The 102,827-nt window shown below is 37.2% G+C and overlaps 2 protein-coding genes, 1 long non-coding RNA gene and 4 other non-coding genes across 8 annotated transcripts; 2 read left to right on the top strand and 5 right to left on the bottom strand.

The window, feature by feature from the left end:
- The first annotated feature begins 328 nt into the window (after positions 1-328).
- Positions 329-100,618, top strand: LOC133845919 (serine-rich adhesin for platelets). Its single transcript, XM_062280989.1, has 10 exons — positions 329-337; positions 23,044-26,333; positions 50,115-50,218; positions 67,439-67,573; positions 73,314-73,454; positions 92,716-92,999; positions 93,078-93,254; positions 98,031-98,166; positions 98,239-98,944; positions 99,112-100,618. The coding sequence occupies exons 1-10, from the start codon at positions 329-331 to the stop codon at positions 100,232-100,234; spliced, it is 6,105 nt and encodes a 2,034-aa protein (XP_062136973.1). The 3' UTR covers positions 100,235-100,618.
- On the bottom strand, positions 31,028-32,148 carry LOC133850698 (proteasome subunit alpha type-2-like). Its single transcript, XM_062286858.1, has 3 exons — positions 32,007-32,148; positions 31,880-31,954; positions 31,028-31,846 (listed from the first exon to the last, which is right to left on the bottom strand). The coding sequence occupies exons 1-3, from the start codon at positions 32,038-32,040 to the stop codon at positions 31,107-31,109; spliced, it is 849 nt and encodes a 282-aa protein (XP_062142842.1). The 5' UTR covers positions 32,041-32,148; the 3' UTR covers positions 31,028-31,106.
- LOC133846850 (uncharacterized) lies at positions 55,708-57,660 on the bottom strand. 2 transcript variants are annotated; one of them, XR_009895123.1, is made up of 3 exons: positions 57,216-57,660; positions 56,308-56,442; positions 55,708-55,918 (listed from the first exon to the last, which is right to left on the bottom strand). It is a non-coding gene; the product is annotated as an uncharacterized LOC133846850 (long non-coding RNA). The 2 variants fall into 2 exon arrangements; XR_009895159.1 differs by lacking the exon at positions 55,708-55,918 and adding an exon at positions 56,089-56,107.
- Trnag-gcc (transfer RNA glycine (anticodon GCC)) lies at positions 69,865-69,935 on the top strand. Its single transcript has one exon. It is a non-coding gene; the product is annotated as a tRNA-Gly (tRNA).
- Trnag-gcc (transfer RNA glycine (anticodon GCC)) lies at positions 70,461-70,531 on the bottom strand. Its single transcript has one exon. It is a non-coding gene; the product is annotated as a tRNA-Gly (tRNA).
- On the bottom strand, positions 70,775-70,845 carry Trnag-gcc (transfer RNA glycine (anticodon GCC)). The gene has a single exon. It is a non-coding gene; the product is annotated as a tRNA-Gly (tRNA).
- On the bottom strand, positions 71,237-71,307 carry Trnag-gcc (transfer RNA glycine (anticodon GCC)). The gene has a single exon. It is a non-coding gene; the product is annotated as a tRNA-Gly (tRNA).
- Positions 100,619-102,827: the final 2,209 nt, after the last annotated feature.

Genomic DNA, 102,827 nt, shown 5'->3' with positions numbered 1-102,827 from the left:
ATTCGACATTTTGTTTTTGGCAATTTTGACTTAACCACAAAGTTTTTTCACGTGCCTTTCAAGCACTCTGCTTGCTGTTGTTGTAATAATTGTTCCGTTGCTGGCGCCAAACGCCAACAGCAAGCAGAGTGCTTGAAAGGCACGTGAAAAAAAGCAGCGCGCCTTAACCACAGCAGCAGCAGCGCAGCAGCCGTCGCAGCAGAGACAAGACAAAAAGCAAAAACAACAACAAGTAAAGCTCCCAAGCCGCCAAAAGGCCGACGGCTTTTGGTGTTTTCTTTTGCTTTTGTAAAAACTTCTCACAGGCGGATTTTGTTTGTGTGCGATTATGGCAAAGGTAGGTGAATCTCAAAGCTGAGCTTTTAATTTTATTAGAAAATTATTTATTTATTTATGTGGCAACTGCCAAACACAATTTGCTGCCCTTTTTCTGCCCAGTTTACTTTTCCAACTTTAATACACCCACCAACAGCAAAGCAGCAAATTTTGACAGATTTAGCAGTTTTTTTTTAATATTACATATTTGAAATATGTAATACATGTAATAAAAAGCATTAACGGAAAAAATATGAAAATTAATCATAAGACAAAAATTATTTGCAATAGAGAAATATGTTAAGTAAACTTCTATTAGCTATTTCCAGCTATTTCTTAAGCTGAATTTAGTCATAGCTGAAAACTAGAAATTTGCAGCACTGTCTGCCTCTGTCTCCTTGTCTCCTTCTTTTGCATCTGTGTACTCTGCTCATCTTTGCGTCATTTCTTATATGTGCTTTGTCAATATGGATTTCATTTTATTGCTCATGTATGCGTGTGCCCTGCTTGTAGGTGTGTATGCGGGTCTGTCTGTGTAAGTGTGTCGGAGTTGATTTTCACTTGTGTTTCTCAGTGTGTATAAATTATGCATATTTGTGGGTTTCTTTTTATCGGCTCTCGAGGGGAGAGAAGAGGCATTGATTTCTTTCCAAGGTGTTTTTGCCACCCTCACGGGAAGGTGGCAATTTTATGGCGTGTAAAATTGCCCATTGAAGGGGAAATGGTGAGAGGGAGAATGTGAAAATCTCAATCAATTGCTATAACAGTGTGGCAAAAATAGATAATGTACGCATATTAAATTACAGAATATTTATTAATTGAAATTGATTGAATTTTTGCAAGCTTTTATTTTGCTTTTACATTTTTCGAGCTTATCAGCTTTCTGGATTTTTCCTCTGTCTTTTAAATAACTAATTGATGGTGAGTGATCTTAATCCATGCACAGTGGGACTGGATGATTGTGTTTTCGACATAAGTTTATTTTTCTTTTTCGAATTAAGCATTTTTTTTTTGATTGTATATACATGAGTAATATTATGTAATGCAAATCTTTATTTTTTTTTTTGAGAAATTCAGATTTAATTGCCTTTATATTTTACTTTTTTGCTCGTAAATAAATTGTTGTACCTATTTTTGGCTAACAATTATTCGTCTTCACCCCATCTGTGTAACTTGCTTCCTTTTGAAGCACTTAACTAAATGAAAAGCCTATTAAATTGCAATGTAAGCCGAAGTTTTTGTGCAGAAACCCGCATAAATCTTGCGCTTTGCTTAAAACGCACGCAACAGCGATTTCCGGTCATAAAACACTAAACGGAAATTTCAGAAATTTGCGATCCCCAAACAAGCAAACTGCCCAGCTACCGTTCTTCTTCTTTCTCCCCCTCAAATCCTTGAATTGTACTGGGAAAAAGAAACTTCAATTTGAAGTACTTGGACAATTTTTCATCGCCATTCCCTGGCCCCCCAAAATGAGCAAACATTTTTCTTCTCGTGGCGTCTCAGCGAATTTGGTCATGCATTTTTTATGACCCACACACATGACTCAGGAGAAGGAAGGTGGAGATTGTTGTGGGAGAGGCTGGGCTTTAATGCACGCAACGTCTGACAGTCGCGTGCCTGATGTTGCGGGTGTTTTGCTTTTTCGGAACAACTCGGGATAAATTACCTTTTCACGTCACTTGTCGCTGCCATATAAGGTTCTTATCTTGTACATTTTATGTCCCGCCTCAGCAGCTCTCCCCTTTTTATGGTATTATTTTTATTCTGTTTACATATGGGGCGTCGTTTTGATGGTACACCCCGCGCAAATGGCATAAAAGTTGTGATTTCCACATCGCGGTTAGAGCCCAATTTCCCATGACGCTCTATGCAAAACTTGAATCACTCGACAGCAACAACTTTCTCATATTATTAGTTAAACATAGATGCGAATATATATGTTTTATATCTATTATGCATAGCCTAGATAAAGCAGCGGGTTGTGTCCTTGAATCGCGAATGCCGCAAACAGCAATTCAGCTGCCTATAAACTAAAATGTATAGACTTGAATATACGCTGGAATTCAGAGTAGAGAGTTAAAACGAGATAAAAACATATTTTAAAAACTGGCAAAGAAAACTAACAAAAGTTTATTTTATTTACAAATCTATAATAGAAATTCCAGTTAAAAGTAAATTTATTATAGATCAGTCCATCTACATTATCATCCTCAGCTTGTAAAGTCTAAGCTTAAATATTCTTATTCCTACCTTAATTTAGACATATGCATAAATCTTGAGCTTTAAGGAATATTGAAACAATGTACGCAGAAATTTTTGTAATTAGCTAAATTTAAAATACTTTCAGAATTTTCTTAAGTTTCATTTTCTCGCCTTCAATCCGACATCCCTTTTTGTTAGCTTCCTTTAGTGAGGGTATGGAAAAATGTACTCAATGAGGCTGTACTTTTGTTGTGCGCCCTTTCGCGACAAGCCTCATAGTCATGATCATAATCATCATCATCATCATCATCATCATCATCATCATCATCATCATCATCATCATCATCATCATCATCGTCGTCATAATCAGCAGCCTCCTTGTCGCTTTTTGCCTCTTTTACCGCTCAGTGGCTCCATCATTATGTTCAGCATGTATTATTATATTCCTCTTATACAATTGTCGGTCGTGGGTTGGTTTTTGTGTGTCAACAACAGCGCCACAGCAGGCGCCGTGCCACAAGCAGGCAATGACAACAGCAGCAACTGCGGCCGTAGCAGCAACTTGCAGTGGCAAGTGCAAGGATAAGCTAGGATAGAACTTGCTGGCATTTTATAAAATGTATTATACTGAGAGCATAAAACACTGCTCATGTTTATCGTTCATGAAAGACAATTTTCTTAAACGACAACCAAAAAAGCAATTTCAGTGCAGCTAAGAGTTGAGAGTGGCATACAATATACCACGTAACTTATTAGATTAACGAGAAATTCCCTTTCTCAAAAATAGATGGATATGTAAAGTTAAGAACTGAAAATAATTGAAATTTATAATTTGTATACATATGTGTAGCTTCTTTTGTCTTAAGCAAAGTTTAGGAATACTTTTATGGCTACAGGGTATAAGAATGTTTCGTTGGTAGATTAAAAGTCATAAATTTCCACCAGAGTAAGATTCCGCAACAATTGTTTCAAATTGCAATTTGACTTTAAAAATGAATCCAACACTTTGAAATAAAGTGAAGAATGCAAATCAGTAAATGAAGCTACTGATCGTACACTGTAAATTCAATAATTTAAATTCATATTGCATCGTCATCTACATATATCGAGAGATAATTTTTGCATCGCTACGCCAGCGAAATGCCACAATGCATTTTACCGTTATGCTACGAACGTTGCATATCTTTTGGGGGAGGCCAACATCTGTTTCTGTTTCTGTTTCAACTGAAACTGGCTTCGGGCCATGTGAATGGTTGAAATTCCTCCACTCTTACCATTTTTATTTTGATTTATAGCACCGCTAGCATTTCGATTTCTGTATTGACTGAACCCAGAATACGTATTTGCACACGCCACGCCCCGCTTCGCCCCGCTTCGCCCCGCTTCGCCCCCTTCTTTTTTTTTTGCATTGCTCACTCTTGCATTCGCTTGTGTCGCATTCCAATATTTGCAGCATTTAGTAGGCGTTTTTCCTTTCAAATTTATCGATAAATGTTTGAGTCCCGCGAAATGCACATGCACATGATAGCCCATAGATATATACATATATGTACATATATGTATATATATTTTACGCATTATTCGTGCCCATTTGGTCAATACAAATGCGATAAATATCATCAGCAAATTTCGACAGCATATTAAGCTGTTAATTTATGCTCTCATCCAAGTGTAAAATTACCATTAACAAATACCAATATTTATAATATAAGTTTGTCTAATTTATGGCCGAACTTCAGCACATTATAAAATTTTTTTCATTGGTTCCATTTTATAATATGCAAAGCACCAACAAAGTGAATCTCTGTGTGAGCTTAGCAGGATTTATGCTGCAAAGTTTGCAAAGGCTTTAAGCGTAGTTTTTATTTCTAAACTAGAACTATCTATGTCGGAGGTGGTTTTTATTTGGCCCACTATAGAATATAGAGCGGGAATCAATGTGTATGTTGGAAATTAAATAAAGGTTTTTATAAATAATGGTAAATAGTATAAGAAGTAGAGGAGTGAATAAGCAAATCCAATCAGATGTTTCTTTTTTGCGAAGATCGAAAACCAAATTGAAATATAAATAATTTTGTAGGAATAAATTAATTTAAATGAATATTAATATAATATACAATATTTCTGAAATTCATTTAAAAACGCTTTCATCGAGTGTGCTCAATTGCGAAAGACCCGCTCTTGATCCCATTTTGAGTAAAAGCAACTTAGTGCTTTATTATTTTTAAAATATACCAAATATGATACCACACTAATACTAAAATATACCGAAGACCATGTTTGGTATATCAATAAAGTACTACATAGAGGTCAAATATAATATACTAGATTAGATTGTCATCCAAAGCAACAACTCGAGTGCAATAAGCGTTATGTGCCATACAAAAGTATTTCTTCTTCAATTTTTATCCAATTGCAATATTCTCAGGAATACAAAATAATATAGTTATTATTGCCTTTATTTAAATTTGAGCATCTAACTTGCGTTTGTTAAAAAAAAAAATGAGTTCTTATTGAACTTTATTACGAATGCAACTTTTTAATTATTGGACATTTTGGAATAGTTCAAAATAATAATATAATAATCCCTACCTTTAATTTTTCCAAAACTTTTTGTACTTGGAACCTATAAATTAAATTTATATAATTACTTTTTTAAACAAGCATTATTTACCCAAAATAATGGAAAGCAAATAATATCCCCTAAAAGTATGCAGCACATAATTTCTAGCGAAATTTTTCGAGTCGAGAGCAAATGGCTCGCAATGCGTTCCAAAGTATTTGGTTGCACACACAACTTTAAATTGGCAAGAAAACATTTTGGACAGCTAATTAGTTACTTTGGGGCTCACGGTGTGCCGCATTCTCGGCATTTTGTATATTGTTGCGCACAATTTTTAATTTGAAATTCCGTAGGTAAACACGTGGCAACTGCAAACACAAATACAGGCACGGGCACAGACACAAGACACAGCCATAGACATACTGACGTCACGTGACGTATGTAGACGTGACTCATTCTCGCCGGCATGCTGCAAGTTGGCAGCAGCACATGAGAGACACAAAACCACAGCGCGCGTTGCAAGCAACTTGAGCTAATTTCATTAAATATTCATGGCCACGACACAGTGGCAACAACAACAACAACAATGCTTGTTGCAACAACGTTGTCAATGCATACAAGGAAGCAGCAGAGCAGCAGAGCAGAGGAAGCAGAGAAAGAAACACCAAAATGCAGTGGCAGCTCAATGGTTGCCATGTTTCTCTTGCTGCCTCTCTCACATGTCGTGCACATTTTTAACCTGCCACGCCACACACACATGTGGCACAGTCTCGTGGCAGCTTTCCATTGTTCGCTTAGGCTCAACGCCAGCTGCCTCTGACAAATTATCATTTAATCATTTGGCAGTTTTTCCAAAATATTTTTTCTCTTCGCTCTCTCTCGCACAAAGTTCAAGGCTTATTGATTGGCCCGTGATGTTTGCTGATTAGATATTGATGCATTGTTAGATTGATGGGTTTGTTTGTAATAGAATAACAACAAAATAAAACCAGGGAAAACAAAAAAAAAAAAAACAAATGCAAACAAATTTACTTTATTGTCTGCTTGATAAATGAATTCCCCAAGCATTCAGCCCCTGCCTCCTTTTCTGTTATTAGTACTAATTAAATTAAGCGCTACACGAGACTCTTCAAGCCGCCAAAAAGTATAATGGAAGAGCAAGTCCAGTTTTTTTGGCTTTTTGTTAGCCGATTCTCCCAGTTGCAGCTGCGCTGCTGCATAAATAATATGGCGCAGATATAAATGGCCCATGGTGCGGCTGTGGCTGCGACTGTCTGTCGACATGGTTTTTTTCAGCTCTAGACTTTTTTTTTTTCTCTTTTTTATGCTGTGTTCTCTCGGCCATAAGTCCATAAAATGGCTGACTATGGGGTACATAAACATTTAAAAGGGTTCGCAAAGTTTGTGTACCCAAGTCAAGTGGCAAACAGTTCACAAAAACTGCACACACTGCTGGGCCAACTGTTTTTTTTGTTGTTGTTTTTTTGTGAGTCTTTGTCATGCAGCTGTGAAAATGAGAGAATATTTCAGTATAAAAGAACAAATGTTTTTTCAATTTTCATCTGCAAAATGCGAAAACTTATCGGAAGGCGAGCTTATGCTAGAAAAGAATGTAATAATATTAGCAGTTACTTAATATAAAAATATAAAAAAAAATACTATTTCAAAATATATAAAATATTTTTTGTCTGAGCTGCTAATGTCGAATCTATAGATTGTTTTTAAATGAATGGAATTCCAATATTTAAGGTAACAAGAACAAATTTGGGACCGTTTCAATCTGAAAAGAAGATTTTTTAATCTCAAAACGACGATTTAAGAACCAAATCTGGTTTTTTGATCTTTTCTTAACCTAAAAATCTAGTTTCAAGGTATTTTTTAAAATCGAAAAGTTTTTTAATCAAGATTTGCACTTTTCTAATCGATCTGTAACAAAATATTCTTGAAGCAATATTTTAATCGTTAAAAAACATAGAATATTGCATAAAAATCTTGATTTAAGTTTTTTCCAACCTAAAAATGTATTACTAGATTTTTTTTCAAGATTGAAAACAGTCAAATCAAGATTTGCAATTTACTTTTCAATGTTTTTCGCTGTTTACTTATGAATTTTCTAGTTTTTTCTTAGAGAAGTGAAGATTTTATAAGATTTCCTTAATTTTTCACGAATTTCTTTTAACCATTTTCAATCGTCTTTCATTTGACCCCACGCTAAAAATAAATGCTGCTAGCTTTAACAACATTTCTGTTAAAATCCAAAAAGGAAGCTTTTCACTTCCTTTGCATATCCAGAGCTAACAAAGTTGTTATCCACAAAAGCCAAGTCGGTTGCAAAGTTTGTGGTAAACCACAGTCGAAAACATTTGTTTGGTTTTGCCGTCAACAAAAACAATTGGTGGCCTCTGAGAAAGCACATCGATAACCCACCTGTCAGAATATCATAACTATAAATTATAACTACGAAACTTAAGCAAGAAGTTATTTAATTGCAGTGGAACTGGCTTTAAGTGGAATAAATTCTTAGAATAATAAAAAATATGTGTACATTTCAGTTTCTACAAAAAGAACGCAAATATTTTATAACATTCATAAATAAGCTAAAGTTTTATCGAGTTTTTTGTCTTGCTGCTGTTTATACATTTCATTTGAAATGATTTTTCTTTGAGCAGTTTTCTACCAAAAATAAAAATTTTCTTTGTGCCTCTCACATCATTTTTTTTTTTACAGCTGTACCAATAAGAATATAAATTAATTAGTTTCTGCTTAATTCACTTTGTGTATTCAATAAGCCATTTTAATTATATGAATATGTTCGAAATGTGCAATTGCAATTCTATCAAAATATTTGAACAACTGACCTCCGCAGGCCAATAATGAATAATTAAATTATATTTTATGGCATCCATTTAAATTAATTGCAGATGCAACGCGAAATGTGCAATCAGCATAAACAATGCACAAATTCAATGTGCAAAAAGAATTGAATTTATGTATTTGCGCCTGTCAGCGTTGTGTCAATTATGAAGCATTAATTTGTTCAATATTCAATAATTTTATTAGAGCAGCGGTTCTACTTTAATACATATTCTTAATACTCCAATGACTCTGCAGATGATACAAGCATAGAAAAATCGTGTTGCTTTTGCTAGCCAGATAATAATTGAATTTTTTTATTGAAAATGGAACTGCAGCGAGCAAAAAAAAAAACGAAAAGGAAGTGCAGTGAAAGAATAGCTCTGATAACTATTACGATAGGATAGTTTGCTCAACTTTAGGATGGCAGCTGTGAGAATTCAACTGAAACAGGAAAAGATTGAAAGTAAATATTTTACGCTAAACTAGCTAAGGTGGCAACAGTGAGTTTATATAACTCTGCACGACTTTAAACTTTCGAATGCTGTGGCCAAATTGAATTAAATTTCATCGATAGATGGAAACAGCATATGATGTGTATTTGGTTGCGTTCTCGGCCATCGAATGAAGCAGCAAATGAAATAAAAACGTGCGCCGAAAGGTGTAAAAACGTGTGCAGCAAACACTGTAATCTGACCATATGATGATGATGATAGTATTACCACGAAATGGAATAGTCAGTCTGTCTGGTCTACTGTCCGCTCGCACTTTATGTGTTTGTAATTGAAAATTAAGCGCCTGTCATCGGCTTCCTAGTCTAGGGGAGAAGTCAGACTCAGACAGAGACAGAGCGAGAGAGAGAAGTCGAATGTGTTTGTGAGCTAAAGGGGGAAGGGAGTTTGTATTTGTAGGTGTGTGTGTGTGTGCGGTTTGCGTGTAGGCGTTAGAGCAACGAGTGGGTGGCTTGAGGTTCAGGTTGAGGTTGAGGTTCCATTGCGATTCAATGGCGCACTAGAAAATTGCCAGCTAACCGAGCGATGCACTTAAATCCGTGTGACGGCTGCCATGTGCGGTTAATTTGTTTCAAATCGGCTTTAGTGCAGCTCGTTTACAAGGATATTGTCGGACACTGTTGCCCCGGTGTTGTGGCTGATTAGTTTTTATTGCTGAAGAAAAAGTGGCGATGGCAAAGACACGTTAATAGATACGAAAAGAGTAAAGAGAAGAGAACTTTTTTTTTAAATTGAATTTAGCTGCTAACTTGAGCATTATTTTAAAGTGTTATGGCACCAACGTCAACAGCAAAGCTTTTTAATAATAATAAGTGCTAAAAAAAAACAAGTCTGTACTGTGGAATTTTCATTCTTTTGTGCTGTCAAACGGCCATTTGTATAATTTATTTAATTAAAACATTTTTCAACGCCCGCCTGAAAGTATGCAACGAAATTTGTGCACTCAACTCAATTGAAGCAAATAGCAGCGATTGCATGCGAAAGTGATCGAAAGAGCAAAAGAGATAGTGAAAACAAACACAATAGAATTTACTACTAACCCAATTTGAATCCCATATTACCACAAACAACAACAACAACAACAGCAACAACAACGACAATTTATAATGCGCCGTTGCACGCGATGTTGGCAACAACAAAATATGAGCGCACAAAAGGCGCAAATAAAAGTGGATAGCGTCTAAAATTACGGAAATGTATGAAGAGCATTTTACGGCTGAAGAAGGGGGAAAGGCGACGAGGTGAAAAACTGAAGTCCCACACAGTACAAATGCTTACACATATAAATGTGGTTAAGTGAGCGTGTGTGTGTGAGAGTGTATTTCATTCCCCGAGTGTTGTGTGTATGTTAATGTGTGTGTGCAGTTTGACTTTGTTTAAGTTTATAACAATGTTGTGCATACAAGCGTATACATACATACAAAAACAGTCGAGTATTAAAGTAAAATGGGGCGTTTTTCTTGTGTTTTTTGGTTGCTCGCGGGTTTTTCCCTTTGCTGCGGTCTGCCGGAAGTAACAAAATTAATTTGCGACCGGTGACTTTGGGACTTGCCTCTGCTTAGCCATTTGTTAGGTATTTTCGCTGAGAAAAGGGAAAAGAGAAAAGAATGAAAAGGTATTTTATTAGTGGCGTTTTTTCGCACTAGTTGCGCGTGTGGCACAACAAACAGTCTGGCAACACTGGCCACGAGCGTCCGTTTTAATGCTCATTATAATTATATAGTGCTTTATGTGTATGTGTCAGTGTGTGTCAGTGTGTGAGTAGTCTGGTGTAGTCTCAGCATTTTTATGGGCTCTTGATGCCGCTCCCTGTGCAGCTGGGCGAGCTGCAAATCAGCACAAAACAAGCTCACTTAATGACTTGCCCGCCAGGTGGCGTTGCACAAAGCATTATGAGTGTCAAAACTTGCATGTGTATATGTGTGTGTATGTCTGAGTGTGTGTGTGTGTGTTTTGCTTCCTTATGTATACATACAACACATTTCATACGCCTCGTTGCCGCGACAACATTGTCATACCAGCACTTCAATTATGAAAAGGGTATATTAGTTGTAAAATAAATATATTCATTTATAAATATATAATATATATTTATATTTCAGATTTATTTTATAAGTTTAACTATTAAATTTAATGACGTTTTTAAACGCCTTCACTTTAAGTGCCGGTATTTAAAAAGTCGTCATCACTCGCAGTTACGTGACTCGCTTGGGTTTCGTGTTATGCACACTCTTAACACCCAACACTGAGGTGCTGACATGACCCGAGCACATTAAATAGACTTTGCAAATTATGTGAGCAAATGAGGGAGAGGGAACACACAAAAAAAAAAAAAAAAAAAGAAAGGAATGTGGCACATGGAGGGCAGTCAACTCTATATAGAAGTTTGCGGTCTATGCTTTTCTAATGAATGTGGAATTTGCATGTCCTTGCAGTTGAATGAATACTATGCACATACACAATTATGTGGTCATGAAGTTGTATCCTTGATGAACATGTACAGTGCATTTAATGTGCCAAATGAGCAGCAAAAAAGGGGATGACTTTAAGCCTGAAAGCCAAGTTTGAGGTTGCGAAGTGTGGTATATTAATTAAGAGCATTTAAAGTTGTAACTTCATTTACTTGTGGTTTAAATTTACCTTTAATATTTTAAGATGTTGTAATCCAAAGACCATCTGATTTGGTTATGTCTACGGCAAGCTGAGATGTTGTAACGAAATCATTTGCATAAATAAATATGTTCTGCATCAGCAAACAAAATAAGCAAAAATCAAAATCAATACACCCACTTAATGCGCATATCTATTCATAAATAAAAGAGGAAAACTAAGGAGTTTAGCAAAAAGATACTCTGCAAAAAAGTTGCTAAAGAAATGTTGAAGAAGTTAAAGTTGGTGTAATTCTTCAATTCGAAGCTTCAATGTGAATTCATTTGTCTGTCTGCAAATATGTATATATCTAATTCCTCAATTACCATTTGACGCTGTCTTGTCTGTTGCAGCATTATGCCGTTTACTTATCCCTTTAATGGGTATAAAGAGGAGAATGTACCTTAATAAAAATTCAAGTAAGAACCGAGTTGCCTTAGCTCTCGTATCTATAGCATACTTTCGAGGGCTTATGTAAATGACCTTCGTTCTCTATTTGGTTGCTCTTGTTGTTGTTGTTGCTGCTGCTGCTGTTGTTGTTGCTTGCTTTAGTCAAGCTGCATAATTGAGAAAAGCAAAAACGAGGGGAAAAGCTAAGAGAAAAAACCAAAGCAAAAGCTAGAAAGCTAGAAAAATGTACATAGGGAAGAAGAGACTACAAAACGTTTGACGTTTGAAACTTTTGTTTTGTACCCTCAACGCATCTCTATGTTCGTTCCTCCTTTGACTCAGTCTGACTGTCGGTATTTACGCTTGAGCGTGCACTAAGGCTGCTGCACATCCTGTGCCCCACTCACACACACACACACACACACACACACACACACACGGAACACATGATAGAACGTCCTTCACAAACTATGCTAACATGTTTGCTCATAGAAATCAGAAAGCTAAAAAAATAAAATGAAATAAATAAATTCTCAGTTGCCTTCAAATATATACAAACCTACTACATATGTATATACAATATATGTACATACATATGTATACATATTTTTTATTTAACCATGTTAATTACAAGTTTTAAGCATCGTTTTAAGTGCCGCCCGTTGACAGTAATTAACTTTTTAGTTATAGCTGAATGGCTTAACTTATCTAGCTTAATTTTACCCTGATTTTGTGTCGAAAGTTGTTGCACTCCCTTTGGCCACAAAATGTTGGCGCTGCTCTTCGACGCGGTTCAAAATGCCAACATCTTTTGCCCCAACTATGCACAAGTTTGGCAATCCCCTTCTCGCTCTCCCCCGCCGTTCAGCTCAGCTCTACTGCTGTGCAGCTTCGTTGTGGAACTTTGTAAAGTTCAAAGCAGAAACTATGTGAACTGCATTTGCAATGCGGCAATTTCGGGGGCCAGTTTTGAAGGCAAGAAAATTTTAACTTTGCTGCTGCAGTCAAAACGATCAAGAGAAACTACGGCACATAAGTTGCTGAAGATTAGCGCAACATTTGTGCAAGATATTTAATTGAAAACATCGTAGTGAAATATTTAAGTTGTTTAACTTAGGAGAGAAAGAGATTGAGAGAGTGAAGAAAGCAGCAGATTAAACTTATTCTACTCCTTGAAATCAACATTATATTGTATTTCTAAAATACCTGCAACACTGTTTGTATTCTATGTTATGGTATATAGTATGTTGAATATACCATAATATAATCTTCGGTATATTTGTGTTATTTTAAAGAATAATACATTTTAAGATACTGCACTGTTTTGGGTTCATTAAAAATGAGAAGCGGGTAGCTATTTTGTGTAAATCAACATTATATGATATTAAATTGTATAAATTGATTTGTTGAATATGTTTGAATCACTTTTAGCTAGTTTTTACTAATTTTAAAATAATATTATTTTTAAATATTTAACTTTTAAAACAAAATTATAAATCAACATTATAATTAATTACTAAATATTGTATATCTGAAATATTATATTTAACTTTTAAAACTAAACTTAAATCAACATTATAATTAATTACTAAATATTGTATATCTGAAATATGTCTGCATCATTTGAATATTATTCCAAGTTGACAACCTGACGCTAATGACAAGTGACAGCCTTGTGTTTAGAGCATTTCGATGCAAAGTCGTTACTCATACGTCGCGTTGCCTTCCCAAATGATTTCTGTTATTTTTTTTGTGTGTATTTGTGTGTTCGTTAGCCTTGTCACCGGCGTCGAAATTAAATGACATTGTTTTTGAGGCGCGCAACTCAATCGTAAATCATGTGATTGCTGTTGTTAGTGCTCTAGTTGTTGTTGTTGTTGCTGTAATTCGTGCTCGTTGGCAAAAGGTAAACAATGTCACATAAAACCCGCAGTTGTCAGCCGGTTTTGCCGTCCATTTACAACCCACAAGAGCTATAGAGCTTAGGTACAAACGTACAAAAATTTTGATATATATATGACAGTTGTTATTGTTGTTGTTGTTGTCTTTGTTGTTCTTCCCTTTTGACAGTTGTTACATGCGCTGCACTGCAGAATGACAAACGGCAAAATAGAAAACTAGAAAAGAAAATTTTTCTGTAGCATTGCAAAAATAGCAAAAAAAAAAAACAGTTTCACAGTTTTGTTGTTCAGTGTAAGAAACGAAGTTTTTATGTGTGTACGTGACAGTCAGCATTTTCCTGCACTTTCCACACACTCTTTCCTTTTTTTTCTTGCACCCGAAGTGAGGGGGAATTTGGGTCAACTACTATCGACTGGCAGTTGTTGCCTTTCAAACTGTCAGCGACACGAAAAACGAGTCGAGGCGAGTCGAGTGGAGTGGAAAAGAGGAAAAAAGTGTTGCGGCAGTCACTAGAGAGATGGACAGTGTTCGTTGTTGGGTTGTTAGGTCGTTGTTGGATTTGGCTTGTGGAAGCCACTCAAGTGCAGTGAAATTTGATTTCAATTGCCATATGATTTTTCCAAAATGCAATAAGAAAAGTGCAGAAAAAGTAAGGGTGTGGTAACGAGCAACTCGAGTAAGACACGTCAATACTAAGGCTGGGAAATGGAAATGTTGGCTTAAATAATTTAGTTGATTACGTGGTTACAAACTTCCAAATGTCCGAGCTGCTGCTTTAAGTGCTGCTTTTATTATGGGTAAAAATATGAAGCAAATGAATTGCAAATGCAATTAAAAGAAAAACAGATTTATTTCCAAATGCAATTTCTTTATTAATTAAATATGAATTTCGTAATCAATTAGTTAATTTTATTATTAAGAAATTCAATTCAATTATACTCAACTTTACTACAAAATGTAAAGCATACTTTTTGGGATGTAATAAATACATCAGCTAGCTTAATTGGAAATAATTGATGCCTAGCTCTGATTGCCACTTATCGCTGCTAAGTAATGTGATTCAGAGCAAACAACTATTTAATTGAACAAGCATTATTTGTCTCTTAGTAGAATAATTATTTTGCTGTTTATTTTGCAAACTTATTGTTATCACATTTCGCATTTAAATTTTAAGACATTTGTCAATTAGTTGTCAAACAATTAGTAGACAAAATGTCTCCTTTACTTCATTTGCCATCTGCTCATCATCTGTTCTAACTAATTGCAGTGCAAGCAACAAATATCTTGCTGCTCACTAATTGAGCTGCAAAGTTTCTTTACAAAAGCTGGCAAGCTTAACTCATTACTCATCATCAGTTATGTGAGTGGCTCATCAAATATTTGGCAACTCTTTCAATGGCAAATTTTGCTATTTTCCCTCTTATTCGAATTTCAATTTTCCATCTTCTTTCATTTGGAAATCAGAGACGCACACATGCGTGCATACAACAGAATGTTGTCAGTCATAAACCACATTCACAATGTGCATTACGAAATCCCAGAAAGCCACAGACAACTGAAACATACTGCGCAATTCACCAGACGAGAGACAATGTTGCAGACAACACAACAGCAACAGCAGACAACAGACAACAGAACAAGGCTAACAATGTTAGCAAAAGATAATAAACATTACCGCAAAATGTTCAGCAGCTTCATTATTGTCAACAGTTTTTGGCCAGACCATTTTGGCCATTTTGCCCCATTTTGTCCATTTTGTAATTAAACCCCAATAGAGAAATGCAATAATTTTGTGTATCGAAGCGGTTAATGAGTGGCAGCTTTGCATTTTGCGATAATGCAACGTGAACTTGCCACACAGCAATAATGTGTGTTCGTTTAATGGCTCGTAACTTCTGACCTTCAAACAAAGCAAACCACCGCCATCACTTTGCCAGCTGCTGCTTTAAAATGCACACTTTCAAATCAATTTTATCAATTGCAATTGCATTTGCAATTTGGAAAATTACTTGGGGGAAAGGTGGGAGAAAGCACTCCAATAAGGTGTGGATAGCCAAGGGGACTCATCCATTCAATGGCTGCAATGAAACGATTTACATTTGAAATGTTTGTTGTTGCCGGCCGCCTTGTGCTCAGCTTGCCTCAAAAATTTCTTTAGTAAATTGCATAAAGCTTCTCGCTTGCAACGAACACGGCATCCCAGAGTGTGGTTGGGGGCACGTACATTTTATCCTGTTGCACTGCTGCTGCCCCATTTGATAAATGTCCACTCTGTGGCAGAGTCTTGATTCTCTGGAGCATGATAAATTACGTTACATATTCTTAAAACGAGTCTCACATACCAAGCATTGCTTAGAGAAAATTGGAAAATGTAGAAAACGTACGTGACGCTGCGAAACGCTGTGAAACTCATTAGCGACAGCTTGGCAAGTTTTCCTTCCAACACTTTTTTTATTACTTGTTTATCAGACATGTGTAGCATTCTTTTACCAACAAGAGATTACAGTTAAACGAAATGTATTCTTAATTCAACTTGCATAACTTTAAATAGACTCTTTCTTTTGCTTTTTCGTGCAGTAATCCGTTTATTCGTACCAGCGATAAAATCTCTTCTTAATTACAGCGTCACCTAAATATAGTAGACATCGCACAACTTAAGCTGCTCTAAGCCCACTTGCCACACGTGTTGCGCAAATGTTTGCGTCACATTAATTTTCAGCTGAATTTCCAGCTAAACGCACATTAAATAAAACCTTAGCACACACATAATGGAAATTCTTAGGGCAATCATAAGAAACTCGTTTATCAAAAAGGCGGTTTTATTCTTCCAAATGTTCTTTTCACTTTGAACACCTCCATTTCCCTTTCTTTATACCCACGCAGTTCACAATACAAATTAAAATGGCAAATGTTTTTTATACTTCCACCTCCCACATTTTTTGTTTGCCTTTTGTTATGACCTTTGCTTATTGCGTGGCTGTTTATATACCCTGCAGCAGCTATTAAATGACTATGAAAAAGGGTATAATAAAGTTGGCTAATGGACTGCGGGCGTTTACAGTGAGGAGATTGCAGTATTGAGCTGAAATTTATTATCTCCTGCCTGGAGTTGAAAAGGTATTTAGGACGGTTCGTGTTAATTTCCAATTTTACAATTATTTAACACGGGAAGTATTTGAAGTATTTAAATTTGAATTGGAATTTATTTTAGGGTATTTACTGTTATGGCTTGCCTTATAGTCGGTAGCGGTTATACTAGATTTTTCTCTCATTTTTCCGCTGGAAAAGCCATTTTGCCATGGGTGGTCGGCTTTTTAATCTGCGCATAAAAGTATGCAACGATTTTCTGTGCTCATTTTCTGCGAACAGCAGGCGAGATATGAGTAGAAGAAGAAATATCTTTTAAAATCCAGCTCTAGTTCGTATTCGATTTGCAACTATGGCTGAACATTGTCGTCGTCGTCTCATCCATCTCACAGCATGTGTTTTGCTTAACGACTTTGCCTCTGCAACTGGCTGGCCAAGAGTTGCACATAAATTTAGTTACAAGTATGTGCCGGGGATGCGCCTAAGGGGACAATATCGAGTGTAAAATATGTCGAGCTTAACTCTCCAACATTAATTGTCTCGCTGACAGTCCGAATTTGACTCATTCTCCTCTTGCTCATGTCTGTCCTCCATCTGTTTTTCGTTTATTCGCAAGTCTCCGTCTAGTCGCCATAAAAATGATTTAATTTTACACACGACTGCGGACTTGTCCAAAATGATTGCCTCTCTTTTCTCAGAAGAGAATGAAAGAAATAAGAAAAATATAAAACGAGGCGCATTTTTTAACATACTCTCTCACTCCCACATGGCCTGAAAATGGTCCGACTTGACGTTACTCTGTAAACAACTTGAAATTATTGATTTATTCTATTTTCATATAGAGTAACAAAGTAGATGGAAGTTTAACGAAGTTTTTTTTTGTAACATCTAAAAATTTAACTAAACTCTTTGTTTTTGGCTCAAACTGTCTTTATGAAGGACACAGCTTATGATTTATGTGCTGAGTTGTGCTTTTCTCATAATTTCAAACAGCTGTCACACATACGCTGCTGAAGAGAATTTTAAAACACACACACTCTCAAGCATTTTGTGCAATATTAAAAACGTTGCGCAGACTTTTCCAATTTATTGATGATTTCTGCCAGACGTTTCTTCATGCATAATAAAAGATTGCTGCGCATATTGGCAAAGTGCGCCGCAAAGTATGCTTTAAAATTGTCAAGCAATTCAAATTATTTCCGCATTTGCATTTTGGGATGGTAATAAAGTTAAGGAGCATGTTTTGCTTTGTAAGCAGACAAAAATTAAATAATAAAGACACAATTTGACTCCTTAAAAGAGCAACTTTGAAATTTGATAACTTTATTTAGTATGCTTTTAAATTACAAAGATTTTAAAGTTACTTCGTAATAAAAATCATTCTGTGATAGTTTGTAACCCTTTGGAATATAAACTTTAAAGCCCTAAAATATCTTTCAACTTGGTTAGTTTCATATCTCTGCTTCTTATTAAATTACTGAAGTTTGCCAGCGTAATTGTAAAGTCTGTTTGCATTTCATGAATATGTAATCTTGAATTATTTGCAGTCAGTTTCATTGCGCAATGCAAATGTTTGGCTTTAAGTTTTCTGTTTCATTTGCAGTTGGGTTCATAGCCCAAAAATGTTGCCCAGTTTTCCGGGGGCGTCTCATTTCCCAATGGCTGCCAAGATAAGCCGCTTACTGAATGCCTCCGTTGATGGATACGAGCTAATGGCTTGTGAAAATGTTGCTAGTCCAGTTGTAAAATATACGAGGCAAGTCGAAACGACGACTCGCCGGGTTAAGTTGATTGAGCTGTTCAACTGAGAACAGGACAGTGAGTAGCAGAAATAAATAGACAGGCTGTCAGTCTTGTGGGTGTAGATAGATAAGCTAAGCAACCAACTCACATGTCTTAGGGCTTAAATAAAATATTTAAAGTCTCTCCATAGCATATGGAATGTGACCTTTAGCGTCTTCAAAGGAGGCCAGAACTAGAGGCGCGAGTACTTAGTAATTTAAAATTGCACTCGCGTAAGATTTTAATGAGCTTGTGCTTCAGTAAATTGCTCCAATTAACTTTTCAATTGCTTCTTAGAAAATGTTAACCTAATTAACAAATATGTGGCAATTATGTTGCTTAAGAAACTTGCGAGGTGTTGTGCTGAAAAGTATTTAAATAATTTATTTTGAATTACAAAATTAGTCATGGAAAGATGATTATGCTTTAAAAAATGAAGAAAAATGAACAAATGATAAAAATTCAAGTTTTACTAACATGTCTTTAACTTAAAAAGCTACATACAAATATTATTCAAAATACTACACCAACCAAGACCTGGATATATTTATTTTTGGCAAATGTTAATTCAATATTGTCGATGGGGCAAAACAATTGTTATCATTCAACGCATTGTTGATCTCATTCCATATTCATTTGCTTGCAAATATCAAATATTTGCATATTGATTAGGCTATTTAGCTGTTTTGGGTAGTAGCATTTCGGGTATTCATGTCGAAATCAAAGATTTGCATTCGATATGCATATCAAATGTCAGCTCAACAAACATTGCCTATCATATCTACTATGGTAAATAGACTCTGAAATGTTCCATAATTTTCCGAATACAAATGTATTTCTTGCAGCGTTAAATCTCCGACAATCGTTATTGATTACCTATCGAAATTATGCATGCATAGACTGAACTAATTCACAGAAACATATTCATACATACACTGGAATAGGAAAACGCAATACAGAATATTACCATAGAATGTTACAATTCCAAAATTGCCAAAGAGGGAACTAAGAATTTATTGGATCTAATCTAATATTTTAATAGTCCATTGAAAAGTCAAAGCTTTTGTTACCAAGTCAACAATTTGAGAATCGCAAAAAGATGTGAATATTTAGCTCTTTTATCTAAAAAGCTAAATTGTCGTGTTCAAAATGTCATCATAAAGAAATTTAAAAGCATTTCGAGATTTTCAACTGATAACGTAAAGTGTGCTATATAAACGAAGCGCAGTGTATAAATACGCTTACACATGCAACTCTTTGAATTTATGCAATATCCTAACCGAAACTGTCCTCAAGTTGGGTCCGCCTCCCTTTGGTTTTTCGCTTCTTTAGCGTTAACTGTTATTAATACTCATGCCAAGCGACCGCCCCCCGCTTTACAGTTGTCGATATGCATGTGCTGTGTGTATAAATCGATAAATTTTATTTAGTTCCGTTCGCTGGCTTTCCTTGCTGCCTCCCACCTCATGCGCCAGCCCCACCGCCACATCCGTTGTGCTGTCAGGCTAAGGACAGACAGCTTGCGCTTAACCCACATATCAGTATTTATATACCCTGTAATGGAGGGAAACAGAGAAAAGCTTTGAGGTTGCACCAATTGAGAAATTTAACTAGGTCTTTAATAATAAAATTCGAATCTATTACTGGCAATACTGGCGCCATCTATCGTCTATTATGTAGCCAACTGTCTAAGAATACTGTTCAATTTGTTTGATATAAGATTTACAGGGTATTTCTTAGCCAAGTGAAATATGCTGTTTGGTTGTACATACATTGTACATCAGACTTTTCTTTTTTGGTTATTATCTTTTTTTTTGCTTTATTAAATTCAACCACTTTTACTTCTGCTTCTTGCTCCCTTTTCCATTCTGTGTTCGTTTGACTTTGTTTTCCGCCTGCGTTATGACAATATTTCCACATTTGTGTTTTGCTCGTTGCGTGTTGCGTTTTTTCATGCTGTCTCCTTGTTTTTTATTGTCTCCTTGCCAATTGCCGGTTTGTCGGTGATACAAATATTTTAGTATTGTCATATTGTATGGAGACAAATATTGTGAAGCAGATTGTACAGATTGTATGAGATCTGTGTGCTGGTTTAAAAACAGCATAAACTATGGGAGGAGTATTAAAAGTGTTGTAAAAAGATTTAAGAATATTGAATAATACAGTCCAGTAATTTGAATTATAAATATTTAATGAAAGCGTAATAATACGTATGCTAAAAACAGAAGAAAATAATACATGCTTCAAATTAAATTAAGAACTTAACCTTTTCATATTTATTTATTTTTATTTTACTAATTTCATACTTATTTATTTTTATTTTAAATACATATAAAATATAATCATTCATATTATTATTTATATTAATTCATGAGTAGTTGCAAGTTGAGTTCTGACGTTTGCAAGCTGTTTTAAAATGCGTCCCTCGATTAATCAGTTATTTATAGGCTGGCGGTCCTTTTGCAATCGTAGAACGCTCGTTAATAAACCTTCACGCCATATTGAGCCATAAACAATGTTCATTATAACCAGCATTCCCTTGAGCTCTTATCGTCTGCCATTTACCCTCGGAGCCGCAGTTGCAGTTCTCTTCTTTCTCCTTGCTCTCGCTGCGTGTCATATTGCAATAATTATGGGCCACATATGCGAACTGGCTGCGAAATGAACAATTTGCAACGCCTCTCGTGGCCTTTCCTCCGCGGTCACCTCCCGTGCTTTTCTTTTCCTTTGCTTTGCTCAGCGTGATGCAGGCAAACTTTGTGCATTTTCTAGTTGATAACAATCATTGAGTTGTGTGTGCATTGGGTTTGGGTTCTCGGGTGCTGCCTGGTAAAACTTTCGACATTTTCTATATAACGGGCGCGGAAAAAAGTTCAAGGACATTTACCAATAGAATGTTGCTTGCTTGGCAAGGTTGCTTTCAATTCAATGAAGCAACCAGGAGGAGGCCTTATGCTTGATTTTCCTTAACTTGGTCCGTCTGTGTCGAGAATTACGTTTTTCGATTAACCCCAAGACTGTGTGTAAACTGCATCGAACTACATTTAATACTTGTATTTGCGGCTTTTTCAACTGACTTTGAGTTCACTTATATATGAGTATGTGTGGCCAAAACTTTTGTTGTCTTTGCTAAACGATAATATTAAAAGTTTTGTGTGCTTAGGCAAATTGTTTTCAAATTTGCGGAAAGAAACTTCTTTTGCTTGCTTAAAATGGAAAATTTAGAGAGATAAAGACTGAAAAATATACATTTTGTGAATAAAATGTGAAGTATAGTAACTAAGTTAAACTAATTTGAATTAAATACGAACATATAATTATAAGAATTAGAAAAAATTGGTTTAATCTGAAATAATTGTTTTATATTCTAGAATTTTCAAGTTTAGGGTTGAAAACTTCTCTTTGGAAATAAAAATAATAATAGATATCTGCTTATATTGTCAAACAAGTTTTGTGTACCATTTGACAGCTGAACGTTGTTTCTTTTCTAGTGAAATGTATTCCTTGGGGATCTGTCACTCCATGATTACCACGTATATCCATTACCCCAAAAAGTTTCGCCATTTACTGGCCTCTTAAACATAAGTTATCTATTACAATCTCACAGCCACACACACGTGCTTAATTAGCTCTTTCTCTGTCGCTGTCGCTGCTCTAATGCTGTAATATAATTACATGATTAAAGCCAGTCGTGAACACGTGGAATTTCATAAAGAATTTAACACAGCCCGAAACGGAGCCCCATTTAATTATATTAGACTGCAATTAGCTATTCGTTAAGCTTGCAGAAAACAACCCCTAAGAAACCAGAGTAAGGCAATGAAGTGGAATAAAGGTGACCAACTAAGGAGATTCTCTATAGAAATAACTTTTTTATTTTAAATTTTCTTTGAGTTACCTTTTATTTTTATGCTTATTTTTTATAAGGCGTCTTGACTTTTTCTTGTTCTCTTCTGTTTATTAAAATTTGTCACTCTAAGTATCTGAGTATTATCTCTGAATATAACACTGTGAATGATGTTCAAAAATATATTTATATTTTTTTTTTATTTTCTAATTTATTTTCCTGTTTTAACTCTCTGAATGTCACTATTAAATTTATGATTATTATTCGTATTCATATTTTTAATCCCTTTCTACTCTTCTTTTTAGATTTTAGCCTGTTCTATAATATTTTCTCGCTATCTTAACATTCGCTCTTGTCAATCCTTTTATGCCTCGTTTCGTTTTCTATTCCTTCAACAAACTTTAAACTAGCATACCCCATTGCACTGGGACTACAGGTTATACAAATAGCTGTGTCCTCAAATTGCATAGCCTGATGACATCAGCGTATGGCAACCCTACTGTCTTTACGCCTCACCCCCGCGTTACACGTCTCCACCCCCTGCCCTTAGCACGTTCGGTTGCTACCCTGTTTTAAAGTACGTTGAACTGGTGCCAAGTGGAAACGCCCCAGTGAACTACATTGCAGGGTGGCGCCAGCCAAAAAGTCTGAGCACGTGCGTTGCTGCAACGTCAGCGGGGTGCGGCAGGGTGGTCAACAGACTGGTTGGCGCCACCGCCGAAAAAACTAACTACGCACTTGCCGGGGGAGAGAAAGAAAGAAAGAGAGAGAGAGAGGGAGAGGGAGAGTTAGAGAGTTGACTTGGTCAAGACGACAGCTGCCGCAATCTGTTGAGGCAGTTTACGGCATTCGTTCAACGATTGAGGGTGTCGCTCGTTTAGCTCGATTTTTACTTTTTGAATAACAAAATTTTCTCGCATTTTTCGTATCATTTACAGGATCCAGCAACGACGCGAATTCCACGCTTGGATGGCATGTCGCGCATTCCATCGCCGGGAAGATTTGGTGGCACCTCAGCCACCACCTCACACATTCGCCCGCCCACAGCCACAGCCACCGCATTGAAGTCCCCGACACAAATCTTTCATGCTCCCGCCTTGCCGACGGCCAGCAAGAAGCGTCCCATCAGCTCGTATCATCCGACGGTGACGCCGCTTCACGATCTGGGCGCCAACATCAAGAAGAGCGCTTCGGGGCAGCGTCTAAATAACGCGGTCAGTTTGATCGGCGAACGCACGACAACGGTGCTGAAAAAGTACTTTGGTCAGGCAAAGATTGGCACAGGAAGTGCAACTCCCTCACAGCTCATGACCAGCTCCTTGCCACAAACACCGCTGCCAGCTGCAAAGCAGCAACAACAACAGCAGCAGCTGCAGCAGCCGCAACAGTTGCAACAGCAATTGCAGCTTACGAGCAGCACGCCAATTCCGCTGATGCGTTCCGAGACCTTTGTGTGCGATGAGGAGACGTCTGAGAAGGAGCAGCAGACTCTAATTGCTCACCGCATCAATCTGGAGAGCACGAGACTCTCGAGCGTGGGATTCGGACGCACCTTGGACATGGACAGCACAATGAGTGTGAGCAACAAGACGAGCAGCATGAATAGAACGCGTCCCGTTGTTGATCGAACTCTAACCGGGATGACAGCTGGCAATGATGCCACTCAAGTGTTGGCGGGCAGCAGCTGTGGCCGCGATCGCACACGTCCTGTCATTCAGACAACTCAGTTGAGCACACAGAGTCTCGATCTGACCAAGAGCATGGATCAATTGCCGTTGTTGGAGCACATGTCCATACCCTCGGGTCTGGATATGCTGAGCGCACAGTCGGAGCTGGAGGAGCAACAGGCCAGCAGCGAGTTGGTTGCGGATTTGGATGTCACTATGACGGCGCTGGCGCCGGATAAAACCAACTTGAAGCTGCCGCTCAATTCGACCGTCAATACCGAACGCTTGCTGGACATTAGCGGACTGGAATCGCCGGCGAGGCACATACAACTCTTGAATTTGACGCGAGAGTTTCTGGAGCAGACGTCACCACAATTGTCAAGTGCTGCCACAGCTGCTGGCGGAGGAGGAAACGGACGTCGTTCGATTGGACAACAATCGCTGGTTCACCTAACACCGCAATCGGCCACAACAACGCCGCTTGGGGCACGTTTCCAGTACACGCCGGTGCCGGTGCATTTGCTCTCGCCACTGTTGAAGGCGGCACGCAGTGATCTTGTGTTGCCCACACGCACACCGGACGGGGAGTTGCCCCATCTCGATGGCGCGCTGGCGGGTGTGGTGCACTGCGGTGCAATGCGGAATGCGCCACGCACACGCTACAGTTTTGGTCTGGAGTTGCCGGAGTGTACGTTGGACTCTTCTATTGAGTTAGTGGAGAGTTCGTTCTCGGCATCGCAACAGCAGCTGCAACAGTTGCAGCAGCAATTGTTTAGGAGGCACAGCTTTGATCTAGATGAGAGCCTGGGCATTTTGACGCCGGATCAGATGAAGGAGTTCCTGGACTCGTCATCGCAACACAATCAGAGTCATCAGCAGTTGGAATTGCAATTGGCGGCAGTGCAGCAGCATCATCAGCAGCAACTACAACACCAACATCAACTTCAACAGCAGCAACAACATTTGCAGCTGCAGCAACAGCTGCGCATGGAGCAGACGCCATCGCCCGAGGAGTTGCCACTGGATCCCATCGAGCCGCAGCTGGTGTCAGCCATAGCCATTGCACCCCTTGTGCCAGCCACAGCAGCGGTGACGACAACAGCAGTAGCTGCGGCTGCAGCAGCAAGCACAAATGCCAAGCAGCTGAGCAACAGTTTCATTACCAGCGTGACCAGTGTGACCAGCCTCGATACGGGCTATCAGGGCGATGGAGAGATGTCGCGTCCCGCTTCCCGCGGCGCCTGCGATCATTCGCCCAGCAATGGCCCCCACTTGGGTCGCGTCAGTCGTCAGCCTAGTTTTCCACCAATGCCAGCGGCGCCAATGCGACGTCAAGATCCGATGACCGACTCGGATTTCTTCACCGAATCCGATGCGGATGATGTGTTGCAGCGTGGCGATCGACGCGCCCAAGTCATTGATGGTCAGCTTTATGGACCAGCAGCGGGAATGCAGCCGAGTGCCTCGGTGCCGCAGATGGAGGATTCATGCATGGAATCCTCGGGTATTTTCACTGATGTGGAGAATCGCTGTGATGAGGAAATGCGGTTGCCAGAGCTGGAAGTCGATGTGGATGATGTGGGGGATGTCGATGTCGATATGTCACCCGATGACTCCACGCAAACCATGCGCAAAGCTCAAGGTCAAGCTCAGTCGGTCAATCAACAGCAACAACAAAGTCTCCACAACACAACTCTACAACAACAGCGTCCGCTCTCTTCGTCATCGGCAGCGACGCTTTCGCTCTCCAATCGCACCTCATACTGCAGCGTCGACGGCGGCAGCGCGAAGAGCTTTTGCGACGAAGCTTTCAGCAGCAACAGCAGCAGCTGCGCCGGCAGCGAGCAGCGATCGTCGGCAGCGCTTTCAGTACAGCGCGCAGCGTCGCCGCGTCAACAACACGTCGCTTCGTCGTTAACATCGCTCTGCACCGTTGAGAACTTGTCGTCGAGCTCATCGCTCGCCGCGTCGCCAAAAGCAACAAAGATAAAAACCACAACAGTAACTACAACAACAAGTGCGGCAGGCAAAGCTTCTCCAATTCAAGCAACAAAAACAACAACGCCGCGCAGTGCAAAAACACAAAACGCGCGTAAATCGCATACGCCCAATAAATGGGATGCCGTTATGCATAAAATCGCCAGCAATAAGTCAACAATTAAAACAAATTATAGTGATGTGAAATCCAAAGTGTCCACAACGCGTGCCGCCAACATGGCCGGACCGCCAAACGGTGCAACGGCAGCCACATCTGGCAACGCCACCACCACTTCTAATAGCCCCACTAGCAGCGGCAGTCCGCGCATCACGCCCTCGGTGCGTCGCTCGCCCTCTGTGACGCCCTCAAATGTCAAGCGCAGCAGCGTCAACAGCAACAGCAACAGCAGCTCCAAGTCGCCGTCATCGGTGACCACGACGCCGGCGTCGACGTCAACACGGCAGCCACAGGATAAAGGCTCAGTTGGCGCCGGCGTCAGCGTTTTTGCGCGTCTCGCAAAGTCTCCGACATCGCCCACAGCGTCGAGTGCAGCAAAGCGGTTGCAGCCAGTGCTAATTAATCGGTAAGTCACAAACAGTTGTACTAATTAGCAAAGTCTTAAACCTAATTGAAATATAATTCGATTTAAAAGACATTACATTTTGAATTAGGTTCTTATCATTGTAAAGAAACTCTGAAAATCTTGACTGATTGTCTATAATATTTTTTCGTTTTTATTAAACATAGAAATAGTGATACATTTCAAACAGAATATTAAATTAGAATTGTTTATAGGATATTTGTGATTGGTTCTAGTAATGGTTTAATCTTCATCTACAAAATGAATATTTGTGGTTTCACACAATGATGATAAAAAACACTATTGAATTTATGCCCGACAAAATTTCATATATTTAGAAGTTTTAATCATGTTTCTGTTTTTGACACGAAACATAAAATAATTTCTCTAGAGTCGACTGAGTGAAACTTTTACGTTGATTTTCTTGTTTCATTTTCGACCCGCATAAAATTTTTAAATTTTTTGTCAAAAGTAATTTTAATTTTTTTCCTTATCTTTTTATTTTAATAATCGCAACAATTTCACGCTGTGTTTTTTTAAGATTCTTCTCAAATGCTTGATTGTGAATTTTCTCCTTTCAATCTCAAGACATTTCGCTACGGTCCCTAATTAATATTTGAATTTCGTTGTAGCATCTTTTTAGCATATTTGAAAGTAGCTGAGTTATCTTATCTGCTTATCAGCTGGATGCCAAGTTTATCAAAAGAATGAAACGCCGCGTTGGCTCCTTATCTATGGCAGCGGCGTCTTGATTGATTTCTTGTGTTCCACATTTCGTTTATAAGGCTATCGAATTCACTGTTAATAGCCATCGTTCACCTGCGAGCGATAAAGTCACTCGCAGTAGAATGTGTTGCCAGTGCATTCACTAAATTCAGTTCAGGGTCAGGTAGAGAACTGATCGAACAACATAATTGATTGATATGATTAACATACAAATTGTTTAGCTGTCAGCGCATTGAAATCTAATTAGCTGGAGAGTTTATGCAATGAGTTTATTTGGAATTAGAAACAATAACTAGATGATGTCAGCTGAAATACTGAGAAACATAAAAATATTGAGCTGGGAATTGCAATCTCTGTTGATAACATGAAGTAAATGGCAACAGAAATCTTCGTAACTCATCTCGAAACTGTCTTAATAGTCCAACTGGGCCATGTACAACAGTGTTTGTCATAAAGCAACGAACACTAATTTCACAAATGTTCATTATTTACGTATCCCAGCTGTGATGTCAGAGCTCTCTTCCTGTAAATATGCGAATGTCACAACAAATTAAGCACATTGAGGAGACCAAACCCAAACCACAAACCCAAACCAAAAAAAAATTGTCCCAAAAGTCAACTATTTATGAGTAAAACAAACGCGACAAAGAGAGACAAACATACACAAAGATAGAGGGAGACAAACAAATAGAGACAACAAGGCAACTTGTGCAATTTATTGGACCCGTGTCGTGTATATTAAACATCATTTGTCGAGGGGGCGCTTAGCATTTAAACTAGACAAGCGAGGAGTGCGGGGGAGGAGGGGCAGGAGTGGCGCCTAGGCCTGGCTAGGGGAAGGTGCGGTTGTTTTTGTTGTTGCTGTTGTTCTTGTTGTGTGCGTTGAGCTTAATTTCACAGCAATTTTTTGGCATTAAAAATGAGACTCACACATGAGTTGAGCCAACTTTTGTCTCGTCATGTGAACTGACAAATGCTCTCGTTCCCGTTCCGGCCCAAGGGTCGTATGTGCATTATACAAATTAATATGAAACTCGCCGAAAGCCGAGACTGTGGCAAAGAGTGGAGACGGGGGGATATCAAGAACAAAGCTAGCAAAATTAATACCACTGAACTTTGAATTTTATTTTTATTTCATTTCTTGTTTTTTTGGGGAGCAGCTCAACGCAAAAAACTGCTGAAAACAAAGCAAAACAAAATGCTCAATTAATTCGACTGCGAGGGTCGTCGTTTTTTTGCTATTATATATATTTTATTTCGTTTAGCCAGAATAGTTGTTTTACTGCTTGAAATTGCAACATAGCAAATGGCAAGAAGAAAACAACACAACGATAAATGCTGTAAATCAAATAGCTAAAATAATCAGCCAATCGCTTAAGCTGTTCTCGCAGTTTGTTTCGCTCTGTCTCCGTCTCCGTCTCTATCTTAGCGATAACAGGTCGTATACGTCATGCAAATTCATTAGATAAAAACATTTGCTTGCGTTCACATTATTTTTTACGATTGAGCGTTGCATTTGATGACTTAAATCTAGTTTGGTGCTTTAAATAGCTGAGACAAAGCAAGTTTGCATTGATTACGTCTATAAATGTAATTTATACGGTCAGATAGTTCAGTGATTGTAAATTTATATAGCTTGAAGTTTGTTTATACATTTTTTAAGTTTTTGTAACACAAACCGATAGAATATGATTTCTGTTCGAAATTTGAATATGATGAAATACGTCATATTGTTTTGTCTGTAAACATCAGATAATTTATTGGGCGCCACGAGCCGCATTCTGAAGTTGCTTACAATATTTTTTGTGCCTAGCAAACCACAAAGGCAACAATAGCAACAACAACAACAAATGCAAAGCAGCCGCCAATTGCAGCAATAACATCAACAAATCACAAATTATTGTTGATGTTTGGTTGTGTGTGCGAGCAGCGAGCGAGTGTGTCACATTTGGTATGTAAGTGCGAGAAGATTTTACTCAGATGCCGGCAACAACAACAATAAAAAATAACGACAAAAACAAGCTGCAGCTATGTAGCTAGCGCACGAACTGTGAATGGATGTGAATGTATCATGAAGTGTGCGCAACGCTATCTTTTGCCTCTTTTTTTTTCTCGTATTTTTTCGTGACGAGAAGTGTGTGAAAAACGCCCAAGCTCAAGCTCAAGTCAAGTGAGTTGTTGTACGCTTTATCTGTATCTGTGTAGCTTTATCTGTATCTGTATTTGTATCTGTATCTTTACTATGTAGCTGGATTTGTTGTAGGTACTCAGCGCGCATAGTTCTGCGGATTTGCGTATTACGTAAAGTTGCTGCGAGCATGTCGAAGATATTATCGACATTTGGGTGAAATGAATGAACCCTGAAGAATTGTTAATTTATTTATTTATTAATGGGGCACTTAAGTAAAACATTTATGTGAGTTGTTTCATAGTTTCTAAAATACTTGGATTAGCTTGAAGTTCATTTTAATTTACAGACATGAGATCACTGCCAAGTGCAGCCAGCCTAAACAAAACAAATGATTCAGCGAGTGAGATAATATACACATTTGACATGAGATAACCTTCCGAGCAGAGAGTCAAGTTCTATGCACAAATTGTAGATAACTTTATTATGATTATCTGCTTGGACATTTCCATCAAATTTATGCGCAGTTCGAAGTGTCTTCCATTTAATTTAACGATTTAACAAATGGACAACTGATTGACCACACCACAAAAAAAAAAGAAAGAAACAGCATTGAAATCCATTAACGACTTACATAACTCAAAGCATATTTCGATACGAAAATATAAGTGCTGACTAAAGCAGACCAAAAGCAAACCAAAGCAAAGCAAAGCACGGGGCACAGCACACACTAATTGCTATTTGTGGGCTTTGGTCTGGGTCTCTCGCTGTGGCTTGTGGGCCTGTAACACATGTTATCAGCCCATGGAGCATGGAGCCAACGTGCACGTTGTAGTTGTAGATAAACACACAAAAAAAAAGTCAGAAAAAACTAACGAAAACAAACGGAGATACATGGGCATGAAAAATGCCATAAATTTTGAACAAGGTCACAACAAGAAACAGAACAACAATTAGGAAACACATAGAGTACAGTCGAAGCAGCCAAATGCCAGAAGCTAGCTAATGCTAATATTGATTTTAAGCTGAAATAATTGCCTGTGAAAAACGATCTTTAACGCTCAGACAGAATCGAAAGTTTTCAATACCAAAATCCTAAGTCGAAAATTTATGCATTGTAAGCGCTTCATTAACACGAGTCCGTGAAACTTTGTATACGAGTCGAGTATGCTTTTTGTTTGTCTTTTTGCCAGGTCATAAAGTAGAAGCCGCTTATGTGATGGTCAGACACGAGATAAGAGAATGTTGCTGTACACTGTAAAAATTTCAGATTCCTTTTATGGCAAAACAATGCACAATGCCTGAGAACTGAAAAGTTCTTAGATTGAAAGAATTTTTTAAAGAAATTCAAATTTAGGGTAGTAAAGATTTATATCAGAGAGAGTAACTAAATTACGGCTATTAAGACAATTGTTGATGATGCAAATATAATTTAGTGAAGATATATTTAACTATAAACTACGATACTACATTTTAAGTTTTAGTAAATTATAAAAAAAACAAATAAGAAAGCTACATTCGGGTTTGCTCGATTGTGAGATACCCAATAAAACCATATTATAAAATGATGTTAAAAAAATATATCGCATATATACCTAATATACCGAAAGATGTATTTGGTATATTAATATAGTACTACATTCAAAATATACCATATAATACAAAAAAGATTCAATTGACGTTTTGTAATACAAAAGTTTTCATATAATAATTTCTTCGATTTTTATCCGATGGCAACAAAATTTTCTCTATCTGTTATAGTAACTGCGACGAAGTCATAATACCATTCTCCCCTCTGGGTAGCAGGTATACAAATTGAAATCCCGCAAATTCAATAATAATATTTTTAGAATTATGTTTTATATTTCTCAAAAACGTAACTTTTATAGAATTGTTCATTCTTGAAACGTTAATGCGTTTAACTATTTCACAACTTCTGGATATTTGAGAGTAAATAACGTGTATAAATTCTCCGAGATAACCTCCTTACTTAAATATCGAAAGCCCTTGCAATCAATGATGCCAACATCTAGTTCGAATGGACAAACCACATCCGTTTCAAGAGCCAATGTTAAGGCGTGAATACCAAAAAGAATGGTCGACTCAACCGTAGTAGTATCACTTAGGTTCACTTTCTTCAGATACTCATTGGCTTCCTTGGCATTACGTCCAATGCACGCAAAGTTGGGCGACTTCAAGGTGCCATAAGAATCAAGTTGATGGAGGTGTCCGTGATCATTTGACCAGTTGCCAATGAGCAATTGAATGGCAAAGGGTCGCAATTTGGGCAACTGAGCATTTTTCAATATAGTTTTTCTCAGATCGTTTGCCACTTGTTTGCCCCTAATCTCTGCATTGTGCTTCATTACATTGTCGTAATACAACTTGACCGCCGATTTGGTTAACTCCCGAAAGTCACCGGCTAAACCGGCATATGCAATCGCAATGTACTTCGAGATATTTTCCATCCTCATAATGGAATCACATACAACTAAGCAATTCGCCTGCATCTTGGCAGCCACAATGACGACACTGCTTTGGGTCGCTATAGCGATCGTTGGTAGATCGTTATTCATTACCTGCTCGGCAAAATTCAATTGTTGAATTTGTGCCTCGAGGATATCAGTCTGAAGTGTTTCTGGTTCATCGTTAGAAGCAGCTCCTATGAAGTGCTCTAGTCCAATTTCAAACTCACCTTTTTCAGCATTTACTATTTGTTCAGATCCTATTGTTGGCAATTCCTCAAGTAATTCAGGCAAGTCCACTTCATCTATGTTAACCATTATTTGTAGTACATCTTTCAACACTTTTGTTTAACTTACATATATCTTCCATATCTGAATCATCGCTGTTCATTTTGTAAATTGTAAGAAATTAGCGAAGAATTTCAAGCTTGAATTCTATTGAGCAACTTAATAGAGTAATTGAATAACTAGCTTATATGAACTACGATATTATTTGCAAAGCCTGCTTTTCAGATCTTAAAGTGTTATCTGAAACCCTTTCTTATATATCATATCATATTCTTGATATAACTAAGTTTTTCCTAGGTGTACACAGACATAATAAATATGAGTAAATACATTTTGCATTCAACTTTTCCCTTGTCTGTGTAGTTTTTATGACTTTGACCTTTTGCTGTTGCCTTAATGCTAATGATCGTGACGGCCAGATAAACTAGCCATAAAATGTCGTTGGGGTTATTAATAATAATAAAAGTTGCCCATCATCATCAAACTCTCGAACTCAATTGAAAATGCTATAGCTGAAACTGAAACTGAAGCCACTGGTGCTGAAAATGAAAGCTTCATGTTGATGCTGATGACAAGCTATTGAATGCTAATAAAGTTATCTATCAACACACACTCGACTGTGTGTGTGTGTGTCTGATGTGTGTGCCTCTTGCGTTGTCTTGTGCCCTGTTTGCATGTCATATGCAGAGCACCAGCTGTAAATAAATTGAGGCAACAGGCACAGGCCATGGTGGCAAATACTCGTTGCGCTGTTTTGACAAGTGTCACGAGAGCTGTCAACACGCTCGACGTTGATAAAATACAGACAAGCCAGTATAAAAAACCAAGCAGAAGAACTGGAAATGATCAACGGACAAATGCGCTGTAATTTAGGGGAAAAAATCCGACTCTAGGAAACCTGTTATCTGAGATTTTAGTAGTAAATTCTTTGCGCTATATCTAATCAAAGTAACCCAAATATAATCAGAAACATGAAGGTTTTTCTATCAAAAATATGCTTATTTTAGCTCATATAAAACTTCTATTACAAGGTCTGTTAAAGTCATAGAAAAAAGCACTTAAAAAAATATCTATCTAATAATACATTATTCTGTTTGTCATTTTGATTAAACTACTCTCTACGTAGAGGGTATTTTTTTTTATACATGCTGCAACTATTTAACGCCCACAAAATATTGCAAGCGCGTTGTTGCAATTAAAAATACAAGCCGCGTCTTAAATAAATTTTTCATTTACGTTTTGTTGTTGATTTTTGTTTTTTGAACTTAATTACACATTATGCAATATTTTCAAGCAAGATATTTTGGGGGGGTTTGTTTTTTTTATGCCTTCAGCCAAATGCGTGAAAAATTTAAAAACCGTAACAAGTTGAAGGCACATTCGCCACCATCAAAACACACGCCCCTTTCAACCCGAGGCGGTACTTTTTTAATAGCGTTGAACTGTAAACAGCCAAAGCGAAGAGCAAAAAAAAAGAAGTCAAGAAAATAAGCAAATAGCGAAACGAGTTTTTTTTAGCGGTAGAAAAATGTAGAAAAGTAGCTCCCACTGGGTTGAAAATTATTTGTGTTGCTTTTTGCATAATTTTTGTTCACCTTTTGTTTACATTATTAATATAAAAGTTTTTTTTTTTGATATACACTTTGTGGCTGGCGAATTTATAAATTGTGTGTTGAAGCTGCTTGTTTTGTTTAATGTTTATAAATATGCATTGAATTGTCTGCCATCTGCCGGTTAATTAGAATAACATATATTTATACGAGCGAAGAATTTATGAACTTGATTGGTCAGTCTTGATTAGGTGGCGATCGAGCATTAAGATATCTTTTAGATGAAGCCAAATTTCGCTTTCTTGTATAGCTTAATTTAAACTCCATTTATACCATATTGTAGAGAACCGTTAAATTTGATTTCTGAGAACAAATCTGCGTGGGATGTAGAATAAAATTATTTCAAATTAGTCATTTGTTTGTGTGCCATTAATAAGCAACCAAAACCTATAAAAAAAACTAATGCGGAAAATATATGAGCTAATATATCGATCAAGTTTATTTTGAATGTAATTTAAATGAACAATTTTATGCAGCGGAAGTTTTTGCAGCAATTGGATAAACAAATTGCGCCCAAAAACTCAACGGAAATGCTATCAAAAATAGCTCACAGGAATTCAAATAGAGCATGAATATGATTTATTTTTTCTTTCGATGAACTAAATTCATAAATTCAATACAATTTTGCAGCCACAATTACGCAATTCGCTGATGATGAAAGCTACAAAATTTCACCTGATTTGAATGATAAACATACGCAAATTATATAAAATAAAAATGGGTCCGGCAAATATTGACAACTCACAGCTCGTTATGGATATCACAAAAGGCAAATGGCAACAGTTTTCAAAGCGGAACAAAGTGCAAACATTATTCGTCTGCCCTTCAGAAGGGCAAAAGCAGCGTGTAACATTTTTGTTGTACAGAGAGAGATATATATATATAATTTCCGTAGGGAAATAAGGTATTCATGATGTTTTTCCTCTGGGCTGTCAATCCTACAATTTGTTATCGCACAATTGTTTGTTTATTCAACAAATGAGCTGAGCACAAATGTAAATTTCAACTAGAAAGATTGAAAGTTTAAATTAAACCTGTCGAAGCCTTAAGCCGCAACAGTTTAAACTTAAACTAAATCTAAAACTTTTAGCCAACAGCTTCAATTTCCCTTGGGTAAACTAAGTTCCCCTTCTCTCGTTTTTGCCACAAATAAATTTGTTAAGCTCTATTTGCGCTTGTAATTTGTAAGTGAAAAATCAACAAAAGAGTTGCCCAAAAACTTGTTTGCAAATTGTGGCGAGTTCTCATTCTCATTCTCGTTGTTGTTCTCGTTGTCGTTCTCGTTTCAAGCCACCCGAAAAAAACCATTTGTATAAATGTAAATTTCTATTATACATAGTATATAAATATACTATATAGAGCTGACCCTGAACTTGCGGTCTGAGCTCAGCTTGGTCGATTGAGCAGCGTGTGAATATTTATACGCTAATCAATGTGCGACTCTTATTTATGGGCGTGTGCTTCAAATATGTTTTCGAGTAAATAACAAATTCAGCTTAAGTATTCGCCGGATTACGTGTTTGAGGGCAAACGCAAATGGCCTATGACACGTGGGTCATAACCGCATATGCTGTAAGACTGTAAAGGCCATAAAGCCCGCTCTTGGGGACTTTGGTGGACTGCGGACGTTGTATCCATATGAAGATTGAGTTAGACATAAAACCAACTTGGCTTGGATTCAAAAAAATATAAAACTCTGCGGTGTGCTTTACTGATTCTTGAATTTGTTTGAACTTGAATTTGCTTGATTAAAGAAAAGAATTTGTTTTAATTATTATTGCGAGAAGAACTTTGATACTTTAAAGTTCAAAGTTCATTTTTGTGATTTAATTATTCAAATTTTTGCAAGTTTACTTCGAAAAAAAGTCATTAACTATAAAAAAGAAGGCACTTTTTTGAGTTTTGTTTTTGTTGCACTGTTCTCAAGAACACAGTAAGTTTACTTTTAAAAAATAGTTTTCCATAAGTTACTTTGAAACTTCTTCGTTCTTTAAAATTCTTTACTACCTTTTCTTTAGTTCATCTCAAACTTTTGTGTCACCATTAATCTTCGGCAAACGATTGGTTTGCTAATTGAATATTAATCTATAAAATATGTCATAGGAATCAAAGTTATAAATGACTGTTGGCATTCACTGAATAGAGCGACCCAAAACTAGCAAAAAGAATACAATAAAAAATAAATGTAGACAGGTATCGCATTCTAATGAAATGTCGACTTAAATAAATCTTAAAACCAAATTTGCATTTGACGTTGTAACGTAAGTTTCATTGAAAAATGCAACGGGCACGTTTTGAGAATCATTTTTTTCGCCTTTTTTCTTTTCAGCAATGCTTTTATTATAAGGTTTCCATTTCAATTTGTGCGCAGCTTTTTGATAACGTTATTAATTGTTGTGCTTGGGGAGAGTAGCTTTTTGTTTTTGCATTTGCTCCAGGGCGTCAATTTGTCAGCTTTTGTAATCCGGTTTTATGATGAGGATGAGACAATAATACAATCAATAAATACTTATTACGACCTAATTGGGAAAACGGTCAACGGTCATTTAATGAATATTTTTGCAATGATTAATGCATTTTAGTGAAATTTAATTCATTAGATCATATTATATATTTAGCAGTGAATTAACATAGTTTTTTGAGTTTAATTAAATCACTTAATTGGCTAAATAAATGATGCTATTTATATAGATTCTGGTTGCAAATTGGACATCATTAAATATATTCTCATAGATCATTTAGTTTGTTCATCAATCAAGAGCTGCTGGGGAAATTCATTGAAGCGCAAACCAAAGCAACGCTCAATCAATTTTAATGCAATTGTTCATGAAATTTTGCTAATGCAATTGCATTGTGTTGCATTTTTGTCGTCAATTAAGCTTATGCCGCAGAACCCATTGGAGAGTTGAGTCCGGCATTGCATTTAGCCATAATTGCATGCCACGCCATATAAAAAAAAATGTCGCTAGCTTTGTTGTTGTTGTTGCCACATTTGCATCCACAATTTATGCACAGTTTTTCTATGTTTTTCTTTTTGCTGGTTTTCTGCTTTCTTTTGCTCAGTAATTACGACAACTGTAGGGAATACAACTTGTGATTGCGCGTATAAGAAACGTGAAATTTGAAATTATAATGAAGTGGGGTTTTCCTTTTTTAAGGGACCTCAAAACTTGGCGGTTGTTAAGTTTATCACCAATGGAAATTGTTTATTAGCCAGTGCAGAAAGTGAAGTTGTGTCCAAGTAGATGAAAAGTTGCTGATAAATTTGCAATGATGAAAAAGTTGCATGATTAAAACCTCAAATCTAGCTTTAAAATTATATTTTATAAAAGTATAGAAATGACTTTTAAATGTAAATTTTTGTTATATGATGGATAGCTTTGCTTAAATGGAAATTAGTGCTGTCTTTGATTGATTTGCAAAGCAAAGAAAATATTTGTTGAGGTGAGAAATGTCACAACCAAACGACACATAATTGACTGAAGGTCTGCCACATGTTGACAACAGTTCAAAGACATTAGCAACTAATGATTTAATTAATGGTAATTGCTTTTATTACCCAACTTAATTATAGAAACTGAATAACCACAGTCGACAATTACATAGTGTTCGATATTGTGCCCAATAAATCTGCTTTCTTTGACTCAACTTCTCGATCTCTGTGCGCATTTAAATCTTCTTTGTGTTCATTAATTTGTAATTAGCTACGTTTGCATCGCATTTAGTTTGGCCTCTGTTAGCCTATTGCTTCCTTATGTACAATTGAAACACATGCAGAGATTAAGAGTATCCATAACACTCAAAAGTCCCACGTGCCCAATGCATTTTGATGGCATTTTAAGTGCCGAAACTAAGGCAACAGCTGCCGCGATATTCGTTCGTCAGCTCATCAACATTATCATCATTTGATACCAACGAAAAAAACAGAGAAGAGAAAGAAAGAAATGGAGGAAGGAAGAGACTGGGAAGCTACTAAAAAAGCCACGTGGCGACATTTGCACTGTGGGGCAATTTAGTGGGGAAAAAGTCAACACAAGACGATAGACAGTGAAGGAAAGAAAAAAAGGCGAGACAACAACAATTTATGTGAGCGTGAAAACAAATTGCCTTTCCGTATGGAAAATTATTGCATGTGCAGTCAAATAAAGTCAAGAGAAGAAAACCCTCAAAAGACAGACAGCGCCTGAAGTTGCAGTGGGGCACAATGTTGATGCAGCTACTGAGCACGCATAGGAATTGATGACAAATCATGAATTTGTCACAGCAACAAAACACACACACATCTAGAGAGAACTCAACGAGGGCACACACCTGCAAAGGAGGAGGTGGAGGTGGAGGAGAAGGAGAAGTTGTGGTGTAGAGTAGGCTAACAGGAAGAGTGAAGGCAGTGAAGCAGTCACGTCACAACAATGACCATTCGCATGTCTCATGCGTCACGTGAGGCATTTACGCAATCAACGCACACAGCCTCTCACTCTGCGTCTGCCTCCTTGTGCAGTTTGGTTGCCATGTTTACCGATTATACCCTGTACCTAGAGAGAGAGAGTAAAAGAGTAAGCTAAACTACGAATAGCTTATAAAGAGAGCAATGATAATACGCGTTGAGATGGAAAAGAAAGTTTTCAAATCGCGTTTTAAGGGAATAAAAAGAAGTTTATGGAGAGTGACAGCTTTAGCCTAATTTCTTAAGGTATAAATAGAAAAATGTTAGGAGTTTCTGTTTTGAATTAGTAAATAAATATATATATACATATATATATTCTAGAGTTTGTAAAAACAAGTAAGACTACAGTCGAGTGTGCTTTGAGATACTCGCTACCCATTGTTAATAAAAGCGAAATAGTGCGATATTAATGTTGAAATATACCGAATTAATATTCAGCAAAAATACTATAAATATACCAAAGGTTATATTTGGTACATTGATATATTCCAAGAATGCAAAATATACCAGATAGCCAAAGCATCTAAGACCCATATTAAGTAGGCATTTTTGCTCATACAAAAATATTTCTTAATTAACTTCTGCAATTTGATTATGTTAAATTCCTCAACAAAACTATTTATGCATATTTATGTAGAGATTTTTTAAGAGTTTTCTTAAAAGGAATTGATTTTACAACTTTTTGTCTATAATAATTAATTGTAAAATTTGTGCATTTTAAGTCTGAAACACTTCATTTTCATAATAACAATTATTATCAGAAAATTTTCTATTAAACAAAAAAAAAATATAGGCTTAATTGGTTAGGTGAATTTAAAGGTAAACAATGTAAAGAACATTATGTTCATTAAATAAGATATTTTTTAGAAGAGAATACATTTTGCATTATAATAATTAATAATTAGTTTAAAAATATTCCTAACGAACTTACAGGGTATCTTACAGAGCGTTTATCTTTCACACAGTTCTCTTAGTAGCATTGCGCTTGGGTATTTTAGCTTGGCAACATTTGAAGCACACCTACACACACACACCACAAAACAGCACACACCACCGCACAGCAGACACATCACAGCAGAGAACACCGCACCGCAGCGCAGAGTCCGAAGTAGTATCTCGAATCTGCCTTGAATGCGTTTTTGCACGTTTCGCAATGTAGAGCCAAAGTGTCAACAGAATGTGCTGCTGCTCGTCGGTTGCGTCTCCATTGGCAACTCATCTCTCAGTTCTCGCTTCGCACAATTCCAATTCCAATCGGATAGTATCGACTGAGTGTCGAGTATTATATAGTAAGAGGCGGCAGTAGTATCTCTTAGTGGGCCTGTGCCACATGTCGCAAGCGGCTTTTCGGCCTTTACAATTTGTCGTCGTCGTCGTCGTCCCCTTTGGTTTTTTTGTGTGTGTTTCGAAAATGTTTTACAAGTGAGTGAAATTTGTGTGTACGCTTCTGTTTTAGTTTTTCCCGTTGTGATTTGACTTTTTTTCCTTCGTTTTTCCTCTTTTTTTTTGTCTGGTGATATTTGATTGATGTTGTTGTGCAGCGACTTTGGATTTACTTCTCCGTTGCGACTCTTTATAAATTGGATATTAACTAATGAGCTTAAGCGATTTTTGGGGAGCCAAATGCTCTCTGTTTGGCCTTTTGTTTTGCTATGGTTTTTGTTGTGAAAGCGCCAGTTGAAAAGAAAATGGAAAGGGGAAGGTATCAAGGGGGGAGGAATAAGCATTTGTCTGCGCTGAACGATGTGTGTGTTCTTTCTATAGAAAACGAAATTGAAGAAGCTTTGTGGGAACCAAGTGTGAAAGAAGCATTGTGAAAGTCATTCATAAATAGAAAGACTCCAACTATGTGCTTCAATTTGATCTGCGAACAATGCTATTTGTTTGTTTACTCTTGTCTGCGTATAAAATAACAAAATTATTGCTGTGATTAACAGCTGTGTAATGAGATGTATTTGTTGCCTGATGAATTGGCAAAGTTACGGCCAAAACATTGTTAAGCATAGGTATGGCTAGCACTCTAATTGGCAGTTTGAAACTAATTTGAGGTTTTTATGAAGAACTTAAATGGGGGCATAAAAGCGAGGCAGAGAATAGTGTTGATTAATATTGTACTTTTGAGTGCGTAAAATTACTGTTTTAATTTATAAAAACTACTCAGAGAGAAAAATATGTAGATTGAAAAGTAGATTGCGAATCTTGATTTAAGATTTTGTTGATCTTAAAACAAATCTCAGGTTGAAAAAATTTAGAACGTTTGATAATGATTTAAGATTTTGGTTAACTTTTGAGATTTTATCATTCTTGAAACAAGTTCATAATCTAGATTTTCAAGATAAGGCAATCTAATCTGTAGAATTTTGATATTGATTTAAGAATAAACCTTCTTGATTTAATTTTGACATAGAATCTTTTTTAAATTTTTAGTACTTTCTTTCTTTCTGTGTGTTTCCAAAGTAAATTTTGTATTTATTTAGTTTGAAATATTGTATAGTTCAGAAATCTAGAATTCTAACAACTAAAACTTTCGACTTATTGCTCAAACTGTAAATTTAATGTTTTTTTTTTTGCATATTATCCACGAATTTGTTACATTTTTTAAGAAATTGGTGTACAGTTTTTATGTTAACAGAGGCAGCTTCTTTTGTAGGATAGCTTTTAGACAATGTTTCTTTCCTTGACACTTGTGTTAAAATTGTATAAAGAGAGCTTAGACCATTTGAAATTAGCTTCAATTTTCGCTGATTTAACACTCTCTTTTCAATCTCTTCAATCTTTGGTTAACTAGCTGTTTTATATCCATTTCACATAGAAAGGGTAGATCATAAAAGTTAGATAAGAAATGTAAATAAAAACTATGCTTTTCTTGGCAAATGCACCTGCCCCAATGCACAACAAATTAGTCGCCCACGCATCAACAACAAGAACTCTCACTCTCTCTCTGTCTGTGTCTCTGTCTTCATCTTCTTCTATAGCTGCATTTGTTTGTAGGGCCACTTGAGACATGATGAGACATAAGTGTATCGAGTGAAGCATAAATCTTATGCGCTTGCAGGCGACTACAATACATAATTCCACCACATGAATCACGTGGCGTATTTATAAAACGACAACAGTGGGGCATCATCATGATCATCATTATCTGCTTCACTCATGATCATCCCCACATGATCAACAACAACTCAGCCAAAACTCTATTTTTGCGCGTGTCTTCAGCTCGGCCGGACTCTTGGTAGGCAGACACAGACACAGGTACAGACACATACAAAGACACCAACATCGACCCGGACATGGCGACATATCCATAGCTATAGTCATACACTATCCCATACTCTTCTCATGCAGTCGGCATAGCCGGCCACTTCACCGATGAAGCAGCAGCAACATAAGCGAAATTAGTTCAAATTCTATATTTAAAAGTAGGACTGCCAGCAAAATGTTGCACCCGTTTGTTGCTGCAAGCGTTCTCATCGTGCCACACTCTCAACACCTCTTGCCTCTGCAGTTTTCCAAACGATGCGCATCGCGTTGGAAAACACTTGTTTGGGTTTTCGGCTTTTCCGACCACAAAATTTGCCGTTGTTGTCTGTCTGTTTGTCTGTGAGTTTGTGTTGCATGCATTATGCACGACTAGTTGAATTTGTGAGTACTTAACAACACTGACTGACCGTCTAACTGACACAAGGTGGCCACTTGGCAGTTTACAGACCGCGAAGTTGGGAGTTATAAAAAGCAGCTAAAATACCCTGTAAAAAAGAGAGATGAGTTTAAGGTGCAGCTTAAGGCTTTGCAATTTCATGTTTATTAAAGCTTTATAAACTTGCTAAAAAGGTTTTTAGGTATTCAAACTTGCAAATAACTTTTTGAAGCACTTTGACGCAACTTCAAAGAATTCCCCCTCTGAAAGTCGTTCAATATTTGACAATTCTTATTAAAATTTAAGTGCTTTTTGCTAAGCATTTGTCATTAGAGCACGCCCACACAACTCACAAATTCAATAATTGCTTAGAAGAGCAGAGCATAACAAAGCGGCATATTAACCGCCTTCCGCCAAAAACAAATATTGAGCCGGGGCATTATCTTTGCGAAAAGTTGTTGTTGAAATGTTTACGCTCAGTTTCGTCCATTTTACATGGTTAGAAAACATTACGCAGATCGCTCAACCAAAACGACGCCGGTTGTTGAGTTTTTCTGTTGTTCAGTGTTGTTGTTAAGGCGGCTCAGAATCAATTAAGTGTTATTGTTATTGTTATTGCTGTTTTGCCATTCTTGTGCCACATATTGTTTGCAAACTTCTGTTGGCTTCATTAAAATTTTGTATTTTTTCGGTTTTTTTTTTTGGTTTTTGCAAATTTTCTTGTACTACGTCTTTCAATTAATACGAGTAATGGACACTTTTTGCGCCGAATTTCCGCTCTCAAGTTCCAGCTGAGTGCGCTAATGTTTAAAACCGTTCATTATGGGGAATAATGTCGACAAGGGTAGCTAAGATTATATACAAATATCAAGAGAAAGAGTTTGAATGTTCACGAGTCGAATTTCAAAACATTAAGAACAAAGAAAGTTCTTCTCGTATGCTCAAAATTGCATTGCTATAAAAGCAATGCACTTGGACTAGACTAATTAAAAACAATTTTAATGCTTACAGCGGTCATATTATTTTCTTGTTTATTATGCTTTGCTTCATTTTGAGGGCCAATCGAAGCAAAAGAATCCGTTCCAAGAAGTTGAAGTTAAAATCGAGACTGTGTTTGCACTCCAAATATGTTTCATTACATTATGGGAATTCTTTTGGGTTGGAAAACAAAAGAACAACATAAAATCGCTTACACCGAAAAGCCATTTTGGTCAAAGCAAAAAAATACATAATTTCTGTTCCGTTGAGTGTTGAGTGGCTATTTATAACGTAATTCTCGGTTGACCGCAATTTGAATAGACGTCTATTCTCCATGTGTGTGTGTTTGGAACATAAACTACAATATTTTGAATTGGGGTTGCGGTCGGTCTTTGGCAATGCCTGAGACTGAGACTGGAAATGATGATGTAATTTTCCAAAATGAATAAAATATCAATTTGTTTATGACCAAAGAGCCAAAAGGAAATGATGGTAATTAAGTTGTTCTTAGTTCTTAGGATAAATTGAAATATTCAAAAGTGGAGTGAAACGAAAAGAACAACAATGTCATATATTAGTATAGTAATTTTCTCAGTTTTTACCTGCAATGATTTTTCTTTCTTTGCTTTGCCCCATTGATCCACATACAAAGGGTAATTAGTGCAATGATGCTAATGAAAGCGAGAAGTCGGCACTTCATAGAGAGACACAAGACACACAGGTTGTAATAGTCTTCTGGCAAAGTTTTCCATTTCTTATCTGCCCTGGCGTATTTCAATTTGCACATATATGGATGGATGACAGAGAGAAGTCGTCGGCTTCGTCGGATGTCGTTTTGTACTTATCTACAGATGGGCTTCACATCGCGTGTCTCATTAGAAAATGCGACACATTCGCGACGGTTTTCTAACCTCAATGCTGACAACTGTCTTCCATGTTGCCGACGCGTCGCTTCAGCAACAGCAACAGCCACAGCAGAGCAACAGCAACACATCTATCATAACCATCGTTACAATACCCAACATTGTATATGTAAGGCACTCAGCACCATATATGACTTAATGTGTGCCTCTAGAAAAAGTGTGGCAAAGCGGGCGAGCCGAGCTGAGCCGAGCAGGTTGCACATTTGCCATATCTGATGAGGAGACATTGCCACAACAAGCGGCAGCAACAACAACAACAACAGCAACTGGCAACGGTAGCAGGTTGTTATCGTTACTCTTTTTGTTATACTCGTACTCATTTGCTGCTTATATGCTTTTTTATCGAGTTTGTAATGTTTGGCAAAAGGGAACAGTGCTCCCATTTATTCATAATTAATTCCGACTTAATGTGGATATTAGTATTATTATTAGCTTTATAGTTTGGGGCTTTGCTTAATTAGATCATTGCCATGGAACCTTTTGCATAGGAAAGTTGCGATTTCCACTGATTAGTTGCATTAAGTGTGTCAAGTAATATTGTTGTTGGTAATATCTTCTTTAATATTTGCTACAAGTGTTGCTTGAAAAATTCCTTATATAGGCATAAAGTATAAATATGATTATTATAAAGTACAAACATATATTTCTTTTTTTTTTAAAGAAATTAAGAACAATTCCAATACAAAGAACTCTAATAGCTTTTGGTAACATTTAAAAAATATAATAGAATTCTTTCGACAACAGATCTGAGTTCCTTGAGGCTAATTACTTTGAAAAGCTAACTTTGCTTCTTATAAAAATATTGCCTAAAATATGTTCACAAATTCGTCATAAATTTTTACACTTTTTGCGTGTGTTTTATACATGAAATTTCAAAGCTTACAATATTTGTATTTATTTTCTACACTTTATTTATTTTGAAGTTAATACAGCAAGTTTCATTCTCAACTTATATAACAAATAAAAGCATTCCGTTATTTCAGTATTTCATTATTCAGCAACAAGCAATACAAATTTAACGCAAGTTGTAAATATGAATAACATATAAATATACAAATATATAAAGATGAACATTATACATTTATTTATTTATGTCTTTATTATATTTACAACAAATTTACAATTTCTATTGCTCGTTAAAACTCTTATCCGAATCATTAATTTTGTGGTTGAGCGTATTTCCAGTTCGTTGTCAAGTTTCAACGTTTGCACTTTGGTTCCGTTTACCCGTTTGTTATTGTAATCCATTATGTGATGCTTGCTTGATTGCCAGTGTGTGAGTGTGTGTATGTGTGCTTCACTTTGAAGCAAAATTCTGCTAATGTTCATTAATAACTCATGCGTTAAACAAAAGCACGGTTGCTATACTTTATCCTCCTCCTTCCCCGCTGTAGCCACGCCACCTGCCTGTCCACCTCTATCACTCAGTCTGTCTCTCAACTGTCTCGCTGTCTCTCTCCGTCTCTTTCTCTTGACTGCTGAAGCTGTCTGACAAACCAGACCAGAGTCTTTGGAGTACTGCGCGTTCAATGGCTTCTAAGCGTGTGCAGTACAATGAGTTATTGTGAATTAGACTGTTGCAAGCTGACATGACAATGCCGGCAAAGAGTAGAAGGAGGAACTGCGAATCACATGAATTAGTCTATAATACTATTTATGTGTGTTTTTTTGTTTTGAATTGAATAGAACTTGTAATTATCTTTCGCGAAAAAGATGGAAATCCACCATCAAAAAAAAAAAAAAAGAAAAAAAGATTCGCTTTCATGTTGTTGGGCAATTAAATTGCATAAATTAGACGAAAAGGTCACCCAGTTATGCGAAGAACAAAAGAATTGATTAATGGGAATGTTCACAAGCAGCAGAAATTCCAACACACACACACTCACACACAACACAGCACTTGAATAAGAACTCGCATAATGAACTCATTGTACCGCTTCGTTGATCCGTTCCATGCAAAGGAAGTGGCCAATTTAATTATACCCATAATGCAAATGCTTTGAGTGATTGGGGGGCGAGAGTGTGGAGAGGTGGGGCTTGAGGTTAGCAGATCAGCAGAGCGCCAATCTGATGATTAAAGCAATTGACTGTGGTCAAAGTGAAAGTACGCAAATTGTGTGGCAGAGATAAAACCAACTTCAAAGACGCGCAGCGAATCTTGCAATTGGCAAAGGCGGAAAGCAAGCAGTGCAAGTGCGGGGCAAGTGGTGCAAGCAGTGCACGACTGCCAAATACCCTTGAAAAGTTGTTCTTGAAAAACATTGTTTAATTCAAACTTAATTTTAAGTCTGTTTCAACTGTGTTGTTGTTAATTTTCTGCCACTTCTACTAAAATCAAACTACCCTTTAACTAATCTACAGGGTATGCTCACTGCGCTGCTTGAATTTCAATTAAATTGACCAATAGAGATTTTTGGGGGGAGGAGCAGGCCACCACTTCAATGTTTGCTTTACCCAAACAAATAAGACAAGGGATTACATGCTTCCTCTCCTCTCTCGCTCTCTCTGTCTCCGTTGCTCAGTCCAAAACACTGCCCTCGAGCTGCAATTGTGCATAAACAAAAGTTGCTTTTTGGTCAACTGGCAAACAGTTTCAACTGCAATTAAGTTTAATGGAAGCTCATTAAGCGACATACGAATTGTTTTCCACCCCATCCACCCAGCCAGGGCGTGGCCAGTGGGCGAGTTTCGGCAATTGCATAATACAAGAGCTCTAGACTCTGTCTCACGCTCTGCTTTTCATTTCCTTTCCGTTTTATGAGGGAAAAATTTGCAACTGCGTGCGGAAATCGCATAGCTGTCATAATTTTCAAGAGCGGAACCCTAAAAAAAAAGAAAACGAAGGAAAGCAAAGAAAAGAAAAACCCTTGCCAAATGCCATTAAAAAAAAACTGTCAACTGTAGCAATTCCACTTCCCTCTTCCCATTTTTTTTTTGCGAGTTTCCGTTGCGTCCTTGCAACACGACAACAATTAAAATGCAGCCTGTGGCGTCAATAAAACGAACAATTGTCAGGTTGTAAAAAGAACGTTTTACAGCATCAGCTGCAGACAAAAGCTACGATTTCTGTTTTTTGCGTTGCATTGTTGTATGTAGTTGTTGCTGCTGCTGACGAAGATTATAAACTGTGCTGTGGTATCAGATTAATTATAGATGAATAAACACTTTTTTGCATAACATGATTAATTTTGCATAACGTAAACGGAAGGCGACAAAAATAAAAAAAAGTTGAAGGATTTTTATGTGCATAATGAATGCTAAATATTTATGGAAACGATTTGAATAGTAAAATATTTCCATTAAATATAATGCATTAAAAGCGTTAGACAAATCAAAATGCTGTAAATTTTTCATGAGGTTTTCTCATTTATATTTATTTATTTTATCATTCGAGTGGTAAAATGTTATTAATATGTGAAAAAAACATTAAATATAATGCATTTAATGTTGAATTATTGATTAGGTTTTACTTATAATTGAAGGAATTGAAGTATAATATTATCTTAACTAAAGTGAAATGAAATGTCAATTTTTTTGATTGGTTTTTAGAATTTTCTGTTGACAACGTTAAGCTCTAAATTTCAGTATATATGTATGTTCTAAAGTATATGTGTTTTGAATGTAGTACTAAACTTAAAACAGCCTTTGGATTTTTTTTTAAAGTATTTTTTTGGTATAATAATTTGGTATATTCTAAAAATAATACCGAATTGTATTGTTTTCAATATTTGTTTAATTTTGATGAAACTAGAACTCTTCTCGATTAGTGCTGAATTTAAAATAGCCTGTGGTATGTTTTTAGTATTTTTGTGGTATATTATTTAGGGAGTATTATAAGAAGAATACGGCATTGCTTTACTTTAAATAATAATTTTAGTTTTGATGAATCTAGAATTATTTTCGATTAGTCATGAATTTAAATTCAAAATATATGTATATGTGGAATATATTTCATGCACTTTTAATGGATTTCAAAAACTCCCAACTAAGAATTTGTATAACTTTTGGAGACTTTCTAGTTGACGCTAACAAAGTTTTACAGTCTGCACTCTGAATTTCTATAATTTCCGCTGACATTTCGCGCAGTTTTCTATTGTTTGGCTGTGCTTGCACAATGTGACAGCAATTTCATTGTCAAGGTTTCGTGGCTGTGTCGTCAACTTGGTCGAAGCAACGCCCTTTGCACACATTCCACGCCTAAAAGACACGCCCAAAAAACAAGGCAGCCACAACGATGGTGGGTAACAAGTTTTATCAATGCAGGTAACACGTAGTGTTTGTGCCATTAATTAAGCCCAATTTTGATGTGGAACAGCAAACTCTAAAAAGAGATGGGAAATACATGTTGTTGTGGTGATTGAGAAGGAAGTTGGGGGAAGGAGAAGCACTACTCACAACTGACGACTGCCCGGCAAATGGGTTTAATTATGCAAAACGAGAGACGAGCAGCGCAGCGTCGAATCAACTGAAGCATAAACATTGTGCGGAAATTGAGCCAAAGAATCATACACACAACAAATACGAGTTGTAATGTGCCTCAATGGTGGGGGGAGGAGGATGAGAGCACTTGCTTATAAACAAATTGCACTTTAAAATAGCTCACAAAAGTTTGTCTGTCTGTCTTCGCATTGCATTCGTGACGTTGTTATAAATATTTATTATATCATCACCATAGCACAGGGAGAGGATATTAAAAGAGAAGCGTTCGGGGCTTGTAACTGCAACTACGTCGTAATTAAAATACATTATTAATGAAATGCAAATGTGAAGAAATTAATGAAAAATGCAATAGACAATGACGCTGCTCCACAGCGAAGACACACACGAAGTACTCGTATACGTAATATATTTTTGCCTGTGTGTCAACCTCGTGTATCCTTTTTTTCTACTGGCTCCTGTTTTTTATTTATCTTGCCCGTTTTATCCACTTTGTGTTTGCTTATCGCTTTAAAGGTTTGTCTCCCAGTTTTTTCTGCACTTTTTGCACTACTGCATAATTAAAATGAAAGTTTTTCTTGCTCGGAATTGTTAATGTATTTATAATAGCTTTTAGTTTCAAGGACAGTCCCGCTGCACTGCTTGCTGCGTAACGCACTTAGCCTCAAGCAGTGTTTTTGTGCACTGCACTTTCTATAGGCATCACATTCAATTCCATTCGCACCTGACGTCAATTGAACGAGAACGAAAACGAGAACGCAAAGCTTAAATGCGTTTTATGCCATAAACAATTTGGCCAAGAAATTTGCATGCTGTGAGATTACCCCCCTTTCCTCCCTTGCCTGTTTAACTTACCGTCTCAACCTTGAAGCGTTCTCACCACACTCTCTCACAGTAGTTGCTATAATTAGAGATGAACGTTGCGTGCGCTTACACGCAACACACACGGGCCAGCAATAAATAACCACTTAGCCATGACTAGGGAAGGGAGTGGCAGCGTTGCCAGACTGTCAAATAACTTAACGTTAAACTGCTGACAACTTATTGATGGCAAAGTTGCGTATACGTAATTTAAGTTCAACTCACTTTGAAGTTTTGAAGTTTGTTGTGAACTTTTCAACTGGCATAGTTGCTGTCAATTTTCTCATGCAGTTGCTGATAACGAAAACAAAAACAAAAAAGAAACTGGTTAATTTGGTTTTGCTTTTAATGAATACTCTTTTTGTTTGCAGTCGACAACAGGTGCGCACGCATTGACAATTGCATTGCGCTTTAATTACATTTAATTATGCGACAAGAAAATTGAATTAAATGCGCTCAACTGATGCAGTTTTTCGCAGTTGTCATTGCAGAGTAAATAAAAAGAAATTCATGTGCCGGGGAAACACAGAAAAATGTCGCCTTGTTGACAGAGACAGGCGAAGCAGCTTTTGGTATTAATTGTTGTTAAAGCTGCTGTTGAAGTTGTTGCACACATAAATTACAGTTATGTGCGGCACTTTGGCGGCTAACGGAAACGCAGTTGGCAATGCTAATTCCTTTTTAGCCAAAGCAAACGGACAAGCTGCGTTTCCTGCGCCAATCTTTTTCTTTTTTTTGGTTTTTGCTACAGCATTTTCAATTAGCGCTTCTGGAACGGAAGTCGCACAAAAAACAAGCGAACTGGAAAAAGTGGAAATTTTTTTTTAGCACCCACTTAGGGAGTATGACTCGTTAAATATAAAAAAAAGAAAAGCAACCAGCACGCATAACGCATAATTTTTTCGGCAACTTGACTATTGAGTTTGCTTCGCTTTTCGTATTTTCCAATTTTCACCTGTTTTCATTTGATTTGGATTTTTGGATTATTGTGTATTTGCTCAGCGAAGCGCACAGTTGATGATGATGAGTGCCATCTCTTGTAATTTCACACAGATTTGCGCAGTTGAAAGCAATGTGAAAATACAAGAAAAACGACTATTGCGCACGCCAAAAATATTTTCCTATAATTTTCAATTAATTTTCTGCATATTTTCGGTTTATTTGCCACGCGCAATTAAATTGTACCAGTAGCTGTGAGTTAACAGCGCGCTCTTAACATCTGTACACTGATTTCCATAAGTATGCAACGCATTATAATAAATACTTTTTTATTATTCTTATTTGCAGTGGACGTTCTTATAGCAAGGATAGCCAGAAGAGCTCGCACAGCGATCTGAGCTCATTGTGCAACGGCAACGGCTCCCCAAAATTATTGGCAAAAACTCCACTGCGTAAGTCAATTACTTAAATTAATTTCATATAAATATATTTAGTAAGTCATATAATAAAAAACTATTTACTTGGCTGCCCAAAAGTAGGCAACACTTTCTATTCGAAGATCGCTGTAACACTGCTTGCAATGTGAAGCGGTTCACTGCCGCAAGCAGTTTATACTCGCAAGCAGTTCATATTGCTAGCTGCCTGCAACATTTGTTGCCACTTAAGAGCGAATGAAACTTGTTTCCAAATCTCCCAGCTGCAAAGAAAGACTTGGAGAAAAAAAGGCCAAGCCGAAGAACCTCAGCACAGAAAGTCAAAACAACGAACCGGCTTTTTAGAGCAGCTGCTTTAAGAGCTGTTGTTGTAGGAGCGCAGCCTCGTCTGCTAGTGTGTGCGTGCATGTATGTATCTAGATACAAATGTATCTGCAACGATAAAACGGCACAACACAAATTCCATTTAGCCTGCACCATTTTCAGTCTCTTTAGTCTGCGGCGGGTTTTCAATGTTGTCGCGCCGCTTGCGCTCGTTATGATATTATTTTCATGTTGTTATTTTCTTTTGCGTGTCGTGTCGTGTCGCGTTCTTTAGTGTTGTGTTGTGTGTGTGTGTGTGTTCTTTGCCGTGTTTATGGCGCGTTCTTCAACACGAAAGAATTCAATGTGCAATTTACACACGTGCAGTAGGCCCACTCCAATTGTGATAACAAATTAAAAATTAAACCAACATGCAGATAATACATATTCTCAAAAGATAAAAAAAAAATGTGAGAATATAAGTGAAAAATATGAAAATAGTACGCAAAAAAAATGGTAGCTAATTAAGGGGTTGATTCCCACTGCGACGCTTTTTTGGACCCCTATTTCAATTGTGCCAAACTCTTGTTTTCTTCTTTATGTGCGACAAACAGACAGCAAAACGGGTTTCGAGTCTATAGAATGCCGGTTTCGGAAATGGAAATATGTATGCATCGAATGTGAAACAATCAAGCGGGCAACACCTGAACTTTAATTTTTAGCTTTTACCTGCGCTGCGCTGCATTTGACGTCATTCAAGTCCGGCTATTGTAATAGCAGTGAATGAAGTCGGCATTGAAATTAGAGACGCAGTTTCAAACAGATTTTGGTGCTGTCACATTGCTTTTGATTTATCAACTTTATATAAAATCGAAGCATTGAAATTAGCTATAGATAAATAAATAATGCGTGTGTTGTTCGTAGATATATTGTATATTGGAATATTTTGAAGATGATTTTCACTGTTAAATTTGTGATTGAAATGCGATCTTATGATTATACGTATATGAATATACCATTATTTGAATTCATAGAGTTATTTTATCATAGATTTTGTTCAAATCAAAAGCTACGATTGCGATAGCATGATTAATAATCAATTTTAAAGTAATTTGTGCGAGTGCAGCTTTATCGCATTAGCTTTTTATTTGCCTTTATAAAGCTTATATCGATTCTAAGTCGAAACAACTCTTAGAAAAGAATTAATTCATCTTAAATTATACAAAAAAAGTGTCATCTATTTACAACATATAGCTAAAAACCTAAAGTGTATTCAGATTGCTTGCTATTTCAAACACTTTTTAGCTTCTTTCTAGTTGATTATTTCATGCTGTGATTCTGTTTTGTTTCTGTCTATGGCCCCAAGGCGATCAACTCGTGTGTGTTGCGCTGCGTTCATTGAATAACCAAAAAGCAAACGAATATTCGCATTTGGTTTGCTGTGCTGTGCTGTGTTTTTTTGGGGCGCACAATCAAACAGTCTTTCAATCAATCAATCACGCAGTTCATTCTGTCTCGCCAGTTAACATTTTTGCCGCGCTGCTCTTGTTAACGTTGTTGCTGTTGTTGGTCTTGGCCATAAATTATGCGGCTAATCATTTTGTTACAGTTTACAGTTTGTGGCAAGTTTTGCTTTGCCTTTCGTTCTCACGAAGCCGCAAAATTGTTTGCCACGACTCTTCACGTGCCGCCCGAGAAACTGAAGTTCTCTATACACAATCTCTGGCTCACTCTTTCTTTCTCTCATTCTCTATGCTCCCTCTATCAATGGTGTCTTGAAGCGCCGTTAGCTTTTGTGTCTGCAGTCAGAAAGTTCATTTACCTAGACACCGGGCAAAAGCTGCTCGTTGAAACGTGCCTCGTTCTATAAGGTTCGAGATCAAATTCATTAAATGCCACAGCATTAAAGAGGAAGTTCTTAGGTTCTTAGTGCTTAGTGCTTAGGTCGAGGCGAGCATTATGCCTAATGTGGCAGATACATAAAAAGTAGAAAAAAAAACTAGAGTTCATAACTTCAGGAAATATTACAAACATAAAAACCTTTAAAAGGGATTATTCCTAAAAAGGCTGTAAATCATTTTTACAATATAAATGGGGTTTTTTTTGTAAGCACTAGCTTTCAAGGCGTTTTCTTCGAATTCAAATGCAATTAACAATTAATTTGTAATTATCGCGAATGTCAAGCGATAACAGGTTCTCTTCACACTCATATTCGCTCTTTCTCTATGTTTTTTTATGTGATTAGAAATAAATGCTTTAATGTGTATTAGGAGCGAAGAACAGCGAAAAGGGTCAGTTGAGTATGTGAAAGTTATGCTTAACCATGATTAATGATGATTGATGTGGCCCCTCAAATTGCCCCAAACAAAGTCCACTTCCATAGACGATTCCTCTGCTGCTCGTAGAAATGTGTAAACATTAAATTGCGGTGCGAACTCGAGATTCTTCTCTAACATTACATTAATAATGTTGTAAAGTTAGACAAGTGCAAGTGCGACACCTGTTTCCGGCATTTGTTGAGTTCCCAAGTGCTCGCCAAGTGCTTCCAGATACATTCTTTTTGCCCTCTCTCTCTCTCTCTCCTCTCTTTTGCTGTCTTTCCTCGACATTCTCTTCTCATAGAAAACTATAGAGTATCTGCGTGTTTTGTGTGTTTATCATTGTGAGACTGCTATTATTTTCATTATGCAGTCGAGAGAGTCGCTTTTTTGCTGCTGCAAGTGACGGTTAGACGTCGCTTGACTGTTGACTGTGCGGCTACTTTTGATACCCTGTAACGCAACAGAAAGGGGTATGATGAGCAAAAAGCAGAGTTTTCAAAGAGAGTACAAAACTGCAGTCAACATTTTAATTTTACATTGTACAATCTTTTATTTAAGATGATATCTTTGGGACATCTTTTACTTTACCACTCTTTGTCATAGTCCAAAACTAAACATTTGGATTCTACATTGAAGATCAAAAATATTTGACCAAATTGTTCATATTCTTCCAACTTGATTATTCCTCTCTCTAGGGTGTTTTAAAAAGTTGTCAATCTATATTTTCTACTCTAGGGTATCTCATAAGGTTACACACTTTGCAAAACTGAGGTCAGCATTTTGATTCTACTTTGTAGCACATCAAATTTTGTCAATCTTCAATTATATTTGATCTCTTCTCTCTACAGGGTATCTCTTTGGGTTACATACTTTCTTTTACCTTATTTATACTTGAATTTTTTCCAAGCTCTTTCTTAATTTTCACTTGACGTGCTGTGGCATGCTTTGTGCTTTTGCGCTTTTTACATTATTATTATCATATTTGCATTTTTGCGCTCTCAGTCATTTACTATCCCGCTCTCACACTCTGTGTCTCTGTCTCGCTTGAATTTATAATTCACAATCGCGCTGGCTCAACACAAGCGTAACTAGTGAACTCTCTTGCCTCTCTCTCTCTCTGTCTCACTCTCTTTCGCTCTTTCTACAACTGAGCTCAGCTGTCTGTCAGAAGGCGCTTTGAAAAGTTGATGTCGGCTTTTTTTGTGCTGTCGTTGTACTGAACTATGCATGTCTCCCTTCCTCCCCCTCGCTGCAGTAATTTTTTTTGCAGCGAGTATTTCGCTCTGTGGCGCTTTGTAATTATGTGGGAAATTCGCAAAATGCTAGACAGAAATTTTACTTTTTATTTTGTTGTTTTGCTTGTTGCCTATAGACATATTATTTATTTTCTTTTCATTTACTGCAATTTTTTTTACATTATTGTTTCTGTAATAATACGCTTAACTATGCGAGAAAGTGTTGTAGGCGTAGAGAGAGAGAGAGAAATAAAACTCGAGCTCAAACTTATGTTGTAAAACATGCACAACAACAAAGTACAAATATCTCGTTTGTAAAACATGAAAGGTCTTGTGTTTTTGCAATTGAAAATTGTGCAATTTTGTATATGGAAAATACTTGTAGAGAAGTGCTGTAAAATGTGGAAAAACTAGCAGAATTTTTAAAAAATTAGTTAACTCTTTTGCTGCAAATTGTTTGCACAGCAAATGTATCAAGCAGTGCGAGTCCTTTAATGGAAAAGAGACAAGCAGTGCAGTTGTATGTTTTTATGACTGTAAGCAGTGCATTCGACATACTTTGACAGCTTCAATTTCAAGTTCAAAGCTTTCAATTAGAGTGCTTGTTACATTTCTATGTTTTTTCTACAAAATACTGCTCTCATATTTCACAGAACATTTACGAGTTGAATTTGACGCAGCCCAGAGCAAGGGCTGCATTCGTTGGGCTCGTAAAAACTAGAGTATCAATTATGATAATCAGCCGAACAGGAAAATGGACGCCCTTTTCTTTTACGAAATGTAATGTGACCTCAGGGAGGAAATACGGCAAAGTGACTACGAAAACAACTTGCAGCCACATCAACTTTCACTTGGAAAAATAAAAATATCGCCAATTGATTTTTGCTTGGACTCCGGCGTTGTTTTTATTTCCATGTTTTAGTTTCTGATATGTTTTGCATAATTCCGCTGGCGTTTTAAAGCAAGTGGCGAGCAAAAAGTGAACACTTTTCATTTTGGCATAATGAAGCGCTTATAAGCCACGTTAAGAGGCAAAGTAAGCGTAGCTCAATCAGCTGTTTTTCTAGTTGTTTTGTTTTTTATGTGGTCACTGAACCAACTCAACTCAACTTGTTGTTGCTGTTGTTATGATAATCTTGACAACAATGACGACGACGACGGCGATGGCGACTGCTTGTTATTGTTGTCGCTTTTCAATTCTAGCGTGTCGAAAAATAAGAAATGCCACCGTCTTTAGCAAAGCAACGAGATTGTGTCGATCAATGGCATTAAAGAAACATGTTCGCGTTTGTAACACCAATAAAATATCGGGGAAAAGAAAAAAAAACGAAAGCATTAACAGTTTAGAGAATTCACTTTGATCTCCAGCCATTAAAGATGGAGACATTAACAGGAAGATGCTAAAGATTCGACACAACGCTGTCCAATGAGGTTAATACAGTATTTCCAGCATTAAATATAGCACAGCAGCAGCAGCAGCCTGTTTCAGTTTTAGGCCAAACAGCTTTGTGAAAAAGTACTAAAAGTGGTGTACGAATAGCAAAACTGATTGTGGTAATCGTAAACTAAATGCCATAAATTTGCTATAAAAATGTTTGATCAAGAAATGGCATTTTCGATCGTTCGAAGTTGAACAACTTTTTTCGCTTGTCAATCGTGTGAGATATTTTTATTGATATTAAGCTATTACTAATGGAATTTGCATTGCCTAAATTCAATCCCAAAGAAATTTACTTCTAAGAGGTAAAGTAATTTCATTTTCATTGTCATTAATTTGCTATAAAAATGTTTGATCTAAAATTTCATTTTCGATCGTTTTATTGCACTTTTTTCGCTGGTTATAAAGAAATTTGCATTGCCTAAATTAAAGAAAAAAAATCATTACTATAACATCACAAAAAGTTGTACTTCTTAGATGCAAAATAATTTCATTTTCATTGCCATTAATTTGCTATAAAAATGTTCGATCGGAAAAATGCCATATCATTCTTCGCTTGTCAAGCCTGTCAGATATTATTATTAAGTTATTACTGAAGGAATTTGCATTGCTAGAAATTAAAGAAAAAAATCAATGCGATAAAATCACAAATAGTTTTACTTCTAAGATGTAAACTAATTTCATGTATCTTTAAACTATTTATGAATGGTCCAGTAATAATTTTGATGACACACTTTTTTCCTTTGAAGATTTTTGCTCTAGTTTCTTTATTGTTATGCGACATTCACTTATTTTACGACTCCAACTTACTAACATAATTTTATAGCAGCCAATCTTCTAGGTAAACCTGACTTGTAGCGCATCTCCCAGTCTTTATCAAATTGTTCAAGTCGTCGGCATATTAAGTTTGCTTTTGATTGAACGACGCAGTTAATGCCACAGCAGCTGGTACCCAAAGTTTGTTAAGTTGTTGAATGGCCACGCGATAAGGCAGAGTGAAAGAGAGAGAAAGAGAGAGAAAGGTGCTGTTAGATTCGATTGATGTAAGAGGCAAAGTGGCATGGGGCTAAGCAGGCAGCAGATGTTGCTCTTGTTGCATCGTGTTGTGTATTGGTATCGCATCGCTTTTAGTGCAGCGTCGCGATGCGATGCGTCGTGGCTAATTTGCATATCAAACTAAGTCATAGCAATGCTTTTAGACTCAAGAGTGTGTGTGAGTCAAGTGGTTGTGTGCATGTGTGTGAGTGTGTGCTTGCCTGGGGGCAGCTCAAGTGCTTGGAGACTATCAAAGTGCATTTGGCTTTCAAGTGGATTTCTACCCTCAACGCAACGCCTCAATAAATTAATTGTGTCGTTAGAGAAACTCTTAACCAACTGCCCACTTCCTGTGCTGAGCCAGCCAGCGAAACAAAAACAAACAATAACAGTAATAATAATAGTAATACAAGACTAGAAATAGCAATAAAAGTAATAGCAATTGTTATTCATATTGTAATCTAATGACCCAACTGTCGAGCTTTTGGTGTTTGCTTGGAGGTCGCACGTGCGCCACCGAAAATGAAATCGAGTGAAAAATCAACTGACAACTGTTGTGGTTTTTTGTTGTTATTGTTGTTGCTGCCTTTAATGAACAAGACACAAGCGGAAGCATTTGGCCAACAGCAACAGTAACAACAACATCAACTTGTCGCCATTCATTAGACAGCCTAAGTACTCACTAAATACAGATCTTGTTTATGTTTTAACCGTTTTTGCCTTTTGCCTTGCCTTGGCTTTCGTTTGTTTCGTTTGATCAAGCGTCGTTGTCGTTGGCGTTGTTACCAAATATGGAGTGGGAGCAGCACAGTTAATACAGCTACAGCTACTTCTCCTACTCCCTGAGCTGCTCTCCGTCGTCTTCCATAGCAAAAGGCCATAAATAATACTTGGAACTAAGCTGCTACAGAGTGATAGCTTAGCAGAATATGCAGTTGGAATGAAATGTACTTAATCCTAAAATTCAATTTCACCATTGTAAAAATCTTTGCTTTTATTCACACGTACAATTTTCGTAATACTTATTGGAAATATTATTGAAAGGCAACAGGATTGAATAGATAATAGTTTGATTACGTCTCGTTAAAGTCCATCACATTTTCAACTACAATTTGTCTTGAATTTGTTAAGTTAGCACATTCTCTTGCCTGTTAGCATGCCATTGGCACAATAGCCAGGGAGTTGCACACATTTGAGAAAGAACTCAGCTAATCCCTGTAAAAAAAAAGAGTTTAGTTTATTTTAAATATTAATTTTTGAACATTTCTTGAGTCATCTTTACTTACAGTACAACAATCACAGCACTGGGAGAACAAATAGGTCCATATGTAGAAAAGGCAGCCAATTAATGCCACAGGAAATGATAGGAAAATCAAGACAATAAACCAAAGAAAGGCCCATAGTACATTCACCATGTTTGCTCAGTATTTATATTCCTTGCTATGTTTTCTAAGCAAAAGAAAGGTTGGAAAATTAGTTGGTAAAGATTAAATGTAAAATAACGTACATTGGATGTGATTTAAAATTTCTAATTTTATATTATTTTTTTCTGTATTTATGCTGTTCTGAAAAATATATATTTAATAATGAATCAACAAACATATTCTAGGCAACTGAGATTAGAAAAGAAAGAGAATAAGTAGCTATCAATTGTCAAAGAAATTGGCTAAACGCTTCTACAGAAACGAATTTACCAACAGAGAAAACAATAAGTAAAAAATAATAAATAAATAAAATAAATAAATAAATATCTAGCAAGAATTATGTTTATTGAGTTGCATTAACATATTAATCGATGTTAATTGTCTTATGAGTTTATTCTCAACTTTAAAAGCTAAAGGAATACATTAAAGATGCATCCTCCTTTTCTTCAGTATTGAATACCACAAAGAGGCTTGCAGAGTTGATAGGTCGTCAAACAGCGAATTGGATGCTCCATGCAAGTTTTGAAGAGATCGCAAGTGTTCTGTAAAGTGAATTAAGATATGGAAACTTATAAAAAAATATTGATGGCAATTGCTTACCTGGCATTGACTGCAAGAATGCATGTAATATAATTTGAATGTTATCGTGATAGCCATGTATATCAAGTACATGAAAACAAGAATAGAAACACAGATTCTTTTAGTACGCAACGACATCTTTTTGTTTCCAATTTACAAATTCAACAAAACAGAAAATATCACTGAGTTACTTAAAGTGAAATGCTCAAATTATCAATACAAATTTGACATTTGAAAGATGACACACTAGATCTTCAAAAAAAAAATCAAAACAGATTTGTAGCTACTCAATTCCATAATTTCCTTTAGGGGAACCAGTTTGTCAGCTGATCTCATCTTGAGGCAGATAGAAAACCATCGAAATGGCATTGACAACTTATAAGTTATATGTTCCCAGCTATAGAGGTTAAGCTTTGTTTGGTTTACCAATTGCTTACGATAATCAGTTTTTTGGTTTTTGGAAAGTCATGATGAAGTCGTGCTTGAAATGCAATGCCAAAGATCTGACCTAATATGGACAATGATTCTTCGAATGATTGTGTAGAAAGTGAAAACACTTTGTGAGTAGAAATTTCCATTGAGAGTGTGAGAAATTCTCAAACTGACCTACGAAAGTGAAGAACTAGAGAAACTTTTTGCATAGTTTTGCATATTTCTAAGCAGCAATCACAATTGAGTTTTTGTCAATTGTCAACCTCATTTTCTAAATTGGCGGCCACTTAGTTAGCCTCAACTGAAAATGAGGTTTGTGTCGCCACAAATATCATCATAGTCAGCTAAAACATTGTGTGCATATTGGCTTAATAAATTCACACACATTTGCCTAATATCTTTTCGGGCAAAAGACAGAATCACTGAAATAGCCAACTACAACTGCAGTCACAATCACATCCTCAAACATCGTCGTCGACTTCTACTGACTGCTGGCTGAATGTTAATATGCAAATGAGTATTTTTATAACAAATTGCCGCCACTTGCTCGCAACTCTCGCCGCCGGTCGGTCGAGCATCGAGCGTCGAGCAGTCAAAAAGTGTGCCAGGAGCCAAGAAGAAGACCAAGCAGAAGAGATGCACTGGATGCTAAAAAGAGCAGAGAGAGACAGAGAGACAGAGAATGAATACTAAATATGTGTGTGTGTGTGCCCCCCTCTAAGCGAAATGACAGGCAACGATTTAAAAATAAAATTGCATTATGAATGCATTTGCCTCTGTATTCTATGTATTCGCCATTTCCTCTGCCGCTAGACAAAACTAAACGTGCCAAGCGTGTAAAAGAAAGGCCATGATGTCTAAGAAATACCCTGTTCAAAAGGAGAGAGAATGAAATATGTAGTATTGAATAATTTGATCTTTTTAAAAAGACAAGACTTCTAATTTGTAGTTAGATGCCTAAGCTTACATGATTTAAATAAATAATCTAAGTAAATAGTAGTACAACTTCATTCAATTAACCTAAACAAAATAATAATTAGCTTAAATGAAAATGGTTACGAAATTCAAAAATATTTAAGAAAAATGCAAAAATCATTTCAAATAAATTTTTGTTATTCTTATTTATTTTTCTCAAAATTTAATGCGCATAAGTTAAGTTCTGTTAAGTTTTCAACTCATTTGTAATCACACATATTCCCTTTCCTCATTTCATAATTACAGGGCATTAAAGACACACAAATCTATGTCAACATCTAAATTTGTCTTGGCCCTGCGCAGTTTTTATGAATTTTACTGGAGCAAATTGGGGGGGGAAAAAATATTTCAATGACATCATTTTGAGTCTAAAATTTCTCGAATTTTGCTTAATGTTTATTCGCTGATAGATTTACTATGCAGTTGGCTGATGGTTCATATACAAGTTGCATTTATTGCATGGTAATTTTTCATGTTTTAATGATTGTTTAGCATGGCTAACTCTTTGCCACTCCCCCTGTCCAATGCTTTGTTATATGTCGATTTTAATGGTGCACCACTTTTTTTGTTATACTCGTATTTATGTGCAGCACATTAATAACAAATAAAAAATAAAATGAGTGAATGAAAGAAATCATGCTTTTGCATGGCAATGGTTAATTTTATTGGCCAGAGTCCGCAGCCAACACAATTGGCCTGTTCCATTCAGTTCGGTTCAGTTCAGCGAGTTCATTGCACTCTTTTTCTTTGGTTTATGGCTTTGCAATAGTTGTGGCCATTTGAATGTGCCAGCAAAATGCTTAATAAGTCCAATGCTCCATCGCTTCTCGCTATATTCATGTGGTAATCAAATGTGTATGATAGCTTGTGAAGTACGCAGATTAATGCAGAGTCAGGATATAAATATTTTATAGTTATCTTACAACTTAATTTATATGGCAAACGAATCTTTTAAGCTAAGAGATTTTTATGTTTAAATTCGCTTTAGTCGAAAGCAACTTCAAAGAAATGAACAATATTTGTGGCTATAAAAGTTGGAAGTGCTATTAAAGGATTTTCAATTGATTCCTTTGTAAGCGTAAAGTAATGATGCAAACGACATTAAGCATAAAAAACAAATGGATTACTTGCATATTTTGTGTATTTTAATTTGAATAAAAATACGTTCATTTCAAGGTTCATCAGAGAGTTGTTAAGTATAAAATAAAGATTGACTACAACTTTAGTTACGCTGGTAAAAAGTAGATTAAACATAAAAATAACACTCTCTATCCTTTTGCTCTATTTACATACTTGCACTTCTTTAATTCATATTATATTAGTATAAACATTCCATACTATATAGTATCTCTTTCTCTGCTATTTAAAGACCCTTTTGAAGCTGTTGCTGCTGTGCTTCTTTCGCTCTATTAATTCCGTTGACTCGGTTGCCTTTTGTGTGCAAATTGTCTCAACAGCTTTTTGCACTTGCCACGTTTGCCCCTGAATTATGCATATTTATGCTCACCTGTGTGTTGTCGCTCTTGCCACTTGCCACTTGCACCCAGTGCTACTTTCCTTGCCTCACTTCATCTCATTTTCTCTCTCCTCCGCTCGCTCAATTAATTGCTTTTGCTACCGTGTCTGGCAGTTGTGCCTGGCAAAAAGGAGAGAAACGTTGGCAAAAATGCGACGAGCGACAAGCGGCAAGCGACGCCCACGCAAAGAGGCAACTTTTAATTAAAAGTCAAATTCAATTTTTGCATATTACATTAAATCGGGGCCCCGCAGCCACTTGCCACAAAGCGTGCGTTGCGCTCATCAGGCCTCATCAGACGGCAAGCGTGCTGATAAATTACACCACCAACAACATCGATAAACAACAACAACAGCAGCAGCGACAACGTTGGCAAGAAAATGCCCTTGAGAATGGCCCACAACTTCCGCTTTTAGTTTGAAAAACTTCCGGCATTTGAAGTTGTTGATGTTGCTGTCTGCTCAATCATGTGCCAGGCATGTGAATTATGCGCCAAAGTTTTCCAATTGACTGACTCCAAATTTAGACCCCGATCTACGACATTTTTCTTCCCCTCCACTCGCGGCAATTGTCTTGATATTGCTGCTCCTATAGCTTTGATAGTGGTCTTGCTTCATCCGGAGTCCGCGCACCTTTCAACAACTGCAACTTGGCTAATTATAGTTTGGCTCTGGCCAAAGTGACATTTACAGGGCTGACGACGAATCATAGGCAATCAGATGCGAGGGCTGTTTAAGAAACGAAACATTTGGGATTTTCATTATGAACAACAATGAATGTGTGTTAAGATTGACCAGAATTTACAATTTAAAAACGTATAACAAGTTCTCAATAAGTCACTTACAAAATACTTAAACTCTACTCTAAACTAGTATCAGATTCAGTTGAAGTTTGTCTGTACAGTAAGCTAGAAAAAATATTCTTCATTTAAAAATCCATTATTTAAAATATTTTTTCGAGCCTTCTAATACATATTTTAAATTATATATTTATTCAAATGTTCATCAAATTTATTATAATGTTGAATGTTTTAGTCACATTCTTTATGATAGATCACCACACATTTATTAAAATGAGCTCTATTAAAATGTTCCACTAATTTATTATAATTATGATGAATATTTTACTCTCATTTCTTTTGATGAATAAAAATAAATTTTTTTAAATTACATTTGTGAAAATGTTCATTTAATTTGGTACAATTATGTTGAATGTTTTACTTACATTCCCTTTGAAGGATCAAACCTTTTGAGCTGCCTTCGCTGCAGTAGTTATAAAGAGAACGCCCGTGCTATTTATAACAATGAGGTTGCGCTTCGTTTGCCACTCGTTGCAGTCGTGAATTTCCCTTCTTTTTGTTTAGTATTTTTTGTTTTCTTCGCCAAGGGGAAATTATCAACGGGTACTTTTTCAGTTCGAGTTGTTTTTGTTGTTGCTCCAAATATTTGAGAGCTGGCAAAGCAATTTGTCAACTCGTTTCGCTACTTCTTCGGGTTGCAGTTTGCTCCTAGCCATTTTGCTTATAACTTATGATGACATTCAGAGCTGTCAACGCAGCGCACACCAATTCTGCTTCTTTTTTTTCCGCTTAGTTTCTTTTCTTTTTCTCCACGGCGCTACGAAGATTTATTTCGGGCTTTTGCAATGGATTGTTTTTATACCCGCTACCCATAGGGTAGAAGGGTATTATAACTTTGTATAGAAGGAGGCATCTCCGACCCTATAAAGTATATATATTCTTGATCAGCGTCAACAGCCGAGACGATATAGCCATGTCCGTCTGTCCGTCTGTCCGTCTGTCCGTCTGTGTGTCTGTCCGTCCGTCCGTATGAACACCTAGATCTCAGAGACTATAAGAGATAGAGCTATAATTTTTTTTCGACAGCATTTGTTATGTTTGCACGCAGATCAAGTTTGTTTCAAATTTTTGCCACGCCCACTTCCGCCCCCGCAAATCAAAAAAATCGAATAACAAGCATAATTTTAAAGCTAGAGCTACGAATTTTGGTATATACAATAAGTACTGTAGTAGTTATGATTCCTGAAAATTTGGTTGCGATCAGATAAAAATTGTGGAAGTTATTAAAGAAATACTTTTGTATGGGCAAAAACGCCTACTTACTAGGGGTCTGAGTTGCTTTGTCCGACAATCTGGCACATTGTGCCGTTTATAGTATATTTTGAATGGTGTACTATATCGATATACCAAACATACCATTTGGTATATTTTTAGTATTTTTTAGTATTTTCGGTATATTTTGAAAATGATACCGCAATATTTTGCCTTTATTAAAATGGGTAGCGGGTATCTCACAGTCGAGCACACTCGACTGTAACTTTCTTACTTGTTTGTTTTTGTTGTTGTTGTTGTCGTTTTTTTTTGGGGCTGCACCTGTTAGACAACCGAACCGAGTGAGACATAAATTGAGGTCAGCTGTTGGTGCAGCGGCAATTTGTCAAGAGACTCGCACGATATTTTGTTGCGAAATTCCTTAAAGAACCCCATTTCCCTGTCCCGGGGTAGACAAAACGAACTACCTCTTGACTACTTGTCAGATCGTTTCTATGACAGACGCTGGTGATATAGTGCCCCAAATCGAAAATGAGCACAATAAAACTAGGGAAATTTGTGCTTGGACAGCTCTAGAATTTCAAAAATTCAACTTGTAATATTTACAATGCAATGAAACACTTAATTAATGAGCTGGCTAATGATGTGTATAAGAAGTTTAGGTTCTCTCATGGAAGATATATTTGAAAGGAAATATTTTAAATGTTTAGACAAACATGTACAAGAAAATCTATGCAAATTTAAATTTATCACTTTCTTTTCCAACAACTATACTTTTGATGGATTTGTAACATAATCGAATTTAATATTTATGGTCGCGCCTGTCCAAATAATTTACTTACTTATAGACATCATTTTCCATATGCTGCTTATCCGTTCGTTTTTTTTTTTCATACACTTCTTCGTGGTCGTAAAAAATCATTTAATTAAAAGGGAAAAGCGGAAAAACTACTTTAGTGCTTGAGTGCACACTTTTGGCCCATTAAATGAGGCGACTAATTGAATCATTTATGGGGCCAATTAACAGTTATGAAATGTGTGACCAAAATCTATAATTTAATGCGAATGTCAATTGCAGTTGCCGCAAAAAGTAAACATAAAATGAAATGAACAAAAGTTAAACAAAAAGCAAACTTTACCAATCAAAATGTCAAACTATTTATAAGCTCAAAAAGTTGCAAAAAAAATATAAAAATAATCGACCGACGACAACAAAGAAAAATGTCATCAAGCATCAATTGTCAGCGACAACATCAAATTAAAGTCAAAGTCTCCTGTGCGGGTGTCGCAAAACAGTGAGAGTGAGAGAGAGAGAGAGAAAGGAGGATCGGTTCCTCTCTCTTTGTGTGTGCGAAAGTGAAACTACGCGACAACAATCTACCACTTATAAATACACATATATATATATATCCGTCAAGTAACATATCAGCACAACAAAAAAAAAAATGGGTGCCCATAGCTCCAAGGAGAAACTGTCGCGTTCGTATTCCGAGCGTTACATACACAGCCAAATGATCGAACGGGAGAGATTTGGTAGCTTTGGCAAGCGTACGAAAGGCGTGCCAAAAGGTAAGTGAACTGTTTCCCCCCTCAAAAATAGATCACAATATAATGGGTGTGAATGGATGATTACACTTCGAATGTTTAATGCTGATGCTGCTGCTGATGATAATGATGATGATGATCGCCCACACAATAGACGAGATCACACTTAGTGTAGACAAATACGAAATGTGTTGCATAAAGCCAGCGACGATGAATTGCGAATTTTGTGAAGCCAAGTTCACACGGTTAACGAGGCTGGGAATATTACGCAATTTTTGGGCATAGCGTGTTCTATATAAATATAATAGACAGAATGTCTCAGATTTTAGCAAAACAATGAAACAACTTTTAATGGAGTGTTGGGCAAATGTGTGAGAACTTGGATAACATATAAAAATAACCTTAAACTGGGAACTAATTCAATTTTTTGATATGCACTTTTAAGATTTAACTTTTGTTTAAAAGAGATTGGAATACAGATTTCAATATATTTAAAAATACCCTTGAACTGCGGAATATATTATATTATTTATACGTACTCTTAAGATTTATCTATTGTTTACAATAAATTGGAATACAGATTTCAATCTTTAATATAGTAAAGCTAACATTTAAAAATAACCTGAAAGTGCAGAGTATATTATTTTATTTATATGCACTTTTAAGATTTAACTTTTGTTTAAAAGAGATTGGAATACAGATTTCAATCTTCAATATATTAAAGCTAAAATTTAAAAATGACTTCAAACTGCGGAATATTTTGTTTTATTTATAGGCGGAATATTTAAATTTATTTATTTGAACTTTTAAGATTTAACTTTTGTTTGAAATAGATTGGAATCCAAATTTCAAACTTCAATATAGCAAAAGTTCAATTTAAATATAGCCTTAAACAGAGTAATATTATATTTGATTTATATGAATCCTAAAGATCTCAGAATAGTATAAATAGAATAATCAGATTTCAATCTTGTGTTGAAATAAATGTTAATTATGTTAGGTTAACATTAAATAAAATTAAAGAATTTCACCCAATTTTAAGCAACTATGACTGGAAAAACTTGTGTGCGAAATTATTTTATAATTTAAATTCATTTTTTTCATACGTCCAGGTTGACCGCACTCTGACTTTGCTATTTTCCTTGTCAGTTGACAATGGTTTTAATTCTCAAAACTTTGGGTTGAAGCCTTCCAATCCATTTGGTGCTCGTGGTTTCAGCTCTGTGCTCTACATCTATTTATTGCCCCCTTCTGTAGCACAATGCTATGTGGTTTTTCTAACAGAAGCAAAGAAAAAATAGTTGAAATATAAAAAATGCCTTAAAAATGAAAGGAATTAGTATTCATGCTAGTCAACTGCAAAATGCCATGACAAAAACATTTTGGCGTGCTGTGGCTTCTTCTTTTGATAAGCTGCAATGGGATTAACCAAGGTAGAGACGAGAGAGAGAGACAGGAGGAAGAGAGTAGAGAGTGGAGGTTGGTGGACACACATTTCGCATGCTGATAAAAGTTGTGGCAAATCCTCAAAAGCCACCGCAGCAGCCGCAGCGACGTGCAACTTTTGCACTGTGGTGAGACGCAGCGTAATTAGCCGACAGCTAAAAATAAAATTTATTAGATTTCATGCAGCTGTGCAGACCGCTAGCAAATACAGCTATTGTTGCAGCTTCGCCTTGTCTGTTGCAAGAATAAAACTGCCTGCAGTAAACGCAATTTGTTTATCAATGAGGGAAAAAGGAAGCAATAAAAAATATATAATACAAATATTGCTAGCTTTAACTTCAATATACATATTTATTTAACTTTGCCAAGTGTAGAATCTCCAGCTGAGCAACACTTTAAAGCGATTGAATTATGAGAGAGATGTGGATCCATGTCTGACGCTTCTAGCATAATGCTTTTGTTTGTACATTATGTTTTTATTACTCGCGCCCCCTGGCGGCCGATGCATGCACTCGCATAATATAATATCATTTCACCCTTTCAACTTTTCTCACACATTCTCTGATGTGCTGGGCAGACATGTGGGGGAAGGGAAAATACTTCAATTACATGCAAGTGCTTTGTTTTAATCGACAAACATTGGAAACGCAAATATCAAAAAGAGCTGGGAGAAGACTGAGAACATTTTGAAATGCATGCGTTTGTTGTTTGAGAAGAGAGAGAGAGCGGGGGAACGGGAAATGGGGACGACAAATGAAATGCCGCAGCGTTGAATTCAAAAACGCAACGTGTTCATGCATAAATTAAATATCTCATTTCGTTATTTCATATTTTACATATTTCGTGTGCTTCGATAACTTGTCATTTTACTCACTTGCCACACCGTGTTTTCTGTGGTGTTCTGTTGTTGTTTTGCAGGAGCTGCCAAGAAGCGTGATGTTCGCAATTTGAGCATATCACCAACAGATCTGGGACCGCCGCCAAAGACCCAACAAACAACCAAGGGACAATCGACGCACACCAAATCCACAACGCCAACGCCCACAGCGATACGTAAGTACTCTTTGCCTACCCTTTAACTTAAGCTGAGATTAATGGACATACTTTGGGAAAAGAAATATGAGAAAATGTTGGAAATTTACAGCGCACATTGAATGAGTGCTTGGTAATAGAATTCAAGCGATGATAAATCTCTTAAGTATTTAGAATCTAACCACTAAAGACATTCTGTATTTGGGCTATTCGATACTTAAACTGTTCTTAGGTAGTAAAGAAAAAGTATTTGCAGTTATTGAATGTCTATTATAAATTTTTGGTACATAACACATAGCTACAGTATTTTTGATTACCAAAAACTTGCAGAAGTCATTCAAAAAATAATTTTATTTGCTATAAAACGTCTGTGTTTGTAGTCTGTGGGATATATTGAATGTGATAGTATATCGATTTACCAAATATACGATTTAGTATATTATAGAATTGTGGAATATAATAGTATATAGATATATCAAATGTATTATTTGGGATATCTTAGATTTGTTGAATGTAATAGTATCAACATACCAAATATAGCCTTTTATATATTTCTGTATTTTTTGGTATATTTGTTTCCTACTAACAAATCTCCCCACATTTGTTGTCTATCAATATTTGCGATGGTCATTAAATAAAGTTGAGCTCTAGATTAGAAATGTACTTCAGCTTTCATGCTAATGCAAACTTTTAGTAGTAAAATATCTATTCAGTTCTATTCAAAGTTTCTGAAGCGAACTATAAAAACTATGTTGCATTTGGTTGTTGCATACACCACCCTCCGTTTACAAGTGGCAAGAGCAAAAAGCACTCGTGCAACTCTTCAGACGCCCTTGGCAACGGCTCCAGCGGCTGCTTCAAAATTGTTTGTGGTAAATTGCGTAATCATTGCGCTCAGGTGAATGATGATGATATATATGTTGGTGCTTTTCTTTTCGGGGTCATGCCCTCAAATGATTTTGCACAAACAGCGAGCGACTGCGAAGGCATGTCCAGCTATTGGGGGCGTGTCTAATGAAGCACAGTGGCCGTTAGATCCCGCTGGGAGCCAAACAATAGAGCAGCTCATACAGTTCAGTTCGCAATGCCGTTTTTTGGGGCCCAGCTGAGAGCTGAGAGAGTCTGCAGCATGGCCCAAATTGGAGGCTAACAATTGACTTAGCCAGCTCGCCGCTGCGTTGCCAGATGAAATCTGTGCGAAATGGGCTGGAACGTGAATTGGCCATGCCAATGTGACTCACTGCCAACTGTGCCAAAATGAGTCATCCATTTGTGCTGGGACTCACAGCGACACTTACGACTGCAGCTACAGATACAGATACAAATGGTGATGATGCAGCTACAGATACATTTGTATCTTTTGAAGACCCCCATCTCAAGTTGACGGAGAATGTGTCAATGGCAAACTGAATCCCAATTCGCCGCTTGTCGCTGCTTTTTGGGGAGTGAACTTAAGTTGGAGAATTAGCATTAAAATTGCGCCAGCCGCTGATGTCAGTCATTAGTTGTGTTATTTTTGAATATGAATATTTTTCACGGTGCCGTGGAGACAAATCTGCCAAGCCAGCAAAGATATTTGAGCAGACTTGTGGAATCCGAAAAGCGTGATGGGATTTTATAATAAGTACTTAACGAATATTGAACTGACGAAGTTATTCTCGGAACTCATTATTTGATATTTAAATACCATAATCGGCGTGAAGAAAAACACTGACCATGTTTATGGCATCATCAAGCGTTAATGTGTGACTGGTTAACAGGTTTTTTCTTAAATAGAATATCTAAACGACATTTGGTAGAACATAAATCTAATGCTGTATTTGGGCTGCTTTCACTGCAGACATATTTGCTATGTATATTTCAATTTCTCACCGCTCAAAGTTGCTTCCAAAAAGAATATTTCTTTCCATAGATATTTCGAAATTATAAAATAAAATATTTCAAAGAAAAGAAATATAGATATAGATCTATTTATTGAGTTTACAAGTTGAATATTCTACATTTTGTTTCACACTTGCCGTGGCCCAAGTAAATAGCACAAGTCAATTGAGAAAAAGACCTTTGAAAGCTCTTGCTTCACTTTCCATAAACAATCTGAACACAATTGCACAATAATTTCATTATCTTCAATGATTCTGTCTGCTTCTTAACTTTTTCTAAATATATAAATCATAAAGTATTTCGTTAGCGGCTGATATGAAGACAGCTGAAGTGTGTATGCTTAGAGATTTGTCTATGTTTGTGACTGATTAACCAGTTTGAACTCTTTCGACTTGCGCTTAAGTTGGAGATTCGCTTGCTGATCGTCACAAGCATCGGTGGTTCAGTGGTAGAATGCTCGCCTGCCACGCGGGCGGCCCGGGTTCGATTCCCGGCCGATGCAACCTAAATTTTTTTTTTATTTCTTAGTGTTTTCTTTGTGTGGTTGTCCGTTTCCTAATCAACTTGTGGGGTTCGTTTGCATAAATTACTTTTAATGGGGGGAAATCCATTGTAGAAATTGCTCAAATATTGTCGCATTAAGAGCTGGCCTCCTCCACGACTGGACATTCTATTTTTACCCGCATAACAAGCTCCAAGCACAGCAGGCGCAGTAGCAGCAACAAAGCTGCCAGTGAGGCAAACTAAATTTAATTTACTCGCACTATCGCGCATGTTTTTCCAGTTATTTGCACATGAATGCTGCAAAAAGACCGATGGAGAAACGTGTTTTGCATATGCAAATGTTGCTGGTGAGCAACAAACAAAGCGTAAAAACCTTTTACCTATTGTTTGTTTTGCCATCACGCAATGGCCTCCATTGCTACAACTATTTCTTTTGCAATTTACCACAATTAAACTAAAAAGATATGTATCTCAGTTTTCCGAAACATCATTGAAAGAAAAAAGGGCTAAAAAAAGTATTTTTTGCATCGGCCGGGAATCGAACCCGGGCCGCCCGCGTGGCAGGCGAGCATTCTACCACTGAACCACCGATGCTTCTGTAATTAATTTGTGATTTTAGTCGTCTACTAGTTTACAGTTTAGTATAAAGATTAAATGTATGCAAGACAAAAAGTGATTTGGGGAAGCTGCTCAAAAATTTAAGACGATCACACTATTTTTCGACAAAATTATAGTATCATATTTAAACTCCAGATATTTCCTATGCTAAAGTTATAGGTTAAACAAGTTTCACGTCTTTGTTAACATTATTATTATGCAATAGCAAAAAAGCAATTTTGCATCGGCCGGGAATCGAACCCGGGCCGCCCGCGTGGCAGGCGAGCATTCTACCACTGAACCACCGATGCTTTCGTAACGGTTCATTCAAAATAGCCATCTATTAACTATGTATTATAAAAGAGTAGTAAATTTATTTACTATCTTATCGTTCGGGATTTATTATAAATGGGTTCTTCAATATTGAATTTCCTGTGAAACATAAATAACTACTGTCCCAGTTTGAAACTTGTCTGCAGTGAAAACTGATTGGTGCCGGACACTTCCATTTGTCGGATACTCTTCTTGACGACCCATTAATCGCATTCTTTCATTAGACGGAGACACTAGGAGACCTCTCTTCTATGAAATTCTATATAGTTTCACAGTAATTCCCATCTTTTAGACGGACAAAAATTGATCGTGCAAAAAGAATCTTTACAATATTCAAGTTATCCAAAAGTAGTGACAAAAAAGCAATTTTGCATCGGCCGGGAATCGAACCCGGGCCGCCCGCGTGGCAGGCGAGCATTCTACCACTGAACCACCGATGCTTGTGAAGATGCAAGCAAAAGTTGCCAACAAATGCAGCGAATGTTGCATCTTCGGAGATGTGTTGAAGCTGGTTTTGCAGCTTGATCATAATGCAAAGCGTTTAACTGTGGCGACTTGCACAATCAACAGCCGAGAGAAGCTTACATAGATCGTAGTTGTAAGCTGGGACTGCCTGTCCAGCTGTGTCTGTTTGTGTGTATGTGTGTGTGTGTGTTGACGAGGTCTTTAGCCAGCACTCCCCATTTAGCTTGCTGGTTAGTTCTGCGCCTGTCTTCAATCACGTAATCGTAACGTAATTTTGCAATTACACCTCTCTCAATATTCAGTGGACATACGCGTGGTTAAACGTGCCTCTGAATTAGCCCACGTATTTTTATTGGCTTAACATTTATTGGTATAATTATGGCGATGCGGCATTTTGTCACCTCTTTGCGTTCAGCAATATTTAAAGTTAAGATTTCAGCGGCACTTTGTTCGCTCGCCTCCACTACACTACCTACGACAACGACGACCACTTGGCTCGTGATCAGTGGCAGAGTCACTGAGAGCAACTTGAGATCCGGTTAGGCTAATTGCTTATCAATTCAACTTGAATTGAAGTGGAGTGAATTGGATTGAATTGGATAGGAGTTGAGTGGATGCTGCTCCTGTGTTTACCCTTTAAATAAACATTTCAACAGGCAACTTTACGATGACGCGCTCTTGTTTGCCTTGAAGTTGCTTTAAGCGCCGCTTCAGTTGACATTGGCCGCAACATTGCAACTTCTGCCCGTTGTGTTGTATTGTGTGTTGCGTTTGTTTTGTCTGTTTTTGGCGGCTTTGCGGGGCCTAGACTTGTACTAGCCATTTATGGCTTCTGGCTCCGCACAGTTCTCTGCCTCTCTTCTCCCTTTGGTAGCCGCTGTTGTTGCATTGCGGTTAGCATTGAACAACGAGCGACAACTTTTTTTTGTCGTGCAGTCGCAAATTAACTAAAAACAATACAAAAAGCAATAGCCAAACAATGGCCAGATAATCGACAACAGCTGCTCCCCCACCTTCGTATTTCTCTCGTGCTGTTTCCTCTTGAGCTAACAAAACTAAATTATGCTAATTATTGTGCAAGGAAACCTGTCTCAGTTAAGAGAGCAACTCATAAGAAACTTTTCTCTTAGCTAGTTATTCTGGAGTGAACTGCTTGACTGTAAGTGCACTGCTTACTTATCGTCATGCACTGCTTGTGTACTCTGTCTTTCTCTTTGATCGCATGTCGGCAACATGTTGCAGCAGCATTACACTGCTTGCCAGTTCGCTGCCACTGCTTGTGCCTACGCACTTGTTTTGTCTGGTGCAGTTCTCCGCCTCTCGCACTCTCCCCACAGCAGTGCAACAGGTGTTTTGCTTATGATTTTTAGTTTGTATTTCTTTTATTTGTGTGTGAAGTTGTTCTTAAAAGTGGGAAACTGGTTTATGAAATTTGTATTTGACACGTGCTGTTATTATTGCTGCGCGCCCAGCCCTTGCATTGATAGGCAGCAAAGGAAAGGCAAGCAAATAGTTTTTGTATGTAGAAGGCGATGAACAAAAAAAAACAGCATATCAATACAAACACAGCTGGCTTTTGAGCACATGTTTACAAAATTAAGATCTTTTCACAATTTTATACTTTTTTAACAAGCGGCGAAACTGCGATAAAAACATAACTTTTCAATGGGCTGGCCTGTGTTTTTAAAATTCTTTGGTTCGCATAAAATTACTTCATCTGATGGCGGTCGAAATCGAAGGAATGTTCGTTGTAGTGAGTTTATGTTGCGCAAATCCATTGAAAAACTTATTATTTAGTTGAGAAAATTTTGTAGTAGATGGAGAATATTTTTAGTGGCCAGCCAAAAAGTATGCAATGAATTTTGACAATAGAAATTGAATGCAGTACAAAAAAATATTGAAGTATATTGAATTTCATGTTGTATTAAATCTTTATTTATATATTTTTTTAATAACATTTTTCACTTTGTATTCATTACAGAAAAACGTTTGAATAGCAGCGCTCCTTCAACCACTTCGATCAGCACAAATTCGTCGATCGTCAAGGGCGCAATAAAGGCAACTGCACAGAGTAAACAGCAACAAAATGTGAAAAAGCCATTGGATGTTATTATTTCAGAGGGTAAGTTGCAAAATTAAATCAAATAGATAAAATCAAAATTAATATCTATACAACAAATGGAGAGCATTGTTCAAACAATGAATTGAGTAATTCGTTTTGTCGCCCAGCGCATTGTGAATTGTTTTCTGAGGTTTTCGAGGTTTCGAGTTCAATGTGAAAGCATAGTAAATGAATGATCCAAAACCAATTTGATTTCGAGTATTGACTTTTGTTTAAGAACTGGTTGCACCGCAAAAACATTTGCTACAGTTGCGCAAATTGTTCAAAACTTTAACCAATTCCAATACAGACACACACACACACACATTGATAAATGCGGCATATATACAAATTGAGCTCCTGGGGGCTTTTTACGGCTGTCAAGTTTTTGGTTCAAGTAGCGCAACTTTTCTAATTAATATTAATGCCACTAATTAGCCATTGGGGGGAATCTGCTAAGAGGCAGCAAGAGCTCACATACCACAAAAATATTTTCCTTAGACTTTTCCATACCCTGGAAAAGTAGAAAGAGACTGATACGTTGATGTATGTCACAAAAAAGTTTATGTAGATGAGATTGGACGTTTAAATATGCTTGATCACTTCAATAGAAAAAATTGTTTTTCTATTTGTAGTTCATTTCATTAAATTGTGAAAAACATATTTCCACTTAAAGTTTCTATAACAATTCTTTGATATTTGTTGCCATAACAGAGTGTTCCTTAGTCGTCTACTATTTCTGACCGTTTTCTTGCTTTATTTTCATTTTTGCGTCGTGTTTTTCTTGCTCTTTTCGACACCTGTTCGAATGCCAAAACGCCTCAACGCAGTTTCGCAATGCCACTTTGAGAAAACTCTCAAATAAGATGAATGAGTGTCTGAGGGAATTATGTATTTTGTATAAATGTTGTACACATTAAACTTATGAATAACAAATTTGTCTGCTTTAAGTAATTACGCTGATGGAAATTGTGTGGGATTTGTGATTTGTGTTGCCGAAATATTGGATTTCTAGTACAAAGCATAAAGCATTAGCTTCAATACAGCTTTGATGAGATATTTGATTTCTAATTCACATTTCAGTTCAATTTGATTTTATAATATATATTATTAAATATATATATTTGTCATAGCATTTGTGTAATTTGTATATTTTGAGTTATTTTTCGCTTTTATGCAAGTTCTAATTATGATAATGATGTCTTTAATAATTAGGGTTTTTCTTTATTTACTTGTTGTTTGTTTATTTGTTCATATCTAAAATCGTATCATAAGCCAGACAGAAGTGACTTGTGTTTAGTTATTGCATTTATTATGCATAACGTGTGTTAGCTTGGTCAAGTAGTTGACGTCTGCCTCGCCTCGCCATGCTCTACACACTGCCCCCAACACACTCTCCACTCTCCACTTGTATGTGCTCCCCCCTTTATAATGTACCTGCAGAAAATGTCACAACTTGTTTATGCCGCAAACGCGCGTTGCACGTTGCACGTTTGGCGCCGCGCGCGCGAGATGCTTAACAAAATGGGCTGCTTTGATGTGCAACGAGTTGTGTGTATCGCTGTTAATGCAGCTCAACTCTTTTTTTGGTTGGAGGTGGGGGAGGGAGGAGGAGGCGTTGGCGTGTGCCACATTATGCTGCAACGCCCCTCTTGCTCTGCTGTGTCGTGTGTTTTGGCTTATTGAAGTTAAATTGTTTGCTTAATGTGCATTTTGTGGCCACTTCTAGCCGGGACACAAACCAGCGACTAGCACTGCTTGGCTTAGCGAGTGCAGCAACCGCACTTGGCACAATAAATAAGCAATTGTTATTTATGGCTTTCACGCCACACAACAAACGGCGTGCGATCAATTAACTTGTCGCTTAATTTGATTGTATTCCCAGACCCCAGACCCGCATATCGCACTGGAGAAAAATCAATGAAAAATCTTGAACACGCCAACTCTTTTTGGTTGGTTAAACGATCCGATCCAACTTGAGTTGTTTTAGGTGTGTGTGTGTGTGTGAGTGTGTGTGTGAGTGTGTGTGGCACGCCTCTTAATTCAACTTGTTTTCACTCTTTATTTATGTTGCCCACACACAAGTTCATTGATTTCGTTTCGTCGTTTCGCTCGTTGTTCGTCTGTTTACTTTTTACGAGCATTTTTCACGCTTTCATTCGATTAATTGACAACAACATTTGTCAAAACATTTCGCGCTCCTCCCCAAATGGAGCACACACAAATTACTGACCCACCAACACCATGTGAAGAGCGGGGCCTGACCCTAGCACGCTCGTCATTTTGCAAATGAGACACACACAAAAAGTTAATGACCGACTTGCCCCCTTCTTCCCCCCCACCACCGCAACAACACGCACATTTTCCTTTTTCATTTTCTGCTCGTTTTTACTGCTCACTTTTACTTTTCTTTTTGGCCATCATGCGTAACCAGCGCCCAAAGTCATCATCTCAACTCGTCTGTGCAAATATGATATCTACTTGGAATACGGCAGTCTTGAGTACAAGATACTCGTATATTCAATATTCACACACAAATATTTGAACATTCAGTTGAAAATTACCTTGCAATTTCCTAATGCAAATTGCTTTGTTGAAAACTATCGAAGCCAATCGATAATTTGGTAATGAGCATTTCGTTGTTTGCTTTTATGTTTGAGGTGTGAAATCGATAATTAGTAAAACAAATGCGAGGAAGTAAAATATCAAAAATATTGTCCTGCAATTACTAGTATTTTTTTCAAGTTTTTATTTGTCGAGTGAGATTTCTTGTTTATGCTATAAAAAGTATTGAAGCTGTATTTTCTTGCTCGCTCTAACTTTTATTATTTTACAAGCTTTAATTTTATGTGTGTGAAATAATAGTTTAATTTATAAATTTTGTCAACTCAGCTCTCTATTTCGGAACTCAATTCAAAAAGTTCCAAAAAAATGTTGCAATGCATTTTGTCACAATTCTTTTCATTTTGGGAACTGTGTCGTCAAGTTACAAGTGTACAAGTCAATTAAATAGTTTAAACACAAAATAAATGCACGAAATATATTGCAGAAGCAGCAAAAGAAGCGCTTGAGAAACTGAGTGTGTGCCAAATGTAGTTGTAAAACTGAAACTGAAATATCAGCAAAGATTTCACAACTTTAATTGGCATGACAAATAAAAAGCATATGCAAAAAGATTTTTCATCATATTTCTTTTTTCTCTCTTGTTTATTTGCACACAAAAAACATTTTCGGCTTGAGTAAAACCGAAGAGAGATAAAAATATAATACAAAACCCAAAACTCAATCCCAAAGCTAAACCCAAAAGTCGATTGCATAAATTGGACAAAGCAAAGCAAAGCGAAGTGAACTAAAAAGCTAGTGCCGACGCTCTTTGGGTTTTGGTTTTTTTCTTTTTCTTTTTTTTTTTGTGTGTAATTCAATTTTGAATATTTTACCATTTTACAGCGTGAGAACCGCCTTATATGGCAATCATTTATGGGCATATTTTGAGGTGGGAAAATTGCAATCAAAATTAACGCAACCCAAAAGTCATTTTGGACACTTTCATCGAGCACTCGCAACTATTGTCAGATCTTACATAAAAGACACCAATTCCTGGCCCTACAAAAAAAACAGAAATATCATAATAAAAGCACTTTCAATTGGCAATCACATGCGAATCTGGATGGCTTTATAACTGATATCCGGCATGCTATTCGAGTGCACAACAATTGCGTACCCTATAAAAAGAAGTCGCTTGATTAGCCCACGCTTTTGAACAGCTAAAGAAGAAGAACTTTTAATACTTATCTATGTTTTATTTATTTCTTGAACAGCTTCAAAGAAGAATTTTTAATGCTTTTCTACGTTTTATTTATTTCTTGAGCAGCTTCGAGGAAAATTTAATACTTTTCTATGTTTTTTATCTGTTTATTTACATAAATTTCTCTAAGATACAATTTAACATTTATATTCTGTTTAACAAATTAGTATAGAATATTTCCATATCTAAAGAATTCGCTTGACCAATTAACCCTATACGTTTCTATGAGTTTTTATGGTAAATCTTTTCTATGACTATTTTGTTTATTTGTTGACATAAATTTCTCTTCAATATTTGAATTCAGTTCAATAACTTCTTAATTACTATTACAAAAATCTGTTTGCCATTTCTCTATTTATTTACTTACTCAGCAATGTTTACTATATTCAATGAAAGTTATCGTGGGACCACACTGAACGGTTTTGTGTCTCCATTTATCAATCAATTTATTGATCAATCTCTCACTGTGCTTCCGTTTGCTACACATTTTTTTTTTTGGGCCACAAAGAGTACCTTCTCTTCGAGTGCTGTTGGCTTGTGAATTACTTTCATAATTTGTTTCTTTCCGCACTTTTGGTAATAATTTTTTAATCAATTTCGTATCACATAATTAATGAATGTGCTCGTTTGCTTTGTTTTCTGGCCAGCATAAAATTGGCAATTTCATCAAAAAAAAAACGTTAAGGTAAATGTGACCATTAAAACAAATTGGGGTCAGACTCGCTTTGAGAGACAGTCGACAGACCAAACGACTAAGCATTCTATCGCTTTGATACGCGTATCTCTCTCTCGGTATCATAGTGATTCCAATAAAAAACCAGAGAGAAAAGTGTTTGCCGCGGCATTTCGCGTGATCATAATTAAACTTGATGGAATTTTTAACTGGAGCGTGGCTTTTAATGAACATCAGTTCTGGGCCAGGCCCAACGAAGAGGGGATTGCGAATTTACATGTTCGCCTCCTCGGCTCGTGCCAGTCAATGGCCAGGCCAAAATAGCAACTATCAGTAACTCTGTCTGTCTGTCTTTCTGTCATGTCGGTCTCTTTACTGCTGGCCAAGTGTGACGCGAAAGTCACGGCTACGACAATTGCGAAAAGCACGATGACAAAGTCTACAATTACAAGCAACCTTTCTTTCAAACCAAAAACCAGCAAGCAAGCAACAAAAAAAGGTAGTAAAAAACAATCAGCGAAAGGGGGAAATAATCATTCAACGACTCTCGTACTTGGCACACACACAATTTGCCAAGTGAAAAGCTCGATTATAAGCATATCTATGCAAACATCTAACACAGCAGTTATAAATATGCTAATTACATATTATCCATTATACGTGTAATCTTCCTTCAAGCTGATTTTAAGCCGCTTTTTCAAATTTCATTTCATTTTGCTGCATCATATTTTTGGGCACTTTTTTTTCGGCGCGTTTTAATTGAAAAGCTTTGGCTTTTCTTTGAAACTTTTGGGTGATTATCTTTTGAGCGATTAAATGAACTTGTAGATTTGTTGAGGAGGCTTTTGACTTGTGAGAAAAATTTAATCATTTTTGTAAGGTGCAAGACAAAAAGCAACAGCGTGATAGGATCAAACAGGATTTTATATCAGTTGATCTTTAAATTCGAAATCTTGAAGATCTTTCCCAGAATAAATTTGATGATCTTGATTCTTAAAAAAAAATTACAATATTTTGTTTTACATTTTTTAGAGTTGTACTAACACGTTTGAACTTGTAACGGTAGCTAAACTTTTGCTTGTATAAGATTTAATCTTTTTTTTTGTGTAAATATAAGTGTTCAGATCATAGCAATTGTACTATCTATCACTATCAAAGTGCAATTAGAGCATTGCTTTTAGCACATTTTTCCATTCATTACATTAAAAAGATGATGTTGATTTAGATTTTTGATTATACTTCTCTTTGTAAGGTGTTTATAGATCAGTTTTAAAGATGATTCTTAATTATTTAGTTTAGTCATATACAAAGTTGGATTTCTTCTTAAGAATTGCATGAGGGAAAATAGAGGTATATTCAATAGAATTTGATGTAAAAATATTGAAGTATAATTTTAAATTATATATTTTTAAGAATTCTATAAAAATGAAAGTAGTATTAGGTGTCCAAACCTAATTAGAATTCAAGCAAATTGTTGTCTTGCGCCTTTCTCGTACTTAGTTTATAGCCCATTAAAGTGCATTTTAGGCTTGGCTTTGCCATCATAATAAGAGATTTGTTTAATAACGTTTTGCCATTTTCTAGCCACCCAGAGTCGTCGCCTTTGTCTTGATAGACAACTAATAATGTTTTTTTTTGTTTTACGTTTTTTGTTTTTATTTTTGCATAATTACAATTAAATTCATTTCCCCACCTACTTTTCCTCATAGCAGTACTCACAATTTCTTTAATACATTTTGTTTGCCTGCCTGCCTTTGTTGCTGTTGCTGTGGTTGTTGTTTTTTGCATTTCTCTTTACATAAGCTTTGAAGTTTTTAGTTGTGTGCGTTTTTATGTTTTTTTTTGTTTTGTTGCTTTTGCCTTTGCTTTGCCTTTTTGGCGTCGTCGCCGTCGTCGACTTTGGCGTCGCGCCTGTGGCTTGAAGTTAGTCGCGCGTCGCGCTTTCAAACCAACAGACGTGCGCGGGGCTGGCTATTGTTGTTATTATAACTGTTGTTGTTGTTGGGTGTTGTGTTGTGAATGGGTGAGTGAGTGAGTTAGTGTTGAAGAGAAGAGCTCTCGTTACTTTTGTTGCTTTCGGCAACGTCTGTTGCGCGCCGCGTATAACAGACTGCCACAGTTTGAGAGCCACTGAGGCATTGCGCCTGCGCCAGCCAGCCAACAAACAAAATTGCAGCCACAAACATTATGGGTCTCAATGAGTTCGTCTCTCTGTTCTACGGGTCGGCACAGAATTTGCACGACAGCAGCAAATTGGCGTCGACGTCGACGTATTCATTGCCAACGGTCGCGGATGTTAAAGAGTTTCGACAAATGTTAAAAAATCACAAAAATGCCCAGGCCAAAAAGTACAATTACAAGGACTATCCAAATGATATGAAATATGCGAAAAATGTGAGTGCAACGCAACCATCGGTGGCAGCTGCTAAAAAGCTGCTCAGCAACAGCAGCAACAACAGCAGCAGCAACAATAACAACAACGCTGCGATTGCCAACAATAATGGAAAATCGCTTAAAGTGCCGCCAGCCACAAGGATACCAACAAAATCCGTAGCATCCATTGGTGCCGCATCGTGCAGCAGCAACAGCAGCATCAGCAGCAGCGAAATGGATTTGCAACGCGGCAAACAAAAGTCTGCCACATCGTCGGCGAGCTCCTTTCTATGGAATTCCTTTCGGTTGCCACGCAGGCAAAAGCAAACGCCACCAACAACAACAACAAAATCGTTGACAACATCCACAACAGCAGGAACAACGACAACAACAACAACAACAGCAGATAAAAAACGCTCTGCCGGTGAGTGCCAAGTACCGAATGTCAAATACAGAAATACAAATGGCTAAAGACAACAGCAGCGGCTGGAGAAAAATCAATTGCCAAAACTGAAAACACAAAACAAAACATATGCTAGTGAAATACCCTGTAGTAGGTGCTCTATGAAGTGAATGAATGTCCTCTTTTGTCTTTGTTATTGGTTATACGTTTAGTGAATAGTGATATAGACTGTGTGGTTCCAATATATGTAGGATCAACTTAAAAAAAGAATGCACTGCTGTTATATTAGAAGTCATCCCAAACATTTCCTGTAATTTCCTCTGTTTATCAACAGTTTTCTTTTATTAATGTTATCTATAATTGCTGTGGTACTTTTGAGAACATTTCCTAATCAAAGTGTAGGATAATCGTGAGAAGATATTTATTATTCCCCTACAGCAACATGTTTTATAATATTGACATAAAAAATACTTCAAGGGTTTAACAGATTAAAGATAATATTTATTATCAGTTCTACTCTTTTTTTCAAATTGAAAACCTTCAAAATCGTTTCAAAATTGTTAGAGTAATACTTTATAATAATGCCTAATATACATAATACCCTTATTAAATCTGCATATCTGCATACAATTTACCAAAACTCCATCGCTTACAGTTACACTCAGATCTCACATGCAGATGCATGCAACTTTTGTTGTTGCGTCTTCAGTCTAGATATTGATCTTAATACCGGGTTTATGCTTTGAGGGTATCAAAAATCTGCCAGCTAATTGTTAATTGCCATTGAAAGACGAACCCAACAGCAGCAGCGAATATCTGATACTGTTTTTTTTTTGTTGTTTTTGGTAGTTTTCTGACCCATTTACATTTGAGAAACTCCACAAGCACTTGAACACAAAGTTGTGAAGAACAATGGAACAATTGGCAGTGCGCAGTCAGCGGCCAGCGGCTATTTGGCTAACAAGAGCGAGTCAAGCGCTCAACATGAAGCAACCCAATAAACCAACAACCAAAAAACCAAAAAAAAATGACAAGGCATAGACAATAAAAAAAGTACAGCTAGCTGACTATCAAATTCTAAGTGCTTAGCGGTTATCTAATAACGCGAGAGACATTAAATTTGATGTCTTATATAAGTTACACATGCTCTGGGCGGTGAACATGCAACATTCAACATATTACAACCATTTCCTGTGCGCTGTTGTTCGTGTCATTGTTGCTAAGTTCCACCTAACAAACGAGCCGTCAAATTTTGTGCTACCAAAATTTCCACTCTTCGGTGTCTTTGTCGCAATTAGAACTCCAGTCAAGATCTATTCTCCTCCCCCCCACCACCTTCTACAAAAAAAAAAACATAATTTTCTGTTCTTTACTTTGGTTTTCATTTTCGCTTTTTGACGCGTTGCGAATCCGATTGTTTGTGCTTTTTTTTATAAATAGAAAACATTGGGTAGACAAAACACGAGTTTATAAGTATATATCAGCTTAATTATCAAAATTTGTTGTTTTGTTGTCTAGCCATTTGTGTGGATCGTAAAGAAGATTGCCCAAAGTCACACAAAGTTTTGTTGATTGAGCAGAAAACAGAAATAATTGTTTGTATTAGAAATATAAGATAGAAAATTACGAAGATTTCATAAGTATAGAAACAAAAGTGCTAAGGATTAAATATCATTATAATAGAGCTTCACTTATTCTCGGTTCTAGAAGATTTCAGTAATATATCATCAGTAAATTAATAATCCATTATGAAAATATAAAATTTTCATAGAAATATAAGATAGAAAAATTTTATAAGAATCGAAACAACATTGTCAAGGATTAGATATCATTATAGAACTTTAATATTTATTCTCAGTTCTACAAGATTTCAGTAAGATTTCGTCAGTAAATTAATAATCCATTATGAAAATATAATTCGTACGTAGGCAAATTAATTTTTTTTTTTTTTTTTTTTTATATAAACAATTATATAAATAATATAATTATCTAGAACTCCCCATCAAATTTGCTGCTTCAAATCTATTCCTTTTGACTTAATTTCCATTTGGTAGACTATTTCATTAATTGATTCTCATCCAGCTTTGATTTTTCTCTATATTCTCATCATCCATTCATTATTTTTATTGCTGTGTTTATTATTGTCAACACATTCTTGACATATCATCTCTATGCATTTTCTGCGCATGTTCTCGCGTATAAAAAAGGAGGCGCAACAAGAGTTGTGTGTAGAAAGAAGCGAGGCGCCCACATGTGGCGTCTGCCCCATGGACCATTATTGATTTTTAACCGAAACAAGAAATTCCTGTCTCAACTGAATACATTGTGTTGAGGGAGTGTAACAAGAAGAAGAAGAAGAAAAAGTAGAAGTAGTTGTAGAAGAGAGGAAAACTTACAAGTACAAAACCCGAGAACAATTTGTGGTGTGTGACTAATGTGACTTAAGCTCATGATATCCCCGACTAAAATAAGCTGGATGATGACTCATCAGTAATTGCAGTAACAACAACAACAACAATAATAGCATGTAGAGAAGAAGAAGAAGAACAAGTGTAGATGAAGCAACATTAGCTGTGTAGAACACACAACAAGCGGTACTTTCTCGCTCTCACTTCGACAAGTCACTTTCTCTCATTTGCTCTGCTGTCAGCATAAAAATTGCATAATATGTGTGTGTACTCCATGTGTGCGAGAGTGTGTCTGTGTGTGTGTGTGTGTGTGCATGCCTTTTTGACACACTGACACTTATTGCTCAGTGAGCAGTGAGTTGACAGGCAGCTGGTGAAAGAGCGCCGCCAAGCACATGCGCAGTATCAATCGCTCTCAAACTGTTATACGCTAACTGCTTGTTTACAGTGCCCCGCAAACTGCTGCTGAACATTCTCCTCATTGTTTGTCTGTCTCATTTATAGCGTATTTTGCTCGTCGTTTATGTCCATTTCATGTATTTCCACAAGCGATGATTATGTCATCGTTAAGTGATCTTACGCATCTGCTTCTTCTTGCAATCTTAAGTGCAATTTGCTTTTAAAATTCCCCCAAATCGATTAATTAATAATCCCAACACAGCACAGCATCGAAATATTCAATAAACATAAAAGAAAAACAACAGCAAGGCATAATTAAATCAGAGCTGCGTTAATTAACGGTACTGCTGCATGCTGGAATTAACAAACTGTGACCACATACTGTGGCGCCTCCAGCGTAGATGCTGCCACAAGCTCTGCCACTAATGGAGTCAAGTGCAAGCGACGTAACGGCCAATGGACACTCTACTGGCTCTGGCTAATGGATATTGCAGAGCAAAACGTCAGCCTGGCTGGCTGGCTGACTGGCTGCGTCTGTGCAGCAAAGCGCAACAAATTGTTGCACTCAACTCTCAACTGCAGTAGCTGCAACCGAAGCAAGCTACTGCCACATCGAATTGATTGATAACCGCCTTTCAGTCTCTCGAGTAGTTTTTGGCCGCCAGCCAAAGCCAAAGTGCCGGTTGCCGGTTGTAAGTTGGTTGTCTTGTCTGCTTGCTGACTTGCTTGCGAACACACGGGGCGTATGCGCAATTTGCATGCAAAGGCGCAAGATAAGCAAATTTGTTTTAAATGCAGATGGCACATTTTTCATGGCCAGCCTGCTGTCCATCTACAATACTGTCGTTGTTTATTGCTAGTTTGTGGCGTGTGCCATTTGCATTGAACTTGTTTATTTCTCTCTTTTTTTTTGGCCCGCATGCAAGTCATCGCAATTCTTTTAGCCATTTCGAGTAACCCATAATTAAGGTCATGTGCCTGTTTAACAATATATCTTAGACTCGTCACAAAGAAATTGTTTCTCTCGCTGCGTGTGGCACTTGTAAATGGTAATTCGTTTTTTTTTGCTTAGCAAAAAGTAGGCAGAATATATTTAGAAAAAACGTGTCAACTCAAAGGGAATGACAGGAGAAAATGTTATGAAGAAACGAACATGCTGTGAGTGAACTTAAATTGAGCTTAAATGAGTTTGTTGAAGTTGAGCCAACAAATTATTTTTCAATTATTTATCGAGCATAAAAATATTAGATTATATTTCATTAGCTTAGTATCTTTCTCAAAGGGAATCACAGGAGAAAATGTTGGCAAGAAAGACGTGCTTAAAATGAGACAACAGATTATTATAAAAGTCTAAAAATTATATACTATATGTCATTAGCTTCTTGTTTTATTGTATTTCTTAGTTTCTTTATTAATTATGATGCACATTCTTACTTGGGATTCATATTTATAAATTAATTTACGTTTACTAGAAATAATTTTCAATTCTTTTCCATTCTTTCCTTCGTCATTAATATTTCTTCTTCACAACAAATTGACTTTTCAAATATTTTATACCTTTTGTTACTTAATTATCATTTATTTAATAGCTAGACTGAGCTCAGCTTTTTTGAAGCTCTGCAAAATTATGATTTTATTATTATTTTTTCATTACTATTCCTCTCTGATATAATAAACAAATTTACGCATAATGAGCTGGAGTTTATAAAGCGAGAAAATAAGTTTGGCTGCTGTTGCCAAGGCTTGCGAATAAATTGGTTCATTTCCTGTTGGTTTTTCCTACATTCATTCACTCGGTGGGTGTTATTAGCATTGAGGGAAACTGCTGAGTTTTGACCGACTGTTGAGTAGTTTTTTTTTTATGAGCTATTTGTATTTCGACCGCTCTTTTGTTGAGTTGTAGTTGTAGTTTGTTTTATAGTTTTTTCTGCCTGGTGTTTGGCTTTTGTTGGTGTTGCCAACTCTCTGTTGACGCGCTGACCAAATTGATGTGTTGCCAAAGCCATTAAGCCAAGTCTGTTGCTATTGACTTACGCACCATTTGGCCCACAATTCGCGTTGGGCCTTTTGCGTTTTCCATTTCCCTTCCCTTCCACTTCTCTTTCTTTCTTTTGCGCTTTGGCTCGTCGTCGCAATTAACACTTGTTGACAAGTTCAGTAGGCCAAGTCAAAGTGTTGTTGTTGTCGTTATTGTTGTTGTAGTTGTTGCTCAAGTATTGCGTGGCAGAGGCAATTTAAACTTAACACTTGACGCCCACGCGTAGTGCCCCCATTTGGGGCAGCTGCTATGATTTGAGGCGATTAAAATTTGATTTATGTCGACTCATTAATTAGACGCCACAACAGCGAACCGTCGCGTTGCCTCAGGCTACAGTGTTTTTTTTTTTGCAAACATTTGGCCCCACGGGGGTTGGACAGCCACTGGACAGCACAGTGGTCAAGTGAAAGTCTTTCGCTGCGGATGATTTTTGCATTAAATAATTAATTATGAATGCTTAGCTAATTATCTGATAAGAATATTAGTTATTTATTTATGCTTATATTTATATTTTCATCTCATTTCACCCACTGTGCGCGGTGAAATTAATTAAGATTGTGACTGCTCTGCTAAAGCTATTAAGTGACCCATTGAACGACCTCAGTCCCTCCACTGCAATTGTCACCTCTCTCTCTCTGTTGCTCTCTCTCGTGTACTTCCCCCTCTCTTTAAATGCTCTTCGCACTCACTGACGTCATAGGCCGCATTGTCTCTCCGTTAATTAGGCGCATTCTTTTTGTGAATGCCCAGCACGAGTGCGAAGAAGCAAACCGAAGGCGACGGCGACGAAAATATTAACGAATGGATATACAAATAAATACATGTGTGTATTTGAAATGAAAACTCAACGATCGCATACTCACCACACTCAACAACAACTCGGCGGCAATCGGCAAACGTCTGTTGTTGTTTGCTGTGGCGGCTACGCACAGTGCTGTGGTGAGTTGAGCGGCGCAATTAGCGAACGGCAACTGCCCAAGCGAAATGTCCAATGCGCCGCGCGCTCGCGACTCTTTTTGTTGTTTTGAATCGAATTCATTAACAGTTTATGTTTAGAACATTGAACGTGGCTGTGAGATTTGTTGTAGCGCGCTTTTTTTTTCGTTTACCTACATAGCTAAAATCAAAGGCGGCGACAGCGAAATGCAATTCGCAATACGAGTATGTGCAATAAAATGAAAGCAGCATGCTATTGAAGATGCTCTAAAGCAGTGCAAGTTATACTTGAAGTGCAAGCAGTGTATGTGGAGTACAAGCAGTTGTCTGAGAACACTGCATTGTTATTGTTATTATTATTGCTATTGAAAATGTGTGATATGTCGGCCAAACTTGACAACAGCTGTGACTATGAAAACACAGAAGATGAGGGAATTGGCGGTAAGTGCTGTGAAATTTGGCAACTCTGCTACCTTTGCCTGACATTGGCCAAGAATTTCGACGCAATTTCCTCGAACGAGAAGCTAATGCACAGGCCTCAGCGTAGATCAACAAAAATCACAGAAATACGACGACAAAATGAGCATTAAAAACTGAACTGTGTAGGAAAGCATACAAGTACGCGAGTATTATGAGGTCTGACCTAGAGCTGGCCGCAGAATAAACAAATGAATATGCGATGTGTAGAAATACATACAAAAATATACATTGTATGTGTTCATATGTATATTTTAGTCAACATCAGTTTCGCATTAGCATTTACATTTAAAGCAGAGAAGTAATAAAACATAGAAGAGAATTTTTATTTTTGTAGAGTATTTAATTCTCTGCTATTGCGTAGAAAGTGACTTTCCCCTGCCTCTTTATACACTCCTTAACATTTCCTCTTATTCATCACAACCGCAAATTCTCATACAATAAATATTAAATATATAAACACATACATATATAATGTGTATTATATTGTTGTATTATTCGCGCATATGTGTGCCATTTGATTTTGCAAATTATGAGTGCACTCTCGTAAAAATCATTAATTCGTTCCGTTTTGCAGTGACACATGTAATGTCGTTGGGTTCTGATTAATTAGCTAATTTTTAGTGTTTTGCGTATTTGTTTGTGTTTGGTTTCAATTTGTTTCAACTGGTTTATTGTGCCAAATAGGCAAGGAATCGACTTGGAAAGACTTGTGCACAACTTTCTATAAATAAGCATTAGAATTGCTGCCAAAAAAATGCTACTATACAAATAGATTAAAAAACAACGCATATAAATATAAATACGACAGAGGACTTTTGTTGTGGTTTGGGGGTACGACCTTGAATTACGTCCAGACCGTAAAATGTAATGCAACAAAAATCATTTCAAACTAAAAGAAAACTAGACGACTTTAAGTTACTCTATTGTCTGAATTTGATGAAATTTGTAGAATACAGAGATAATAATGAATCGAGTATGCATATCAAAAGTGATGTGTTTATTGCTGAAAATAACATATATAATAGAATTCTTCGATAATATAATATTTAGTGCTGAGTCAGCACTGCTGACTAACAAACATTCTTTCAACTGCTTGCTAGACATCTACAGTCATACATCGCCAGATGGCGCTGTCTTTCAACGATGGCTCAACAATCCGTTGGCTCACTCATCATAAGGTTGCCAACAACTAGCTCCTCTATGTTCATCTTTCAGTTTCTGATTGACATTCAGCAGGCGTCGTTCATTCACTATAAAACGCAGCGGCGAATCTGATTCTTCTGACAAGTTCTTCCGCTCTGCGGTTGCTTTTATTAGTTTCTTTTATTCGCCCGATTCGCACGTTGTTTACAACTGTAAATTGTTTATACGCATCGATTGTAGACGCACAATTTATCGAACACGCAAATAAGTTTACAATATTTATGCCAATTTCACATTTTGTAGGGACTTTTTGTGCAGTGATAAAGATCTTTGTTTGCCTAGAGAATAATATTTGTAATCCTCAGCAGGCTTTATTCAGCTGTTGCCATAAACAGTCGAAAGTTTATGTTGACTTTGAGGGTTAACTTTTGTTATTAAATAGTTTAATGATAACAATATTAAAATTGATTAATTGTTTTTGCTGTCAATACTACAAGGGAACGGTTTTGTTTATTTAGATAAGCGTAGGTTGAAAGAACTTTATCAAAATTACAGAGAATTTTATTAAAAAAGAAGTACAAAATTCCAAAGATAGTAATGAAAGAATTCTGTCGAACATGTGCGTTTATAATTAAGTAAAATATTGTATGGTATCTATTACTTTTTACATTTATATTTATATATATAAAAAGCAATCTTAAGTGATGAATTTTAGCTAAAGCTAAGAGCTTTGAAATGAGCTAACTCAAGCTAATATGCGCATCATTTTTTATACATATTTTCTTTGAGTGCTTTTGCACATTTCACAAAGCGAATTAGAGAATAAATTCCACTTGAAATTTGTTTCATAGCCGCCCACAAAGAGCAAGCGCTGTTAAATGGGCGACGCTTTAACTATTTCAAATGTCTGTCCGTCCGTCTGTTTGTTATTCGTGTCTCTCGCTTTCGCACTAAACACTTTTGCAGTTAAATTGCAATTAAAACAGAAAGACTGCAAATAAACAAGTGACTGCTGCTGGACCAGGGCAACAAACCCGCTTACATCCCTCCTCCCACTCGCCACAGCTCAGGTCGAAGTTGTGAAGCTGTCGCAGAAACTAAACAGAAACCCGAAAAGATTTCAAGTGAGATTTTTATGCTGTGCAAAACGCAGCTAATTGAAATGCCAGTTGCTGTTTCTCAGTTTTTTGATTCGTTGTTGGTTTTGTAGTTGTGATTTTCATTATTGTTGTTTTAGCTTTTAATTACGGGCATTTTGCCGCTGGACATGTTTTTGTTGCACTTTTTGTGGGTCGCCATTGGGCCAAGACAGGTTGCATTTTGGCCAAAACGGGCAAAACTACGCATGGGTGTTGATTGTGTGTGTGTGTAGCTGTAGAGTGTGTGTGTGTGTGAGTGAATGCATCGCAAAGTCAATCACTTAGGCAGCTGCCTAATGCCAAATAAGATATTTCGGAATTTCAATTATTTTCGTTTGAGTGTGTGTGTGTACTGTGAGCATGTGTGTGTGTACTGTGAGCATGTGTGTGTGTCTGTGGTCAGTGCAACATACGTCGCATGCTGACAGCTCTGACTTTGAGCGAGCATATGCAACAGCAGCCCACTGTGCCGACGCGTCGCACAGTGTGACTTGCTTGACTGACAGTCAGACAGCAGGCGTTGACACATGTTGATTTCCAGCCGAAAAACTGAAATTGAACCTGAAACTGCGCGAGAAAACCCCCCGAAGAAAAAAAAACCGTCATTATGAGTTTGGCTGACCAAATGAAAGTCCAGAATGTGAATGGAATAGTGTTTGAATATATGAATGGGAAAACAAATATTAATGCGAAATTTATGCAGTTTAGTTGACAATGTTGACAAAAAAAAAGAATGTTCTTTTGATTAAATGCATAAATAAACAATAACTGAATTTTAAGTTAAAAATTTAACAGCAAACTTCGCATTGATTGTAGCTTTTTAGATGCGAAAATCCTTCTTCAAATAAAAACTTTTTATTGTATTAAAGTTATTTTGAAAGTTGTTAAGTAGCCAAGAAAATCTATATTTGCGTTCTTTAAGTTTATAAGTTCATAAATTGAATTTTTAATGAGTAATTCATATATTTGATTGAACCCTTTTTTTGTAATATTTAGCTGTATCAAAATTTGGGAATAATTAATCAACTATATATAATGATACTTAATTTAAAGTAGCACTTAAAAGTTTAGCAAATTTGTCAGTATTTATAGTTTACTTTTATTTAGAGAGAATTGTAGCATTTTTAGTTTAATTGGTCTAAAACAAACCTGCACTTAATTTTTATCGTGGGAAAATCCCTTCCGAGCAATTTAGCATTACTTTTCTCACATTTCTCACCGAAATATTTCTCAATGAAACGAACACCCTCAACTTGGCCAGGTTTTTCCGCGTCCGTCGTAAAACAGCCAAGTGAGAAATGTGAAAAGTAACACACAAAACACAAAAAATATATAGAAATGGAATGAATGGCGAATGTAGTGCCCACATTCAAGCGAATAACTACTGAGGTGGTCGGTTTGCCAGTCATAAAATGCACAATTGCCGACTCTCTCAGCGTGAAAGAGAAGAGACTGCGACTGCGACTGAGTTGCCCCATGGTGCGATCCTGTCAGCGAGAAGAACTTGTTCAGCAGACAGATCCGTGAGAACTCGAAGACGTCGATGCTTCTCTGCTCCAGTCGGACAGTCTTGGCCTTGGCATTTCTTAGGCATTAATGTCTTGTAACTAATGCCATTTAATTGCCTAATTGACATTGCAGAATCTCGCAGAAATATCGACGTGTGCCAGGCATCACTCTTCGCTCTAAAGAGAATTTCCTCAGGTCGTGTGGCATTGGAAGTTCCAGTTCTTGAGCTCACGCGTCTCCTCAGGTGTTGTCCTTACTTAATTGCTAATGGTTATTTTAACACGCATCTGTTGTTGGGCTGCAAAATATGATTATTAACTTGCGAGGGGGAAATTCCCTTCGATTTCGGATTTGAAATTTCCGCATCCTATTAAAAATCGTTACGCTGTTTATTTAGGCATCGTGTCAACGAAGGTTTTTCCTGACTCTTTGTAGGAAATGCAATTTATTATATTTACTTTAGCTAAATTTGGTATTCGCTCTGTCAACAATTTAGTTAATTTTTTTTGCCATCTTTGCATTACATAAAAACATAAGTAATCTTGTGAGTTTCCATTTCCATAAACTGCACAAATGTCGTCTCATTTACAGACAGTTACAGTAATTGATTTAATGCCTGGATAATTTATGGTCAAGTCTGATATCGAAACGAGACAGAGAAAAGTACTTGTATGGCTATTGCGAAAGAGAATTCAATAGAGATTGAAAGGAATTCAACATAGTGTAATGATCGCAATATGATACTTTGTACAACATTTTAAAGTATGTTGATTTAATTTGCAAAGTATTTTTGTATTCAGAAATGCAGATAGAAATATATCTATTTCTGCAAGTAGAATTGAATCTATGATCATTTAAGAACTTGGGAAAATAAATCCCTAATGACAATATGGATAAAAGCGAAACGAACTGCAAAATAAATCCTAAAGTAAAAAGCGAAACTTGGCTGCAAACTATAATAAATTTTGTTGTAATTAAATTACAACATAACAAAATAAATCACAAGTTAATGTGACAAAATCATCAACATTTCAACGGCTCATTTTAAATTGAAATTGAACATTAATTTGAAATTTAAAATGAATTTTTGAAATGAAAGCATTTGAAGCCAATCAACTGTAAATAAACCGTGAGTCGGAAATTGATGAATGGCCGAGGAAGCAGAAATGCCTCAGCGAACAGAGAGTGCAACAAGTGGAGGTGCAACTTACAAGTACAACTAAGCAATTGTTGGCTACAGGTTGTACTGGTTGGCGTTGACAGTTTTGTAGCTGGCACTTTGGCTATAAATTGATGCGGCAACTACATAACCAAAGCCATTGATTATGGCGCGTGCTTGTAAGGAAATCGCATAAATTATGGTTGGACAGAGACAGAGACAGAGAAGAAGAGAGATGAGGTAGAAGGAGAGACAGTCTGACGTCGATCGATGGATCGATGATGATGGGTTGCTGAACCCGAAACACCTTTTGGATGTTGAGGCAGCGAACTCTTAAGCTATTTGTCAAGCCTCTCTTTTAACTACAAGTTGCCCCTTGAAGTTGTCCCTCTTCTTACCCCAACAGCTCCCTCTTGTTGTAGTTGTGGCTCGTTTCGCGTGTAATTGATGAGACAAGGCGGCTCTAGGCCTTTGACCCTGCCCCTCACTTGCTCTACACCTATGTGTGAGTAATTTATGAAGACATTGTTTTGTCTCTGCTATAAATACTTGTATTTGCTTTCCCTTTTTTTTTCTGTTGTTGTTATGTTGTACTCTTGCGCTCATCTACAGCAATTACTCATCTTTCAATCGCTCAATCTTGGAGACTGCAAATGACACAAGCAGTTGAGCTCAGCTCCAACTGAGTCATCATTAGTTGGTTCAGTCACAACTTTCGCTGTTTTGTTGCTTATATAATAATTCACCAAAATTATGATATTCATAACAATCCACAGATAATCTCTTAATCATAATCTCTCGCTCTACTCTCTTGCAGAATCGTTGCGTTCCGGCGTGGATCAAACGGAGCTGCAGGAGCTCAATGAATTGGGTTTAATCCTTGCAACGCCACGCGACTCGAAGCGTGCCTCCATCAGCAATGAGCTGCTTTGCATTTGCGGTGCGGCAGATGCCAAAAATGCCACCTGCAGCTGTGCCACAGAGAAGGCGCCCAAGCTGCAGCGCACCCAAGACTCGAGGGAGTCGAGCTGCCCCTTGGAAACAGAACAAACGGAGGCACAGCTAAAGGAATTAACAGCAAGCTTACCCAATACAAATGAGGTGGGTACAACAACTTGGCAGGCAGTCTGAACTATGTAAAACAACTCGGTATATCTCTCTTTCTCTTTTACTCTGCAGGACACTTCGCTGCACAGCCAGGCGGAGGAGAATCCCCTGCTCAAGTGCTTCATGGAGAACGGCTACTTGAACTACGAACGGCTAACAAAGTGTCTGGAGGGCCGAAAGCAGCAGCAGGAGCAACAGCAATGTCAAGTAATGGGACTCGCCATTGTTGTGCAGTGCTTGCACATGCAGGTGAGATTGAAAACGAAATTGAATGGACGAAGGGTTTTAGGATTTTGTGCAGAAAAACAGGCGCCAGGCAAAAGTCCTTGCCAGCAGCTTGTACCGAACTTTTGTTCACTTTGCAATGCGCTCGACTGATTTTTCCTTTGTCTGTGAGAACCAAAAGAGAGAGAGAGAGAGTGAGGGGTGAGGGGATTGCTGTGTGTGCTCTAATAAAAGGCCAAAATCCAGGGCCAAGCGTGTATGGTCTAGAAATTTGCCTTAAGCTGCGCTTTAATTTCAGCTAATTTCGTTTAATTGTTACAGTTTCGGCTAAGCCGCTCAATCCCAGAGTGCAACTGAAACCATATCCGGGTTGCATTCTTAATGCCTCGGCCACTTTTTCTCTTTTTGTGTTTGCACTAATTAAAACTCTAGTTTCGGCCTGGCCAACACACACACACACACACACACACACGAATGTATAGAGAGCTACTCTACATTTTCCACATCTGTTTCGGCTACTGTAAAAGTAGTTCTACCCTTTTGTTTTTGAGGTATGCGAAAAGGGTGTGATCTCTGCTCTGCATTCAATTAATTGTTATCATTCTCGAAAGGATTTTCCATACTCGAGTATAAAGAGAATTCTCGAGTAGATTTCTCACATACGTGCGAGTTTTAACAGTTTCTACCGCTCGGGTTTAACAGCTCTCTATATAGTAAATATAAAAGCGGTTAACACGCGAGGTGCGAATATAATGAAATATCATATTCTTAAGGAGAAATACCTGACAGATTGTTCTACACTCATTCTCGATCCCTTTCCCGACCTAATTATTCACGAAGCGAGTAACAAAAGTGTTAAGGTAGCTCGGGCATAACCGTGGAAATTCCATTGCAAAGTTTGAACTGATTTAAGGCATCCTCAAATTCTTTTATTCTGCATTTATTCTCGTTTCCTTCTTTCTGTGAGTTATACTATTGAAATTACTATTGTAATATAACATATTTTAAAACTGCAATAGCAGAATTTAAATTGCTTCCCATTAAATCATTTATTATTTAAATACTTTATTTTGATTAAGACATTATTATCGGGCATAGCCATGGAAATTCAATTGCAAAGTTTGAAAGCAGTTTAAGGTGCTGACAAATGTATACAAATTTCTTTAATCTTCACTTATGTTAGTTATACTATTGAAATGACTTTAGCAATGCACTATATATTTTAAGAACAGCACTCAAAAGCCTTCCTTTTGATGCATTTACTACAACTTTATTTTGAGTAAGAGACTCTCTCTTGAAATATCAATATGTGAATTTCAATTGTAATTCACTGTATTTATTCTATTTCATTTTGCTTTCATTGTTGTGGCATTTATTGATTTAATTCAAACTTCATTAGGAATGCATTTATTTTGTGGCTCTTTCTCAGCTGCAAACAGAGAAAGCAAAATTACCTGTTGCAGACTCTCTCGTTGTCTCGATGAAGTGCTCGATAATTGGCATTTCCTTGACCATTAAATTGCAATAACAAGATCGTAAAAATACGCGACAACAACATTATTTTGACATTTGCATCGCGATGTGTTGAGATGTCGTTAACACAGCAAAGGAGAGTTGTTCCTTTGCTTCCATTTTCACTCGTAAATCGATTTATGATGTTGCTTGTCTGCTGACTCCTAAACCGCAAATGATTTTAGCTAGCAGGTAGAAAAGAGAAGGCGAGACTGAAAAAGTAGTTAATATAGATTGCGAAGTGCAGCAAAATATTTATATAAAATTTACTATTAAAGTGCAGCATTCATACTCTATTGAATTTATTTCCATTATTGCTCTCAGTATTTGATCATTTCACATTTCTTCAAGGATAATAGAAAACGAAAGTACATTCAAAGCAATTTCTTTTTGCCGTGTCATAATCCCATTCATTGCACAATATTTCGAGTACTTTGCCGCAATGTTTGTGTAACTTGTTGCATGCGGTTGGTTGCGCATTTTCAATGGAATTTTCACATTTGCATAAATCGCTAGAGAATTTCAATATTGCGTATAGTTTTTCCCACTAAAAGCCTAAACGGCTGTTGTTTGTGTGTTGTGTTGCGTTGTGCTGTCAAACATAAATATTTATTTAAAAATATGATCCAGCTAAAGATTTCACAACACGGTGTGAAAAGCGGAAACAGGCACAAGCACAAGGACATTAAGGATAACAGCATACGTTCTATAGGTTCCTTCTCTCTATGTCTCTCTCATTATCTTCGTCTTCATATCGCTTGGCGTAGCGCGTGTTTCAATTTTTATGGCGGTTCGCAGATGAAGTGAAGGACGTGGAGAATGACAGCATTTTAATGATACTCCAGTTACTCTTGATATTCTACAACTAGACGGCAGACAGCAGACTCTAAAGTAGTCGAAAGGATTAAGGACAAACCAGTGACACTTTAATTGTAGCTTCTACATACAGGTAGTCAAGGATACGGCGACAAGGCGACAGTCAAAGTGGCAGTCGGAGACGGAGATTGAGACGCAGACAGACACGTAATTACAATCAAAGTATTGCGACGACAGACGATAGACAGATTTCTATTGCTAACCATGTCCGACAGTCTAAATATGAGGTTGGCTTAAACGTCTCGGGGTGGGAGTCGTTGATTAAGTATTAAGTACTCGATTATTTGTGGTGAAAGTGGAGCAACCAATGCGATTGCTTCAGAAATAAGTGTAGAGCAGTTAATTCCACAAGCCAATGACTAATATTCAAATGCGATTGAAGATTAATATATATTGTTGGAAGATTAAATATTAAATAATTGAAATTTGTTATGATAGAATAGGTATGAAAAAACGATTTTAAATTTGTTATTGATAACTTAATGATGTGTTCAACTTAATTCGAATTGAAGAATTGATGTTTAAACAACTCCACAAACAAACTACTTTTCCACTAAAATAGAAAGAGTAAATAAATTAGGCGTAAATTAGGTTGACATAGTTTTAGCAAGTTCTTTCCAAATATGTATCGAAATTTTGTTGACTTGGATTTAGAAAGCGTGTTAGTCCTTAATTATTTTCCGAAGATATATATACTTTCCGTAACTAAAAATCAAATATATTTCAAGTATATTCTCTCGATTAGTTCCATGCAATAATGCAACTCTTGTAGCAACTTCCATTTGTCTTTTCCAACCCCTTTAAGTACTCGCTAATGTCCAACTCTTAAGACTAAAATGAAGCTCCATTTAACTGCAAGTCAGTCCGTCGTGAAAATTGCGATTGGTTGTAGCTAATAAAATTTGTGTCAAGTACTCGAAGCTAAGTGTATCACTCGGCACTCGAGTTGACGCCAGCGAAGAGGAGGAGTGTGCATCCTTCTGACATTTTTGGAAGGGAGACGCGCTTCTTGTACACATTTTGTTCGATACGGAAACACCTGAAATGTCGCAGCGAAGGAGAGCAAATTGAAGTGCATTCCGACGCCCCAAATTCCAGATTCCAAACGTAATGCCGAAAGGGTTTTGTGCGTGACCAATTTTGCAGTCGCGCAGAAAACCACATGAGGTGTGGGCGAAATCGTTGGAAAGATTAAGCCGCAGACTTTGGCTGCAGATCGATTGCAGCAGAGTGTGCTACCAACTTTTTCTGGTCTTCTCTTTTTCTCGAGGGGCGTTGACGAGTAGCCAACAACGCCCTTCGGTCCACCAAGAGCCACACCCATTTTGCTTTTTGGTTTTTTGCGCACTCAGGCTCAAAAATGAAATGAGAAATGGAAAAGGAAACGAAAATCCTTTTTGCGAACATCGTAAATCTGCTGTAAATATTTTGGGCCATCTTTCTGTTGCTCTTCCTTAAGTATACGACATTTTCTACCTGTTGGCCTATAAAAGGAGCTGTCGATCCTGTCGCTGGTCATCAGTCGACTCGCAGTATTCGTCGTGTTCAACACGTTGCTTTCCTTGCAAATACATTTAAATTTACAAAATGTTTGAGAACTTTGTGTTTACCAACGAGAATTTGTCCGCTGAAACCATGGACTTTGATTTGATCAGCTGGACTGAGTGCAGCAACAACATAATGGATAATCTGTCTTGCGATTCTGAGGTAAAAGAGAGATAATTAAAAATAGAAAGAAGAAAGTATAAACAAATTTATGTGGGAGAAATTGAGGGAATAAACTAATTTAGTATTATCATTAGGTACTTAATTTTTTACTTCTGGAACTTCTAACTTACATATTTCTTTGTTTATTTAATTTTTTTTTATATACTGTACTGCGATCGTTATGAATTCAGGTTTCTTATTTTTATAAATTTATACTTATAATTGGTTATTGTTGAAAATTCAGTCATTATTTTAACAAAGGAATTAATCATACTTTCATGTTAATATTAATATTATTAGAGCAAATGAATACTACAGAGTACACACTTCATTATTATGCCAATTCTTTATTTCCAAATCAAACAAATTTATTAAGTTAAAAATCGGAAGAATTCTCCTAGAACAATATTACTTTATATTTAGGAATTCATCAGAATTTCCTCTTAAGTGGACACTTAATATCTGCAGTACAATTCTATAGATATGCATTAAAAAATGCTTAAAAATTGAAGAGTTTACCAGGAATACTTTTATTCCCACGCTCACTTCACTACACGAGAACTGAAAATGTAAATCCTTGTGGTCAAGGTCAAGCTTTGGGAATTTTCCCATCGTAAAGCAATTTTCACGCGAGCAATTAAGAGGTGGCTCAGGTAGCAAAATTGCAACCGTTCTAAACTCCTTGTTTGTTTTCTTCTTTTGCAGATGGACAAGTTAAGCTGCCAAGATAAGAAGGCACAGACAACGCTGGCCGACACCATTGCCATGCTAAAGCAGACGCAGCACAAGTGTGAAGAGCTGCAGGAGTTGGAACATCTGCACCGCAGCAAGCTGCAAGAAGGTAAGTCACAAATCATAACTAACTTCTGCTCATCATGCTAACTCCGTGATCTTTCCTTCTTCTTCTGTGCAGCACAAGATAAAGTGCAGGAGGTGCAGTTGCTGGCCAAGGAACGTTTCCTCGAGCTGGAGTCCCAGCTGCAGGCCAAATATGATGAAAAAAAACAGGCGCTGCAAGCCTATCATCAGGAAATGGCGCATCAGCTCCGTCAAAAACAAGACCAGGTGAATGCCGCTGAGCAGAAAGTGCTCCAGCTACAAGCGCGCATTCGTGACCACGAAGCACAGGAGCAAGTGCTGCGTGAGAAGCTCACACGCAAGGAGAACACACATGTGCGTTCCATGTCCGCGGCCACACAGCGCGAAGAGGAGGCGCTAGAGCGTGTTAAAGAGCTGGCCAAGGAGCTGCAAGCTCTGCGCTCCAGCACTCAGCTGAAGGAGCGCGATCTGCGCGACCGTCTGGCCTTGTCGCAGGATGAGGTCAGCGTGTTGCGCACCTCCTCACAGCGTCGAGGTCCCAGCAACAGCAACGGCAGCCACAGCAACAGCAACAGCTTTAACGACAGTAGCGTCGAGCTGTGTCGTCTAACCAACGAGACGGAGAGTTTGCGCTGTGTGCTGGAGCTAAAGCAGGCAGAGAACTCGACGCTCTCGAAGCAGGTGGCAGAGCTGCAGCGGGAAAAAGATGAGCAGCGCAGTCTAAGTAATCACATCACACTGCTGGAGGCACAGCATGAAATGTTGCGCACAGAGCTCGAGAGCAAGACAGAGAAAGAAAAGTAAGTAGAGAAATAATATACTCGTACAACTGGTTTATATCTTCGATAAGTTCTAGTTAAAATACAAACTTCGGTTTGTGTCTTAGCTTAACTAAGCAAAAATGAATACATAGAATTTTAATTGGATACCCAACTAATATTCCCTTTTCTCTCTCTTTCGCTTGCAGAGATATTCAGCGCCAGATGGAGGAGTTACAAAAAGCATTCATCCTCGAGAGCATCAAGTGCAAGCGTCTCACCTGCGACAAGGAGGAACTGCAGTATCATCTCAAGCAACGCTCCGAGCAGCTCGTTCTGGTGCAAGCCCAGCTGCATGAGCTCTGCAACTGCTCCCACGACATCTCCATCAACAGTCACTCGTACAGTCGAAGCAATTCAATGCGTGTCGACACATCGAACACATCGCCACCCGCCTCGCCAGTCATCAAGGGGGTCATCGAACGCAACGATTCTGTTAGCTGGGTGCTCGAAATGGACGATGAGTCGCCACAGGTGGCCGCCTCGAAGTTGGTGCGACGTGCCGGCTCCTTGCGCAGCACCTGCGAACGTAGTCCCACCCAACGCCGACAGCCGCAGCTGTCGCAGAGTTACGCCAGCAATGGCCACACCAATGGCCATGGTCATGGCTCCAATTCGCATGTACAGGGTCCCAATCCGCTGTCGCAAAGCATGTCAGCCACAGCGCTGATGCGTGGCCAGACCAATGAGCCCGAGTCGCCGCGTCCACTCTGCCGAGCTCGCTCGCAAACGGTGTGCAACAACAAGGCGGCAGCAACAGCCTTTGAGATGCGACCCCAGCGCCAGCAGCAACAGCAGCGTCAGCGACAGAGATGCGATGACGTCGAAGCGTCGCTATCAGAATGGCATGTGGATGAGCTGCGTTCCAGTTCGCCGAACCCGTTGCCACCGCCAGTTTTGGCCGAGATGCGACCATGCAGCAGCTCCGCAATGAAGCTCATGACTTGCGATGCGTATCCCAAGGCGCTCAATAAGAAATCCCAGGAGATACAGGAGTCCGCGGGCGAGGCAATGGTATCCGGTGCCAATTCAGAGGACGAGAGCTGCTCAGCTTCATCGGAGGATATGCGCAGCTCGTCCGCCTCAAGCACTGCATCAGCAGCGGGCTGTTCGCTATCGAAACGCCAAAAGCAACCGTCACGCATGTCCATTGAGGAGGCGCTGCTGCTCGATCAGGTGAACAGCCTGAATGGCACACCCATGGAGGTGAGCTGGTCCGAGGATGCTGCCGATGCGGATGCCGCCAACAATGGACACAGCAGCATCGCATGACAGCAGCCACCATCATTGGATGTTGGTTATGAGGAGCGTGCCGTCATCGAGCAGATTGCTGAGGCAGCCGAAGAGGCTTATGAGATGGCCACCGATGACCAGCAGGAGGAGCTGATTGTGGGCGATGACGATGACGACGACCAAGATGATGAAGATGATGAGGGCGAAGGTGTTGACTTCGATGTTGATGTGGATGATGAAGATAATGATGATGATGATAGCTTTTAAAGCATATGGCGCGCGCATCTAGATTGTAGAACAATTCAATGAGCATCATTAACTAAAAGCATAGCTTGGCGCAAATATAAAAACTGAACAGAATAAAACCGAAAAACTCGATAAACTAGTAAAAGTCTTGAAGAGTAACAGGATAAAACACACACACACAGGATAAAAAATCATACATTGTAATTGAAAATTTCAAAATGAAAATGTTTTATGTAAATAAGTGCATTTAGAGTGCGATTTTGTGAATGCGAAAGCAAGAGGCAACAACAATATTTGTTTATTAATCGTATAACATAATTTAAAGAATTTAAGATATAGTATGATAGAAGAGAAGATATTTTATGCAAACACGTGTATCTGTGTGTGTTTGCATAAAATATCTTCTCTTCTATCATACACACTTACACAGTAAGCGGATCCGTCACAGTCTAAAGAGAACTTTGGAACGAAAAAGAATGAGAAGAAGAGTGCACACATTTTACGATTTACGATTACGAGAAATGCGACTCAGTGAATAATCAAAATGAGTAGAAGAGTAACAAGTATAATAGATTTAAAAGATATAGAGAACAGTAGCCCAACTCTTCGGAAAACATAAAACACATAACTACGACGTTTCAAAGCAAATACGATAATACTACGAGTAAATAAATAAATGTTATGGTTAGGCATTTAGCTCAAGCATTATAAAAATATACGAGTACATACACACAACTTATAATATAACTATACAATACCAGATTTATATATATACAACATATTATTATTATCGTATTCTAACCACAAAACACACAACTCGAGATAACGTCTATCGTATATCGTATATTAAATAATATGTAATGTGTTATAGCCCCCAACCACACAACTTCTCCTTCTCCTCTTAAGCTCAACGGATAGAACAGAACAGAACATTCACTTGATGTCCTTAATTGTAATACCCCGAAAACTTTGAAATTGAAATTGTACAATTTAGACATCTAGAAATGTACGGATTAAGCAAAATTTGCATCCGGACCCTTAAGCTTTAATTTTTTTGCGTAAATACATATAATATACATATTGTTTATAACTTATTTGTACATTAGTTTTTAGCTTAGCATTTAGTTAAATTTACGTTTTTAATTTGTTATCAATGATTATTATATCCGTATCCATAACCGTATCCGTATTTATAACTGTAACTGTAACTATAACTATAAATGTATCTAATTGCAAGTCTTATATGTATAAGCTAAAAGGATACGCAAAAGTTTAACACGCAGCATTGTCATTAATTTTTAAGTAAGCTACGATTGCTATGTTATTTTTATGTGTGAGCCCAGCAACAACAACAACCACAATAACAGCAACTCATCCTAAATTCTGTGCATACTTATAATATAATGAATGAAATAAGCAGAATAAAACAATACAGAAAGGAATGCAAATAAGAGTATGATATAACAGTATAACACAAATTGCTACGGAAACAAGAAACCTACAAATATTTTTTGCTAAATAATTTCAAAACCTAAAATAAAATAGTAATTGTTTCAACAAATCGCCTGCCCTATCTTTTCTTTTAGTATACGTTCTTTAGTATTTCGTTTTTTAATGCAACTTTATGACGACATTAAAAATTGCAAACTGACAATTTTTTCTTATGAAAATATCTTAAAAAATTGGTAAAAATCAGAAAGTCCTTGATATCTCCGTTATTTACGGGACGATTTGAATGTGCTTTGGACAGATTATATCCGTAATCAATAGCTAACGTTGGACGCAGGACTCGTCAGGATACGCAAGGATATAACCGAGATATAAGAATTTTTTGAATTTGAAAAAGTCCTGTGTATCTCCGGTGTTTGAAGGTCCTTCGTCCTTTGAATACTACCATCCGACTCGGCCCGAAGAGAATGTCCTTTGGTGAAAAGGACATCCCGATAATCCTTCAAATATAGAAGTTACGGCTGATTTTGTGATATTTGGCCAATTTTTGCAGTCCTCACCCTTAAAAATTTGCATGTCCAGCAAAATCGATGACGTCATTTGGACTTAGAAAAAATCAAATTGTTTCCCATAAAACATCTAAAAAATTGTGCAAAAATCAGGAAATCCTTGATATCTCCGTTATTTACAGGACGATTCGGATGTCCTTTGGACAGATTGTAGCCCTAACTAATAGCTAACGCTTGGCACAGGACTCGTCAGGATATGCAAGGATATAGCCAAGTTATAAGGACTTTTTAAAATTTAAAAAATCCTGTTTATCTCCGGTGTTTGAAGGACCTTCGTCCTTTAGATAGTGTCATCCGACTTGGCTCGAAGAGAATGTCCTTTGGTGAAAAGGACATTGCGATAGTCCTTCAAATATAGAAGTTACGGC

This window comes from Drosophila sulfurigaster, chromosome 2L, assembly GCF_023558435.1.
Source record: "Drosophila sulfurigaster albostrigata strain 15112-1811.04 chromosome 2L, ASM2355843v2, whole genome shotgun sequence".
NCBI classification, from domain to species: domain Eukaryota; kingdom Metazoa; phylum Arthropoda; class Insecta; order Diptera; family Drosophilidae; genus Drosophila; species Drosophila sulfurigaster.
The sequence above is the reverse complement of the archived record's forward strand: the minus strand, read 5'-3'. Positions and strand labels throughout refer to the sequence as shown.

Coding starts and splice junctions, on each gene's coding strand:
- LOC133850698 (XM_062286858.1), bottom strand. CDS start 32,040: ATGAACAGCGATGATTCAGATATGGAAGATATAT. Junction 31,955..32,006: donor TTCAGATATGGAAGATATAT/GTAAGTTAAACA, acceptor TGGTTAACATAG/ATGAAGTGGACTTGCCTGAA. Junction 31,847..31,879: donor AATAGTAAATGCTGAAAAAG/GTGAGTTTGAAA, acceptor AGCACTTCATAG/GAGCTGCTTCTAACGATGAA.
- LOC133845919 (XM_062280989.1), top strand. Junction 50,219..67,438: donor ATTGGCAAAAACTCCACTGC/GTAAGTCAATTA, acceptor GTTGTTTTGCAG/GAGCTGCCAAGAAGCGTGAT. Junction 98,167..98,238: donor CCGCAGCAAGCTGCAAGAAG/GTAAGTCACAAA, acceptor TCTTCTGTGCAG/CACAAGATAAAGTGCAGGAG.